At 35.7% G+C, this 131656-nt stretch overlaps 8 protein-coding genes, 1 long non-coding RNA gene and 2 pseudogenes across 12 annotated transcripts; 7 read left to right on the top strand and 4 right to left on the bottom strand.

The window, feature by feature from the left end:
- The first annotated feature begins 456 nt into the window (after positions 1-456).
- On the top strand, positions 457-1737 carry LOC143559565 (uncharacterized). The gene has a single exon (XM_077048098.1). The coding sequence runs from the start codon at positions 686-688 to the stop codon at positions 1562-1564; it is 879 nt and encodes a 292-aa protein (XP_076904213.1). The 5' UTR covers positions 457-685; the 3' UTR covers positions 1565-1737.
- A 5008-nt stretch (positions 1738-6745) lies between these two features.
- Positions 6746-13542, bottom strand: LOC143559566 (mitochondrial Rho GTPase 2-like). Its single transcript, XM_077048099.1, has 15 exons — positions 13283-13542; positions 12510-12642; positions 12274-12423; positions 11972-12148; positions 11633-11884; positions 11411-11479; positions 10649-10704; positions 10184-10265; positions 9714-9925; positions 9564-9633; positions 9336-9448; positions 9106-9256; positions 8837-9023; positions 7635-7761; positions 6746-7485 (listed from the first exon to the last, which is right to left on the bottom strand). The coding sequence occupies exons 1-14, from the start codon at positions 13498-13500 to the stop codon at positions 7685-7687; spliced, it is 1947 nt and encodes a 648-aa protein (XP_076904214.1). The 5' UTR covers positions 13501-13542; the 3' UTR covers positions 6746-7485; positions 7635-7684.
- Positions 13543-20029: 6487 nt separating this feature from the next.
- Positions 20030-37565, top strand: LOC143559567 (cadmium/zinc-transporting ATPase HMA2-like; annotated as a pseudogene). Its single transcript, XR_013139961.1, has 9 exons — positions 20030-20143; positions 20654-20911; positions 35403-35500; positions 35571-35826; positions 35920-36057; positions 36129-36447; positions 36527-36729; positions 36788-36981; positions 37059-37565. The product of XR_013139961.1 is annotated as a cadmium/zinc-transporting ATPase HMA2-like (transcript).
- A 17000-nt stretch (positions 37566-54565) lies between these two features.
- LOC143559568 (metal tolerance protein 1 pseudogene) lies at positions 54566-55943 on the top strand (annotated as a pseudogene).
- Positions 55944-68618: 12675 nt separating this feature from the next.
- LOC143559570 (uncharacterized) lies at positions 68619-75699 on the bottom strand. The gene is made up of 3 exons (XR_013139962.1): positions 75536-75699; positions 73183-73365; positions 68619-69177 (listed from the first exon to the last, which is right to left on the bottom strand). It is a non-coding gene; the product is annotated as an uncharacterized LOC143559570 (long non-coding RNA).
- LOC143559569 (aluminum-activated malate transporter 7-like) lies at positions 73292-74614 on the top strand. Its single transcript, XM_077048100.1, has 3 exons — positions 73292-73559; positions 73641-73781; positions 73889-74614. The coding sequence occupies exons 1-3, from the start codon at positions 73473-73475 to the stop codon at positions 74207-74209; spliced, it is 549 nt and encodes a 182-aa protein (XP_076904215.1). The 5' UTR covers positions 73292-73472; the 3' UTR covers positions 74210-74614.
- Positions 75700-77289: 1590 nt separating the features above from the next.
- On the bottom strand, positions 77290-78601 carry LOC143559571 (F-box protein At2g27310-like). Its single transcript, XM_077048101.1, has 2 exons — positions 78082-78601; positions 77290-78006 (listed from the first exon to the last, which is right to left on the bottom strand). Exons 1-2 carry the CDS (start codon positions 78599-78601, stop codon positions 77417-77419), a joined length of 1110 nt encoding a protein of 369 aa, XP_076904216.1. The 3' UTR covers positions 77290-77416.
- Positions 78602-87077: 8476 nt separating this feature from the next.
- Positions 87078-91165, top strand: LOC143559572 (putative aspartic proteinase GIP1). The gene is made up of 2 exons (XM_077048102.1): positions 87078-87620; positions 90260-91165. Exons 1-2 carry the CDS (start codon positions 87078-87080, stop codon positions 91013-91015), a joined length of 1299 nt encoding a protein of 432 aa, XP_076904217.1. The 3' UTR covers positions 91016-91165.
- Positions 91166-94355: 3190 nt separating this feature from the next.
- Positions 94356-96937, top strand: LOC143559574 (putative aspartic proteinase GIP1). The gene is made up of 2 exons (XM_077048103.1): positions 94356-94919; positions 95905-96937. The coding sequence occupies exons 1-2, from the start codon at positions 94643-94645 to the stop codon at positions 96894-96896; spliced, it is 1269 nt and encodes a 422-aa protein (XP_076904218.1). The 5' UTR covers positions 94356-94642; the 3' UTR covers positions 96897-96937.
- A 769-nt stretch (positions 96938-97706) lies between these two features.
- LOC143559575 (uncharacterized) lies at positions 97707-100370 on the bottom strand. Of its 3 annotated transcripts, XR_013139963.1 has the most exons (6): positions 100125-100370; positions 99790-100038; positions 98982-99718; positions 98429-98865; positions 98163-98342; positions 97707-98117 (listed from the first exon to the last, which is right to left on the bottom strand). XR_013139963.1 is itself a non-coding variant. In XM_077048105.1 (4 exons), exons 2-4 carry the CDS (start codon positions 98795-98797, stop codon positions 97758-97760), a joined length of 909 nt encoding a protein of 302 aa, XP_076904220.1. In that variant the 5' UTR covers positions 98798-98865; positions 98982-99573; the 3' UTR covers positions 97707-97757. The 3 variants fall into 3 exon arrangements, 2 of the variants coding, with proteins under 2 accessions (XP_076904220.1, XP_076904219.1); XM_077048105.1 differs by lacking the exons at positions 99790-100038; positions 100125-100370 and having other exon boundaries at positions 98982-99573; XM_077048104.1 differs by lacking the exons at positions 99790-100038; positions 100125-100370 and having other exon boundaries at positions 97707-98342; positions 98982-99576.
- An 18288-nt stretch (positions 100371-118658) lies between these two features.
- On the top strand, positions 118659-120265 carry LOC143559576 (adenylate isopentenyltransferase 3, chloroplastic-like). Its single transcript, XM_077048107.1, has 2 exons — positions 118659-119396; positions 119660-120265. The coding sequence occupies exons 1-2, from the start codon at positions 118954-118956 to the stop codon at positions 120186-120188; spliced, it is 972 nt and encodes a 323-aa protein (XP_076904222.1). The 5' UTR covers positions 118659-118953; the 3' UTR covers positions 120189-120265.
- Positions 120266-131656: the final 11391 nt, after the last annotated feature.

Here is a 131656-nt window from a genome sequence, read left to right on the forward strand (position 1 = left end):
CCGTTTGCAAAACTCTGTGTGGCTTCATTCGTGAACAACCACACTCTCTAACAAGCACGCAGAAGTGTGTGATGAATTAGCTTAGTTTTTTTAACAAGAGTTTCGAAAAAAATCACTAGCTAAAAGAACTACAACACAATCGAGCTCCTACACATCACATCAAAGGGTTGGATCTATGACCAACTCAAAGCCGGTATACTACATCTACAATTAATCCATCATAACAATTGTTTTTTGATATCTTCTATAGTCGTGTGTGCACTTCACCTTATTGAACGTCCTTGCATATTTAGCTTTCCAAATTAGTGATTATGTTATATAGATGAATTAAAAGACGTGTGTGTTAAAAAAAGGGTTCAGGTATAGTCACCCTTATAAACGTTACTCATTTTTTTTTCCTTAGATATAACAAACAATATGGTCATGCTATAATTATTAAAAAAAATAAGTAATACTAGTAATAATCTATTTATATCTAATCATAAAATATTCTCAAGAAAATGAATAAATTCTAGTGGCATCTCTTAGAAAAAAAGAGACCTCTCATGTTGTAACCTTCTATAAATACACCCACAACCCCTTCACTTCTCTTCTCATCAATCACACACTTTCCTACTTCTTTCCAACACTACTAAACATTCAATCTTCAAAAACAATCTAACTCAACTTTGTTAATTTTCCCATCATGAACTCAGTTGTGTGTCCGGGTTTGAAATCATGCCTCGAGCCTCGACCAACCGAACCAACTGTTCTCACTCCCAAAATGCCTTCAAAACCAACCCAATTCCAACAACAACCAAAACTCGAAGTCAACTCGAACAACATTGAGACTGTCAACAAGAATAATGGGTTTGGTTTCTTTAATGTTCTTGAAAACCAAACATCAACTCATGTCAAACAAGAAGAGGTTTATGTTCATCCAATGGTGAAGCGTTCGGCTTCGGCATTGAGCACCAAGAGCTTGGAAATGTGTACCGAAAGTCTAGGGACTGAAACTGGTAGTGACATAAGTGAAAGTAGTGATGAGGATAATAGGGAGGAAAAAGGAGAGAGGTTTAGTGGTTTACGCCGGTCAAAAACACATGTTTTTTACCGAAAAACAGTGAGCCACCGTAGAGCAGGTGGCAGCTTTCCACCACCTTTGACCTCTATTAGTGGCTCAGATGGTACAGTGAAAGTTAGGCCTCATAGGGAAGGTGGTAGGTTGGTTATTAAAGCTGTTAGTCTGTCAGATTGTGGCACTAAGTTTGAAACACAACGTGCAAATGGTAGGCTTAGTCTTTCTTTGTTGAGGGACTGTTCCACAAATGTTGAAACCCGAAGGGCTAAAGTGAAAAATGAAGGCGGTGAAAAGTTACACGAGTGGTGTGACGTTGATGTGAAAGAAGGCGGCGATGGGAAGAAAGTGAGTGGCAAAATTAAAATCCGATCACCGAAGCGAAAATCTCGATTACCGAACTCGTCGATGAAGTCAACCGAGTTCGCGTTGACCAAGTGCAAAGATGGTCCAAATGGGAGTAAAGGGATGGGAAACTGGAGTTTGTTTCGTGTGGTCATTTCTTGAAAATGCCCATTTTATTTTAAGGAGTTTATGGGTAAAAAAATAATTTCTGATTCATAATATTATTATTACTTTATATTCTTACGTTTATATTGTGATTATATCGGGCTGGGCCGGGCTAAGCCGGCCAATTTTCACGAGTAGTTAAAATAATATTATTTATGTATGAAGTATCATGTGGATTTGAGTTTTTACAGTTTTACTACTATTGTTGTCTTCCTGGATTATTATAATGGAAATGATGGTTATTGTGGTTAAATGCCTATTATGTATTTTTTTTTCAACTTTCTTTGTTTTGCACACTGTATTGTTGATGTTTGAAAATTCTAATGCAATAAACCTTAAAAGTAATTAGTTTGGTGAATAATTATATCTTATACTTCTTACACATTATCAAAAGTTAATGGACCATTTCAATCTATAAGGGGTTAATATTTATGGAGGATTTATTGCACTTACATTTCTACGAGAATATGATTAATGATAAAGTTTTTGAAAACACAGAATCAACAAGGTTTTGAATTTTCATAGGAGAGTGATACGTGTGTCGCGGATTTGCTTCGAATGCATAGTGTTTGCATACGCTTATCTTTTGTTTGGCCTTACTATTACATTTACCTTTAGCTTTGTTTCGATTGGACTTGACATAAACACTTTTTAGGAGAGCGTATACGCTCTTTCAAGGGGTTCACATTGCATGTTATTATATCTTTGTTTGATATTTTATTTGTTTCTAATGTAGTTCTCTCACCATGTTATGCTTACGTCGGTGTTTTATTATTACATATTATGACCCGACTTATCTTGTTTCTTTCTAATCCCTAAAGTGCACTCAACTTAACATGCTATGAAAAATGATGAATTTTCTAGTGTCACTTTTTAAGTGGGAGCAACCTCTCTATTAGGGCGCTTATTCGTTTTCGGTTCGGTTTATCTGGGTTATCCGAATTGAGTTATCTGAAATTGAAATATGAGTTTGAATTCAACTCGAATACGAATAAACTAAAATCCGATTTCATTATTCCAATTCGGTTCAAATCAAATTTCAGGTTATTCGAGCCCAGTTCAAATAATGAACTAGCCTCCTCATAGCCTACAATATCTTGTGTTATAGTGAGATTTTATCGAACATGTTATGCTTATTCTATATTATAAAAGAACAATATTTAATTGACACAATAATTTACATGTCATTTTCGGTGACACTTGAGAAAAGCCACATCAATTATTATTTAAAAAGTCTTAACACGTAATTACAATTTTGCATACATGAGATCCATTGAATGGATTTTGCACACATGTTTTCCTGATCGATTTAATTTTCAAATATCTACCTTTAAATGTAATAAAATAACCAAGCAAGTGTTTTTGCTTTTTTATTAGCCAAAGAAAATTTTAGAATGAATTGAAAATTTATATTAATAAATAATACTTAACATGTCAAATTGAATACGATAGAAATGGTAATGATAAAATAAGTAAATAATGAAAAAGGGAATCAACTAGTGACAATGATAATACGTTAATAAGTATCCTAATGATAATACGTTAATAAGTATCCTGATACTCAAACAATAACAATTACTAAAAAAAATTATAGAGAAATGAATTAGAATCAAGTAATAACAGTTGTAGGAGACAATAAACTTGGCTAACATGCCCCTTCAATTGGAAGTTTGAAACATTGTGTAGCTTGGAACAAATTGTGGTTAATTTAATTGAGCATATGAAAAACCCTAATTAGAGTATCAACAGGGACTCATCTTCTTCTTTTTAACTAATCTTCTTTCCATGTTTGAATTTTGTTTTGATTTTTAAAGTTCAAGGTCGGTGTGTGGTTCTTGCATGTCCGGTGGCGGAGACACATTATGTCCACCGGGTTTTGCTGAATCTGGCATTTTTTTCGATTTTATATATAACCTACAGGTATCAAATTAACAAGCGAACTCATTCTTTTTTTGCGAGCGAACCCACTGTCATTTAAGAAAATAGACTCATTGATTATAAATTTTTTTGTGAATTTTTTTAGTAATGAATATTTTTGTATTAAATTTAAAAATGTAAGAAAGAACTATTAAAATTACTAACGAACATTATATATGGACCAATAACAATAACGTTACTCATATATAGATTATAAAAAAAGGCACAAAATTATTCCTAGAATGAGTCAATAAGCCCAACCCAATTAACATTCTTGAACATAATACACATATAAAAATTAAATAAATAAAAAAAGGAACATCTTGGATGTCCATTGGACTAGCGTTTGTTAAAACTAGCCTTAGTTCTATCGGTTGCAACAAAGTGTTAAGAGATATTTTACTTTAATGAATCATATGAAGATGGATTCGTGTAACCGGATAGGTGATGATTATATGAATGTTGCTTGCAATTGTTATATTAAAAGGAATAATTTTTTAAAGTCGTGGTTGAAGAACTTATGAATTGTTTTCAAAACAAGAAAAGCTGTAGGGAACAATTATAATATGTAATATCTTTTTCCCAACAAAATACCCTTAATGTTAGCGAGATTTTTACAACCATCCCCCAGTCTTGTATCCCTCGTACCCTTACATCTTCTTCTTTACACCTCGACTACCCGTCTTGGTTCTCCCCTCTTCATATTCAAAGGAATTGTTATGGTTTAGTACTTGCAGTTTGCAAACACTCGCTTAGTTTCCAGCTACACGTGCAACCACCATAGAATCGTGATTTTTATTGTTTTTAAGGGGTTAGGGATTGTGAAGAACATCAACTGGATTAGAACTAAATTCACCGAGTTGAAAGCGCATGTGAAACCTTCTTAACGAATGAATATGTTGATAGAGAAAAAAAAGGTTTGCATACATTTGGCTCAACTTGTATCTTATGTTAAAAAATACAGTGTTCTCTGGTCTCGTAGTCTATCTTATGTCAGAAAAATATGGTTGTCCTTAGCTGATAGATTATCTTATGTCGAAAAAACGGGGTTTTCTTCACCTTGTAGCCTATTATTTGTTGTAAAAAACAAGGGATATTGGTTTTTAAAATATTCTAACTTTCACGCGCTGGCTGATATCACTATTAATTTTCGATTTATTATTCACCACTCTCAAATTTTACCATATTTGTTTTTGTCACTCTCTCACTAACGGACGACTAATGTCGTTAGTGGAACAATATTATAGCTAATGTACTATAATAATTATATTCAAATTTGACATGTTTGTAGTATCATATTAGTTAAGACCGAATAATATCATAGCTTATATAAGAAATTGTTAAAACAAATACTAATTTAAACCATATAAATAAATAAGTTAAAAGACTTGAACTACTATTATTATTATTATAATTATTATAATTATTATTATTATTATGAGCTTGATCTTAGTTGTCCATGAAAAGTAGGAATCAAAATGAAATAAAAGATAGTCATTAATTCCTTATCTCTTAAGGTACCGTACCATTGATTAGCTTGCATGGACCAATTCTTTTGTAGCTTGTAACTCAAGGTGACATCATGTTGAAGATAAGAAATATATAGACTAAGCCAGGTATAACACTTGAACCACACACAGACCTGAGTGGATGATGAGAATGGTACCCAACTACGCATAAAGTGAGCCATGGGTCCGAGACATTTTATTTGCAAGTGGCTGTGGGTAGCTTTAGCTTGGACTCGAACAACATCTTCGAACTCAAAGATATTATTATATCTACCTAATTCTTTATAACAATTATACTATTCATTTTTCTTGTATGTCAATTTTTTTTAATAAATCATAAAAAAAGAAACTTAGTGGATGTCACATGGCAAGCCGCACATATCCACCAAAGGCAACCAAGAACTATCCATGAACGTTTACAAATTAGATAGTATATATAATATTTAATTTTATAGTTTATAGAAATTAACCTACTTTGTTCTTTCTCTTATATTGACAAAACATGTAAAACAAAATAAGTCATTCATTTTTAATCTTGTAAAACTAAAGATATGCATTTGTATGTAATATGTACAAAATTTCAAAATTCTGAACCATTAAAAATTTAACTGTTTAAATTTGTTAGTTTTGTTATTGCTTTGTTTCAAGAATAACATCACTTGTCCTGGCTAAAGGTATAAATAATGTAGAAGATTTCCATCTTTTTGGTAATCATATCATCTAAAATCATTTGCATTTGTTAATGACCAAAAGACACGACCAAAAAGTTTTCTTTAAAACAATCAAAAGATTTCTTCTTTCTTCTAAAGGTATAATAGTGACCAAATTAGAATCAAAGAAAATATTCCATTTCCTTTAATTTGTACCAAGACCACTATCACTAGGTGCATCATTTCCATTAACATTTTAATCTAAGGGTGACAATTTAACAGCTCAAACTAAAAAAAAAATTTGAAATAAAAGACAAACATTAGATACCCATATTAATTAAAATATATTGACCAACATAAGTGCCGACTGACCTCCTTCTAGCCTATGTCTTCAACAAGTCATAACAAATATGTATACAAGAGAAACGATGTAAAAAATACCATTTTTTTGACAAAAGTATTGCGGAGACAGGATTTGATCCCGTGACCTCAAGGTTATGAGCCTTGCGAGCTACCAAACTGCTCTACCCCGCGCTAAAGAGAAGAACTGAAAACAAATATACAAGCAATGATTGAATGCGCCCCTCTACCATATCTGTACAAATAGTATTAAGTCGATTTATTAAGTGACACGTGGCTTCTTTTTTTAATTTATATAAAACTTCAGTTTCGCCCCTAAACTATCAATAATATATGTTTTTAACTCATTTAAATTTTAAATAATTTTATTTTTTTAATAACTTCCGTTCATTAACTAAAAAAATAAATACACGGTTTATTTTTTTTTCTTGACATTATGATATTCTAGGTTCATATTTTCTCGTTAATATTGTATTTAGAACACAAATCTAATGTGATGATTATTATTACTTATGGAACAAGACTGGTTCATTTTTTATAAGCATATACATTTGGCTTAATTCGAGCCGGGGGTCTCACCAGAAGCAGTCTCTCTATCCCTATGGGTTAGAGGTAAGGCTATCTACATCTTACCCTCCTCAGACCCTACCATAGCTTTGCTATTGGTGGGATATACTGAGTACGATGATGATGATGATACATTTGGCTTATTAAAACCACAAAATATGAGTTCATAATCACATACATTGAACTGAAACAACTCTTGATCCATAACAAAAGATTTATAATAACCCCAAACGAAATCGAACCAGAAACATCTTGTTCAAAGTTAAACTAATCCTCGCGCAGTACTTTCCACTTAATCCTGAAATAAAACCAAGACTGATTTTTTAAATTCAAACCATACCCCTTGTTTAACAAACATATAATTAAGCATATTACACCATAACTCAGGATCCCTTTTTAAATCTTGAAAAATATTTTTGACTGCCTGTTTTAATAATTGGTATTAAAGCAATGATAACAAAAAAAAGAGAAATGAGTTGTATAAATTTGGTGCCAACAGCAAATAAAATGCACCAAAGAGAGATAGACAGAGAGTTGTCCTTATTTCCTAAAATCTATGAGAATCTCTGTCAATTCACAAGTAGTCAGGGATAAAATACCTTCAAAACCTAAATTTTGATCTGTTTTGGTACATTTTCTACAGTTATACAAAAGTTCATAGCAGCAACAATCATCCACTAGGTGTTTATAGTTTTTTTTTCTATTTAAATATATTTAAATGATTTGAACTTTGCTGACCATACATGTTAAAAAATATGAAACTGAATATAAATGTGAGGGCAATAATGCAATTTAAAAACACAAAAGTAAGCATTATAATGATGTGCAGTCTTACCAATCTTAAGAAGATTGTGTTGTCCTGTCACATTACTTGTTCTTTATGACTTTCTTACCAATTACCAACAGGGAAAACACACTGTATATCAAGATCAATAATAAATCAAAACATATAAGGTAAATTATTTAACATTGTAAAGAAACATGGGGATTTTATTAAAACTATTTGATCAAGAATTAACTGTTTAAAAATGCAAGTAAATTATGGAGAGTAACAGTAACACAAACCACTTATTTTGAATCCAATGATGCAGCTAGCAGGGTACATAGCCTTATACCTAACGAGCGGGATTAGTCTTCCTACAAGCATAAGCTCGGTATGCCGCCAGTGCAACTATAGCGACCGCAGCTCCAACTGAAAATTTGTAGAAAAATATAAACGAGCAGTAGTTTTTCTTTATAAATGTTTATTATTTAAATTAAACAAGGAAAATGAACATATATGAATCCTGGTTATTAGTAAGTGATAACTTTTTTCCAATTAAAATGAAGTAGAAGGAAAATTATAAGTGAAAACTCAAGAATATTTTTCATGGGGTCGGAAATTTTTGACAGTCGACTATCCATTGCCAAGTAATAGTTTTTTTTGTTCTGGTTGGGTCGGGTCACGTAACAAAAAGATAAAACCAAAATTTTCAATCCAACTTTTATTTTGAGAAATTGTTCCATCGCATTCATATTTCCTAAACTTAAATTAACCAATAAGTTCGAACAGTTATGGGTTCGGTCTCCGCAGAACCTTCGGTTTCTTGTTAAAAATATAAGTTCATATTTCCGAACTGTTTTTATAAACTCAGAAACCGAATTTGGTTCATTTTGAGCCCAAAACCAACCAATGCACACCCCTACAACCGGCGGTAGTAGGCGTCTCAGTAGACTCGTCAATTGAGTTTATTGTTTTAAAAGTCGACTTCTGGGTGGAGGCTGCTAATAAAAAATGCAGACCTCTCTTTTTTTCTATTAGATTAATTTTTTAACTGTTATAAATGGGTGACTAAATGGTGTTTGGGCTTAACTGTCTGAAATGGTTATGGGTATTGGGATTTAGTGGTTAATGAGATTAGTTTAAAAAGGTTTTATTTGTTTAATTGTATAAAAATAATTTAGCTGTTTTATATTTGCTAACTACTTTATTATGTAACTATAATCATAAAGTCATAAATATTTTTTCTTGAGAGTTGGTGTCAATATTTTATTGGGCCGGTTTCAAAATTTCATGGGAGTGCTGCTAAAATTTGTTTGGGTCACCCGGCATTAAAATCACATATATATATAAAAAGGTCATGGACTCATGGGCTGCAGCTACACCCCTTACAGCCTTAGTACATAGGTACACTAATGAAAGTTGAGTGACTCTAGAGGAACAAGAAAACTGAGTAAACCGAGTGACTATAATGGAACACTTTTTATGTATTGTTTAATAAGCATACCTGAAGCAAGAAAGAGTGAACGGTTAAAAAGCTGTCTGTAACGTTTCTTATATCTCCCATGTTCAGTTTCAGGAACACTTAAGTGACACTGCTGAGCGGTAGTAACAATTTTCTGAAAGACGTTATTCATGTATTGTTCTTTCACGCTAATACGTATTGGTGCGGTTATTTTCAAACCCTGACAAACCTAGAAAACAGAGTTGCAGATGTTAATGCAACCAATGTTTAGTTAGTGTAATTTAAATGTTAACAAATTAAAAAAAAAATACCATCTCGGCATCTTTGATCGCCATTGGATATAAGTTTAAATCATTCTTAGCAGCAATGAGAAGACAAGGCACACCATAACCACTATCTTCTCCTTTTCTAGCTACTTCCTTCATCAATTTTGATGCTTTTTTTAAAGAATATTCATCGGAACTGTAATATAGAAATGATTAAATATAACTTTACAAGAGTAAATTTCAAAACTATTACCAAAATTTGGCATCATGCTTACCTGTCATAAATAAAAACTGCTACATCGCAAGCAGCTAATGAGTCCTTACTGGATAGAAATTCCTTGACATCACATTCTTGAATTTCATTCAATATAAGAGTCTTTTTAATTCCCTGAAATATAATGATCATCATGTGTTTAAAATCTCAAATTTGATGGGTAAAAATAAAAAAAAAATACTATAACTGTGTATGCAAAAAAAAAAAAATAATCAAATGCATTACTTACCTGAAGTTGGTCAACGGTATTGACTGTATAACATTGACTGTTTGTTAAATTATAGTTGTCCTGGAAAGGCCTGCAAACATATTGAGAGCAAGATCAATGAGGTATAATTGTTATGATGGTGATGAATTTATAGTTGTTAAAGAAACGCACCTTCCGATAAATGAATTCAAAAGTGCAGATTTTCCAGAGTTTTTGGGTCCAAAAACAAAACATCGAAAAACATGTCTGTCTGTATGTTGTTTCTTAAAATCTAAGGATCTTTTTCTGGTAACGCGGAAGGCTGTAGCAAGATCACCAGCAAATCCAAGATACATCAGATAAGCCAAACTTTGAGATGGATCAAGTAATGTCATTAGAGCCCACTGTAACCATAAGAAACTCACATAATCAATTATTGATATGTGTTGGTGGTATCTCAGAATAACAAGCCTTCAGGAAATGTTAATGTTATTCTCTACTGCCACTTATCGACTTCAAGTTACATAAGGAAAAAAAATTTTATTTCATCTAATGAAACAGTATAGTCAAATTACACAAGTCTAATGTTGTCTTAAAAAAAGTAAGTTTTTTTTTACTTATGTGATGCAAAGTAAAGATGTTACTAATTTACTATTACACACCTGAGAGAGAAATCCGGAAAGGTTTACATCTCCTTGTTCAGATCTCTCCAAGGAATCTTTGTAAGGATCGTCGTCCCAAGGGCTGAAAGTTGAACAGAAATTACACGTAAGTAACTATTAACGAAGAACACATTTGGGAAAATTTAAAGAATATAATACAATTATGGTAGAAAAAAAAAGTTGCTGAACATAATATCGAGGAAGGCAATCGGTTTGTTTTCATGGTTGTTTCACATGAAATTCTCAATCCAATCAGATTCAACTACTCATTCAACATGAGGCTTTATCCGTTTTAATCAGATTGAACATGTTCACTATTGATTGTTTTGCTATAATAACACTGATTGAACACAGAAACATCATTGCAATATACAATTAGTAAAATGATTAAGAATAAGAATATTCGAGAGAATGTTGAATTGTTTCAAAATATATATCCGAAAACATAAAGAGAAGCCAAGTCACCTTTCTGGTGCAGTCGAAAACAGGTCATCAAGCTCAAAATCTTGTAGAGTTCCATCCTAGCAAGTGAAAAGATTAATATTTTTACATGTCAGCTATAAACTTCAGTTGTAAGCTAAGCTTTAATGATAATCGGTCATGAGTGGAACTAACTTACAATAAGAGCACACTTACTACAATTGAAAATTTCCTTAAAAGTAAAGCATAAAAGATGACAGTCCATAACTTAATCAGTTGATGAGAACAATTAGCACATTAGCAGTATATATACTATCTGTGTTGTTAAAAGGTGATAAGTAAAAGGAGATTATGTTCGGCATGAAAATGTATAAGATAAAATAATAGAAGGTTTAAAAGACAAACAATAGATAATATCAAAATCCAACTCAATAACCAAAACTTGACTGTAAATTTTCACTAAATATAATGTGCATGTTATGCTATTACATGAAAAAGCTTATGGCTGCACACAGTGGCGAAGCTTGGACTGAGGCACCCGGGGGCGGCGGGGGGGGGGGGGGCTCAAATTTTCGGCCGAAAACAGGTAATTTTACACTGCTGCGCACAAAAACAGGGGGACCGAGCTCAAAATGTATACAAATTTTCACAAACGAGGGGGGGTCGGGCTCAAATTTTCGGCCGAAAACGGGTACTTTTACACTACAGCGCACAAAACACAGGGGGATCGGGGCCACCCCTGGCCTCAATTAAACTTCGCCAATGACAGCACACTATTAAGATGGAATATAATGTGAGAAAAGGTACCTTGTCAGAATCATACAAACTGAAAATCTCTTTCAGGAAGTCTACAGCTGCACTTGTCAATTCAACACTCTACAATAACACAAGCATTCAACGATTTTCGTCATTACTCAAATACATCTTCAACCAAATCACATTGTTAAACAATGGGATAATATCCTAAAATGTAAACATTATTGTATTAAATGGTACCAAAACTGAATATTTTACTTATAGAAGCATGACCTGATCAGGAGCCTTTTCAGATGGAACAGGAAGATTCTCTTTCGGGAGTTCCAGGTCATCGTTGTAACCAAACTCACGTAAGACGGTCCAAGTAGTTTCAAGGCGGCCTTTTGCAATAAATAAAGAATGAAGATATAGAAACCCATCCAGAGTAAGCCCAAGATGGCTGATCCCTTGAGGTAAGTTCTCTCGAACAACTCGTTTAACCTCATCAGTTTCTTTATCATGAAGAGGAGCATTGAAACACTTCACCTGTAAATGAACGGTAAATATTTCTTCATGTCAACATACATAAGCTATAAAACCAAAAAGTCAAGGATCTAATATGATAAAAATTACCTGAAACTGATTTAACTCACTATCGTTCAAGGCAGAATCTCTATCATGATCAGAAAGAATAAATATCCTTTTCAATGCTTTTATGCAGCGAGGCTTCAAAGTTTGAGAATCTTGATCAAACAAGGGTGCTGTCGGATGAAGCACTGCCTTTTGAGCATAATAAAACACCTCAGCCACCTACAAAGATCAGTCAATTTTTACTTATTCAAGAAATTCTGCATTTTAAGATGGTAAATCTTTATATTGAACAAATTATGATCTTCTTATTAAAATAGATATCGACGTTAAAGACAATTACATACCTCGACTAGGTTAGCTGCAGAACACTCTATACACGTCTCAATCTCCTTAAACTTTTGCATTATTGGACCCATCATCCTCTCTAGATTAATAGGGTAGTGTTCATCACGCAAATCTAACATGCATCCAACCACAATTACTGGTATGTTTACCTATATACGAACATGCCTAATTCAATTACCAATCTAATTTATACACATCACTTGTCCATATTACAAAATAATAAACGAACTGAAACCTTTAGCCGCCTAAATTCAGGAAGCCAATAAATCTGAAGATTAGCTAGCGTTTCAGGTTGATCACAAGCATAGGTTAGAACTATTGCATCTGCACGCTGCAACTCTTCCTCCACCTTAGCTTTACCATCCAAGCTACATTAACAAATAATCCAAAAGGTTCATGCTATAGTTACACCACCCCCATGTAATTCACACTATCAAAACGGCCGTCCACTAAAACACTCAGACGCCCGTTTTGACCAAAAAAGTCGAAATTTGAAAATTATTCGTTAAAACAGTCGTTCGAAGAATTTCCAGACGATCGTTCTGACCATTGAGGTTCAACTTTGAAAGTTAAAGGCCAGACGGTTTGTACAATATTCGGACCCCCGTGCTGACCATTAAAGGTCAAACTTTAAAAGTTGGTTAGAACGACGGTTTGTACAATATTCGGACCGTCATTCTGACCATTAAAGGTAAAACTTTGAAAGTTGGTTAGAACGACGATTTGTACAAATATTCGGACCGCCGTTCTGACCATTAAAGGTCAAACTTTGAAAGTTATTGGTTAGAACAACCATTTGAACAATATTCAGGCCACCGTTCTGGCCACCAGAGGTCAAACTTTGAAAGTTATTGGTTATAACAGTCTTTTAAACATAATCAGCCGGCCATTCTTACCATTAGACGCCAAACTTTAAAAGTTATTGGTCAGAACGACCGCTTGGCCAATATCCGGACATGAATCTAATCTAATAAATTAAAAGGACGAATGAATGTTAATATTAACAACCTAGATGAAGTATCAATAATTGTGACAGGAATCTCATCGGGATAATACTCGGCCGGAAGAACAGTGGGAGGAAGCACAGGGTCAACGTATTCGGGAAAAGTATCGGTGGCGGCTGCAGCGATGAGGCTTGACTTACCGGTGGCGGGATCACCGACGACCACGACGCGGACGGTACTCCGGTGATTGAATTCCGTCCTCGCCGATAAATCACCTGACATAATTGAACTGGAAGAAGAACGAAAACACTATAATCATATCACGTCAAAATGAACTGGATCTGATTAACGTCCAAATTGAATGAGCGTTTTGATCGTTGCATGCATGATGATGTTGAAGCTCGTTATTGATGTGTTAATGCAGTGCGAATATTTGAGGGGTGGTAAGTGGCAATAAGGGTTTTCTTTGAGGGTATAGTTTATACATATACTTTCAAGCGGTGGAACCAGGCTAGCGGATAGCGACTAACGATTAATTAAAATTAATTGGATTTAAACTTATATGAAAGTTTTCAGTTATATATATGCCAAATTATATAAATAAAAATTTCCAAATTTGACTGGTTTTGACAAAATAGCAGTTAAGTGGTGACAAAATAGCAGTTAGTGGGATAGAGACTCGCGATTAATCGGTGACTATAAAGAACCATACTTTAAATGCCAAATTAGACATGATTTTTACAATCATACTTTTAAAAACCATACTTTTAAGTGACAATAAAGATTTTCACTGTAAATGTAAAAAGACCGAAATGTCCATGACTTAATGTTAAAAAATAGGAGTTACTGATTTGAATGAAATTCGTAGCAATTGTGAAACCTAAAGGGTTCAATTAAAAATTATATTTTGGATGAAAGTCGCAAAAGTGATCAAACTTCATGGGCAATTTTGACAAGTATACTATTTTCAAATTATAAGATGGATTTTGTTCATGATCAAGAATCATTTTAATTTTAAATTTTATCATGTTGGTTAAACCGTAAACAGCCGGTTTGGTTACAAGCTAATGGAAAACGATGTAAATAAACCGGTCAAGGGGAAACATTGGCTTTGGTTAATGACATGCCTTCTCATGATGGTGTACATTAGAGGTGCACAAATCGGGTTTTTTAAATACCCGGGTTCGGGTATGACCTGGTACGGGTATGACCGGGTATTGGTAATAATCGGGTCGGGTTCGGGTCGGGTATTGTCTCTAAAAACCATACCCTATGCATCGGGTTCGCGTCGGGTATAGAACCGGACATTCTAAAACCGGGTATTTGAATACCCTATTATCGGGTATTGAAAAAACCCTATTTACGGGGTTTTTCGGGTTTTTTTTCCGGTATTTTTTTTGTATAGATTGGATTTTTTAAAAGTTTACACTTTTTAGGGGTATTATTCGGGTATTTTTAAGGTATTTTTCAGGTATACATCGGGTATTTGAAATACCCGGTTTCGGGTATTGGAAAACCCCGATTCCGGGTTCGGGTATTACCGGGTACAAATCGGGCTTTCGGGTATTACCGGGTACAAATAGGGTCCGGTTCGGGTTTTAGTGCCAAAATGCATAACCTATCCGTACCCTACGGGTAGGGTCGGGTACGGGTTCAGGTATTAAAAACCCGGGTATTAGAAAAATCGGTTCCGGTATTTATTTCGGGTGCTGTTCCGGGTTCGAGTTTTTTGTGCACATCTAGTGTACATAGCAATGTTAGTGGAATACTGAAACTAAAGTCTAATGATGAAGAAGGAAGATAGAAAGGTGATTATGAAAAGTGATTCTAAGTTTCTAACACAAATATGATACGTGGAGTATACAAAAATAATTGTTTCATTAGAAGGATTTTTAAAACATTAACATGAACAATAATCAGAGTCGTGAGAAGTCGTTTAATAAAATCGGGTCATCGTTAACTTCTGAAATTTATAAAAGTCTGGATCTTGTTAAGTGATTGTAATAAAGTCATTTCCAAACAATTGTAAAAGTTTTGAAACTTAATTTTATATTATAGGCTTTTATCACTTTGTTTCTTGGTCTAACTGGTACTAAATTTATTTCAAGTATATTAGTATATGTCTACTAGGTAAAATAAAAGGAGATGTGAACTGTTGGGGTCTGCTTAAATGGTATATATGCACACTCATAACCTATGTACTCAACTATAAGATCATGTTACGTCACCATAAATGCGTTTTACAATAAAGTGATGAGTGGATGGAGCCACTTCCAATCATTAACTCATTATTGATAAAGAAAAAACAAATAAAGCAATCACCAATCATTCTCCTCCCCATCCGGCACTTTGTGAGAAGCGCCCATCACTCAAAAGATAGCCATGGAGCCCCAGGGGTTGGTTGTGTGAAGGGCTTTATGGGGTGCTTTAGGGTGGGCATAGCGTCCACTACGAACGGTCTAAAAAAACCCATGTGAATAATAAACTATAAATTTGCAAACACGAAGTGTAAACCCAAAGAAACAATCAATCATCAATTATCTAATTAGCATAAAAGAGAAGTTTGGTGTCACAAAGTTGGCTTTTTGATAAAATTTTGTTTTTGGTATATAATAGAAAATTTCCAATTGTAACACAACATGAGTTCTGGTTCGGTGGTTGAGTAGGGATTTTGTTGTGTCCCATTTGGTTATCTTCTTGTGTTCGAGTCTTGGCATTGGCAATATGAGAGGTTACGTATTTTTGGTTTACATATCCTTTTTTTTGCTAAGTTCAATTTGGTGGGTCATGCCTGTTGTGTAAACCTTTTTTTGCATAGTAAAGCGAAAACGTTTTGATGGAGGAGACGATTAATGTCTGTTGTATGAATCGTCGCTACCTTTTAATCACTTCGATACATCACTTTTCATATATATATATTGGCTTCCATATATCAATTTTTTTAGTTGTAGATGGTCATCTTGGTATGTGGGAGAATTTTGGATCTTTAATATGTTCTCCGCTTAGCCTTGATGGTACGTACAGTTCCTAAATTTATCAAATTATATTTCTCCTGTCATTATTTTTCTTGGTAGCTGATCCCAAAGCTTGGTTCTCGGTTTCTCATTTTCACTTAATTTTTACGTTTTGCAAGTATGATATTGGACAAGGAAATGAATGAACAGACAGACAATAAGTACCTCGCTTTTAGACTAATGGATGCTAAGGTTAATTAGTGGATCTACATATCGTTGTTGATTTGAGATCACATTCAAGAACATAAGTGCAAACTTTTCTTTAACTGAATTAAGGCATAAGAGGGACATGACAATACTAAAAAAAGAGATGTTTTCTACAACTGAATTCGTAGGAATTGAAATTTGTTGGAAAATCCAGTTTCTAATAATTTTCCAACAAAAAGTTACGTTGGAAAAACACATGCTTGAAAATCGTTTTCAACAATTTTCCAACAACTTTTCTTACAAAATTGCTACAAAAACATGTGGTTGTAAACTTCCTACAACTTTCCTATAAAACCTATTTTGACTTAAACATAATGTTTATTAGATAATGTTGTAGCAAAGTTGGAGCTTATTTTTTTTGTTGGAACTACTTGTTGTAAGAAATTTGTAGGAAAGTTTGTGAGAAAATGACTTGATTTCTAGTAGTGTGATTAAAATATCTAAAATTAGTTAAATGAGTTGCCACTTGGTTTCGATTTGAGTGGATGTGTTTCTAACATTATTATGCCTTTTATGCAGTTTTTATTGTTGTTGTAAGGTTACATGGTTCACTAAGGCCGCCCTTGATTTTGTTTACGGGTTTGTCGCACCGCCGTAGTAAGGTGTTCAATATAAAATTGTATTTTGATCTGGTCTATAATTTTATGGATTAAAGTTTCTTCCCAGTAGGATTATAATGTGCACTTGAATACACATGTAGGTTCTATTTGGACATTGTTCTGTTGAATTGTAACGGTCAGTTTTGACATCTTCATAGGTGTTCAATTGTTGCTTCTTTATTTTAAGAAGATTGAAAATTGATTTGAACTTGCAAAAAATAACATAATTAAAATTCTTATTGTTTTGTTTTTATATAATGCCTTGAAAACATATTTATAGTTTGGAAATTTGTCAAATAGTTTTGACATTATTCTAACATGCAATAACTTGTGCTTTCTGCTTTAACAAATATTGAAGATTATAAAACAAGCATATCGAGACCCACCTTAGAAAACATGCTATGTGGTGGTCTCTTTTGGATTCAACGTGTGCTGGAACTGCATTGTTTATAAATAAATGTTTTTCGCCAAAAATGTTTCTTTTAATTCAGATGAGTTACCCATAATATTGTATCTTCACCTGGCAACCAAATAAACAAATTTATTACAATCAGATAATCAAAAGTTGCAGCCATCATATGATTGAAATTAGATAATTTTATGTTGGTGTTGAAGTGATAGTCATTACGATATTCAGTGCGTTTTGATATTCGGGTTCGTTGTCGAGTACCTCACGCAACGCGGTTGAGGATTTGTTAATTTTTTTTTAATATTTCTTGAACGTATGTTGATTGTTCAGTAATTTGGTTTTAGGATTTTCAAGTGCAGGTGTTAGGTTATGTTTAATAAGTTTGGTTTCTATTGTAGTTGCTGTTTGGTTTTGTTTGCATAATTAAAACCAATTTCAAATGCAATTCAGAAAAGGTGTTCTATTAGGTGCTAAGAAACAAATAATATATTAGCCCCCGTATACTATATGATACAAGGGCAAAGATTTTAAGCTCCCAGTCTCCCCTATTTTCGTCTGAAAATTTTAGCCCCCCGTATTTTCGTCCTAAATTTTCCACATATCCAAAATCTATCTAGTATCTCCTTTTATATGCTAATGATATTTTTTAAGGGGTGTTTGGGATTCCTTATTTTGCCTCCTTATAACTTTCTAATAAGTTAATAAGTTACAAAAGTGTAACTTATGAAACTTTTCCTCTCACAATATAAACAATCTCAAACACCTTTTTACTTCTCAAAAAGTTTATAAGTTATAAGTTGGTGAAAATAAGCAATCCCAAACACCCCCTTAGTTCCTCTACCAAGCCTATCCACCTATAACCAAAAAGCGCAGTGCAAGAAACCAAATGTTGTAACGTCATAAAAGATTTGGAATCAGCGAGTGAAACAAAGTGTTGCGTGAAGGACTACGTGACAGGGGGAGGATTTAGGGAAAGCGATTGAGAAGTGTTGCAGGAGCCGTGGCATGAAAAAGAGGCAGGTAAGTGGATGCTGCAAAAGCTTTGTTAGTTACAAATGTTGCGGGGCCTAGTATTTCGGAGGTGGAGTCAACAGTAAGGGACGATTATCAGAAATTGTGATCGAGTAAATAACTCCATGGTTGCATGATTGTTATCGGCGTTAGATATAAATGAATGACCTGGGAATATGTGGGTGTCATTGTTATTGGGAATTTGATTGCTAAACATGTCATTGTAATATAAGCATGCATCCTTTGTCCTTAATTATCATGCCTGTTTATCAAAAGAACATTGAATGTCAGGAAACAACATTTGATGAACCCAACTCCTATTTCAAGTGTTGAATCAGGACAATCATCCACACTAAAGTTACCACCGAACCGACTCCATTATTAACTGTCAAATTTGTGCTAAAACTAGTCACAAGACTTTTCAATGCATCTACAGGTATATATGCTCATGACTCTCGAAATCAGTTTGATCAATCACCTCAAAATTCATCGCATCACCGAAGAACCAAACACCCCACCACTATCATAGTGCTGTATTCCCCCCTCGCCAGGTCGCAAAAGCGGATGCAAATAAGTAATTCTAATCCGCAGTAAACATAAAAATAAAAAAAATCAAGGTTCAAATATGTGATGATATTATGATTTAATAATCAATTGACACAATGAATCACAATTATAAAAATCTTTGGATTCCACCACTACCTGCTATCTTCAACTTTGTATATTGATTTTAAATACGAATAATGAAAAGAAAATGAACTTAATTGTAATATGTATGAATGGCATGCAATCAGCCGTTCATGTTTTAAAATATATGATTATTCATTTTTAAATAAGAGATAAAACGAAATTAGGATATAAGACAATTTGGTGGTTAGCAGTAGCACTATATATATAGGATGGTCTTCTCTTCTTCTGCAATCATCGAGCCCCCGCAGGTTGTTCCGAATTCTGTATTCCGTGTTTGAGTGATTTGCTCGCCATGTTCGTATCTTAAAAAGCTCTATCTTTGTACTAATATTAGCCACTCTTTTTCCCACATAAGTGATTTGATTAGAGGGTTTTGGGAAAGATGGCGGGAGAAGCATCAAATGATCTGGAGAGAAGCTATTTCGACGTGCTGGGTTTATGTTGTTCATCCTGTTAAACTTGGAATCGTTTCACAAGTGATAATTACACCGCAGTTTAGAACACGAACTGCAGCAACTGTTTATTTTTGCTGATCAACCAGAACCGAAACAGAAACAAATTGCTTTGATCTTCAAGCTACTGATTGCAATTGACACAAACAGAATAAACCAACTAATGATTATGCTTTATTGATAAAAGACAAACTAAAATCTCAACAAAACACCAATACAAGGGTATACATATATACCCCACGGTTCACAATCCTATTCTATATCAAATACATAATTTGACTCAAAAACAAATAGGACTAAAAAGATACGACTAACTTATCAAATTAAATAATAAACTAATTATTATTTAAAAATAATCTCCTCCAAGCCACCCATAAGATTTTATGGAACCGCCCTTCATAAAGTAATATCGCATGTTTAATACATCCGAGGTTTTATTGATCGAGAGGATTCTTAAACCTCTTGAAGGCGTGCATCATGTCACCGTCATCGTTCCCACCACCGTTCTTCACGACGTCTCCGTCATCTCACAGCTTCAAATTGGTAAAGTCTCCCTCCCTCAGTTATGTTTATGTTTAGATTAAGAACCACTGCTTCATATCTGCATCTGAAATGAACAATAAACTAAAATAATAATAATAATATATAATTTTTTAGTAATATTATTTATGTTCGGAATACGTAGCAGTTCTTTTTTAAATATTGTTTCCCTGTCATGTTTCGCTGACCTGTTGCTGGTAGTACTACCTGAACCAGTACTCACCTCTTTTTATTTCAAAACTAAAAAATAAATAAATAAATTATTGGATTAAAGTCTGAATATTCTATCACAGAGAAAAGCTGTTAATGCTATTTGATGTATATCACGTCTAATAGTTTGTTCTTTTGTGTACTGCTTGATTAACTTAACTTATACTATTTCAAACCGACATTCGAATACTTTATTCTAAATTTAATGTAAGATAAAAAACGTTTTGGATTAAGGGAAAATTAGAAAAGATGTTAATGTTCTTTGACGTGAAGTAATTGTTTGTTTTTGTGTTGTTTGAATAGTTAAAGTGCTAAACCAAGCACGGTTAGAAGCGAACGCGAGAGTGAAAGGAGATCAAAGCTACCGAAACAAGTGGCCAAGCCCTTATGCAGTGGTGTGCGGGGTGCTGCTTTTGCTATCGTTTTTCAAGTATATTTATTCACCATTTAAATGGCTGGCTCTTGGAGCTGTAGCTGTGGGAATCATACCCCTGGTTTTGAAAGCTATTGCATCGCTGCGGAACCTTACATTCGACATCAACCTTCTCATGCTCATTGCAGGTACACTATATCTATCAATATCTCAGCTGCATATATAAGTAATAGCTGAAAATGTTATTATTCGGATGACTATTCAACGTTTTCATCATAATAAAAGAAAAGAGTTATAACATGTAACGATTTGTTGGTAATCAGCGAACAAATCACACAATTGACGATTCAATTAGAAAAAGATGATATACACAAACTGATTCTTGAATTAAAATACTGAAAGTATGCGATTGAATATACTGAATACATGATCGTTAATTTGTCTGACATCATTCCCTATTTATAGATCAAGTAATTACATATTAACCCTACTAAATACAATAATTACAATAAGACCCCTATACTTAATATAAATTAATAAGTTTAGTTTATATACTAATACTCCCCCTTAAACTAAACTTAGTTTAAGTGAGGTCTTCGTTTCTTCAAGATCCGGTTGCCATCACAGTAGCGTTGGTTCGTCATCTTCATCCCAGATCAAGTTTGCCTCCTCCCTTCTTTTCCAATTTGGACATTCAATCCTGAAATGCCCACGTTCATTACACTTGAAACATTTTATGTGATCCTTGTTCTGTTGGGCTTTATTTCCATGTTTATTCTTCCAAGTCTTCCCATGCTTGCCTCGACCACGTTCTTTGTTTTCTTGCTTTGAACTTTCATGACCGCAATGTTCACACTTTTGTTCATTTACTTTCTCTTTTCCTTCTTCTTTAGTGAATAGAAGTCTGTCATGCATGTCTACCTCCTTGTTTTTCTTCTCGGTGCGTTCCTCGAAAGCCTTTAACCTTCCAACGGCTTCTTGGAATGGCATTACACCAAGATCCACAAACTGCTCGGTCGCAGCAACAATCTGTATGAATTTTTCTGGTACAGAACTGAGTAGCTTTCGGACCAGTTTCTTGTCATTAATATATGCCCAAGATTGCTCGCTTGTGATGCAATCTCACTTATTTTCCCGGCATACACATCAAGCGACTCGTCAACACCCATTTTTAGAGTCTCAAAATCTGACTCGAGTGTTTCTAAACGCGCTTCTTTAACTCTGTCAACTCCAACATGTCGAACCTTTAATGCATCCCAAATTTCTTTGGCCGAAGTAAATTTGCAATACCATGTTTTCTGATGCGTGCTGTGCGTGCGCGTGGTAAAATATAAAGGGATGGGATGATTTGCTTTTGCACAAGATCGTGTTTTAAATTTATAAAAGTGATTTCTACAAAGACTAAACACACACAAAATAGGCAAGTGTACCTATCGTATATGTAGAATAGTATTGGTAAGAACCAAGTATCGATCCGTGGACACGGATGTTTCTAATGATAAATCGTTGTTTTACTTTAATCAGAGGTTTTAATCATTTTGGGGTTAATTTTTGAACTTTTTATAAAATATAAATACTTATATATAATATATAGGTGACCAAGACAAGAAATTCTAAACGAGTTGTTCAATAATACGAAGGATACCATCTAAGATCAAGAATCCACTCCATTTTAGCATTGATAATTAATATTCAAACATGTGATAAACTTGCCGTAGCAATATATGATAGACAGCTCCTTAAGCCTTAAGTGTAGGGGTGAGCAAGTTAAGGGTCGGACCCTTGAAACCCGGTTACCCGACTCTTAAAACCCTTAATTAGACCCGAATAAATAATATGGGTAGGGTAAAGGGTATTTAAATTTCACCTTAAAGGGTGAAAGGGTTTCAAGGGTCCGACCCTTTTTCAAACCCTTGACCCTTTTACCAGATAGATATACATCAGATTCACGATTAATATAAAATTTATGAGAGGTTTGTATTTCATATGATTCATCAGAAATTTCCAACTACTAAGAAAAATAAAAATAAAGGGTCATGCTACTAAATGGAAACATATATATGAAAATCACTGAATTGTGGTCTACAAGTAATTTGTGAATGTGAATATTGTTTGTATCAATTCAAATGATTGATAAACTTTCGAAGTTAAATTTTACTACGTTATTAAATGAAAGTATAATTGTTCTATGATTCATATATTAAAGTCATTTATGAGATATACAACTTGTAAATGCAGAAAAAGGAGATGTGATTACTGTCTTAAAGAGTAAATGGTTGGACCCTTGAAACCCTTATTTATACCCGACCCTTTTATTAGTTAGAGGGTAGGGTCTCGGGTCCAAGTTTCTTCCTAAAAGGGTAAAGGGTCCGGGTAGGGTATTAGGTAAAAGGGTCGGGTCTTACCCTTTAAACAGTCCTACTTAAGTGAGAATCTTTGGCACTAAGGAGGTAACATGCGTATTTTAAAGTCCATCATTTCCTAATGTCATGCTACCTCAATGATGTCAATTTAAGTTGGCAAGTAGTTTTGTAAAGTAGAAAGATTAGGATTGACTTCGATTTCTCAAATACCAATTCTAACAAATTCGGGTGGTTGTAGTTAACTCACACAAACTCCCCTTGGTTGATTTATGTAGGTTATATTTACACATTCAATTAACATATGATTTCTTTAACTAAAATGATATCCTAAGCAAAGTCATTTTCGGATTACCAAGACTTAGAGAAATACATCATAACTTATATCTCATCATTTCTAAGTACAATATAAGGATCCATGTTTCGATAATGTATCAAAGTATTTCTATCTTTCAAGAACATGAATCGATCATGAACGATTGCCAATAGAATTGACAACCACCAACTTTGAATTAGTGATTTAAGATGGTGAAACAATTCTCATCAAAAGATAATTGTAATATAACCATGTACTTTACTAGACTACACCACATGTTTTGTATAATTATCAAGTAAAACAAAGCTTCTTCATAGATTTTAGATGGTAAAAGGAGTTTAGCTCATAATGAGCATGATGATAAACATTAAGATGAATGATGATAACAAATACATTATTAAACTTAGAACAATCTAACCAAATGTAGATGAATCTTCCTTCTTAATGATGGTGATGATAGATGATGATGATGGTTAATGGTGCTGACCTCCAAGCCTTCAAACTCTTCACTAAATCTTCTATATGAGTGTTAGTGTGTGTTTTTATAAGAGAAAACCGGATAGAATTCTTTTCAAGGCACACCAAATGAGTGCAACATGAGCCACTATTTATAGGCAATCTGGAGTGAGAAGCACGGCCCCGTGCTTTCGTAGCCCTCGTGCTTTTTAGTGACATGTGCTAATTATTTTTGTCGTTTCTGGAAGGTAGGCACGGCCCCGTGCTTCCTGAGGCACGCCCCCGTGCTTTTTAGTGACATGTGCTAATTCTTTATGTCTTTTCTTGTAGATTTTTTTGTCTTTTCTGAAAAGTGACCAGAAGCACGGCCCCGTGCTTCCAAAAGCACAGCCCCGTGTTTCCAAAAGCACAGCCCCATGTTTCCTGAATCACAGCCCCATGTTTTGCTGTTTTCTTTGATTTTTCTTTGGCTTTTTATTCGTTTCTTCGTTTGAGGCTTGGATTCACCTGAAAATACATTTTAACATGATAAGTAGTTATTGTAACTATATTATACGATAGAAGATGCAGTTTTTAGAGATTATTTGATGCTAAAAAGATGTATATTTTTATATACATCAAACATCCCCACACTTGAACCTTACTTGTCCTCAAGCAAGCTACTTATAAATATTCTCTAAAAATAGCAAGTTAAGACCATAGCTTAAACATCCCCTAAAAGAGTTCCAAGAAAATGGGAACAAAATAACCAACCTTAAATCATAAGAATATATGAAGTGATATATAAAAAGGCGATTTGTTTTTATGAGCTTCTGTTTATGTAAAACGTCACGTTCTCACAATGTTCACTCACTCTTGGTTTTATATCTGATCATATCTGTGATGTATGTATGTGAACACTCTTAGCCAAGATGTAACCTGTGAAAAATAAGCTTGCAACAAGTTCAAATCTCCACCTTTGTGAAGGGTTGCATAGATCAGAAGGTAATTTGGGTTGGTTTTGTGTGAGTGTAGGGATTTGGTATTTTGTGGTGGTTCAGAGGTTTAGGTTAATGAGGATGAGGATGGTAAATACAACTTTTGCTGATTGTCGGGAGTCTTAAGATGTCTTCAACTGTTAGCTCCTTTCTCCCGATTGCGAGTTATTATTATTTTTTTAATTTTTTTTACAAGTGACTCTTTTAAGGTCAGATCGTCAAGACCAGTTTTGTCGAGGATGTGGATCAGTTCTTCCTCAATCCTGCTATGAACATAACTCCCAACTCTAATGGATCGTTCGGCTTTGAGCCTAATAGCCCCCACCCTCATTAGTTCGGTATATTTATGTGAGATTGAGTTTGACTTTTTCTACATCTTCCTTCGTGGGATCAGTTTCCGTATCCTAAGCATTGTTCATATATTTTTGCTATTCTTTTCATTGCGCTTTTCGAAACTCCACAAAATGGTGGCCTTTGTTCGTCTTGGCGCCACTTTTTCTTCACCTCATTTCTAAAGAGAAAGATTCTCTCCCTAAGTTCTGGAGGCAGCCTAGGCTTTTCGAAATGTATGCAACAAAGGAAATTGAAATCGAAAGAATGCATTTCCAGTTCTTTAGGGTCTGCCGGTAAAAGACCAGTGTTGTATTTTACCGGTGAGAGGGATAAAGTGGTATGGTAAGGTTTTGTAAGGTTTTTGGTTTTGTGATTTGAAGAATGGTTCGATGGGATTGTGACAATATTACCTTCTTCCTTATACAACGCTTCGTACGGTCTTGAAATGAATAATTGCGACAAGTTCTAAATCACACGAAACATATGACTCACTCAAAGCTTCCGAAAAAATATTTATATGGCATGAGGTTTATCTCACAGTAACGGAGGGATTGGGTATAAACGCCATATTTTGCATAAATTTCTTCTCAATATTACAAAACTTCTTTTTACTTTTTCACTTTTAGTTTATAGTAGAATTTTTTAGTTGGTTATTTGCAAAAAAATTTCTTGGATTTTTCTTTAGGTTTTGTTATAAAGCCAGTCTTTGTTTGCTACAAAAATTTTGTTATTAGAGAATCTTATAATTAGTTGAGCAAGTAATTGGTCAAGTAATTCCCCTCCCCACATTTGAATCTCACATTGTCCTCAATGTGAAAAGATTCATAAAATGATTAATAATAAGATTCATATGAAGTATGGAGGGTAAAATGGAAAGGAACTTCCCTACGGTCTAACGAAATTTTGACAGAACGTCCCCTATTTTTCGTCCGTTTTCCTGTAGTGTACCTAAGTAATATAACTGCAAACAACTAACAAACATTCAAATCACAATTATTATATATTTATTATTATTATTATTATTTTATTTATTTACAATGCCTAGTTTAATCAGGGTCTTGGCTAGACCCTACTCCCAATATGTTCATCGGTTTTTGTGGAGGATTAGTACCTCTGAGACGGTCTCGAATGGTCCATCTATGTATGGTTTTAATCGATGTCCATTAACTTTGAGCTTGTGGCCGTCAGAATTTGAAATCTCAACTGTCCCGTAGTCAAAAACTGATTCAACTATGTGTGGAACTGTCCAACGAGATTTCAACTTTCCTGGGAAAAGACGTAAACGTGTTTTGTATAACAATACACGATCGCCAACTTGAAATTTTTTGTTTCCTTTTAAATGGGCGTCGTGTAAACGTTTAGTCTTTTCTTTGTAAGACCAGGAATTTTCATATGCCAGTGCTTTTAGTTCTTCTAGTTCGTGAATTTGATCTTTCCGGTTTTTACCGGCGGACATTAGATCAAAGTTCACTTCTCTGAGAGCCCAGTAAGCTTTGTGCTTTAGTTCTACGGGTATATGACATGCTTTCCCATAAACAAGTTTGAAGGGTGTTGTTCCTATGGGGGTTTTGTAGGCTATCCTAAGGGCCCACAAAGCGTCATCTAATTTTTCTGCCCAATTTTTGCGATTCATTCCTATGGTTCTTTCTAGGATCCTTTTAATTCCCCAATTCGAGACTGCTACTTGCCCACTGGTCTGAGGGTGATATGGTGTTGCCAAACGGTGGTGAACTCCATATCGTGCTAAGACTTTGTCCATTAAGGTATTACAGAAGTGGGTACCTCTGTCGCTGATTAGCGCTTTTGGAGTACCGAATTGTGAAAACAACTTTTTCAGAAATCGTACAACTACTCGAGCATCGTTAGTGGGAAGAGCTTGTGCTTCTACCCATTTAGACACGTACGACTGCTACAAGGATTACTTATTTCTGAATGAGTTAGAAAATGGGCCCATGAAATCTATTCCCCATACATCAAAGACCTCAGAAAATTGAATGCCTTTTTGAGCCATCTCATTTTTTGCTGCAATGTTTTCGGCTCTTTGACAAGCATCGCATGCTTGGATCAAAGCATGTGTGTCTTTATATATGGTGGGCCAGAAAAATCCTGCATCAAACACTTTTCTGACCGTAGTGGCGGTACCGTGGTGCCCACCAGTAGGTCCTTCATGACAGTGTTTGAGAATATCTAAGGCCTCCTTTCCCGCTACACACCTACGAACAACCTAATCGGCCCCTATCCTAAACAAGTATGGATCTTCCCAGATAGAACTTAAGGTCGGAGAAGAATTTCTTCCGTTGTTGATGAGTTAGCCATTTTCTTAGGATTCTACAAACCAGATAGTTCGCGAAATCGGCAAACCAAGGACTTTCAACTTCCTCCTGCATGACTGCTTGGATTGCATGAGAACATCATGTGGAAAATTATCATTGATAATTTCCTCGTGGTGTCCTTTTGAAGCTGGGCATTCTAAGCGCAAAAGATGGTATGCGGCTACATTTTCTGCTCCTTTTTTGTCCTTAACTTCAATGTCGAATTCTTGGAGTAGTAGAATCCATCGGATGAGTCTGGGTTTTGCATCTTGTTTGTTGAAGAGGTATCTTATGGCGGCATGGTCGGTGTATACTATGGTTTTGGAAAGAACTAGGTAGGATCTAAATTTTTCAAAAGCAAAGACTACTGCTAGTAACTCTTTTTCCGTTGTGGTGTAATTTTCTTGTGCATCGTTAAGAGTTTTACTGGCATAGTAAATTGGGTGAAAGTGTTTTTCTTTGCGTTGTCCGAGTACGGCTCCAACTGCAAAGTCACTTGCATCGCACATGATTTCGAATGGAAAGGTCCAATCGGGTGTAATCATGATTGGTGTGTTGACAAGTTTGTCTTTTAATATGTTGAATGATTCAACACATTCTTCAGAGAAGGCGAATGGTGCGTCTTTCTCCAGAAGTTTGGTCATAGGTCTAGCAATTTTGGAGAAGTCTTTTATGAAGCGGCGGTAGAAGCCTGCGTGTCCTAGAAAACTTCTAATGGCTCTGACTGAAGTTGGTGGTGGAAGTTTGGATATGGTTTCTATTTTGGCTCTATCAACTTCTAGTCCTGCTTAGGATATCTTGTGACCTAGAACGATGCCTTCTTTGACCATAAAATGGCATTTTTCCCAGTTGAGTACTAAGTTTACTTCTTCACACCTAGCCAACATTTTGTCTAAATTTTTTCGGACAATGATCAAAGGAGTCTCCAAAGACTGAGAAGTCTTCCATGAATACTTCCATAGAGTGTTCGATCATTTCGTGAAAGATGGCCACCATGCATCGCTGGAAGATGGCTGGAGCATTACATAGTCCAAATGGCATTCTTCGGTAGGTGAAGGTTCCATACGGACATGTAAATGTGGTTTTATCCTGATCTTCAGGAGCAATGGGAAATTGGAAATATCCGAAAAATCCGTCAAGAAAACAATAGAACATTTTTCCAGATAGACGTTCAAGCATTTGATCGATAAAAGGAAGTGGAAAATGATCTTTTCTTGTGGCATCATTAAGCTTCCGGTAGTCAATGCAAACTCGCCAGCCTGTGATGGTACTCATTGGTATTAACTCGTCCTTCTCGTTCATTACGACCGTCATTCCTCCCTTCTTGGGTACTACTTGAACGAGACTTACCCAAGATGAATATGAGATTGGGTAGATTAATCCGGTATCAAGCAGTTTGATTACTTCCTTCTTCACCACATCTTGCATGTTGGGATTGAGACGTCTTTGATGTTGGACCACCGGTTTATATTCTTCCTCCATGAGAATTTTGTGAGTACAAAAGGAGGGGCTGATGCCCTTGATATCCATGATTTTCCATGCGATAGCCTTCTTATGATTTTTGAGAACCTAAAGAAGTTCGTCTTTCTCTTCTTTAGAAAGGTGAGATGAAATAATTACTGGGAGTTGAGAGTCTTTTTCAAGAAAGGTGTATTCGAGATGGTTTGGTAGTTCTTTTAATTCTAAGGCTGGTGGTTCTTCGATTGATGGTTTTGATTTTTCATTGCTTTCAGTGATCTCATATACTATTTCCGATGCTTCCTGATAGTTATTGACAGTATTGAGATTATTGTTTTCTAAAATGGGTTTGGTAATAGTGTCAGTTAAGATTTGTGTTTCTAATGAGGTATTAATGGAGGATTTCCACACATAGAAACTCACGATAGAATCGATGATGTCGACACAGTATAATGTGTCATCGTGATGTTGTGGATATTGCATAGATTTTCCTATGTCAAAAGTGATTGCCTCGTCATTGACCCTGAGAGTGAGTTTGCCGATGCAAACATCAATAATAGCCTTTGCGGTGGCTAAAAAGGGTCTTCCTAAAATTAGAGGTACGCTTTTGTCTTCCTCCATGTCTAAAATTACAAAATCTACTGGGAAAACAAACTTGTCAATTTTGACAAGAAGGTTCTCAACAATGCCCCGAGGATATTTAACAGATTGGTCAGCTAACTGAATGCTCATGCAGGTGGCTTTTGGTTCTCCTCTCCCTAGTTTTGCAAAAACCGCATAAGGCATTAAATTAATACTAGCTCCTAGGTCAGCCAGGGCATTGCTAACAGATAAATTTCCTATGAGACAAGGGATAGTAAAGCTCCCTGGATAGGTCATTTTTGTCGGTAGCTTGCTTTAGAGGACGGCTGAACATTCTTCACTTAGGGTGACATGCGAGAGCTTCTCCAGCTTCCTTTTGTTTGTCAGCACTTCTTTGAGAAACTTGGTATATTTTGGCATCTGAGCAATAGCCTCGACGAAGGGGATGTTGATATGGAGTTGCTTAAAGAGTTCTAGAAACTTCCCATACTGAGCTTCCAATCGCTCCTGCTTCAGTCTTCCGGGGTATGGAATAGGCGGAACATAAGTTCGGACTGGCTCCTTAGGCTGTACTGTGTTTGTTGGGGTCAGCCTCTCCTATGTTTCATTAGGAGACTTCTTCTCCTAACTGGTTCTGAAGCAGGTGAGACAACAGTAGTTGTACCGCTCCTGAGTGTAACGGCGTTAGCTGTTGCATTCGGGTTGGTGATTGTGTTGCTTGGAAGAGTGCCAGGTGGTCTTTCGGATAATTGTCGAGCAATTTTTCCGATTTGGGTTTCTAGGTTCTGAAGTGATGCTTGTTTAATTTTGAGATCGGCTTCATGTTTTAATAATACTCCGCTGATATCAACAGCTCTTGAGTCAGCCTTCTTCTCTGCTTCATTTGTTTTGGTCATGAGTTGGATTAGCATTTCTTCGATCTTTGAGTAGCTTGGGTTTTGATGGCTACTAGAACTTTGATCTTGAAATTGAGGTTTAGGCTGGAAAGATTTATTCATCGGTCTCTTTTCAAATCCGGGTAAAGGTTGAGTGTTACCTCCGTCTTTCCAACTGAAATTTGGGTGGTTTCTCCATCCTGGATTGTAGTTATTGCTGAAAGCGTTGTTCTGTCTAGTGATGAAATCGACTTCTTCCATGGCCATGATGGTTTGTTTACAGTCACTCGTCTTATGATTTCCTCCACAATTGTCACAGGCGAGTCTGGTTTTTGATAGCTCGGCTTGAAGTTGTTCGAAATTTTTAGAAAGGGCTTCAAGTTGTGCTGTGACAAGAGTGTTAGAATCAACGTGGTGAATTCCTTTATGGGTAGGTGTAGATCTTGGTGGGTTGTAAGCAAAACTTTTCTTTGCGGCCTTCTCCAGGACTTCAAATGCTTAGTTAAGTGATTTGGATCCCAGGTCTCCACCAGCGATCTGGTCGATGGCCTGTTTATTTTGACTGGATTGTGCGTCAAAGAAAGTTTGAACTTGTAACCATACGCTCAGTCCATGACGTGGACATCTTCTTAGAAGACTTTTGTATCTTTCCCATGCTTCGTGTAACGATTCATCATCATCGGTCCGGAATCCGGTAATGCTGGCTCGGTATTTGGCAGTTTTATTGGGCGGAAAATATTTGAGGAGAAACTGTTCAACCATCTGGTCCCAAGTGGTGATGGAACCAGAGGAAATAGATTCTATCCATTCTAGGGCTTGGCCCCTTAGACAGAAAGGAAAGAGTTTAAGCTTGATTTGATCGTCTGAACAGTTTTGGATTTTAAAGGTTCTGCAGATTCGTAGGAATCGAGATATGTGAGAAAGAGGGTCTTCGTCGAGGAGACCATGAAATTGAACTGAATTTTCTACCATATAAATGGTGCTTGATTTGATTTCGAAATTTTCGATGATTTCGGGTGGAGCCACTCCATTGCTGTAGCCTTCGAGAGTTGGCTTGGCATATTGGCTCATGTTCGGCTCATTGTTCTGGGCCGCCATCATTTCTTCGGTTTGATTTTCTCCTGATGTGGTGGTGTCTATTGATTCGTCTTTGATTGCTTGGGCGGTTTCTACAGTCCCGTTTACGTGCTCGTCGACGAAAGAATCGTTTCGGTTCAGAAATTGGAGAAACAAGCTCAGGCTCAAAAGTAGAGGACATACATGGGACTAAATCAAAATTAAACACTAAAGTAAAAGTTAGCTAAGATTGGTCTAAGTTAAACAACAAATTAGGCTAAGCTATTTTAAACTAAACTAAGTTCTAAATTAATTAATTTAAAGTAAAATAAAGATAAAAAGTAGGCTAGCCGTAAAATTATATATTTTAGTATTTAGTAAAAAATAATAAAGATAAATTAAATAGAAGTTAAAAATTTGTATAATTATAAACAATGATTAATTTAAAACTTGGATTGTTCTTAGAAACGTACCGTGTCCCCGGCAACGGCGCCAAAAACTTGATGCGTGCAGTGCGTGCGCGTGGTAAAATATAAAGGGATGGGATGGTTTGCTTTTGCACAAGATCGTGTTTTAAATTTATAAAAGTGATTTCTACAAAGACTAAACATACACAAAATAGGCAAGTGTACGATCGTATATGTAGAATAGTATTGGTAAGAATCAAGTATCGATCCGTGGACACAAATGTTTCTAATGATAAATCGTTGTTTACTTTAATCAGAGGTTTTAATCATTTTGGGGTTAATTTTTGAACTTTTTATAAAATATAAATACTTATATATAATATATAGGTGACCAAGACAAGAAATTCTAAACGAGTTGTTCAATTATACGAAGGTTACCATCTAAGATCAAGAATCCACTCCATTTTAGCATTGATAATTAATATTCAAACATGTGGTAAACTTGCCGTAGCAATATATGATAGACAGCTCCTTAAGCCTTAAGTGAGCATCTTTGCCACTAAGGAGGTAACATGCGCATTTTAAAGTCCATCCTTTCCTAATGTCATGCTACCTCAATGATGTCAATTTAAGTTGGCAAGTAGTTTCGTAAAGTAGAAAGATTAGGATTGACTTCGATTTCTCAAATACCAATTCTAACAACTTCGGGTGGTTGTAGTTAACTCACACAACCTCCCATTGGTTGATTTATGTAGGTTATAATACACATTCAATTAACATATGATTTCTTTAACTAAAATGATATCCTAAGCAAAGCCATTTTTGGATTACCAAGACTTAGAGAAATACATCATAACTTATATCTCATCATTTTTAAGTACAATATAAGGATCCATGTTTCGATAATGTATCAAAGTATTTCTATCTTTCAAGAACATGAATCGATCATGAACGATTGCCAATAAAATTGACAACCACCAACTTTGAATTAGTGATTTAAGATGGTGAAACAATTCTCATCAAAAGATAATTGTAATATAACCATGTACTTTACTAGACTACACCACATGTTTTGTATAATTATCAAGTAAAACAAAGCTTCTTCGTAGATTTTAGATGGTAAAAGGAGTTTAGCTCATAATGAGCATGATGATAAACATTAAGATGAATGATGATAACAAATACATGATTAAACTTAGAATAATCTAACCAAATGTAGATGAATCTTCCTTCTTAATGATGGTGATGATAGATGATGATGATGGTTGATGGTGATGACCTCCAAGCCTTCAAACTCTTCACTAAATCTTCTATATGAGTGTTAGTGTGTGTTTTTATAAGAGAAAATCGGATAGAATTCTTTTCAAGGCACACCAAATGAGTGCAATATGAGCCACTATTTATAGGCAATCTGGAGTGAGAAGCACGGCCCCGTGCTTTCGTAGCCCCCGTGCTTTTTAGTGACGTGTGCTAATTATTTTTGTCGTTTTCTGGAAGGTAGGCACGGCCCCATGCTTCCTAAGGCACGCCCCCGTGCTTTTTAGTGACATGTGCTAATTCTTTTTGTCGTTTCCGAGAGGTAAGCACGACCCCGTGTTTCCAAAAGCACGGCCTCGTGTCCAGCTGCTCACTATTTTGTCTTTTCTTGTAGATTTTTTTGTCTTTTCTGAAAAGTGACCAGAAGCACGGCTCCGTGCTTCCAAAAGCACAGCCCCGTGTTTCCAAAAGCGCAACCCCATGTTTCCTGATGCACAGCCCCATGTTTTCTGAAGCACAGCCCCATGTTTTGCTGTTTTCTTTGGTTTTTCTTTGGCTTTTCATTCGTTTCTTCGTTTGAGGCTTGGATTCACCTGAAAATACATTTTAACATGATACGTAGTTATTGTAACTATATTATATGATAGAAGTTGCAGTTTTTAGAGATTATTTGATGCTAAAAAGATGTATATTTTTATATACATCTTTTTCTGGAATCGCTTGGAATAGTAATGCAATTGCAGTATTATCCTTTTTCTCATCAACTTCGCTGACCTCTTTTGGTTTGATGGCTTCCCAAATTCCATGGACGTTAAAAATCGATCTGATCTTTATAGCCCAAATGGTGTAATATGTGGAGTTTAACACAGGGCATTGAATACTCATTGATGTCCCTCCTTCCTTTGAAGTCACAACTTCTTTATCCTTGGACTCGACCATTTTACGAGTTTTCTTTTTCGCAATCTTGATAAATTTACTATTAAAATTTAGAAAATTTTGTTGTCAACTTTAATCTAAACAGTTTCGGGTTATAAACAAACCAACTGTTAATCCCAGAAATAGTACACGGGTTTAACAAGGCAAGTCTAAACCAACTGTTTGTCTCAACCAACAACAGTGCATGGGTTTATCCGTTGCCTAAGCCAACTATTCAAAACACAAACGGTATACTGGTTTATCCAACCGCTTCGACCAAGAATAGTATCCGGGTTTGGGTTTTCGGTTGCAAGGAAAATCAAAACCAATTGTTCGTCTCCACCGACAACAATACTTGGGTTTTTCGGTTGCAAAACAAATCAAACCGATTATCTTTAACTTTTCTGATTTTTCTAAACAAAATCAGCCCTTCTATTAACTAGAGAAAAAATGAATTAGAAACTTAATCGTACAATATTTGATGTTTCTGATTTCTGGTTCTTTTTTTTCTCTTAAATTCTGATTGTAACACACAACAAAGCAAGCACAATCTCTGATCACAACCCTGATTAGTTTCTTGATTAAAAATATTCGTTCAGCCCTTTTTCTTGGTTGATGACTATACAATTTTCCTCAAAATTATTTTCTTGATAACAAGAACTGCCAATTGATCAGTTACTAAAATAAAACAAAAAAGGCAACAATGGCCTCTTTTTCATCGAGATCCAAGACAACAAAAAACACAAATAGTTTATGGCAATCAGATGATTTCTAATTGAATTGATTTCCTGATCAATTTGTTGACTGAGACAGAATCTCCTTTAATTGATCAATTCAATTATATGGGTTTTCTTGATTTCAACTTATTACAACTCTTAACCAGAATCAATTGTTCACGGCCCTTAATCGATTCAATTAATCACACAGATTAATTCCAATTATTTGATTATAACCAGTGACGTTCACAAAATGAATTCCCAAATCAATTGATGCTTCAGATCGATCTGATTATCACAGGCTTCTCAAACCTTGGCCCTGATGCCACTGTTGGTAATCAGCGAACAAATCACACAATTGACGATTCAATTAGAACAAGATGATATACACAAACTGATTCTTGAATTAAAATACTGAAAATATGCGATGGAATATACTTAATACACGATCGTTAATTTGTCTGACATCATTCCTTATTTATAGACCAAGTAATTACATATTAACCCTACTAAATACAATAATTACAATAAAACCCCTATACTTGATATAAATATTAATAAGTTTAGTTTATATACTAATACGATCCACAGTGGAGTTTAAGTAGAATGAATTGAACCTTCTTAACATAACACTAACAGACCCCTGCTAACATTTGCAGTTGGAGGATCTATTTCCCTAAAGGATTACTGGGAAGCCTGGACGATTGCGTTTTTGTTGACTTTATCAGAATGGCTCGAGGCAAGGGCCAGTCACAAGGTTTGCTTGCGACACCATCTCTCACACACACGCGCGCTTGCTACTAATTTCATGGGAATTATACATGCAGGCCACTGCTGTGATGTCAGCATTGATGAGCATAGCTCCTGAAACCGTTGTGTTAGCTGAGACTGGTGAAGAAGTCAACACTAAGGCAGTGCTGGTCAATACCAGGCTTGCTGTTAAGGCAGGGACCATGATTCCCATTGATGGAGTAGTTGTGGACGGGAATTCTGAAGTTGATGAGAAGGCTTTGACTGGTGAATCATTTCCTGTTTCCAAACAAGTAGATTCCAATGTTTGGGCAGGCACACTCAATCTAAATGGTTTGTTATGTTCTAAACCAACTAAGTAAAGAAGATCTGGCTTCTTCACATATTCATTATAGAAAACTATATATTACCTTTGAGTTTTATCAGGCTATATCACTGTTAAAACTACCGCACTAGCTGAGGCTTGTGTAGTAGCAAAGATGGAAAAGCTTGTTGAGGAAGCTCAGAATAATAAGTCAAAAACTCAAAGATATGTAGACAAAATCTCCAAGTATTAAACCCCAGGTACAGTTCTTTTGTACAATTATAAACAACAACTAATAATAACAAGGTTTTAACATATGTGGGTCGTGCAGCTGTGTATGTAGTAGCCGCATGCTTAGCTGGAATACCTGCCGCCTTACGGGTTCATGATGTAGAAAAATGGTATCACTTAGCCTTGGTGGTTCTGGTAAGAACATGCCCATGTGCGCTTATCTTGTCTACACCCGTTGCAGCATTTTGTGCATTGTCAAAGGCAGCCACATCTGGACTTCTGGTTAAAGGGGCGGACTACCTCGAGATCCTTTCTACGGTCAAGTCTATTTGTTTTGACAAAACCGGCACCATCACTAAGGGAGATTTCTCTGTGTCCAACTTCCATCCCCTCATTAACGATCACAGATTGTTATATTGGTACGTTTACACTCTTTGTCTAAATTGTTTGAAATAAACTGTCCTATTTATCTTCTTTTTGTTTTCTTTCTTTGGTTAGGGTTTCGAGCCTAGAGAGCAAGTCTAGCCATCCAATGGCTGCAGCGCTTGTAGACTATGTACGCGCTCAGTCAGTCGAACCACAGCCGGACAACGTGGAGGAATTTAATGATTTTCCGGGCGAAGGCATTTTTGGAAAGATTGATGGACAGGATGTTTATGTTGGAGACCAAAAGATTGGCATCAGAGCAGGGTGCTCACAAGGTAAACATCGCCTTATGTTTTCTCTAAATATAATATTTTCTAACTTGTTTTCTGTCAGTTCCAAGGAGCGGGAGTGAAGGGAACTCGATTGGATACATATTTTTGGGATCAACCGCTGCAGGAATCTTCAGTCTCTCTGATTCATGTAGAATCGGAGTAAAGGGGGCGCTCGAAGAACTTAAATCAATGGGGATCAGAACCGCGATGCTAACGGGAGATTGTCAAGCTGCAGCTGACCACGCACAAAAACAGGTGAACATCAAACTTTAGTGTCTCTGTTCTCAACTTTTCTTGGTTTCTCTGTGCCTAAAATGCTCTTGCTTTTTCAGTTAGGAGGTGCATTGTACGCGGTTCATGCACCGCTTTTACCTCAAGATAATGCCAAAATTATCAAGGAAATCCAAAAGGAATCCAAAACAGCCATGGTTGGGGATGGGTTAAATGACGCGCCTGCTTTGGCCACAGCAGACATCGGTATCTCGATGGGCGTGTCCAGATCTGCTTTAGCAAACGAGATCAGACATATCATCCTAATGTCAAACGATATCAGAAAAGTCCCAGCAGCCGTGAGGCTCGCCAGAAAAACCCGCACAAAATATTTGAAAATATATCCATTGCCATAGTCACCAAGGCTGCTGTAATTGCATTAGCTATCGCGGGCCACCCCTTAGTTTGGGCTGCCGTTCTTGCTGATGTCGGGACCTGTTTGCTAGTCATTTGCAACAGCATGCTTCTGCTACGAGGTACATCCGCGGGAAGCACCAAAACAACGCAGCAGTGTGTGTCTGCTACTAACGCTTAGAAGAAGGATAGTTGTTGTGGTCCTGAAAATATTGTACAAGGGCCCCTGGTACAAGAAAATGACACTTGCTGTGCCCGTGCTGATACATCCAAAATGGAATATAATGAGTTAGTCCATCCGCTCATTGACAAGAAGGAATATTTATCAGAAATTGTGATTGAATAAATATTGTTGGCGTGAAAAAAACATTGCTGGGAATTTGATTGACGTGTTAATGCGTCGGTGTAATATAAACATTGTTGCCCGTTTGGGAATTTGATTGCCATGCTAATGCATGGGTACTTTGTTGCCAGTTTGGAAATTTGATTTACATGTTAATATGTGGTTGTGATATACTGATATTGTTAGACGGTTTGTGGGCCTATGAGACTAATACACTTGTGGAAAAGTTAGTTACTGTATAAAACTATGAAAATGCTTATACAGGTGAACCCCACTCATCTCTCCGAAGATGTTATGCGATTTATTATTCTCTTGATATTTATTCGCCTAAACTAGTAACAGTCATAACTACCATATAGTTAGTTTACATTTCTTTGGATGGATTCAACAACTTTACTCGGATCAATCCGTGTTGTTAGCTAGGGAAAATTATTAACAACACTCGGATCTCGGATCTTAGTTTGTAAGAAAGAAAAGATAGAAAGGTAAAAAATGGGGGTTTGGTAGAGAGAGAATTCTCTTTATTTACAAGTGGGTTTTTAAATTATGAAGAGTTGGTTGGAGAAATGGGTAAAGTAGCTTTTTATATGGTCCCAATTTCTCCAATTTTTACATTTCACCTTATAAAATAGGGATATGGGTTTTTAATACTCTTAACTTTCACTCGTTGGTAGATAATACTCCCAACTAATGATTTGTCTCCCACCACTTCCAACTTATAACTTCTTTTCTTTTGTCACTCCTGAACTTAACGGACCCTAACCCCGTTAGTTTTTTTTTGCTAACGTGGCATTTTTTGCTTATGTGGCATGCAATGTGAAAAATACCTAATTAGAAAAATAATAAAAACCTAACAAAAAATTATATATATATATATAAACAAATAATATATATATATATATACACACACATACACAAACATACAGACAAAAGCACCACCATCACCATTTCATAACCACAGTCTACACCACTACATACCTCCACCACTTTAGCCTTTATTGCCACCTTCACCCCTTCCACTAGCCTCCTTTCTTTCACCACCACCAATAGCCTCCACCGCCTCCATCATTACGGGTCATGTTAGACTGACTCATATCAAAAGCCAACGACGTGATCAAGACTAAAGTGAAATAAACGAAGATGAGTTGAAGAATTGCATTATGGTTGTGATGGTGTAATGGGATTTCGGTTTTTCTAGTAACACCAGGGATTTCGGTTAGGCTAGTTTAGGCTTATTTGGGCTTGGCCTTTGAGCCTTTTATGGTAACCCTATATATAGTTAATGTTTAATCATTTTAGGGTTAGAAGTTGTTGAGGACTTTGAGAGCCACCATAATCCTAGAGAGCAAATACTGATTTGGGTAATCTCATGTACTATACGATTTAATAATGTAATCATGTGCATTTGGAGTATTATCGTGTTTATTGTAACACCCCGACCAAAGGCGGATTATACATCGGGGCGCCACATATTGCTTCATTACTCACGACACTATTGGTGTCAATATTTATTAATACACATTTTATCGCGCACGCGCAGCGGGGAAAATAAAGAACATAAATCAAACATAAATCAATATATTATAAATTATAACATTCAAACAACATTAACTTGTCTTGATACATTTTAATTCTAGGTCCAAAAGTAAAAACGTCCTACGTGTCCACAAGCTCCAAAACAGCTACTGCAAACCTGAACATGTGTTAAAATAAACGTCAAACACTTGCGTGTTGGTGAGAAATCAAGTTTAATACAATACATAGATAATAATAAATCTGCGCGCAACACGTGTATGTCTGATGTTTAACAAGGGTGCAATCAGATTGTGATCAAGCCTAGATAGATCATAGCTCATAGTTCATAGTTCAATCCGTGCTCCCAATTGAGCACAAAAACGAGAAAACATCTGTGCAAGTGTAAACAAAGAAAACCGTAAACGATAGGTCTCCCGTGTTCATCTAATGGATCCATGAAAACTGCGGAATAGGCCGAACAAAGCGGTTAATGATACACACATACAAATAAACAGCCAAGTAAACGTCCTCAACACATGGGATACTGCGCGACTAAAGTTCATAAACAAGTTTAAGACTCTAAGTTTGTATGAACACATGATCATCCCAAAACATTAAAAGCAAAAAGGGATTAGGTACGAGATTACTCACTTGATAAACGATGCGGTGTAAGATAAAGCAAGAACCAACTTTAAACAAGCACAAGTTAACCTATAAATAAGATTATTGTTTTAATGATTGGTTTTAAGTCTTGATTATAAGTTAGCATAATTAATAAGTAAATTATTATATATAATATATATTACCGAAAAAGCAGGGCAGAACAGGGAGGAAGACGGAGGCAGAGAGGAAGACGGCAGAGAGAGCAAGGGGCAAGAGAACAGGAGAGATTAAGTGTTTTGTGTGTGTAGTGTTAGGAAAAATAATACTATTATTTATAGAGAAACCTTAGGAGACATAATCCCTAGAAAGGGGAAAGGATCTTTAACAGGATCAAGCAAAAGATATCAAAAAGCAAGTAAAAGATATCAAAAGATATGGCAGCTGCAGGGGGCAAGATAAAGCTGACAGGGAATAGTAAAAAGCATGGGCGGGTCAGATAAAGGTACTGGTCAAGCATGGCAAAAGCAGATCTCAAAAGATAATGTCAGTCACTTTTTCTGCCAACCAATGGGGTTGGTGCGCATGCTGCGCCGAAAGTAACTTTTCAGACAAAGCAGATTAGGTCAACAGCACAAAAGATAAGATAACACAAAAGCAAACGGCTAGATTTAAACAGAAGAAAACAAGGGTTTAGCGCGAGAAGGCTAAGGCGCGAAGGCAGACACAGAAGGTCAAGAGAGCGCGAGCGCGAAGGCAGACAGAACTAACCTTAACGCGTCGCGGAAAGAACAATATTTCTAAGCGCGCCGCGGGAAGAATCATATTTCTTAGCGCGCCGCGGGAGGAACTAAAATTCCTAGCGCGCCGCGGGAAGAACTATAATTCTTCGCGCGTCGAGGGATGAACTACGATTCGTAGCGTGCTGCGAGAAGAACTACAAATCCTTAGCGCGTCGCGGGAAGAACTACCGTTCTTAGCGTGCTGCGAGAAGAATTACAATTCTTAGCGCGCTGCGAGAAGAGTTCGTCTCGCGTATCGCTGAAACAGGTGGTCTTCACGCAGGATTCCTTGTAAGGGGTCTGGCGCGTGAAGCTGCGCAGACAACCTTAGGCGGGAAGGAACAAAGGACAAGCAAAGAGAAGAAAAAGAGGGAAACAAGGCGGAAAGAGAGAAGGAGAGGGAAAGAGGCGGGAAGGAAATATATATTATTATTATTAAAAATAAAATATAAGTATAAATAAATATTAAATCATAAAAGAAAGAGATCGGGTCAGAGAAACGGGTACCTGGGTCGGGTCGGATCGGGCAGATGTCACAGTCTCCCCTACTTTAAGAAATTTCGTCCCGAAATTTATCTCGAAGTAGGTTGCGCAGAGAACAGGTGCGGGTACTTGATCTTCATTTGATCTTCCCTTTCCCATGTAAACTCGGCTCCGCGCTTGGACTCCCAGCGAACTTTCACGATAGGGATACGACTGCGCTTGGTTTGCTTAACCTCGCGATCCATAATCTCAACAGGCTTCTCAACGAAATGCATAGATTCATCAATTTGAACTTCATCAAGTGGAATGTGAAGGTTCTCGTCAGCTAAACACTTCTTGAGGTTGGATACATGGAACGTTGGATGCACATTACTGAGCGCGGGCGGCAGGTCAAGTCTGTAGGCAACTTTTCCCACACGCGCGAGAATCTTAAATGGACCAACATAACGAGGAGCAAGCTTACCTTTCTTCCCAAAGCGGACAACACCTTTCCAAGGCGACACTTTGAGGAGAACAAGATCACCAACTTGAAATTCGAGAGGCTTCCGCCTACGATCTGCGTAACTCTTCTGTCGGCTTCTGGCAGTCAGCAGATGATCACGGATCTTGGCGATTTTATCGGTTGTCTCTTGAACAAGTTCGGGTCCTGTGATTTGAGTTTCACCCACCTCGCTCCAACAGATCGGGGAGCGGCACTTACGACCGTAAAGTGCTTCAAATGGGGCCATACCAATACTGGAATGATAGCTGTTATTATAAGAGAACTCGATCAAAGGCAGGTGCGAATCCCAATTACCTCCAAAATCAAGAACACAAGATCGGAGCATATCCTCAAGAGTTTGAATAGTTCGCTCAGACTGACCGTCAGTCTGAGGATGATATGCCGTACTCATGTCCAAGCGAGTTCCTAGCGCAAATTGGAGAGATTTCCAAAAGCGAGATATAAAACGGCCATCGCGATCGGATATGATGCTCAAAGGAGTACCATGGCGGCAGACAATTTCCTTGACATAAAGCTGCGCGAGTTGCTCAACACGGTAGTTTTCACGAATGGGCAGGAAGTGAGCAGACTTAGTCAATCGATCCACTATTACCCAAATGCTATCATGTTTGCTTGCTGTCAAAGGTAACTTGGTAATAAAGTCCATCGCTACACATTCCCATTTCCACGTAGGAATTTATGGTTGTTCGAGCAAACCAGATGGGCGTTGGTGTTCAGCTTTCACTTTAGAACAAGTCAGGCATTTAGCTACGAACACAGCAATATCCTTTTTCATACCGGGCCACCAATAAGTAATGCGCAAATCCTTGTACATTTTATCGGCGCCAGGATGAATAGAATACCGAGATTTGTGCGCTTCACTCAGGATATCAGCGCGAAGATTCTCATCACAGGGAATCCAGATGCGATTAAGATAGCAGAGAATTCCACTCAGATTAGGGACAAAGAGTGCTTCCGCGCCACACGCTAACTCGGCGCGAAGGTTACCATTACAGATGGATGCGCGCTGCGCGTCACGAATACGCGATTCAAGGTTGCTTTGAATCGGCGCGAAGTGAAGCTGCGTGCGCGGCAAGATACAGTTAAGCTGGCAGGGTTTTCGGCTGAGCGCATCGGCTACCACATTAGCCTTACCAGGATGATACCGGATCTCACATTCGTAATCGCTGATGAGTTCGTTCCATCGGCGTTGCCTCATGTTAAGTTCCTTTTGATCGAAGATATGCTGAAGGCTTTTATGGTCAGTGTAAAGGATACACTTAGTACCATAAAGGTAGTGTCTCCAGATCTTCAAGGCAAAAACAACTGCACCAAGCTCGAGGTCGTGAGTTGTATAATTCTTTTCATGAACCTTGAGTTGCCTTGATGCGTAAGCGATAACCTTGCCTCGTTGCATAAGAACACAACCGAGACCTTGGTTGGATGCATCGCAATACACGACAAAATCATCATTACCCTCAGGTAGCGCAAGAACAGGAGCTTCACACAACAAACGCTTGAGCGTTAGAAAGGCTTCTTCTTGCTTCGAGCCCCAAATATACGGTTTACCTTTGTGCGTTAGAGCTGTTAAAGGCAAAGCGATCTTCGAGAAGTTCGAAATGAATCGCCGGTAGTAACCAGCTAAGCCCAGAAAGGAACGGATCTCAGAAGGAGAGGATGGCGTAATCCAGTTCTTGATTGCTTCAATCTTGGATGGGTCGACATGAATACCCATCTTGTTAACAACATGACCAAGAAACTGTACTTCATCAGACCAGAATTCACACTTGGAAAGCTTAGCATAGAGCTGCTCGGTTCGGAGCTTTTGCAATACCAATCGGAGATGTTGCTCATGCTCGGCCTTGGTCTTAGAATACACCAGAACATCATCGATAAACACGATCACGAATTTATCCAAGAAAGGCCTACACACCCGATTCATTAGATCCATGAAAACGGCGGGTGCGTTGGTTAAACCGAAGGACATGACCAAGAATTCAAAATGGCCATAACGAGTTCGAAAAGCAGTCTTCGGAACATCTTCATCGCGGATGCGCAACTGGTGATAACCAGAGCGGAGATCAATCTTCGAGAAACAAGAGGCACCTTGGAGTTGATCAAAGAGGTCGTCAATACGCGGTAAGGGATACCGGTTTTTAATGGTGAGTTTGTTCAACTCGCGGTAATCAATACACATGCGAAACGATCCATCTTTCTTTTTAACGAACAACACCGGAGCACCCCAGGGCGAAGAGCTAGGGCGAATGAATCCTTTAGCAGTCAACTCTTGAAGTTGGCTTGCCAATTCTTGCATCTCAGCGGGCGCAAGACGGTAAGGAGATTTAGCTACGGGGGAAGCACCAGGGACAAGATCAATACGGAACTCGACTTCACGAGCGGGAGGGATACCAGGAAGATCATCAGGAAAAACTTCAGGGAAATCACGCACAACAGGGATATCGCGAAGCTTCTTTTCTTCAGCAGGTTTAACCACATGGGCTAAGAATGCAATACACCTTTTCCGCATGAGTCTTTGGGCTTCGGCGCAAGACATAAGTTTAAGACCACTGGAGGGTTTTTCGCCGTAAATATGAAGATCACCATTTTCTCGAGGAATGCGAATCATCTTCTTGGCGCAAATAACTTCGGCGCGATTCTTCGAGAGCCAGTCCATACCAATGATAACATCAAAGCTTCCAAGAGGCATGGGGATGAGGTCAATCAGAAAATCGTTTTCGTTAAGGTTAAGCGTGCAATCTTTAATCACAGAGTTAATTAAAACAGTTTCACCGTTAGCCAATTCAACTGAAAAATCTTCTTTTAAATCGTTGCGCGGTCGCGCAAGCTTCTGCTCGAAGGCGCGAGAGATAAAACTTCGATCGGCGCCAGTATCAAAAAGTATAGAAGCATAAAATCCGTTAAGCAAAAATGTACCATTAACTACGTCATTATTCGCTTGCGCTTGGTGCGCGGTTAGGTTAAAAGCTCGTCCACGCGTCACTTGGTTCGAAATCTGGTTCACCGGATTCGCTTGTGTGATTTGCACTTGTAGTCTCGGGCACGCGTTCCGGAAATGACTGGGATCACCGCAGTTATAGCACGACCTGGGTCGTGGGTTTTGGTAGATTGATTGTGGGTTCTGCGGGTAGACTGGTGGTGTTGGCGCAATTGGGTTGGCGGGAGGGACTCTACAGTATTCGGTTGAGTGACCAATGCGGCCACATCGGTTACATTGTCGACACGGGGTCTGAGTTGGGTGGTGAAGTCTACAGGTTGGGCAAAGGGGTTGGTTTCCTGTGTAAGGTTTCTTAGTTGGTGGGGCAGGGAGTGCTGGATTGGTTAAGGCATAGTTGTGAACTACAGGGGGAGTTGGGTAGGCTGACAGTGGGTTAGGCGTGTAAACTGGAGGTTGATAAATGGGTTGTTGGGTAATGGGCGGGTTGGTAAGCGCATAGGCTTTGCGCCTGCGCTTGAGGTTGTTACGGTTTGAGGGTTCAGGTTTGGTTTCTGTTGGTTCAGGGGCAGTCTTGGTGAGTTTGGTCTTCTCAGTTCCCCGCAGGAACAGGGTTCCTGCTCTGACATGGTTGTCGCTGAGCACAGCGGCCAACTCAATGGCGTCAGAGAGGGTAACTGGGTTTCTGGCCCATACAGAATCTTGAATTTCCATGGGAAGACCCCCAAGGAATTTCTCTATGGCTCGGCGGGAAGGGGTAACAAGGTGAGGGACAAGCAAACTTAGTTCATGGAAGCGCGTCGCGTACTCGCGCGCTTCACCGCTGTATTGCTTAAGATTCCAAAATTCCTCCTCCAGGCGCTTAACTTCGTTGGGAGGGCAGAATTCTCGCGTAAGAATTTCCTTAAATTCCTCCCAGAGCATGCTGGAAGCAGCTTCTGCGCCACGCGCATGAGCTACTCCATTCCACCACGTAAGCGCTCTGGATTCCAGGACACTGGAAGCGTACAGGGTTCGTCTGTCTGAGGGGCATTGAGTATGGAGGAAAGTGTTTTCAATCTTTTCGAGCCATTGGAGCATCACGGTGGCTCCTTCAAGACCTGTGAACTTTGGAGGGTTACCCGCGTTAAAGGACTTAATGTTATAACTCGAGGTATTGTTTTGGCTCAAGGCTTGGGCTATCACGGCGGCCATTTCCTGGGAACGTTGCTGTCTAAGCATGCGCGAGGCTTCTCTTCTCTGAAATCGGCGAGATAGCGGAGGCATTCTATAAAAATTTTAATTTTAGTTAATATCTTGGTTTTAGCACAAAGTATAACCTCGAAAAGCTTGGTTTCACGGAGTTAGATACTATCAAAAGTTAAAAGTAAAATAAATGACCCTAAATGCAGACTTAATAAGGGTAACAAATTCGAATCAAGAATCGACGATTCATGTATCACCATGACTTTCCGAATTCCCAATTTAAAATATACGGGCAAACGAGTATTGGAGATTGGCGATTCATGTATCACCATGACTTTTCAATCTTCAATATGAAATACACAAGAAAATGAGTATTGGAGGTTGACAATTCATGTATCACCATGACTTTTCAAGTCTCCAACCTCAGAACATAATCGTAAATGGAAATTGAAAATCAACTATTCATGTATCACCATGACTTTTCGGATCTTCAAATCCCAACAAACGAATATGTAAGTAAAATCAATAAAAATCGAAATTCAACAAAAATCGAAATATCGCGAAATAGAACATAAAATCATATACTGCGCAAGTGCGAGCATATTCATAAATAACGAGTAATTAACAATAAGCGCGCAAACATGAGATTTCTCTCATGCGCGAGAAGGGACTCTTAGGTATTCTAGGCCGTTACGTCTAACCACCTATCCTAAAGTCAACGAGCTCTGATACCAATCTGTAACACCCCGACCAAAGGCGGATTATACATCGGGGCGCCACATATTGCTTCATTACTCGCGACACTATTGGTGTCAATATTTATTAATACACATTTTATCGCGCACGCGCAGCGGGGAAAATAAAGAACATAAATCAAACATAAATCAATATATTATAAATTATAACATTCAAACAACATTAACTTGTCTTGATACATTTTAATTCTAGGTCCAAAAGTAAAAACGTCCTACGTGTCCACAAGCTCCAAAACAGCTACTGCAAACCTGAACATGTGTTAAAATAAACGTCAAACACTTGCGTGTTGGTGAGAAATCAAGTTTAATACAATACATAGATAATAATAAATCTGCGCGCAACACGTGTATGTCTGATGTTTAACAAGGGTGCAATCAGATTGTGATCAAGCCTAGATAGATCATAGCTCATAGTTCATAGTTCAATCCGTGCTCCCAATTGAGCACAAAAACGAGAAAACATCTGTGCAAGTGTAAACAAAGAAAACCGTAAACGATAGGTCTCCCGTGTTCATCTAATGGATCCATGAAAACTGCGGAATAGGCCGAACAAAGCGGTTAATGATACACACATACAAATAAACAGCCAAGTAAACGTCCTCAACACATGGGATACTGCGCGACTAAAGTTCATAAACAAGTTTAAGACTCTAAGTTTGTATGAACACATGATCATCCCAAAACATTAAAAGCAAAAAGGGATTAGGTACGAGATTACTCACTTGATAAACGATGCGGTGTAAGATAAAGCAAGAACCAACTTTAAACAAGCACAAGTTAACCTATAAATAAGATTATTGTTTTAATGATTGGTTTTAAGTCTTGATTATAAGTTAGCATAATTAATAAGTAAATTATTATATATAATATATATTACCGAAAAAGCAGGGCAGAACAGGGAGGAAGACGGAGGCAGAGAGGAAGACGGCAGAGAGAGCAAGGGGCAAGAGAACAGGAGAGATTAAGTGTTTTGTGTGTGTAGTGTTAGGAAAAATAATACTATTATTTATAGAGAAACCTTAGGAGACATAATCCCTAGAAAGGGGAAAGGATCTTTAACAGGATCAAGCAAAAGATATCAAAAAGCAAGTAAAAGATATCAAAAGATATGGCAGCTGCAGGGGGCAAGATAAAGCTGACAGGGAATAGTAAAAAGCATGGGCGGGTCAGATAAAGGTACTGGTCAAGCATGGCAAAAGCAGATCTCAAAAGATAATGTCAGTCACTTTTTCTGCCAACCAATGGGGTTGGTGCGCATGCTGCGCCGAAAGTAACTTTTCAGACAAAGCAGATTAGGTCAACAGCACAAAAGATAAGATAACACAAAAGCAAACGGCTAGATTTAAACAGAAGAAAACAAGGGTTTAGCGCGAGAAGGCTAAGGCGCGAAGGCAGACACAGAAGGTCAAGAGAGCGCGAGCGCGAAGGCAGACAGAACTAACCTTAACGCGTCGCGGAAAGAACAATATTTCTAAGCGCGCCGCGGGAAGAATCATATTTCTTAGCGCGCCGCGGGAGGAACTAAAATTCCTAGCGCGCCGCGGGAAGAACTATAATTCTTCGCGCGTCGAGGGATGAACTACGATTCGTAGCGTGCTGCGAGAAGAACTACAAATCCTTAGCGCGTCGCGGGAAGAACTACCGTTCTTAGCGTGCTGCGAGAAGAATTACAATTCTTAGCGCGCTGCGAGAAGAGTTCGTCTCGCGTATCGCTGAAACAGGTGGTCTTCACGCAGGATTCCTTGTAAGGGGTCTGGCGCGTGAAGCTGCGCAGACAACCTTAGGCGGGAAGGAACAAAGGACAAGCAAAGAGAAGAAAAAGAGGGAAACAAGGCGGAAAGAGAGAAGGAGAGGGAAAGAGGCGGGAAGGAAATATATATTATTATTATTAAAAATAAAATATAAGTATAAATAAATATTAAATCATAAAAGAAAGAGATCGGGTCAGAGAAACGGGTACCTGGGTCGGGTCGGATCGGGCAGATGTCACATTTATTATATTCATATTGTTCTTCTATCTCGTTCTTATATCACCATTGTGTTAGATTCCGCACTAACATTGTGTTTGAGTTGATATCATATTGTAGTGATCCAGATTCGGGACTTACAAGTGGTATCAGCGCCTTTAGACCTATTCTAGGCTCGGTTTTGATATCAAAGGATTCAAGATTTTTGTCTATTTTGTGTGTTGGTGGTTTGGGTGATTTTTCCGGCAAGGTCATCGGAGAAGAAGAGTGAAACTGGTTTGGTCAAAGATTATCTTATCTTTGGAAATAATTTGAATCCCACTGATTTAGGAATTCAGTTGTTACTAAAATTAACCGGTCAAACATGTTATATGGTGTTCTCGGCCTAATTTGATAGAAAACAAGTGTTCTTGGATGTTCTCTGCTTAGTTTGAGAGATCTCGGTCAACAACAATTATTCTCGGGTTAATTTGAAGGTTTTCGGCCATTTTCAAGAGTTTTCGGTCATCAATTGTTCTCAGTCAGAGTTTTCGGTCAAACAGTATTCTCGGTTGATTTGATCTGTTCTCGGTCAAAGCTTGTTCTCGGTCAAACTGTAAGGCCCCGTTACCGGTAACCCTACTTTGATGTTGGATTTACTCATAAAACAGTTCTACAAATTAGAGTTAATTAAAACTTTACGCGGAATATAAAACTTCAACCATAATATCATAGATAACCTTCAAATCTTGTCTTATAAAACATTCATAGTCATTTAAAACAAAACATAGTCTTTTAAAACATCACAACATTTCTTCGAGATGCCAGTATCTTCGATTCCATGCCATGTGTCTTCAATCACGCGAGCTGCCTCAACCTATTTGCCTGCGTGCATACTAAAAGTCAGCTACGCTGAGTGATATCTAGTTAATCACATAACTTACTTTACATACACATGTACGTGCCTGAAGGTACGCATTACATACTTAACCCGTCCATCATTCATCATACACAATCATAACTAGCCTTACGTTATAAAGAGCATTCGCCCTACATACCTCGGCTATTATTAGGGTCCGGTCACCCTTCATCCTTGGATATTATAAGGGTCTGGTACCCTCCATCCTCGGATATTATTAGGGTCTAGTCACCCTTCATCCTCGGATATTATTAGGGTCCGGTCACCCTTCATCCTCGGATATTATTAGGGTCCGGTCACCCTTCATCCTCGGATATTATTAGGGTCCGGTCACCCTTCATCCTCATATATTACTAGGGTCCGGTCACCCTTCATCCTCGGATATTATTAGGGTCCGGTCACCCTTCATCCTTGGATATTATTAGGGTCCGGTCACCCTTCATTTCGTACTACTATAACATACCTGTCCTTTACGTACTTTCCCTGACAAAACGTGCAATCTTCGAAGAGCGTTCACGTACCAGCAACATATCATACTTACATCATACTTAATCATTCCTACATCATTCATACATCATATATATTCATACATACAACATTCATACATCATGTATATCAATCATATCGTTATCTACTACCTGAAGGTCCATGCAATATCCGAAGATCGTTCATGCACCGTCAAGAAATCATCATACATAATACACATAGGGCATACACTTACCACTTAAGGTAAGTGTATTAACTATCACATTGAGTATGCACACAGCCCAGAAAACATAACAAGGAAGTGGGGCTAGAAACTCACCTGAAGTCGGTTACGTTCACCGTTAATAGTTATTCCTTTCTTCAGTGGGGGCATGGCTAACTGTATAACAATTACACGTATCAATTAACTATTACTACTTGTATCGTATTTATATCTTTGTATAGCCCACAACGAACGGGGGTCCGGGGGCTGCGCCCCTGGCAGCGGGGTTCTAGGGGCGGCAGCCCCTAGCAGGGTCCAAGGGGCAGAGCCCCTAGCTGGGGTCGAGCTGAACTTAACTATCTTAACACATTTTCCATTAACATTTTAAATTATTTCCTAATTCGTTAACTCATTCCTCATAACGATTTAAGTCTGATTCGTAATCCGATTCGTAACGAACTTAACTTAAGCGAACTTAGGGTTCAGCGAACTTAAGGCTCGGAGAACTTAGAGTCCAGCGAACATAGGGTTCAGCGAACTTAGAGTCCAGCGAACATAGGGTTCAGCGAACTTAAGGTTCAGCGAACTTATGGCTCGGCGAACTTAGAGTCCAACGAACATACACACGGTGCGAACTTATCTACGACGAACTTGTCTAGCGAAGTTATCCACAGCATGACGGGATTTCATTTTCGACCCGCAATCATTTCTGTTTCAATCATGCGAACCTTGATGGGTCGTTAATCAATCCCGTAAACACTCCTAAGGTCATTTTCGGATAAGACTCGGCTCGAAAACATATAAAGTTTGGACATTTATGATTAAAAACGTTTAATACTAGGTCTAAGATTTATCTTTAAACGAGCCGCACCTATTGCAGGTCCTGTAAGTTCGTTTTAGCCTCAAGTTTACAACTTTACGTTTCATTTACACCTTATCCATTCTCTTTCTAAGTTTCAAGGTTAAACGTTAATAAAAACGTAATCTTAAGGTAAAAGACGTACCTTTAGTGCTCGTTTGGATTTCGTTAAACTTGGTTAACAACTCTAGATCTTGTATGTAGCTTGTGTGATAAAGATCTACTTGAACTAGCGTCCACTCGATCTCTAACTTCGCTCAAATCTCTCGGCCGTGTATAGTGGTGTAGGATGTATGTGTGTTTTGAGTGTGTAGAGATTTATGAAAGATGGAAATGATGGTTAGGGTTTTAGGATGGTTTAAGGGGATATTTATATCCCTTAAAGCCCATGAACCTAAGGCCCATTCCCTTTAATCCATCATTATTAGTCCAAGTCCATGATCTTTTATTAAACACTAGCTAATATTATTTAACGCTCGACAACTTAACGAAATCTTTCTTTATTTAATATTATAATATTTAGGACGTTACACAAACCTAGTTCTCGCTCAAACCTTGTTCTTGGTCAACTTTCACTGATTCTCGGTAAAAAAAAATCAAATTTGGCGGGAAAATGTTTCTTGAACGAAATTTTTCTTGAATACTCATTATAAGTGAGATTTTATTCTTGAAAATTTTGGCAAAAATAATTTTTCAAGGTGATTTTCGGTGATATTTTTGGCGGGAAAATCAGAAAAATTTTTCTTGAACGAAATTTTTCCTAGACACTTCTTTTGAGTGGGACATCTTTCTTGAAAATTTTGGCGATCATATTTTTCGAAAATATTTGGCGGGAAAATCAGAGTTCGCCTCCACAAACCTTCTCAATGTTTAAAAGTACTCTTAATTAGTGTGCTCCCTCCTCAGTAGTATTTCAGAGTTCGCCTATAGACACTACAAGAAATTCAAGTTTTAGCGGCGACAAAGCGTCGCCGCTAATAACCCAGTTTGTCGCCGCTAAAGTTTTTAGCGGCGACACGTCACCACTATAGGGTCGCCGCTAATTCCTTGCCGCTGATGACCATCTTGTCGCCACTAATTCTGACATCGTCAACACTAATTCCCTACACCTAAGTTTCGCCAGAAAATTTTTCAGATTCGCTAGTTTCATAAGAACAGAATCATTAAACTGTCACGTGATAGAATCATTAAGAAATGACAAATCATTAAAAAGGAAAGAAAGCACCATAATTCTCATTATATTGGTCCAATATTATACAAAATGTTTACAAACAAATTGGTCTTAAAACTATACAAAATTTGTACAATATATATAGACACACACACGATATATAAACTATCATTGCCGGTGAAGTTGCAGATTTGCCGGAGATGAAGTTGTTGCAGAGTAGCATGTCTGCCGGAGACGAAGTTTCCGGCGAGTTGCAGGTGCGTGCTGAAGTGGTTTCCGACATGTTGGCTGGTTGCAGGTGGTGCCAACGTGTTGACGTGTTGGTAGTTGCAGGTGGTTGACGGTGAGTCGCGTCGGTGGCTGGTTGCCGATGGAAGAAGCTGGAACAATGAGATGAAGGGTGGGTCTGTGTGTTTCTTTTATGTGAAGGATTTTTTAATTTGTTGGAAATGTGGGTGTGTTTGTTTAGAATGATTTTGGCCTTTAGATCATGAGTTTATCAACGGCCAGAAATGTTTGTAGATGGAGCACATGGATCAAGACCTTTAGCGACGACGCCATTAGCGGCAGCACTGGGCATTAGCGACGACAAACAAGAATGTCGCCGCTAATTCCACGCGTCGTCGCTATTTGTGTCTCCGCTAAAACTTGAATTTCTTTTAGTGAGAGGTAGATTCAAATGCATTAGTAGATCCAATATGGTAAGTTCTCAATCATGTTCTCAAGCTTGCATTGATAAGATAAATTTGTATAAGCTTCACAATGATAACTTAATTAGAGAGATGGAAGTAGTAAAATCTGAAAACTTTAAACTTAAGAAAAATGAAAGGCATTTTTAGATAAAATAGAAACACATAAAAAGGAATTCTCTAAGCTTAAATCATATTTCAGTGTAAAATGTTGTCACCACCTAGATGTTAAACAGGAAATCGCCGAATTAACTGTTAAACCGGAAGCCTCCAAGTTAGAGATTTCAAATCTAACTAATAAATTTGAAAGGGCTGAACTAGACTTTAAAATATTCGATGGTTCCAGTAAAGTAGCCAATTCAATGATTGAAAATCAACTATGGCAAAAAGATAACGAAGGTGAGGGCATAGAATACAGTCAGCTACCCCCACCATACAATGACAACTATACTAGTCTTCCTCTTACCAAAGAGCAAAAGAGCAGGAAGAAAAGGTAAAAGGCATGAAATATGGTAAAAAAGTTCAATCCGAAATTGTTGGATCAGGAGAGGTAATTAATCCTGCTTTTAAATGTGTGAACAATTTCGATGCTTCTAATTCATGTGCAGATACAGTAAATGTTGTTACTTCTGATAGTGAAGGGGTTCAGGCTAGTGAAAAGGAATCTTATTCTAACGAGTCTTGGCAATAAAGGGAAGGCACATAAGAAATCAGCACAACAAGGACAGTCTCGTCCTCATAGATCCTCTGGATCTCCATGTGTTGATAAATCATTGGGTGCTATTTATATTAAGAGGCAAACATGTTACCACTGGCTAGGACATACAGCCAGAAATTGTGTTCATCGTCTATATGTTCCCTATTTGATAGGATTTTGTTTTACATATTTAGACCAATATGTCATTTTCGTCCTCGTAGTTTGACAAATAATGCGAATTTAGTTCAAAAAGTTTATTTTTTGCATATGAACCCTCCACGTTTCCAGTTCTTGCCAATTACATTCAAATTACTAATCCCGTTAAATTTCATCGTTAAATCAGGGGTAGACATGTCTTTTCACTCTTTTGTTTATATAATACTTTAATACTTATTTCAGTGAACTGCGGTTTTCGTCCTTCTGGTTTTTCCAAATCTGCAGTTTTAGTCCAATAGTTTCGAATTTGCAATTCTCTTCCCTATGGTTTCATTTTACTTGCAATTAAACCCGAATTCCCTAATCTCATTAAGTCTGGTCGTTAAATTCATCGAGACAGTTTTATTCCTTATTTTTTTTCCTTTTTCCCCACATACACCCCAGCCCCTCACGTGAGTTACCACCGAAACGACTCCATTATTACCTGTCAAATTTGTGCTAAAACTAACCACAAGACTTTCCAATGCATCTACATGTATATATGCTCATGACTCTTGAAATCAGTTTGATCAATCACCTCAAAATTCATCGCATCACCGAAGAACCAAACACCCCACCACTATCATAGTGTTGTATTCCCCCCTCGCCAGGTCGCAAAAGCGGAAGCGAATAAGTAATTCTAATCCGCAGTAAACATAAAAATAAAAATAATCAAGGTTCAAATATGTGATGATATTATGATTTAATAATCAATTGACACAATGAATCACAATTATAAAAATCTTTGGATTCCACCACTACCTGCTATCTTCAACTTTGTATATTGATTTTAAATACGAATAATGAAAAGAAAATGAACTTAATTGTAATATGTATGAATGGCATGCAATCAGCCGTTCATGTTTTAAAATATATAATTATTGATTTTTAAATACGAGATAAAACGAAATTAGGATATAAGACAATTTGGTGGTTAGCACTATATATATAAGACGGTCTTCTCTTCTTCTGAGATCATCGAGAGCCCCTGGAGGTTGTCCCGAATTCAATCCTTATATCGCAAGTAACCCTTCCGTTCCTGCATCCTTTCTTCTGTATTCTGTGTTTGAGTGATTTGCTCGCCATGTTCGTATCTTAAAAAGCTCTATCTTTGTACTGAATTTCCATTATCAGATCTTTATTGGAGCATCTGAATTGAAAAATAAGAATATTTCTTTATAACGTGTTTTGTGGCAAATTGCAGATGGATGCTGAGAGGCCTGATGCAGAAACTAGTTTACGGGAAGAGAACAGATATGCTGGAGCCAAAGGTTGTGGGAGTGTACCGTGTGGCTTTTCAGATCCGGAAACTAGTTCACAGGAAGTAAAAGAACGGTCAGCCTCCATGTGGAAGCTTTGGGGTGGGGTTATATGCTGTTTCATTTTCATGGGTGTAGAAGTATTTGGTGGAGTTAAAGCCCATAGTCTTGCAATTTTAGCTGATGCGGCTCATTTGTTATCTGATGATGCTGCTTTTGCAATCTCGTTGTTTTCTGTCTGGGCTTCAGGATGGGAAGCTACACCTCGCCAATCTTATGGGTTTTTCAGGATTGAAATACTTGGAACACTGGTATCCATTCAAATAATATGGCTACTTACCGGTATCCTAGTGTATGAAGCCATAGATAGACTCCTCCATGGTACAGTTGAAGTTGAAGGCAGTCTTATGTTTGGAATTGCTGCTTTTGGCTTGGTTGTTAACATACTCATGATGTTCATACTAGGTCATGACCATGGTCATATTGAAGAGGGAGTAAACATCAACGAGGTTAGTGTGACAACACATCGACGCCATCAGCATAATCATGGTGATGATCATCATCATGATCATGATGAACCTAGCCAGCCTCTCTTGAACATAAATTCTGCAGAGCAAACCAAAGAGAAGAAGAGGAGCAATATCAATGTTCAAGGTGCTTATCTTCATGTGTTGGGCGATTCCGTTCAGAGTGTCGGTGTATTGATTGGTGCTGCAGCCATATGGTACAACCCTAACTTGAAAATCATTGATCCCATTTGCACATTACTGTTCTCCGTTATTGTCTTGTATACAACAATCAGCATGTTGCGAGACATTCTCGATGTTTTGATGGAGAACACACCAAGTGAGATAGATTCAACAAGTCTAGAAAGGGGTCTTTTTGAGATAGATGAGGTGGTTGCTATTCATGAATTGCATATATGGGCTATAACTGTGGGGAAGTTGCTGTTAGCTTGCCATGTAAGAATAAGGCCTGAAGCAGATGCGGATCTGGTGCTGAATAAGGTGGTGGACTATATTAAAAGAAAATATAACATCAGTCATGTTACAGTTCAGATAGAGCGTGAATAAATCAATATGTTTCTATATTTAGTTGTTGAATACCGCGAGGTATGTGATTCATGAACTACTTTGTGGGCATTGGATAGGTATTTGTTCATAATGCTGAACTTATAGTCCCAAGTTATTTACTCTGTAGGTTGTAAAAGGTTGAACTTATATGTTGTGTATTTCTAAAAGCTTTTGATCCATTCGAATTAAAGAAAAAATAATTGTTTTTCGTGTTTGATGGGATGGAAGATTGGAAGGGACCATTCTTGAACCTGATTATGTGTCAGGTTTTAACCACCTTAAAATAATCACTACTAAACAGCACTATTATTCTTTTTATCAGTAACATATCAGCATGTTTTCAGCAAAACTACTTAATACACCTTCCCTTGATTCCAAACAATGTATGACCTCTGATCAATTACTAGATCTGAGTTTCATAATCAAAATTTGATAGGATTTTGTTTTACATATCTAGACCAATATTATCATATTTTCTAAGAGAGATTTATTTGGTACCATTTTGCTCCTTATTTATTCAATCGATTCACTCAAGTTTTGAACTTTTGGTAGACATTAGATCACTTCTGACCAACCATATGTATTTTATTATTATTATTATTATTATTATTATTATTATTATTATTATTATTATTATTATTATTTTGGGCAGGGTGTATTATTTGAATTACATTGATATTTATTATTCGTTTTTAGTAACAAGTTTATAAGTTAAATTTTAAATGTCTGAATCATTAATCTAACGTTGAATTCATTTTGTAGACTTTAAATAAATTTTGCCTTAATAAATTTTTTCAGACTTTCTAAATACGATATATGCCTTAATGCATTTGGATTTAACTATGTCCATCTGGTCAATCAGTTTCTAAATAAGATATATATGTAACTGATTACCTTGTCTATACGAACTTGAGTCCACATATGCTCTTTCACATGTTCTGTAACATCACCATGAAGCTATGAGTTATTGGTGTTCCTCTACTTCCTGGAAATTCCATTCATAGCTTTCATTAGTTGATGTGCCATATTCGGCAGCAACGACATCAAGAGAAACAGTTGCTTGATTTAAAGGCTCTTGAGTTATGGCTAGTCGTGTAGAGCTTTGAGCATAGGCAGGAGCAGTGTTTATTCTTGGGAGCTAAAGCTCTTACAAAGTGTCCAAGATCATGTAAACTAACTATATGGTAGTTATGACTATTACTAGTTTAGGCGAATAATCAAGAGAATAATAATTCGCATAACATCTTTGAAGAGATGAGTGGGCTTCACCTGTATAAGCCTTGGTGGCGATGGCAACGGATATATTTTCAAATATTTTTGTGCAGGTTTTCCTGGTGAGCGTCACAGCTGCCGGGACTTTTCTGATATCATTTGACATTAGGATCATATGTCCGGTCTCGTTTGCTAAAGCAGATAAGTCAACACCCATCAAGATCCCAATGTCTGCTGTAGCCAATGCACACGCGTCAATCAACCCTTCCCCTACCATGGCTGTTTTTTATTCTTTTAGGATTTCCTTGATAATTTTGGCTTTATCTTGAGGTAAAAGCTGTGCATGAACCGCGTCCAATGCCCCTCCTAACTGCAAAAGCAAGAGCATTTTAGGCACAGAGAAACCAAGAAAAGTTGAGAACAAGACATTGAAGTTTGGTGTTCAACTGATTTTGTGTGTGATCAACTGCGGCTTGACAATCTCCTGTTAGCATGGTGGTTCTGTTAGTTTGGTTCAGCCTAAAGCTTGAGATAATCAAAGAAAATTAGGAACGAAGTAGTCGAATGTAATCTTTATTAATCGAATGATTCAAAGGGAATGATTACAGACTTATCGACTAACTGGAATTGAAAAGTGATAAAATAAACTAACAACTCAAGCATTTATATAACAAATTAAATCAACTAGAACTCCTGGAAACTAGGTCTTCCATTATTTTAGGCCAGCACCGTTCACAAATGTTCAGCTCCTGTAACGTTTATCTCCTGTGAAATCAGTTAACACTAAACCAACACTCTCCCCCGTGGTGTTGACATCTTCATGCAGATCTTTTACACCAACAAGACTCCTCATTTCAGCAAACTTGATACGGGCTAACGGTTTAGTTAGAATATTAGCTTTCTGCAGATTCCCACTGACATGCTCCACATACACTTGTTCTCGTTCCACACATTCGCATATGAAATGATGCTTGGTTGATATACTTGCTTCTCCCGTGAAACACAAGATTCCTCATTAGTGCAATGGCAGATTCATTATCAACTAGGAGTTTCACCACCTGTGCCTTTTCTCCCATTAAGTCACTTTCAAATTCCTTGTCCACAAGGCTTGACAAGCTGCTGAAGTTGCTGCCATGAACTCAGCTTCACACGAACTTAAGGCCACCGTATTTTGTTTCTGAGAAGACCATGTGTAGGTCCCGTGTGTGACTTAATGCTGACTGGGACAGTTAAAGGAGTTAAAGTACTGGGTATGTCAAAAGATTGGGTAAAAGGAAGGTCAAGAAATAAATGTGAAGATGCTTCACTTTCTTAACGTTAATTGTTTTGACCAAAAAAACTCGAAATTTGAAAATTATTGGTCAAAACAGTCGTTCGAAGAATTTCCATACGATCGTCCTGGCCATTGAGGTTCAACTTTGAAAGTTAAAGGTCAGACGGTTTGTACAATATTCGGACCGCCGTTCTGACCATTGAAGGTCAAACTTTTTGAAAGTTATTGGTTATAACGACGATATGAATAATATTCAGACCGCCTAACCATTGATGGTCAAACTTTGAAAGTTATTGGTCAGAATGATAGTTTGAACAATATTTGGGCCACATGTCTAACCACTGGATGTCAAACTTTGAAAGTTATTGGTTAGAACAACCATTTGAACAATATTCAGGCCACCGTTCTGGCCACCAGAGGTCAAACTTTGAAAGTTATTGGTTATAACAGTCTTTTAAACATAATCAGCCGGCCATTCTTACCATTAGACGCCAAACTTTAAAAGTTATTGGTCAGAACGACCGCTTGGCCAATATCCGGACCTGAATCTAATCTAATAAATTAAAAGGACGAATGAATGTTAATTTTAACAACCTAGATGAAGTATCAATAATTGTGACAGGAATCTCATCGGGATAATACTCGGCCGGAAGAACAGTGGGAGGAAGCACAGGGTCAACGTATTCGGGAAAAGTATCGGTGGCGGCTGCAGCGATGAGGCTTGACTTACCGGTGGCGGGATCACCGACGACCACGACGCGGACGGTACTCCGGTGATTGAATACCGTCCTCGCCGATAAATCACCTGACATAATTGAACTGGAAGAAGAACGAAAACACTATAATCATATCACGTCAAAATGAACTGGATCTGATTAACGTCCAAATTGATCGTTGCATGGTGACTTTGAAGCTCTTTTTGATGTGTTAATGCAGTGGGAATATTTGAGGGGTGGTATGTGACATAAGGGTTTTCTTTGAGGGTATAGTTTATACTTTATAGTTTATTGAAGAGGTAGGTCCCAGCAGAGCCCAGTTGGACCTGCAAGACTCACCTTAAACAGGAACGTCTGCGCAGAAACCAACTGGATCCGCAGGACCAACCATGCTCAGAGACGTGACGTCCTTACGCGCAGTACGCAAGCTGGTCCCGCAGGAAATGCCTCCCAATGGTGAAGGACTCCGCCTGTCCCCGCAGCCTCGGATACAAGCCATTAGGGAAGGCCAACCGCGCAGCAAGGCTACACGCACAAGGCACTTAGCTCTCAATCATTCAGTGTCACCTGAAGGAATGAGCGAAGCCGAGAACAATCCCGCACAAGGGCGGGAGGGGGAATACTCCCGCCCAAATAAGCCAGTCCGTACGATACGGGAAGATCTTCTGTACTGTACCTGACGAGGTATGGGAAAAAGAACTGACTAAAGAGACGACAGCTTATGGACAACAGTATGGCGAGCAGCATGCTCCTACACTGTATGTCACTATTAGCCGCTGCCTACTCACCAACTCCTGTCATACCACGTGCGTAGCCGGCAGTTGGTGGAAAAGGAATAGTATACAGCAGGCCTGGTCGCTATCAGCCGCTACCTACCCACCAACTACCAGCAGGGCACGTGCGTAGGCTACTGTTGGTGGAACAGGAACACTGTTGCAGCCGGCCATACCTCCTTGGAAACCTACCTTCGGCTATAAATACCACAAATTGTATGACCATCTCATCTTATCATATCTTATCACATTATCATAACATCTTATCTTATATCATCATATTATACTTGATATCTGCTCTAACAATCTCTTAATATACTTTTATATTTAAAGAGCAATCTAGTCTGATTCTCACGCCGGAGGGTGGTCACAAGGAGGAACCCCCCCCCCCCCTTCTCAGTGACGAGCTCACGGTCTGTTTTGCAGGTTATCAGAAGAACCATCTTCTCAGGGTCCAACCCCTCATGGGAAACAGCTATCCAACCCCCAGGTTACCAGTAATCTGCCCGGGGTCCGGTTAGTGTTTCTTCATTTATACATATACTTTCAAGCGGTGGAACTAGTTAGGCGCTAGTCCGGCTAGGGGATAACGGCGAGTGATTAATTGGGATTAATCGGATTTGAACTTACATGAAAGTTTTTAATTATATATATGCCAAATTATATAAATAAATTTTCATTTTTCATTGATTTTGACAAAATAACGATTAATTGGTGACTAGTCACTGGGGTGTAGCGATTATTCGGCGACTAGACCTGCTTTTTACAACCATACTCCTAAGCAGTGTTGTAAAAACGTTAGTCCGTAGTCGGGCGGTAAGGTGGGGCCTAGCTATTAATCGAGATTAATCGGGAATAATCGGATTAGATTATAATGTATATTTTTCAGTTTTATATAGGGAAAATACCATAAGAAACCAACATACTTTCTGTTTTTGTTCGCTAAAGTCCCTTAACAATTTTTTGCATATTAAAGTCCCTCAACATGTTAAATTTGAACAAAAATGTGACATAACTTATAAAAACATTTGAGTATATAAATAATATTCTTTTTCCTGGTTGATAATTTTGACACATCTCAAGAACCTATTACGAATCCTCAATTTTGCAATGGAATTGTTTACTAAAGATCACATGGTGTGAGTTTTTTCTTTTGATGGTGGATCACATATATTATTACAATTACATCACAAGTATCATTGTATCAAAATGGAGCACTATGAATCTTAATTATTTACGGTGCGTTGCTGCAAGCTAGAACATGTTAAAGTATTGGTTATAGTATTAGGAATTTAGAATGATTTACCAATCATCTTAATTCAAGTTTCATAAAAAAAGTAAAATAAAAAATAGAAAGAAAACATAATGGAGTTAACAGTATAATTTTTTTTTGATTAATTAGGGATGGATTGGTTTGGATATGGGCTATGAAGTTTGTGTGGGATGTTGAACTCAATTGCTATGCTCGATGTCACTGTTCAGAGTTCTTGTCAATTCCAGTGTTCACATTGTATTAAATGGAACCCTAAAAGAATTTGATAATTTTAACTTTTTTAGTCATATTTAATCAAAACAACGTGGCTTTGATGGGTTCCGCATATGAGTTAGATGTTTAAAAGCCACATATACACTTTCCCATATATATTACATAAGAAAAAATAACACATAAGCAAAAAAATAAGTTTCATATTGTTTTTGTGAGTCATGTCACGTCTTTGTTCAAATTTAACATGTTGAGAGACTTTAACGTACAAAAAATTGTTGAGGGACTTTAACGAGCAAAAGCAGAAAGTATGTTGGTTTTTTATGGTATTTTCCCTTTTATATATACGGACACATTTTTATATGTAATTTTCAGTTTTATACATACACAAACATATTTTGGCCTGAAATTGGCTGGAATCTCATTGGAAATTGCTGGTTTTTGCTGAAATATCACCGGAAACCGCTGATTTTGGTCGGAATCTCGTCAGAAACCACTTATTTTGGTCGGAATCTCGCTAGAAACCCCCAATTTTGGTCGGATTTGACCGTTGACCGATTAGTTAGCCGACTAGCCCAAAATTAATCAGTAAAGTGGGGACTAGCAATTAATCGGGGATTAATCTGTGCCTAGTCGGGACTTTTGGAACACTGCTTTGTAAGACCCCGTTACCGGTGCCCTATATTTGGTGTTGGATTTACTCATAAACGCAGTTCTAAAATCAGAGTTAATTAAAAACTTTCGCGGAATAATAAAATAGTCAACCATTCGTTACAATCATCCATAATTTGTCTTTTAAAAACATAACATAGTCTTTAACATCATAACATTTCCTTGAGACGCCAGTGTCTTCAATTCGATGCCATGTGTCCTCGTCAATCGAACTGCCTCATTCTACTCACCTGCGTGCATACTAGAAGTCAGCTACGCTGAGTGAGTTCTAGTTAATCACACATAATACAATACATACACTTACCTGCAATTATGCATCCGAAGATACATAATGATTACTTTACTAACTTACTTTCATTACGTACGTTCATACATACATTCATACTTTATTACTTTCATACTATATAATTACCGTCCATTCTATCTCAGATATTGTTAGGGTCTGGTCCCTCTTTCCTTTGTCTATCTCAGATATTATTAGGGTCTGGTCCCTTTCTTGTCTATCTCATATATTATTAGGGTCTGGTCCCTAATTACTTCTCTATCTCAGATATTATTAGGGTTTGGTCCCTTCTATCTCAGATATTATTAGGGTCTGGTCCCTCTTTCTTCATCTTCATACATACCGTCATTTCATACCCATAGCATTCATACTTACTCATATATTGTACATATATCTATCATACACATTCATCTATCATAAACATACCTCCCTTGTTAGCAGGTGCAATATCCGAAGATCGTTCACATACCGACAAGCTTTCATTCACATTCAAGATATACATACATAACATATAAACCATATAAGGCATACACTTACCAGTTAAGGTAAGTGTATTAACTATCACATCGAGTATGCACACAGCCCCGAAAACATAACAAGTAAATGGGGCTAGAAACTCACCTGAAGTCGGTTACGTTCACCGTTAATCGTAATCCCTTTTGTGCACGGCTAACTGTATAATAATTACACGTATCAATCATCTATCGCTATCTATATTGTGTTTCTAGGTCGATTATAACCCACAACGAACGGGGGTCCGGGGGCAGCGCCCCTGGAAGCGGGGTTCTAGGGGCGGCAGCCCTAGCAGGGTCCAAGGAGCAGAGCCCCTGGCTGGGGTCGAGCTGCCAGGTCAGCTTGGAAAAATTTTATTTAACTGTCTTAACACATTTTCCATTAGCATTTTAAATTATTTTCTAAATTGGGCTTATTTGTTAAGCCTAAGATAATGGGCTTAGCCTCCTGTGGACTTAGTTAAATCTGGCCCATCTGTCCATTAAGTAACTGGGCCTAACTGGCCAGGCCCAAAGTCCACCTTAAGTCACTAACTGGCCGAGAACTCAAGGACAGAGAACTCAGCCGACAACTCGTGACCGAGAACACTTGAGACCGAGATCATTGACCGAAATCATCAACTTTGACCGAGAACCATTGTTCCTGGCCGAGAACCCCTTTGGCCGAGAACTCTCGTTGACCGAGATCCCCTATTGACCAGGTTCTCATGTTGACCGAAAACTCATGTCTGATGTTTTTAGCTCGGATTTCCCTAACCATACACCCAGTCCAGGCTCGAGAAATGATTAATCAATCTAAAATTCACATTTTTAACTTCCTATTTCCAGTTTCCTTAACCATTTTACATCTGTTAACATCCCATTATCAAGATCTAGTCCATTTCTAGCATAAAGCTTGGATCTTTACACATTCAACATGTTTTAAGCTAGATCTAGGGTTTCCTTCATGAACCATATCTAGCCATGAGTATATTATGTCCATTTTAATCATCAAGTTGTTAACTTTATGTTTTATCTAGATCCGGTCTAGTTTATGCTCAAGTTTCATGGCTATCCATTCATAAAAACATAAGCTTTAAAATCAAGAACATACCTTTATACAGCTAATGGACTACGGCTTGACTTGTTTGTCAACCTTTATCTTGTATCTAGCTTGTATAATCAATATCTATTGGTATTCGGCTTGGATTTGGTCTTGGATCTCTCTCTCTCTCTCTCTTTCGGCCGTAAATAGGAAGGGTTTGTGTGTGTTATGGAGGTGTAGAGAGAATAATGTGGATAAGATGGATGGAAATGAAAAGATTTAGGGTTTAAGGGGTATTTATACTCCCTTAAGCCCATGGACCTAAGGCTCATCTTTCTTTTTTAGTCCATGATTAATTCTCTAATTAGTCTACTTCTCTTTCCCTCTTTTATTATTTTATTTATTAATCAAAGTAAACTTTTCCAAAAAGAATAATATAAAATATTATTATTTGAAAATTCAGGATGTTACATGTTTTTAAGTTGCAATAAGGATTTTCATTGTATATATAAAATCTGAAATGTTAATGACTTAACATAAAAAAAATAGACGGGGTTATCGATTTGAATGAAATTCACGGCAATTGTGAAACCTAAATGGTCGAATTAAAAAATATATATTTTTGACGAATAACAAAAGTGAACAAACTTCAGGGATGATTTTGACAATAGTACTATGCTCTTTTCAAATTATAGGATGGATTTTGTCCATGACCAACAATCATTTTAATTTTTACCATGATGGTTAGCCGGTTTGGTTACAAGCTAATGGAAAACGTGGTAAATGAACTGGTCAAGGGGGAACATTGACTTTGGTTAATAGCATGCCTTATAAGGCACTTCTCATGATGGTGTCCGTAGTAATGTTAGTGGAATACTGAAACTAAAGTCTAATGATGAAGAAGGAAGATAGAAAGGTGATTATGAAAAATGAATCTAAGTTTCTAACACAAATATGGTATGTGGAATATACAAAAATAGTTATACAATTAGAAAGATTTTTAAAACATTAACATGGACAATAATCAGAGTCGTGAGAAGTCGTGTTATAAAATTGGGTCATCCTTAAACTTCTGAAATTTATAAAAGTCTGGATTTTGTTAAGTGATTGTAATAAAGTCATTTCCAAACAATTGTAAACGTTTAGAAACTTAATGTTATATTATAGTCTTTTATCACTTTGTTTCTTATCTAACTTGTACTAAATTTATTTCAAATATATCAGTATATGTCTGCTAGGTAAAATAAAAGGAGATGTGAAATGTTGGGTCTGTTTAGATGGTATATATGCACACCCATAACCAATGTACTCAACTATAAGATCATGTATAGTGGATGGAGCCTATATGAAAAAGTTTTACGTCATGTGATGCCATGTCACCATAAGTGTGTTTTATAATAAAGTGGTGAGTGAATGTAGTCACTTCCGATCATTACCTAATTATTATTTTATTATTAACGAAAAAACAAATAAAACAATCACCAACCATTCTCCTCCCATCCGGCGCTTTGTGAGAAGCGCTCATCACCCAAAATATAGCCATGGAGCCCCAGGGGTTGGTTGTGTGAAGGGCTTTATGGGGCGCGGCGCTCTAGGGTGGGCATAGCATCCGCTACGAATGGCCTAAGAAAAATCCATGTGAATAATTTGCAAACACGAAAGTGAAAATGCAAAGAAACAATCAATGATCAATTATAATAAACGATTATAGTGCTTAGTTTATGTATGCTTTAAACTCAGATAAGATATATAATACATGATATGATATATACTACATAGCATAGAGCACTATTGTACAAACACTCAAATGTTATTTCTACAAATAATATTAGTCTGAAAATTTTAAGCCCCCCACGCATTCGTCCTATATATGCTAATGATATTGTTTTAGTTCCTCTACCAAGCCTATCCGCCTATAGTGTAATTTGTTGGCTTTGGTTTTTAGACATGACTGATCTTGGTACATTGCCATATTGCCAGATTTATGGGTGTTAATAGGCACAACATTCCTCTTCAAAAGTTTTCTCGTCTCAAAAGGCTTTAGCCTTGTATATTGTTGTTATTCTCATAAGTTGCGACCAGATTTTGGAAACCAAAATAAAAATAAAAATTTAGGCAATTTTGAATTTTATTGTTAAAAGCACTTCTCTATCCTGACCTGACTTGATACCAGTAATAAAAATTTAAAAGTATAAACTCTAACCTAGGATTCGACTAGTAATATATTGGTTTTTATTCGTACGAACTCTTAACACTGTGAATAATAAAAAAAAAAGTAGTCATAAGCTAAGGTACATGGCTACTCTAAAGGTGCTCGGCGTGCAATCAGAGTCAAAATGTGTTCATGATGAAGGGGACCGGTTTAGCTGGTCAGCGATAAAACCTATGGCAGCGGTTTGACCTGAAATTGTTGCAAAAGTGTTTAAAAACATATCTGGATAGAGGAAGAAAGCTTATCTTAACCACATAGATCCATACATTCGAAAAACGACAACAAATTAGCACATTCACCTTCATCATTGAGTGGGGACATCGACAAGCAATGTTTTCCGACCTGGACCAGATGTCAAACCGGTAGTGTTACCGGGTCGAATGTCAAACCGATGACGCCATATTTAACTATAAAATAATTCAAGTATTACATAAACTTTAAAACCATCAACTTAAAACTTTATTGTTATTTAATATATTTATAATTAAACTTGAACCTATAAAAAAAGTGATAATTATCTAAAATTCTGCACCTCTAAATTTAACTTGCAAAATATATACTTTAATAGTTTAGTTTTTCTCGTTTATTTATTTTATTACTAAATTTATTTACCAAATGTTTCATGCCGGAATCTTGCGTTTTAACTTTGCACAACGTTTAATGAAAACTATTAAATTAGGGTTAGCTCCGCTTCTGCCAGCTTCCATTTGGTCTCTTGTCGTCATCCACACTCAACAATGAAGATGATTGTGCGGATTCGTTGTCGTTCCTTGAATGTGCAAATCTATGTGGTTAAGACAATTTCTCAAAACACTTTTGCAGCAAATTTCTGTCAAGCCATGGCCACCGGACAATCGATCAGATCCACTGGCTGGCAAACCGGCCGACTAATACCAGAACGGGCCGAATATGCCTAATCAGACCAGCAACATCATTGATTCTCGATCCGAACAGTCTAAACGGTCGTTCTGGTTCTAAAAACACGGCCGACAAGAAACCGAATGGAAGCCAGCAAAAGCGAAGCTAACCTAACGAAACAGTTTTGATTAAATAATGTGCAAAATTAAAATACTCGATTCTGAAATGAAACATTTAGTAAACAAAATTTAATAATAAAATAACTAAAAAAGAAAGTGTTAAAAGTAAATATTTTGTAACTTAAATTTAGAGGTGCAAATATGTAGATAATTATCACTTTTTTTTGTATTTCAAGTTTACTTTTGCAAGTTAGTTTTCTAGCTTGTTATTTTTAAAGTTTAATTATAGGTTATATAACAATAAAGTTTTATTAAAATTTTAAGTGATGGTATTCAAAGTTTACGTAATATTTGAATCATTTTATAATTAATTATGATGTAAACCGGTTCTAAATCTGATCCGACCTATGACCCGGTAAGATGGCCGGTCTGATGTTTGGTTCAGATCTGAAACATTTTCCCTACCTCAATATAGAAAAATTACCAAAATAAAAACCATGCCAATGGCGGTGGTTGTGGCAGTGGTGGTCAGTTGGTGGCAACAATGATTGCTGTGGTGGTGGTGGTGAGAAATCGGGATGAAAGACAAACGAAATGGGGTGGGGGGGTGCGAAGTAAGGGTTTTGACGGAATATGATTCATGTGTAATAACTGTATCTATCACATTCACCAACCAAACATCTTTTTTTTTCGTTCCCTTACAAACTATCATTCTTGCATACCAAACGTTATCTTAATCATCACATTACACATAGCTAATACTGAATTACCTAGAATACCCCTAACAAGACAAAACCCAATTTCACAAACTTGATGGGTGTCTTAATTTCATACCTATATGAATATTATCCCTAACATTATTATTACATTATTTAGAGGGAAAAAGTAATAATTAATGGAAGCACACACGTACGGACCATAAAAAGAAAGTGATTGGAAATGTGACGAAAACCTAAGTGATGATGGTAGGATCCCATTTTCCCATCTTACAGCAACAATAAAAAATGGCAATTTATAGTGGACTCTCCAATATTAACTTTGTGACATGATGAAATGAAAACCAATTGCATAGACCAGCCTATGTTAGAAGTTTTAATTGGTCCCATAGGCTAAGAAACCGATCAAACTTGGGATATTTTTAATATAAATCCACCAAACATGTATGATAAACTTTATCATTCTATATATGCTTTTTACAAACTATTTTTTATTTATATTTAGATTCAAAGGAATCTAAGTGCACAAAGGCAAGCAGTTTAAGCCTACACCAGACAAATACCAAACTTTGATTATAATAAAAATCTTTTTTCTTTTGTTAAATATCAAATACTTGAATCATTACTCATGCATGGTTTTCTAGTATAAGAGACTAGTTATGCACTTATGCCAAAACAGGGTCGGTCTAGGATCGTTTTTTGTTAATTTGGCTGTAACAACATATTGAAACGACCCCCCAACTACGCTTAAAACTATAAAAAAAGTGCTTGGTTGGGTCAGATAATTTTGTTGTGCATTTTCCTTTGGATATCGTTAAACGTTTGAAGTATCAAATCCGTTACAAAAGTAACGCGATTGAAATAGTAATCTAAAGCTTTGGAATAAAAACAAGGTACAAAAGGTTGTAGGCTTTTTGTACTTTTCACACAATACAATGTCAATGTAATGAGTTTAGTATGTTTGATGCTGTAACAGTACAGCTTACTACTTTACTGATTGAATCTAATTTGTTTGAAAAAGTTGGTTATTATGAAATCCAAAAGAAAATGAAACATTAGCAGGTCAACCTGATCCAGGCCATCTGACCTGTTTTTTTTTCAAAAATGGCTTGTTTTACCGGATACCCAACCCGCCCAGATGCCACCTCTATTTTCTAGCATTATCTCGTGAACCTTGTTCTGAAATGGCCAAACATCATTATCTGTGGACCTGACTTGGATTATTTTCAGTTGATGCATAGTCATGAATTGAAATGACGGAATATAGCTTTTACCTGTCATTGCACTTTAGAGAACACTTGAGTATTAGGTTTCCTTTTGAGGGGTCATGATATCATCTACATTAGGTACACAGTCAGACTCCATGTCCTCCAACTTCTTGCTGCACCAAATGTACAGATACAGTCATTTTACCAATCAAAACATTTCTAATACACTATAATCAAGTATACTACGCCTTTCAATGAAAATAATTTATTGACTGGGCATTCTTAAATGGCAGCCATGAACCATGAGCCGTGGGCCGTGGGCCACGGGTGACAATGATTGTGACAGGTTAGGTAAAGAACGAACCATAAATTTGGTTTTGGTTTATTCACAAAGTAATGGACGCTTACAATTAAATTCAATACATAATTCATCACTTTAAACCTTTTGAATGTGGTAGGGCATAGATGATTTAGTGCAAAAAGTCACCATAATAGTACAGATGTGATACAGCTAATCATCATAAGAGAATGATGCTATATAAGATGCTATAAAAAACAGCCAGTGTTAAGATCATGGTTTTGTAAACTTTGAACAAGTCAATTGCAGATGGTAAATTGTCAGCCATTCATACAGAAAACGGTAGTGAACATTAGGCATTGTTGTCAAAATAGAGTGTCTATTTTCCTCTGATGATTTATGCCTTCAAAAGGTAGAGGATTTGAATATCTTACCACGCAAAAACTTTCAAGAAAACATGTAAAAACTGTATGGTTGTATGCAGAAGAGCAACACAGATATCTCAAACATGGCGAAACATCAATCTCAGAATAAATTTTCCTCATGAAGACAAAGTGGTACTTAATTAACACTAATTTGCATATCTCCAAATGACAGCATGACAACAATCCTTGAAAGTAGCACTTCATTAAAGTATCCTTATATTACACATCAATGAAGCAACAAAAGCTTTTGCATTTCACTAAAAGTGAAGTAAAAAAGAAAAGGATTAAAAATAGATATCGGAAAAATTATTCATGAATGGAATTCTTTTCCAATTCTTGCATAAAGTGTCAAGTGTGTGAATAAGGTAGAAAATAACATGGAGATGCTGACAGACGAGGTACACTTGTTTACCTAGTGCAAGAAACCATCATGATAGGTACGGTTTTTTTAGTACAATTCATAAAATATGATAAATTGAATTTCCTATTACCTATAACTTTTGAGCACCAAATTTCCTTATGTCAGCAACACTAGAGGAGTCGTGTGCCATTTATTATTTAACTTGATTGGGTCTAAATTAGTTAACGCTATTAATTCGCCTTATTAATCAATCTCTGCCCAATTCCCACGCAGGTCACATTTTTGGAGATTTGAAAAAAGAAAACCATTAATATAGCCATGTTCATGTACGTATTGTATTATACATCTATAGTCATGTTAGAAAGAAAAAAACCTCTCATATAGCTATGAGACAGATTTCTCATCTTTTTAGTCTAATAACAGTACTCGAAAAGACAATTTTAGAGGATACACGAGTATGAGAAGTAAACACTACATTCTGAATCGAATATCATGATCTCAGGAGCAGACAAGAAGTCATTTTTAAAAATGTGCGAGTATAAAAAGTAGATGCTCATATCTGATTTGTGTTGTCTCTATTTGTTTTTCTGCATTATTTTTGGACGAAAACTGTTGGTGTTACGATACATACACAAGCAAGTACTAGCGCATCTCATGGTTATAGTCTTATGGATGTAAATATATTTTGACATGACTATAGAGGTATAACAAACCTAGAAAAAATGGCTATTTTCATGATTTTCCATTTAAAAAACGGGGTCGTTGTCTTTAACTTTTTTCTTAGACGGATCAACACGGGTCTGATATTTTAAGTACAACAATAGTGCTTGTTTTTAAATATAAATAGTTGGTCACACAGATGCATGTCTAATCAATCAAGAGAATGAGAGGATGGAGGAGGCTGCGTTTGTTGTGATAGGACCATAAATGTATTAAATCAAATGAGGAATTAAAAGGAGATCTTATATAATTATATCCAACATTTAAGGTGGTTCAGTTTTATCTTATCTTAACATTGTATAATACTCTAGACAAGTGGTTTTTTCTTCCTCTTGTCAATCATTTTTGAGTATTAAATATTTTTATTCCATGCACTTTGTAAGATTTTAGACTTTTAACTCCTTTTAAGTATACCATGTAACTAGACATAGATAGCATCTATAAGCTACTTTAACAATAACAGATTTTGTAGAACGGAAGTATAAATCCTGAAAAAGATGTTAAGTTCATTTTCAGACAAAAATGAACGTCAAGACACTTAATAAAGAATATACAATATACTATTGTTGTGGGAATGTCAGTAACATCTTTGACTACTGGTGTAATGACCTCCTAAAGGATTCCTAGTAACTTAAAGTATTGTTTGTTCACAGATACCATGAATCATGGTGAACAAAAAACATAAACATGGACACTTTCACAGTACACTAACCCCCCAGTGGCAGATGTATAAAAATTAATATTAGTGTTTAATTAAAAAAAGGTTTTTTCAGAGTATGCACTTAATATTGGTTATGTAACAAGCCACCAATGGCAACTAAATTATGGGTATTAATCATATTTTGCTGAAGAATTTCCATCTGTGGGTACTTAAAAGAAGACAAAATTATTTTGGTATTGGTATTAGTGATGGATGTGCAAGGTGAAGATAATGCAATCATCTTATCAATATTAGGTATACTTGACTAACATTGTAGCTAATAGGACTAAAATGAATTGCACTACCATGTTGGGAAAAGACAGTTCTCCATAAATTTAAAGGGTAAAAAAGAAAGCAGGCATGTTTCACTTAGTTCATTGACAAATCAAGTAACTCATAAGTAAATATATAATTTAGTTACCTTTGTTATATTTCGGGTTAGGAGACAAAGGGCCAATTGGCACGTGCGCTTTTCCAAACCTCATTGTTACCTTTTATGGAAGTCTATGTCCACCAATTCCTATATAAAGAAGTGTGACTAGACCCAAAGAGAAGTGTGAAAACAACATGAGCACCATAATAGACATTTCTAAAGAAAATGAAGTTTCTCATAACCATGAGAAGCAACACACGCTGTTTTTTGTGTCTAATGTTTGGTATTCTATAGCCAAGTATATTGAACAGCATGAAAAAAAATATATCTATAGTATCAAGGTTGGAACAGCTTTGATTTTAGTTTCACTTATCTATCTCCTTGATCCACTTTATAAACGTGTTGGAGAAAGTTCCATATGGGCTATCATGACCGTTGTGGTTATCTATGACTTCTATGCAGGTTGGTCATCAGTTCGTTCTAGCACATTTAAATTTGACTATTTTGTAACTTTAATAGCATGCAAAGTTGTCAACTTTTAAACTCTTACAACAACTATATGATGATAAACTGAAAAGGGGAATCATTTCTATAGAACATCTTTTGTTTAAACATTTAATAATATGTGGTAATGCCACAAGACTTCTTCGTCAAATTACGACTTCGAATAGTGAATATTTGGCTTCGATGACCAATCTAAACCGAATATTTATTGAGGGGAAGGTATGATTATGATATAAATGAACCAAACAGGAATTTTATGAAAAAGATCTATGAGATCTCTTTCCCCCTGTTTTTCAATTCTCTACTCTAATATCAATGTTGTATAATGGCAGGTGCTACATTCAGCAAAGGGATACTTCGTGTTATTGGAACTATACTAGGAGGTGGATTGGGGTATATTGTAGCAATTTTAGCAGAAGATTTTGGTAAGGTTGGATGCACAACAGTTATTGGAACCTCGGTTTTTGTTTTTGGTAAGAATAAACTAAACACGTTGTACAATACATTGAAGGGTTCATAAGTCATAACTTTAAATCATTTTAACCCATCATACTTTTGTAGTTTTATCACTATTCACTAAAATTATTTGTGTTATTCAAACATACAGATATTCTGGGGACTTATGTATAGAGGCTCTGCTCCTATGAAAATTAGTTTAGGGAGTTAAAAAGATAACTTTAATTAAGCATGTTACTAAAGAATACCATATAATCTGTAGGTGCTGGAGCAACATACTGTCGAATGGTTCCAAACATAAAAAAGAAATGTGATTATGGGATCACGATATTTATACTCACCTTCAATCTAGTAGCAGTAGCTGGTTTGCGTACTGAGAAAATATTGGAATTAGCCCGCCTACGTCTTGCTGCAATTGCTATGGGTGTTGCTGTCTGCATAATCACCAACTTACTCATTTATCCCATATGGGCTGGTGATGACCTTCATAACTCAACATCTTCAAAGTTCAACAATCTTGCCTGCTGCATTGAAGGTAGTTGCACAAAAAAAGAGTTGTCAACTGAACTTGTAATAAATTTAGCAAATTATTCTAAGAAAAAAAATATTTAAATGATGAATTGCAGAATGCATGGAAGCATTTTTCAGTGTCGGGGAAAAGAAAGGCCTCCTAAGCATCAAATCAGTATTGAATTCAAAGTCTAATGATGAGTCGCTGGTAACATATAAGCTTTCTATAATTTGTTGTGACATGTTCAATTTTATTGAAGAAATATTGAACTATTTGTTTTACTTTTAGGTAAATTTTGCAAAATGGGAACCCTGGCATGGAAAATTTGGACTTTCTTACCCCTGGGAAAAATATCTAAAGATAGGAGAGCTACTCAGGGAGCTTGCTTCTATTATTTCGGCACTACATGCATGCATTTTGTCATTACAGGTGCACTACTACTCTTTACCAAATTTTACATTAGAACACAAAACATATGATTTTAATATATAAAAATAAATTAAGTGACACGTATAACGTTCAATTTGTGCTATCAGGCCTCAACAACGGTACAACAGCAGATTAAAGAAGCATGCAAAAATGTAGGGTTATCACTTGGCCTTACAATGCAAGAGCTGGGAGAAAGTATTCTAAAAATGAGAAGGGGTCAAGAAAAAGTCATGAAAATTCAAGAGTTACAGTCAATAAAACTAGAGTTGACCATACTCTCGACTTCAGAGTTAAAAGCAATTGAAACTGTTGAAGCTCTCGCAACAGCAAATATCTTGTTTTTACTGATGAAAATAGTGGATAAAGTAGAAGTGTTGGCCAAAGAAGTAGAGGAGCTTGGAGAGGATGCTGGTTTTGAATCTAGATAGCTTAGAAGCGGGATATGTATATACTAATATGGGTGATTGAACATCATAATCAGTAGAATTTATCATGAAAATACAATAACCTACAAATTAGCACGTACAAGTGTGCAGCAACTCAACTGATGTGTTAAATATACATATCAGTAGAATTTATCATGAAAATACAATAACCTACAAATTAACACGTACAAGTGTGCAGCAACTCAACTGATGTGTTAAATATACATATCAGTAGAATTTATCGTGAAGATCCAATACTTTTCAGTTGTACCATAACAAGTTTAGGTGTGTATGATCATATATGAATATGGATATATGATACTCCCATGTTCTTTATCACTTTATCAGTAACATTAGTTTTCCTTTTACCTGTTAAGTGTATAATGAGTTAGTTGCATTTGGTTAGTTGTCTGTTAGTTGATTAATAGTTGTGTTTAAATACTATAAACAAGTGGTGTTTTGTATTAAAAAAAATTAAGAAAATATAAATCATTTTCAATAAGCATGTCTAGGGGTGCAAACGAGCCGAGCCGCTCGCGAGCTACTTAAGATCGGATCGATAAAAAGCTCGAAACGAGCCAAGTTTTTTTGAGCTCTAGCCAAGCCCAACCCTCAACAAAAGATCATTTAGTTATCATGCCCGAGTTCAAGCCTTGTATGGGAAGCTCGTTTAGTCTCGTCCTGTGTATTTTTAACTTGTACCTCTTTGGACTTTTATTTATTAAATTCACATTGCACAGCCAACCTCGAGCCGAGCTTTGGCTCGTTTAAGCCTTAAGGTACTACACGAGCTCGAGCCGACTTTAGACTCGTTTAAATTTTTTCTCATACTATCTAAAAATAACTTATAAATGTATATAAATTAATTAATACTTAATAAAAGAGCCGAACCGGAGCTTGAAAAAACGAGTCACAATTGCCGAGCTCAAACTTTAGAAAAAGAGCTCGACGCAAGCTGAGCTTGAGCCTTTCATAAGTAAAAACGAGCCGAGCACAATTACACCGCTAATTGCCTATACAGTAAGCAATAAGCATGAAGTTTAACATTTCATAATGTACACAGAACATGTGATACATTTTCATTTCTAATTAGGTTTTTTCACCCTGTATTAAGCCCTCAGTAGGTTATTCGTAATTGTGTACTATAACCGCCATTAACTTCATAATAATCTAACAATTTAATATTCGTATCTCAGTTAAACAAGCTCACATATGTAATAACTAATAAGTATTCAGTAACTAATTAACGTTAACGGTTATCATAATAATGATATGGAAGAGTATATTAACTCGAAAACTGAAAGAAGATCCGAGATCGTATTTACTTACATTCGGAATTAGGAATCAAATTCATATCCGCGATTTGTTATACGAGTATTTATGCTATTGGATCACCGGAAATGCGAACTAAAATTAGACGATACGGCCGTCGAAATAAGTCGAATCATAGCAATTGAAGTTGAATGAAGATAGAAATTAGGGGTGCCAACGAGACTTGCTCGAGCTCGGCTCCTTTAATTTACATCGAGCTCGCATTTGAGTTTGGCCATTGGCCGGTAAGTAGTCTTTCAGGTTTGATTTTGGATCGGGCTCGGGCTTGTGTAAGCGAGAGTCGATCAAAATTTCTCATGAGTCGATCTTGAGTAACTCGCGAGCAGCTCGGCTTGTTTGCATCGCTAGATTTAATCCTTAACTAGAACTAAAGCGAAAAATATAATAAAAATATTGGCGTTGACCAATGGGGTGGCAACCTAGCAGGATCACTAAACCAAGGCGTCGTTCAAACCCCCGAGAATTATCGGTTCCGGGCATTGAGGTGGTCAAAGTACGCGAATTTGATCGGTTAAAACAAAAAAAAACAAATAACAAAAAAAAATATTTATCTTCAGTTGATATACAAGAAAAAAAATTATTATTATCTTTCTCAACCCAAGAATCAAACCATGACAAATGGGCAGAACAACATCAAACCAAAACACCCTTGCCACCCAGGCAGGACTAACTTTTGTGTTCGCATTTCATAAATATCTAATATATCTTAAAATTAAATCATGACATTTAAATCATTTTTGTGACACCAAAAGTCTATTTTATTGTATAAGTGTATATAAATAATTTGGGGTTTTGTGTTTTAAAAGGGTTACTCATGTGGCTATCATCTACGTAGGTCAAGGGTGTTGAGTTAATTTGGGCTTGATATAAACATCATTATCTTGTTGTATTTCTAGTAAGGGTTTGTTTCCACGACTTGTTTTCATGTTTATTCAGAGGTGAGGTTGTCGCAACTTTTAATTTATTTAAAGTAAAATAGTGTTTTATTGTGTATTTCACCTGTATTTTTGCGTTTCCACTAAGTATGACGGCCTCTTTGGAGGGGAGAAGTAGATGTAGACCCAAACTGACAATGGATGAGCGGGGTGTAGACAAGATTTGTTAGATACACCTCTTTGAGAACAAGATCAGAAATAACAGTTTTTGGAGACGTCAGATTAAAGGTTATATACTTTTAAAGAGTGTATAGATTTATCTTAGATTTGTTTTGGGTATTGTTAGCTTTACGTATATTTATATTCTGTTTGCCTTTAGTGTGTGGACTTTTTTAGGGGAGGATATAAGTAATTTTAAGAGGGTTAAGTGATACATTTTCTTGTTTATTTGATATTGTATAACTTGCTACTAAAGTTTACCCACCACTTCGTGTTGGAGGTGGTTTAATTTTATCATTAATACTTTTTATATGGTTGTTTTGTTTTGATTCTTTTAGCCACACTTTATATGATAAGAAATACTACATTACGCGTATAAAACAACTTGTTTTTTAAGCCGCGGGTCTTAGTTAAAGCAGTATCATTGTCACTTAAGACGGATGAAAGGTTACCCTCATCGCACCTCCCAAGATCTTACAATAGCTTTGCAATGAGTGAAATTCTACTATGTATGTTTGTCTATTTCACGCCTATACGACCGATGATACGAGACCCATACTAGCCACTAGGCCAACAGCCCAGCACAAGTAAAGGCCTAGAAAGATTAGACCCACTGAAGTTGATCCTGCCCACATCCTCATTTAAGTCATAAAAACTATGTAATGATTGTGGGTGTCTTCAATTTCTTTCGGGGATATTTAGGCAAAAGCTTATTTGAACAGTTTTATCAGTTTATAATGTTAGATTGTTATCAAAACTCATATGTAATATACCCTGAGAAGTTCTACAGAAAATAGCAACATAACAATGCAAAAGCCGCGATACCAACTAAAATATGCAATCCTTCCACCCTATTGTCATGCCGTATCTTCTCTTCTTTAATCTCACTCTGCACTCTAGAGTACAACCGACACGACTCAAGAACCAACCCGTGATCCTTACTCCTATCACAGGTCAAAGCTTCTTTAAGTACAAACAAACTGTTTCTCCCCTTAACATGCCCACCGTCCATATCTCCTAGTTTCATACAAAGTTCGGTCAAGTTAAGTGTCGTGTGGGTCCCACTACCCTCTATATGGGTCGCCCGAAACTTCATAGTGATGATGCATTTGACTACCTGACTAGGAACAATGTCTTTGGCAGGAACAATGGATCCAAAATGAAGCACGAAATCTTGACTTGTCGGCCAGTGTCTTTGACCGTCGACTGCACACCAACTTGACACATTTGCAGCTTGTTTGACTTTTGAGTTGACTATTATCCAGCTCAGCCTGATCCCGTCACGAAGCTCTTGCCAGAGCTTACCGTCTTTTCTTTCTTGTTCGATCGAAGTGACAGGTGGCAGACCATCAGAAACCGAAAGAGTAACTTCACCTGCACAACAATTAGTCAGCATTAATCAAAAGTCAAACCAGTATGTTTGACCAAAATATAAGTAAAAAGTCAAACCTGCATCATCATTATCTCTAGAAGCATAACTGAAAAGATCAATTCTAAAAGGACAATCAGAAAACCAACCATTGTGCACACTTGCATTCGGTATACCCCAAAGAACCTTTGAACATATGGTTTTCTCTTTATACTTTATATCCACAATCGACACAAAATCAGACGGTGAAACGCTTTCCAATTCATCATAATCGCCATAATATTCAGCTTCGGTCCATTCTCCTGGATACTCGGGGTAACTGAATTCTGGAACATTTTTATTTACGATAAACGGGAAACAATCTGCATAAAACTTTTTAAACCCTCCGGTTGATGATATTAGAAATTTTACATCGTCTCGCTTTGTTGAAGGCCACATTGAAGAACAAACATCTTCCCATAAACTTTCTTCTTTTGAGATGGCTTTAAATGCTGCACAAACGCATGCTGCACTCGCTAGTGTTGTGCCATCTAGCCGTCTCAATATATCATAAAAGATGTCGTTTAAATTACTCATTTTTGTGATTGGTTCAGCTAGCATCTGAAAATGCAAAAGTTTTAAGTAAAACTGAATATAAATAGACGGGCTAATTGCCAGCGAAAGGCGCATTTGCCATTTATGAGAAAATTGTGGCCCAAATGCTTACAACCATGTGATCTTGCTATAAATGTTTAACTATACTATTTTAAAAATTTTTGAATTAGTAAATTGCTAGGACTATTTGTCATATGTAATCTAGAAAGAGAGCATAAATAACAATATACATCAATGATCATGGCAGACCAAAGTATGCATTATTAGTCACATCTAGCTAATGAGGAGTGGATACAATAGTTGACAAAGTCTTATAATTTGGACAAGGACACAAAAGGCTGAAACTACAAATGTCAAGGCTTAGTCAATGGTTGGAGTTACGAAGCCCATAACCAGCGGATGGAAGTGTCTCGACTAGCCAGATCATGACCTGGCCATCAGACCTGTATGCCTTGACCCCGAATCAAGATTTTCCCAAATTTCGTTAATCTTTAGTACTTTTCGTTTTCGGTGTAAATCATGTAAATTGCTTATTAGTGTAATTTACGCTTTTAATTAATTTCAAGTTTAATTTGTAATTTCGAAAATATGGTACATGCCAAATTTATAGAGATTTTATCTTGTTGCTTCCGCTCTGCGTTATCTTTTGTGGGAATGTACAAACTTAACTCACTTTAGAAAAAAATATAATGTACTAATGTAGACAAGTGAAATTTACATATCGACAAAAAAGAAAGTTGCAACCTCACATGTGGAGACAGGATTTTTCACTCTCTTCTGGTCATGTCCTCCATTTTATTAGTAAAATTTGTACCAACTATAATAAGTATGTTTACATAATAATAATTATTATATATAAAATAGGATAAAAAAACACTAATTAATACATTAAATTATACGTAAAAAAACTAATTATAAATATATTTAAAATTTTAATAGTGAAAATAAATGAGCTAATGCTTTAAAACTAGAGCTTGAAACGAGTCGAGCTCAATCTTTCAAACTAACTTGGGTGCTCGACTCATTTACACACCTTCCACACCGGTCCAACGAGACGTCCTGGTGCACCGGTTCTTATGCCAATTTTGTCCCTGGCCTCATTGATTTCAAAAGAAAAACCATAAACCAGGTACCACGTTTCATTTCCTATTTTGTTTTAGGACCACGTTACCCGTTTCACCATTAATTGAATCAAGGTTCATTATATATAAACATAAACAACTGTAATCACCTACTTCATGGTTTTTTATAACAGTGCACTAATTATCTTTACTAAAGTTAAAAATGTTAATTCATTGTATTATAAACATAAACACACATTCAAATCATGGCAAATTAACTAACTAATACACAATTGGTTGAGATAACACACCTCTGTTGAACAGAACATCGATGTTGCTTGACCGGAAATTAAATCGGTGGATCATAAATAGGAGTCTTGAATTGAGTGTGGGTGGGTGATTATTATTATTACTTCAATAATCACTTGAATTGTAGATTATATAAAGGATAAGAACAGAGAAAATGTATGTATATTATTATTATGTATACAGAGTGTATGGGATACCTGCTTCACTATTTGTAGACGAAGCTATCAAGGTAGACATACACATGACCCTCACGTGATCTCTTCATAAATGGGTCTCTATTATTATTATTTCATCAATATCATATAGTCAAAATATTCAAAATTTAATTCCAAAAGAATTTGAATGGAGGAATATGTTCTCTCTCTCTTTTTTTTTTCACATGACCATCTTGATCTTTCATTCATTTCCTTATTAGTTGCCTAATATTTCTAGAAAATCTCGGTTCTTATTCAATCAACAGCGTTTTTGAAACTGAGGTAGTCATTTATACAAAATAAAGATTATGTACTAAAATTGCGTAGTTACCAAAACACATGCACTAAAATGACACTTAACTCTAAAAAATATATAAAGTTAAGTTACAATAACCTAGTCAAAATTTTGTTCATCTAACAATCATACAACTATATAAGACTCATTGATTTCGCACAAAATAGTATATCTAAATATGCAATATATAAAGTTCAATTATTTAAACTTGATATAAGTTTTAGATGACATGGACAAATTAACTACTAATTTTTTCTATGATTAGATGGTCCGAATTTAGGGTTAAATATAAAGAAAAAGTGGTATGTTCACTGGATATGAAATATACATTTTTTTATCAAACGTGTCTCATTCCCTTAGAGCATACTAGATGTTATGGTGAGTGTGAGTTCTACGTCAGAAGGTCTTGCACTCACGGTGATAAATATATAGGTTGATTTAACATTTTTATTTTTATTTCACTATTAACCATCAATTATTTGTTACATCATGTCAGTCTGACAATCGATAATTGAGATGCAGAAAATCATGTGGAAGTCATGCATACTCGTGGAAAGTGGTCTGAATCCACCATATCTTTCCGGGACATAGTAACGTAGACTAAAGATATTATTCAACCCTTCATCACTTCAATATTATTTACAAAAGATCTCAGGTGTGCCACATCTTTACTTTTCTTTTTCATTTTTATATAAATAAAATTGATTAATTTTTAAGTTTTTTTTTTTATAGAATTCGTGTTTGACTTTATATGTATTAACCATTGATTTTTTAACTGGAAAATTTCATAGAAGAATAATAATCAACCAAGATTCAAAAGTGTTTCAAAAAATTTCATAGAAGAATAATAACCAACCAAGATTCAAAAGTGTTTCAATTAGAATACTTCAAGTTTAAAAAATGTTTCAATAATGTCACTTAACTTTCATATTTTATTAAATTAAAGATTTTAACATTTTGTTTAGCATTTTTCTTTGTTTGTTTCACATATGAAATCTTTTTACTATTTGTTTGATGTTAACATTGAGTGTTGACGTAAATTTTATTTGTTATTTTTAAATTTTAATATAATTAATGTTTTTTTTATTTTTTAAATTTAAATACATATATTGCAATTCCGACCCCCGCATTTTATCCTCCATTTTTTTTCTTGACGCACAAAAAAATAGGTGGGACTCGATTTAAAGATTTAGTGACTCGATTTAGGGAAAATTTGTACGAGTGACCTAATTGAAACACTTTTAAAACTTAAAACTATTCTATAACATTTTTCCTAAACCACAAATTCAATACAATACAAAGTCTCCTAATTATACAAGACGTATTTGAACGTAAATTAGGAGACTTTGTATTGAATTTGTAGTTTAACACGTTTGTTGATAAAAAAATGCATATGTAACTAGTGTATAATGCGTGAAGGTGGTGTGATCATGTTTTGCATGAACAATTTATAAGATATTTGGTGTGAAATGTTTACACACAAATCAAACCATAAAAGGTTCAATTTTGTGTTTTTCTAAAAAATAAATACATATGCACTATTTACACGAGTTTTTTTTACCAAAATAGGCGGTGGAGAAAAATTATTTATCATAATAGGTGATTTTGAAAGTATTTATCAAAATAGGTTTTTTATTCATACCTTTTTCTAATAATCTATTTTAGAATTTATTTAACTTTTATTTAGTCCATTAATCTATTATATCATCTTTTTTAATTTGTTTTCTTCAATCAACTAATTATATTTCTTTTTTCCATAACCAATTTCTTTTGTAAACATGGTATCCATCGTCTTTGTATATAAATTTGGATCCAGTTACAAATTATACATCGATTAAAAATGTAGTCATATTGGTATGGCACAAAATTGTTTTTACTGTATCATTATCCTTTATTTCTCAACAGTGTTTAACAAGTTAAGAATCAATATCAAAATACAAACAAAAATAATTCCACCCACTAAAGATGGTAGTAAGAAAACCATATTCTAAAAGCAATGAAATACAAGAATAAAAAATAACGATAATGAAATCAATATTTTTAGAGAAATTTAACACCAAATAGAAAGCCAAAATTGGACATACAAATCAACCTGCAGATTGAAAACTATGAAAATTGATTTAGTAGCTGAATCAAATCGTGTATAAAAATAGAACATGAAAATCGATTATAAAAACCGAAAGTATTAAATCGAACCTGGGAATTACGATTGAAGTCCAGTGGATTGGAGCTGCTATAGAAGATCTGATTATTGATGAAGGGAGAGAGGATAAACTCATAACCGATTAGTAGTTTTTTTCTCCTTTTAAACCTTAAAAATAAAAGTAAATAAGTGATAAATAGGAAAACCCCATTTTGGTAAATACTTTCAAAATCACCTATTATGGTAAATAATTTTTCCCCTCCACCCATTTTAGTAAAAAACTCCTATTTACACCAGTATCTAATATTTCATGCAAGTTTATGTGCAACAGTAAATGTCTATGTTTTTAAACAACTTCAGGGCATTTATATAGTACATTTGAATTTGCCCTGTGGAAGAGTTGCTAAATGTGTGTGATTTGTACACCGACAATTATTTGATACGTTAGGATTTATCGTATATGTAAGCTCTAAGCATTCAATCAAGTATTGAAGAAAAAAAATTACTTTAGGAGAATGTACATCTATGTATCTGAAGTAAAATTTCGAACCTTACTTCACCGCCTAACTATGAAGTTGAGAAAAACTTCTAAATTATTCAACATGACACTTCTAAATTATCATTTGATATTTAATTCAATATAACACTTAAGGTATGTTTGGTATGGGGTAATGAAATAAACGATGGGATGGAATGGAATGAGCGAGGGAATGGAATGGCAAGGTAATGGAATAGATCATTACGATTCCATTGACATGTTTGGTTACCATGTGGGAATGAATGGATTATTAGTTTTTTTTTTTGGTAAGATAGAAAAAACATAATAAAATAAATATGGTAATGAGTGGTGGTGGCGGTGGTGGGCGGCAGTGGAAATGGGCGGGAGCCGGAAGCGATTGTTGGTGGTGGTAGGTGGTGGTAGGTGGTGGTGGTGATGGCCGAGAGCTATGGTTGGTGGTGGTGGGAAACACAGGTAGGTGGTGGTGGTGGGTGGTGGTTGTGGCGGGAGGCGGATGGTGGGGGTGGCGGGCAGCGGAGGCGAATGGTGGCGGGTGGCGAAGGCGGTGGTGGGTGGTAATGGTGGTGGTGAGAGGGCAATGGCTAGTGGTGGTGGGAGAGGTGTGGAGGTGATATAATGTGCAAGAGGGGTGGAATGAAAAAAAATCAAGGGGTGGATGAAATGAATTTAGGTAGCGTTTGGTATGAATGAATGAGAGGCGGAATGGAATGGTCTATTATGATGGAATGAAAAAAAATGTATTTGGTTGGTCAATGGAATTGAATCAACTATTACCATGTCCATTTCATTCCCTCCAAAACACCCCAAATTCATTCCATCCACCCACCTTGTTTTTTTTTCATTCCATCCCTCTTTCACATTATATCACCTCCAACACCCTCCCACCACTACTACCTATTACCTTCACACCACCACAACCACCACCGTCCACCACCACCACCACCCACCGTCTGTCGCCACCACCACCCAACACCACTGTCAACCACTCTCCACTACCACCGTTAACCACCACCCACCACCACCACCGTTCATCACCACCACCACCCCCGTCGGCTACAACCACTGTCCACTACCACCACCATCCACCACCACCACCCACCGTCCGTCGCCACCACCACCCGCCACCACCATCCACCACCCACCACCACCGTTCATCACCACCACCACCCATTGTCGGCCACCATCACGGTCCACCACCCACCACCACAACTGTCCATCACCACCACCCACCGTTCACCGCCAACCACAATTGTCTACCACCACCTGCTTCCATAGTTCGTACACCACTACCAATTATTTTAGCAGTTTACAAACGTTAAATGACTTTTATCTACTGCAATATATATGATATCTAACTACTTTTCAGCTTATGCAGACGATATCCAGTTGATAAAACAAACAATATTATATTTTCAGATTGCAGACCTTCAGACCACATCTTCAGTTGCAGACATTAAATCAGATGAAATCAGACTGCAGACATTTTTTGTCTTCAAAAACAAACAACACCTAAATCACTAACCCATATCTGGTTCATATGGACGTTTAACGTTTCATACTTTTTAAACAACAATCTAATACACTCTTAATAATATTACAACAATGCGCACCATGAGACTCGAACCTTGACCTCCAAGGAAGGGAGCACCATATTAGACGTCAAAATACCATTAGGCCGAATGTCTTTTGATGTCTAATGCTCCATAATTGATTAGTGCCTTTCGGTGTCTAATGTTCCATAATTTGATTAGTAACCATCCAATAACGGATATGGAAAACTGGTTGTTAACTATAAGTCTATAGCAGTATAACCACTAAACCTTTGGGACCGTCGGATCTCTTAATCATGGGCTCTGGCCCAAAGTCTCTACTTCTAACTAAAACCTGTAAATATCGTGGTTTTTTATATAACATGTCATTAATAAAAGGACAAGAGATCATGTTATGTGACTGACCAGTACTCCAGTAATGTACTAGTGTGATCAGATTTCTCTGGTTCTACGGCTTTGACGTTCCATCATATTTACGGCCCGCGAGAGTTGTTGATTAGCCTAATCTTAGCCCGATTTGCAAGTCCATTATTTTTAGCAAAAAATAAAGCCCAAAATTTAACGAAATTTAAAGATTTATAATAACAAAGTGGTAGTAATGAAATATTGATAATAATAGAACCACGGATATTCTTTCACTCATGTTACCTGGTTAATAAATCGGTACACATGTATACACCTTAGAGCATTTATATGGAGCCTACGTCTTTATAGTTTAAGACTTAAGTATTTAACTAAAGAAATACATGTTTCTTTAAATGTTGTTAATTTTCAAAAACCTCTCACGTTCCGACTCTTCTTTATATACTTCCTGTCACCTTATACACAACCGACAATATTGGTCCTTACATGTTTAAATGGGACTAGTACACCTTGATTAAGAACTTCTTAGATGAGTGTTAAATTGTTGACAAGCAAAATATATTAAGTCTTACTATTATTTTTCTTTGCGCTTGTTTAAGCGTATCTCATATCTGTCATACTCTTTCCTCTAAAAAATCATACATCATGGATGATCGTTAAGTCTTCTAGCTGGTTGTTAAGTTTTCTAACTAAGTGTATCGTGAAATGACTAAAACACTCTTGCTCCTAAATAGATATTAAAAGAAAACTTGTGGGATCTACCCATCACCACTTCATCTCCACCTCAAGCCTTGGATCGATAATTAAACACGAACTAAACGACTAACTCTCGTTTATATTAATCAGAAATTTTCACTCAAAAAACTGATTACAATATCTCAAACCCTAGCTCTGTTTAACTCTTCATGAACCCTAACTCGGTTACAACATGTTCATCGTCTATAATGTCTAATTATAACTCGGCTTATTTAATATATTATTTTCCAAACAATACTTGTTTATTATTTATTAACGTAATAAACAAAAATATATAGTCAAACAAAGATATTACGTAAAGATGAATATACTTGGAAAAAAATCTAATAACCTCCCCTAACTCATTTTCCATTATCATCTCTATATTCATTTGTCTTATTATTATTTTTAATATAAAATGATTTCTAATATAAGTTTATACAAGGGAAGATGCAAATGGAGTATTGTGGAACATTCTAAATTTGAAGGTTTTTTTATATCATTTCACTAAAATTTAGAGATGGAATTTGGAGATAGAGAATTGATTGAAGTGATTATTTGAATGTTTTTTCAAAATTTTAGAAATGAACATGGATATGGAGTACCCATTGTGAATGCTCTAAACTACTTAAAATACAGAAAATGGGATGGGATGATTTTCAAATGGTTTGATCTTGATTCTTTTATGGTTTAATGGTTTGGTACGTTTTAGAATTTACAACTGGTCGTGTAAATTGAACTACCAACTATTTAACTTTGACTATTCATTTTTCCAATATATAATTATGAATATGTGTTAATATCATGAACCACAATTTTTTTAATCCTTGATAACATAAACCAAAAATTTCAAATCAATTAAAGTCGAACTGTTAAACTATAAAAAACCGTAAAACAACAATCCCGACCAACCCTTCTACCCTTCCTGGTTTGCCTTAATATGTGGTTCTTCGAAATCAAAACAATTCAACACAATATTTTCATCAAAACCGACCGAATCAAATTCGTATCAGTAACACCCCTCATCATAAGAGCCAAATTTTGTAAATAAGAAATATGATTTAAACATATTATTGCTTTATTGTAACTTATCACATTAAATTATAGATAAAGCATCCAAAAGTTGTCAACTATAATAATAACTGAACAGACAGAATCATATTCTGATACATATTAATAATACTTTTTCTATATCTACCGATTTCATTTCAACGAATAACATCATTCTACATTTCCACCCCCATCACATTTTTTTAGTACTTGACAATCAAACACTTTTGACTTTTTATTATATCCAATCCAAACGAATCCAATGTCTATTCTCCAAATCACTCTCTTCATCATCTTCAACTTCACCACCATTAACTCATCCACACCTTTCGTAGCACCAATCACCCGAGACGACTCAACTTCACTTTACACCATCACCATCCTCTTCAAAACACCTCTTCAACCCACCACCTCACTCCTCGACCTAGCCGGCAAGTTCACCTGGCTCGACTGTACGTCCTACACCTCCACATCTCACCGTTACATCCCCTGTAACTCAAACCTCTGCACCTCACTCGGGTCACTCGCGTGTTCTAATTGTTTTAGACCGTCCGGTCCGGGCTGTCATAACAATTCGTGTGCTTTGTTTCCCGAGAACCCGGTTATTGGGAACAGTGTGTTGGCTCAGGCGTTGGTTGACTCGCTTGGGTTGAGTGTTGTTGGTGATGGTAGGAACGTTGGGGATGTTGGTTTGGTTCCGGATTTTGTGGTGGCGTGTTCGGATGAGTCGTTGTTAAGAGGTTTGCCGGATGGGGTGGCTGGGTTGGTTGGGTTGGGTCGGGGGAATTATTCGCTACCCGCACAGGTTAGTTTTATGTTCGGGATCATTTACAAATTAAATTAACGTGCTAACTGTGAGAATTAAATAGTGTAATTGTATGTACAACATAATGCAATTATAATGTATGGTATGTTTAGCAAAACTAGTGTTAGCTTTATCTGGAAGCCGGTAGTGGGTAATTGTTGCTTTTTATATATATATTTAGATGTTTGGTTGAGTAGTCGGAGCTTCTAATAAAATATATAAAATTACTAAAATGGGCATAACTAAAAACAATAATAGTAAATGTATTTATTTTGAAAGGTTTTTTTAAGTAAATTAAAATACTAAAAGCCTGTAACTCTTTCTAAACGTCACTAGTAGAAGCTTTAATCTTTTTCTCATAACATAAAAGCTTCAAGTTCCTTGAACAAAACAATGTTTTTAACTGAATATGAGTTTTTTTTTAAAGTTTGAAGCTATAAGCTCTTAAAAGCTTACTGACAAACATACAATCAATCAATCAATCATGCCCAGTAAAATCCCACTGACAGCAAAGCTATAAGTAGGGTCTGGGGAGGGTGGGATGTAGGCACACCGTACCTCTATCCAAAGGAATAAAGAGGTGGCTTCCAGAGAGACCCTCGGCTCTAAGTACATGTGTATGAAGCAAAATAAAGGAAATCAAAGTTTAACAGTTATATAAAAACTACTACTAATAATAATAATATTAATAATAAGATCACAGTTTAACAGCTATATAAAAGCTAATAATAATTATAATAATAATAATATATGTAAGGGAAATACCATTATGGTATGTGACCTAAATAAGTTAAGTCTAAGCCCTAAGGTATTCAATTCTCTCTAAAAATCCTTAACTTTAATTCTACTTCTCCACGAATTCCTATCCTCAACCATGTCCTCGGAGAGGTTTAGGTCTATCAAATCATGCCTAATCCTCTCATCCCAAGTCAATTTCGGTCGTCCTCTACCCCTCCTCCCCTCTATAGTAATGTTTTCTACGGATCTAACAGGATTCGTCGTCTGTCTTCTCTTTACATGTCCAAACCATCTCAATCTCCACTGACAAACATACCCACAACATAATTCAACACATTGTAGTTACACTATGTATTACGTACAGTTAACATGTTAATTTAATTTGTAGATAGTTTTATACTCTATTGCTTATTGTGTTTGCTTTGAGTTTGAATTTAAAGATAAGAGGAAAGTTGGCAACTTTTGTCCTCATGCTTTTATCGTTTGCACTGTTCTTATGGCTCTTTTGACTCCACCGCTTTCGAAAAGTAAAGGTCTGATCAAAATCGGTAATTCTAAATTTTAAGTGTTTTTTTAATCACTGTTATTAAGATTGATGTATTGAAGAATATCAAACAAACTAAATGGCATTTTGGGTCAAAGATTTAAAGTTAAACCTACCGACGGTGTCGGTTGGTTTTATGACTAGTCGTCCAATAAATCAAGGTGAGTTTGGTTGATATTAATAGATGTTAGAAAAATATCAAATGATGTTCTTAAACATTAAACTGTTTGGAGTTTGGTGAACTTGTGTCATGGGAAAATCTAAAAGCTTGATTTGACTCGGTGATTTCTCCAAAATACCCGCTTACACCCAATTTTTTTTTTCGAAAATGTCCATCGAAATACAAGCGTCTTGTCAATATTTAGGCTATGTGGTATGAATATTATTTCACCGATTGGTGTCCGATGTGACATAATAATGAATTGGGGAATACCACCCCCACTATTTTTCGTTTTAAAATGTATTTTTCTTTCTAAAATGATTATGTGTATTAATAATCTTTGGTAAATAATTTGTATTTGTTAAAGTTAAAAAAAAAACTAAATACGTAGGTCTATATAAAAAATTTTCTGAACATTCCAGTATAAATTAACAAAAACGAATTTTTTTCGAAAAAAACAAAAATATTTTGGTCTTGTTAAAGACTTTTGACACGTATTTAAATCGGTAAATTTGGTTAAATATATTTACGTTTTTTCGAAATACCCGACGACGATGAAGACTCGAACTTATATACTTTTTGAGTTTTATGTTTGTATATATTAGTTATATATCAATGTTTCCAATTTAACTAGTTGATAATGTTTCATGTTATATTAACTTTAGTTCTATTAAATTTTAATTTTATTTTAGATATATTAACAGTATTATTTTATTTAAAAACGAAAGTGATTGGTGAATTAGGGAGTATTTCCTCGATATTAAGGAAGATAGTAGAATGGAGTGGAGTGTGATGTGACGTTGACGTGACATTGTGGAAAAACTTGGGAATTATGGTTCATACCACATATATTGAGCCGACGGTTTGTAAGCCAAACACATATGGCCAAATGTACCAGTACTAGTTAAACGTTAGCTTTTTTCCCATTAGAAGGGGGAACCGCCAATCTAAATATATAACATTGGCAGACGCCGTTATTATATTGGCGGACATCAGTGTTACACTGGCAGACATAGTATTATACCGTCAGATCTATCCTCAAATATGAGCGGATCACCAATTTCTCTATGGACATTTTTGAAAATAATAGTTAATTGGGCATTTTGCTGATATCATTCATCAAAATATAACATTTTAAAGACTCTATTTTTTTTTCTAATCTTCAACAAATATAACATTTGAATCTTTCCTGCACAGGTTAGTACAGTCTATGCATCACCCAACCTGTTTGCAATATGCCTTCCCGGTCTAGCAAGTTCATCATCCGGTGCGGCCTTCTTCAACACCGGCGGTCCGTACTACTTCTTCCCGGGCATAGACCTCTCAAGCCACCTTGTCTACACTCCACTCATTTTAAACCCCATTGGATTCACCGTTATAACATACTCCGGCCATCCCTCGGACGAGTACTTCATTGAACTCACCTCAATCAACATCAACGGCAAATCCCTCGAATTTAACCATTCGCTATTAACAATCGACGAAAATGGCTTTGGTGGAACCAGACTGAGCACTGTCACGCCTTACACGACGTTAGAGACTTCAATCTATAACGCCTTTATTCAAGCGTTTGTGAACGAGTCTGCTATGCTTAACCTCACGGTAACGGATCCAGTGAGCCCGTTTGAGGTGTGTTATGTTGCGGGTGATGTTTATAGCACGCCGATAGGGCCTGCATTCCCGACGGTTGATCTTGTCATGCATAGTGAAGATGTGTTTTGGAGGATATTGGGAGCTAATTCTATGGTGAGTGTTGCAAGGGAAGAGGGTGACTTGTGGTGTCTCGGGTTTGTTGATGGTGGTGAGACGCCGAGGAGTTCGGTGGTGATTGGTGGGCATCAGATGGAGGATAACTTGTTGCAGTTTGATCTTGTGTCGATGAGGTTAGGGTTTAGTTCATCTGTTTTGGTGCATGGTACGAATTGTGCGAGCTTTAACTTTACTAGCTCATGATGATCTGGTCTTTCCTAGGATATTTGATGTATTGCTTTTTTGATGTTTGTTAGTAGATTGGATTTATTTGATGTTTCTTTGATCAAAATGATCAAACTTGGACACCAAGGCTTTGTGACACTTGCAATTCAAATGCAATGTCTTAATGGAACAATTACTATGTGTTACGATTTGATAATGCCATGTGATAAAGCTTTTTTTGGGACATTTTGTCAAACATCTCTTAATTACCATTTACCACCACGGAAGTCAGGATTAGCAAACATTAAATTCAAACTTTAGGGTGGACGGGGCACCCTACTCTAGCAAGGATCCGAGTTGGGCTAGTGGATGATTCTACATTGGGGAAGTGAGTTAAGTTTTCTACTACTCGGCGAAGAACGTGACTTGTTTGCTTTTTCTTATATTGTAAAATCATACTGCCTTGCCGCGTAGAGGTGTACAAAACTGGTTTTAAACCCAAACTGAACCGGTTTGGTCAATGGCTGGTCAAAACTGGTTCGACTCAAACCAGTTTGGTTTATAAATCGGTTTAGAAGTAAGATAGCCAGGCATGGTCACGTTGGTTCAGCCCGGTTTATAGACGGTTTTTCTCAAACCGGTTCGGGTATAAAACCGGTTTTAAACTCAAACCGGTTCGGTTTGCCTAACCGGTTTTTTTACACCTCTACAACCATGTTTGTTCAAATGTCCGATATACTATGTTGGGAATACCGAATACGGATTGAGTCTCTTGAGTCTGACTTCGGTTTAGAGGTGCACATTTCAGTTAACCGGTTAACCGAAAACCGGGTTTTTTCGTAACCGGTGTTTTTTTTTAATACCCTAACCGGTTAGACCGGTTAATCAGTTAGGTTAGTAACCGGTTTTAACCATCTGCAGAAGTGGTTTTGGCCGGTTAGACCGGACCGGTTAACCGGTTAATAACCGGTTTTTTATTAAATAATAGTTAAAAATATCGGTTAACCGGTTTTGAAATCAAATATATAAACCGGTTAGTAACCGGCGGTTAGGATCGGTTAGTAACCGGTTAGAGTTGGACCGATTACTAACCGGTTAGAGAATCGGTTACAAACTGGTTAGAAACCGGTTAACCGGTTAGGATGTGCACCTCTACTTCGGTTCGCTATTTCCCTATTCGGTATTACTAAACGGACTGATCCAAAGCCAAGACCCAATTTATTATTGGCCCAATAGCTAAAATCTCCAATTTATTATTCCCTGGCCTACTGTTAACGCATTGGGCCAGACAACTAATGATTGGAGAGTTTTTGGGCCCATCTATATTTCTTATTATGCATTTAGCCGACAACTTTTAAACTTATATATATTTTGATGACTGTATATGTTATTTATGTTAGCTCGTTACATTTTATTTTATATAACTTGGGTAATACATGAGGTTGTTAAGACTTAAGAGACATATCATTTGTAATTTCCGGTCCTTGTCAAGAACGGGCCATAAACGGGTGACTGAGGCATGTATGAGCTCCAGACGTGGCCGGAATAAATTAAAATGTAACAAGCTAACATATATACTCTTGTCAAAATATAACTTTAAAAAAAATAATAAATTCGACGTGAAAGCTATAAATTTTGTAAGTTAATTTTTAAAACCTTTTTTTCAACTAGTTACAACAACTTTTAGGTAATTGATAAATGTTAATTTATTTAAAGTATACTTATCGATTAGAAAAATATATCTCTTTTAGACATTAGTTAATAGTTACTTACGTAGACTTTAAGTAAATAAAAAATTATTTAGAAAATGTAAAATTAAGATATCTATGAAGAGCTTAATTTAAAAAGATAAAAACTATAAATTGGATATGACTCAATGGTAGAACACTCACTTTACTAGTGAGAGGTAGGGGGTTTAAACCTTACTATCACCAATTTATATGGGAGATATGAGAGATGACTCTGGCTTGCCAGGGTTCGAGTCCTGATCTCACCTGGTTTTACAGACCCCTCGCTGTCATGCCGTTTGGTGGGCGTGGGGTCGGGTTTTATCCGGAGAATCCTTCAATAAGTGGACCGCTAGGGGCTCCGTCCGTCCGGACTAGTGGCCGGCTCGGGCTACCTTTAGCCAATGGGGGTCGCGTACAGAGTACTCGGCGTTACTTAGTTGGTCCTTCCAAAAAAAAGATAAAAACTAAAACTATATTCATAATTAATTTCATATTAAATATTATTAATTTCATATTAAATTTATTTGGTTAATTAATGACACAACAACTTTTCAAGTACCACTTAAACCAAAAAAATAAATAAAAATATCGGGGGCTCAAGTTGGGTATGTTTGGCAAAACTAGATGGTAGCTGTTAGCGGTAGCTTTTTAGAAATATTTAGGTGTCTGGTAGAGTAGCCGGAGCTTTTAATAAAACTAGCTGGGTGTTTGCGCAGTGCACCGTTCTAATCCGAAATCTATTCAGACTTGCCCCTTTTGTCTCAAAATCGTACCAACATGAACCGAACTAAATTAGTCCTTTTTGCATCGACTCGTTCCGACCCTAATTTGGTCTTAAACATGACACGGATTTGCCTGACTCGACTTGTTGTCGATCATAACCAATATTAACATAATAAGTTAATTTTTTAAAGTTAAATAAGTATAACAATATGATACTCAAATTAAAAAGAATAAAATGCTCGTTTTTATGATGTAACTTGTTTAAAAAAATATTAACGTGCGAAAAAGTTATGGTGTCTTAAAAAGTCATGTGGGTGGTTGGTTTTGAATATGAGTTAAATATGTAATTATTATATGAATTAACAAAAGATTATGAAAGTTCAAGTACCAAAATAGTAAAATTTGAAATACTAAAAGCTTGTAAATTGGAGCTTTTAGCTTCAAGATTTTTCTCCTAACCTAAAAGTTTCAAGCTAATCTAACCAAACAATACTTTTCAATAAATATGAGTTTTCTTTTAAAGTTTGTAGCTTAAAGATCTTAAAGCTCCTAAAAGCTCTTTATCAAACATACCCTAGGTGTTTTCACATCTATTAGTGAGTTTTCTCCTAAGAGTGAGGATGTGACGAAGATGATCTGATGTGTCAGTGATCTAAATTGGTTATTCAAAAAAATCAAATAAATTTTATTTTTAAAATATTTTATGATGATTTGGTATTAATAGTGTATGATATAGTGTGTGTTTTAAAATTTATTTTGATTATTTCTTAAATACTTTATTGTAACTAATTTCATGGATCTCAAGCTAGTAATCTATGCTTCAAGCTGGTAACCTGTACTTGAGTAATCAATCACACGACAATACTAGCGGGTATGAACAAGATTTTATAACCGACTTTCTATAGAGTTAGCATTAGCTGTAATGCATCGTATTCGTAATTCGTTCACACATCACAATATAATATTACCAACAGTTAAAAATAGTATGTGTTCTTGATCATTCAATTCCAATAACTAATATCACATGTTACCAACACCTTAAAATAGAATGTGTTCTCCATAATTAGTCACAATCAATATTGAAACTCACCTACACTTAACTTAACTCATCGGAACACACCACCCAAAGCCGCAATATACCGTCACCAATATGGCTATATAATACCATCGTTCACATCCTCAAGTTGCATCAACATTAATCAAACACACATCAATGTCGATTTCGGTCTTCTTCTTCTTACTGTTTTTGTTTGTATCTCCTTCGTTTTCGGCCTTTGTTGCACCCATCACCAAACACTATGTCCATAACACTCCGTTTTATACACTAAAAGTTCAACTTAAAACCCCTTTGGAGCCAACTTTTTTGCTACTTCATGTAGGTGCCACCTTCACCGCAATTAACTGTCGACGGAACTACACCTCCGCCACCTCCCGCCCCGTCCCATGCAACTCCTCTCTCTGTCATTCCCTCCAATCCAATCGATTTATAGGTAAAGTTAAAACGCATAAGTGTGTGTTACTAGTGGTGTAAATGTGTTTTTCTTTTGCATCGAAATTCTGTCGTACGAGAGACTTGAATCAATGATCTCCCAACCCCTTGGTTTTTCTTAACCACAAGGGTATGTTCATGTTCGTTCATTTAACTTTAAACGAATATGAACACGGTCACTTGATCGAACACATATCTTTTGTTTGTGTTAGTTTATTTAAAAAATGAACGTGTTTGTTTGTTTAAAATCTAAACGAACAAGCATAACTAAATAAAGATACATAAACATAATTGAACATATATAAACAACCGTAAATGAGCACAAAGAAACATAACGAATATATATGAACACACACTTAAATGAACATAACTAAACAAATATAAAACCATTAAGTAGATAACTCTTCCAGATAATGTTTAATTATTTGTTATTAATATGCAAATGAACATAAACGAAACATAAATAAACGGACATAAGAACATAAATAAACGAACATAAACGAGCGTTCATGAACATAAATGAACGAACGAAACATGTGTTCATGTTCGTTCGTTTAATTAAGCGAACACAAATTTGTTGTTCATGTTCGTTCGTTTATTTATTAAATAAACGAACTTCCCGTCGAACAATTCATCGAACGTTCGTTTCTTTTACAGACTACAAACCCATTAGTGTGTAAATTTGTTTTATATTAATAATTGTTTTTAGCGGTTGTACACTTAAGATAAAACATGCTAAACTCATATTTGCATAATATTGTGTGAGATGTGGTACAAACTAAATTAAACTACTAAGCCTACAATTAATCGAGCAATTATAATTAGCCTACAGTTTTAAACTAGAATAATTAAGCTACAAAAATGAAGTTGAATAATATCAAATATTCTAGTTAGTTATATGTACGTTTCTTATGTTAAAAGTTGTTTGTATTTGATCCTAACGCCACATAATACTATCTCTGACATTTGTCTAAATTTATTAACAGGTAACAAGTGTGATACCGCCAGCGGGAAGGCAGCGGTTCCCGGTGGTTGTGTGATCACACCTAATCGCTCGTTCGCCCTGGTTGACTCACTCGCGTTACCAGCCACCGACGGACGCAACCCAGGCCAAATCCATACGTTTTCCAAGTTTGTTTTCACTTGTTCGGACGAATCATCACGGTTAGTAAAAGGCCACGCTAAGAACGTGGTCAACGGTTTAGCCGGTTTAGGGTTTTCGAATTATTCACTCCCGGCGCAGGTTAGCACCAACTCGTCGGTTTTCGCACTTTGCGTGTCTGGCTCGCCTTCAGCGCCCGGCGTAGCGTTCTTCGGCTTATCCAAGCCGTATTATTTCCTTCCAGGAATCGACGTCACTGATTATCTTTCGTACACTCCGTTCTTCTCATATCATAACGGAATAACTAACAAGAAAACAAGCAAACGGTTGGAAGACAGTTATTTCATCAAAGTCAAATCCGTCAACGTCAACGGAAAACCGATAATAGTACACCAAAAGCTCCTAACAACCATGATCAGCACAACGAACCCGTACACCGTGCTAGAGAGATCACTCTTCAGAGCCGTGTTCAATTCGTTCAAGAAAGAATCACGGATCATGAAGCTGAAACTTATTAAGCCAGTCAAGCCGTTCCGCTTATGCTACGAAGCTGATGGGCTTTTAGAAACCCATTTGGGCCCGACTGTGCCGTCGTTTGAGCTTGTAATGCAAAACGACATAGTTTGGAGGGTTTTTGGGAAGAATTCGATGGTGAGGATTGTGGACGAGGGTTTGGATGTATGGTGTTTGGCCATGGTTGATGGCGGTACTGGATCGGTTCCGGCATTGTTGTTAGGAGGGCATCAGTTGGAGGATAATCTGCTTCAGTTTAATTTAGGGACAAAGACTTTAGGGTTTAGTTCTTCACTTTTGCAATATAAGACTATGTGTGCTAATTTTAATTTTAGCACTAATAATAATATCAAGCTCTTTTAGTTAAGTTAAGATTTATGTAATGATATTATCTTTCCAAATGCTAAGTGAAATTAAGATTTTATACAAAGTATAATATGTTATAAACTTGAGATGTTCAATATTAAAAGTTCATGTTTGCACTACAAGTTTCTAGTTCACGTTTAAACATATCATTGAATAGAAAAGAGTTAAAAAGTTTTTAAAATATTTTGAAATTATTTTTCTCCATAGTGACATCCGAGTAGGGGTCGCAAATGTGACACATGGGTTAAATGATTTGTATTAAAATGTATATAATAGGTCAGAATATGTCAAACTAAAAAAAGAAAATGATTGAAACGGGTCAAAATGGATTGACATTTCTTAAAGTTTTTTTTTTTGAACGAGAAAACGTAGGAAACTTTTTAGTACTTTTACTTTTTTAGTTTTTGATTTATATTTCGAGTTATGATTTTTTAATTAATTTTTTTTAATTTTGTAGTGAGTGGTTTTTTAAATGGATCAAAATGAGTTGAGATTTCAAAAACCCGTTATTAAATAAAGTAAAATAAATAATTAAAAAATTATAATATGAAATATAAATCAAAAACTAAAAAAGTAAAAATACTAAAAAGTTTTCTCCGTTTTAATTTGACCTATTATATACATTTAATACAACCCATTCAACTTAATGGGTCACATTTGACACCTCTACATCCAAGTGGTGTACCGTGTACATCTAGCAACACTCATTTTAAACATTTATGTACCCAAACATGATTACAAAATAGGTACAGCTACAAATCATATAGCAAAACATCAGGAAAATTAATATAAAGGAATAATATTCTTACTGTTTATAACAAAAAGAAGAGCGACTTATGATGTTGTCCTAAGTTCTCTTCATTTACCAGATATTCCACGACCATATGTTGAAGAGACAAGCTTAAAAAGCAACGGTAGCTGGAACAACACATACAAAGAAACTGGAAGACATGTTGTTGCAACAATCAGGATCATGATCCACGAGCTCCCTAGCACAAACATAATATACAATAATGAAATCAACATGGTTGCCACAGACACCGATAACGTCCCAAGTCCATGTATTAATGTCTTAGGTATGTTGTGAAGAAAATCCTCATATGCGTAGCGTGTTGTGTCAAAGGATCGAAACAGCAACAAGGCGGTGGCAGATGTGATCAATGACGTCACATCCAAGACAGCAAATAAAGTGAAGCTCGACTTGGTTTCGTATACTGCCTTATCAGTCTCTCCATTGTTTCTACCGTGTACGGTAAAGACTACCACTAAAACTACTGCAAAAATAAATGCAGCAGTTATAGTGTACGAACGAGCTGCCTTTTTCACCCATACTTCAGCTTCTTGTCTCAAATCGTTGTGTTCATTTTTAAACAACATTAACGGTGTTTCTTGTGCTAAGTTCTTAACGGTTATTTCCTCCGGGCCCACAAAAGTGCTCACTTCCTGTAAGTCGATACAAGTTAAAAGTTAAAACTTATAAGTTCAACCAAATATAACTTTCTGAAAATAAAGAAGTAAATTATTTTCACCTCAAACCATTGTAAATCCTTCTGCACTTGTAATGCTGCATCGGCGCCTGTTACCACATCTAGACTACCTCCAAATAGCTTTCCAGCTACGTGCAAAAGGTTATTTCCATCGCTGTCTGGAGACGCAATATGAAAATACTTGTCTGGAGGCAATTGATGCTTCAAAAGGTTGTATGAATTTTTACAACGGAACATTATTGAGTGCCGAATAAGTGAAAACCCCAAACTGTGTGTGGCCCAAACTACCTGTGGACAAATTTGGGTAATCTGCTCTATCACCTCTGGTGTATCGTTTAACATACCCACAATAGATGCAAGATAAAGTTGTTCAACATGATTAGACCTTGATTTAACGATTTCTTCGCACATAATCTTGAGTATCGCAAGAGCTAATGTGTGTTCCACTTTGTCCTGATGAAGTTGCTTGATATGCGGCACTAGAAAAATATGAAAAAAAAAACAAAACTTAATCTAGGATTTATAAACATAGTAGTCTTAGTAGCAAACAACACACAAACACCCTTCACAATCCTACTAATAATATCTTACTTACCAAGTAGCACTGCAAACTCCCAAAATTTGGCATGAATCCTCTCGATGACTGCACAAGAAACCAGATTTAGTTATAAATACAAGAAAATATAATTACACAAAACAAGCTAAATTACTTCTTCATAAGCTAAGTATAATTAAAAAACCAAATATATTGCCAAAAAAAAAGAAGAAGCAAGCATTACGTTATTTAGGCTGTCTTAGATAGCTAAAATATAACTAAATTACTTCTTCATGAGGTCCAACTGTTTTGTGACAGGAACCAACTAATCGTAACAAATAAGATAATAAAAACCACCAATACCTTGCTAACAATTGAAATTGGATCACATAAAATGTAATTTGCACTAGGTAGGTGGCTTTAACGAGCTCAAAGACAACAGCATTATGACTACATCTAAGTTGACATAAATAAATGATGAGTTAACTAAACTCAGATCATGATTAACAGGAATATTCAGTTTACTAAAACATAAAAGCCATTTATGTTGAAGGCTATATGTACATTACTAACCTCTAAGCTGAATAAGACAATAAAAGATAAAAGAACTTATTGTTAAAGTATATCAAATTCATGGTTGATTTAATCAAACTTCTTGAATCACACCATTCACAAACCATAATAGACAAAGCTCTTTGTGGAATGATGATATGGCTGAAATGTCTCTGGGTTACGTTGGTTTCTGAAGCGTTGATACTTAATTGCATCCTCTAAGCCGTAGATCTCTGTAGGCATATCTTCAAAATTTGAAAAGAAATGTTAGCCATTTGTAAATAGTTGTGAATATAAATCAAAGCAATATACATACGAGTATAAACAAATCTTTGGTAAGAGTTGCATCGTTTAGCACTCAGATATGCAATCTTTCGGTGCGCAAGCGACAGTAAAACAAGGGAGGCGTCTTTAAACGCTGTTGCATCCAATCCAGGGTAGCACTTGTGCAAGTCAAGTGTCATCCCAAATATCAAAATACCCAACAATGGGTTCGAGTTATCATCCGGGGATGTTATTGTCAAAGCTAGTTGAGGGTACTCCCTAAGCAAGTCATACGCAACAGCTGAAAGTAGTGAAATGTTTATCTACTGTATATATATACCAACACATATATAAAAGTGAACTGTTTTGTAATATAAGCTCACGCACCCAAAGAGTTCGTCGTCATTGCTAACGAGAGAAACTTGACACCCGTTTCTCCGAAAAAAGGATTTTGATGCTCAGAGTGTTTCTTGGACTCACGAAGCAGATAACCAAAAGTGATCCTGTAAGAATTAACATCACGGCATTGATGCGTCAAGCTAAAATGAGGCGAGTTAAAATAAGTTGCTTCCATAATAACAAGCGAAGGTTTTGATGGACCAACTTCTTTGCAAGCTAGCTATACAAAGCCAATTTAAATAGAGAATATGAATCAACAATTTAAATAAGTTGCTTCTTTTTTCCTCGAATTACAACAGAGTCTTGAATCAAATAACCGATTGATTGAAGATAATTAAGAAGAGACTAACAATTACAAATCTGATCTTTGTATGAAACCAGAGAGATGAACAATTACAAATCTGATCTCTCGCACTGTGTTGACTTCTGAGCGTACGAGAAAAAGGAAAGTGATGAAATTTCTATTCTATTCTTTAATTTTTTCTCTCTTTCAATCATTAAATTTTTTCCATTTAAAAAAAAAACTTATCCCCGACTTGTGGTCTAGTGGTTGAAGGGCCTGGTTTCTCTAGGGAGACTCAAGTTCGAATCACATTTGTGTCATTTTTAAATGATATTGAAAATGAATGATTTAAGATAGACCTTGTGCAAAGGTTGTGGCAGTTGGCGGTATGGTCTCCCAGTGGAACGTCCAAGCCAAACTCTAAAGCCAGTGTAGGCCCGGTTAAGACAACATAGTATGGTCAGAATGGGCATTGAGGCTTTCCAAAAAATCTTCACTTTTCTTTTTTTCTTTCTAGCTTCTTTCTAGGGAAGCGTTTTCGATAATGATTCGGAACGGGTCCAAGTTTTGAGTTTTCAGTACCAGTATGGTTCAGCATTATCCAAATTTGCACGAAATTCCGGTATCAAATTTTTTTAAATTTCGGAATCGAGATTTTCAGGATCGGTACCAGTAACATCCCGAGCTCATCTCGTTCTCTTTCTTTGCTTTGATAAAACTTGGTAACATGGCCTCATAAAATCAATTCATTCCTTTCCTATCCTCCCTTTAATTAGACTCAAGAACACATTCGCATTCCTTTCACCGTCTCTAAACCTAAAAGCACATTAAATACCATATATATTTTTTACTTTTTGTAATAAAATAATATTTTTTATACCCTTATCATTACTTTTTTTATTTATTCTTCACTCATAATCACTTTAAAATCAATAAAAAAATTAATAGATAATACAAAAAATTCTCAAATATATAAAAGCACATTAAATACCATATATATTTTTTACTTTTTATAATAAAATAATATTTTTTATACCCTTATCATTACTTTTTTTATCTATTCTTCACTCATAATCACTTTAAAATCAATAAAAAAAATTAATAGATAATACAAAAAATTCTCAAATATATATCTTCTACTCTACTTAAAATATCGTACACCACTCTTTAGTCTTTACATTATTTGATGGATAAATGGCTCTTAATCCTCTTTCAAAATTTTTAATACCCCGTTGGTTAACAAGACAAATGGGCCACAACTGCTTCGGTATCCAAGCCAAGCTCCAGAAATACCCACAGCAAAGACCACACACAGGAGTTGTACTCCAGCCCACATATTAAACAAAATAAGCATAAAACATATTATATATATACTAAATGGTAAACTAGCTCATACTCACAAAAGTCTACTATTCATGAAAGTTACAAATAATCAAACTTAATGTACAAGCTCTTACAACATAACAAGACTTTACATGTGTGGAATAGTAGTTTGTTATTAAAATAGTTAATGGTCATCAACATTAGTTTTATTATTTAATACTATATATTAAAACTAAATTTTGGCCATGTCATTTTTTTCTCTTATTTTGTTTCGGTTAAGGTACGGCAACAAACGTAACTAAAGCTGATCGAATTCGTGTCAACTAACCAATGCAACACCTTAGACCGATAGCGTTTGGGTTTTACCGAATCAACGCTGCAATGCCCAGTTTTAATCGACTTTTTTGTTTTAGTTTCAGTACAATAACAAACGTACTGAAACCAGACAATTTCACGTCAACTCACTGTTTCAATGCCCAAGACTGACAAGGCTTGGGTTTTACCAATACCCGTATTTTACCGACTCACCGTGCAACGCCAGGGACCAACAACTCTCATGTTTTAACAATAACCAAAGTTTTCCGCCCGAATAAACACTCTTTTAAAAATGTTAATTTTTCTATAATACTTTAAGCGAGTGCCGCTAATTTTTTGGGTGTTTTAATTTAAATATGTTAATTTAACGAATCTATTCTTTAGGCTTAGTTCCGGTATCATAACAAACGTAGTAAATACTAATTGAATTCACGTTTGTTTGTCATTACAACGCTCATATTTTACCAACTAAATTCTTCATGCAACGTGTGAGGAAGAATCAATGTTGGCCTTTTAATATGTTAGTTTTTTAATTATAAGTTTAAGTGTTGACATCTTAATGAACTTAATCCATACCAACCAAACCCACATTAGTGCACCAACGCAACTCAATCGATACATAAACAAATCCAATTTGCCCCGACGCAACGCGTCGAGTAAAGCACTAGTTAGAAACTAAATACATAACGCATAAAGCAGTTAAGTTATTCTATACGGTCTTCTAAAATAATAAATGGGTACAAAGACACAATACAATGTAAAATATAACATAATGCCAAACAAAGTGTTACACAATGCTAGTAATATAACATAATATCAAATACAAAAGACACATTAAAAAAATAAACATAAAATAAACAATATAATGATAAAAAAACATAATGGTTTAAAATATCCCTCCAACAACTTGATCTCAGCCATATAAAGACTACAAATCACTGAATCAGCCTCACATTTCTTACTTTTATAACCATTTGCTGGATAACTCAACTCCTTTATTTAAGTCAATATTTACAAGTACTGACAAACTATTTATATGGAATGAACTAATGAAGGATATCACATTTGAGTATTGTAAAATTCCTTTCACTTAGCCGCTCATCAAATGCCTAACTGAATCGCGAGACCAATTTCTGCATGTCGTTTTATTATGCTCCATTGTATGGGATTGCTTATTTTCATGAACTTGTAACTTTATTAATATTTTGAAAAGTTAATAAGTTGTTTAGGATTGTTTATGTTGTGAGAGGATAAATTAATAAGTCTTGATGTTGTCCCTTATTAACTTTTTGGAAAAGTTAGTAATTAAAATTAGGAATCCTAAACACCCTCTAACTTATAATTTTAATACCTTCCATCGTATATATTGACACAATTTTTTTTGAACGACCAACGAATCCTCCAATGGGTACTGGCTAAATTCATCACATCGGGATGCACTCATCTTTCGATCCAGGATAAACTCTCACATAAGACCAACACGCGTAAACATTTGCCCGAAATAACAACAGTACAGTGAGATAAAATTTGTTTTTTTTATTTACGTGTTGTAATAAGTGTTGAATCAAACTAGATTCATTTATATCCAAACGAGTAAAATGAATAAAACACCTTGATCGATCAAGAAATTGTAAAAAGAAAAACATATATATCAAAAACAAATGTTATATATTTTTTTATTAGTCTAATGGATAAGTTGACTAGCGTAACAGTTTTAATTTTTAAAATCATGTAGTAAGAGTTATGACTTAAGTGCAACTATTTTATTTTTATTAGAATGTAATATAAAACCAGTAAATATTAGAAAATAATAAACAAGTGGTGTTTTTATGCGTTCAATGGTATGATGATTTTATATGTGATGTAGCGCACAATATAAGGTTTTCTCAATTGGGAATCCTTTAGAAACATTGCATGCTGTCTTTATTTCTCATTACATTTTGATTTTATATAATAACCACTAGGCTTGGCCCAAGCGATGATATGAAGATTTATGACCTATTAACAACTTTTTTACGTGTGATGCATCGATAGACCTGTATATTACTTTACCTATAAACATATATAAATAGAAAAGAAGTTCAAAAAATACTATGTGTACTAAACATATATGTAAAATAAAATAAATAAATCAATAATCAAATAAATGCAATTTTCACCGTCACAAGGTAGTTGGAGCATGTATTCATATTCATTCCATTGAAGCTACCAATCCAAACAACCATACTACTAAATCCAACAAATAAGGCTGAGGGGTGTGGGGGGCGCGAGTGGGGGCGTCATCCAATAATATTGTGACGTGTGGCAGAGAGAGAAACTTGATAAGATGGGTGTTGGTAGTGGTGATAGCGCCCCGGGGCATGGTGTGGAGGGGCGCGAGAGGGGGCGCGAGCGGTTTATTTTTTTATTTTTTTATAAATGTATTAAAAAAACGTATTATTAAAAAAACAAGAAATTATTTAAAAAAAACACACATTAATTAAAAAAACACATTAATATATAAAAAAAAATTAAAGTACTAAAGAAAAACATTATTCTTATTCTTCGGCTTCGTCTTCTTCGATCAACCTCTTCCGGATTAATTACTAATTACTACTTGGTAATAAACTAATAATTAATTACTATTCCTGTCAATAATAATATATCAAATATTAAACGACAAGGCGTGTAAACAGATAGCATTGAGCCACCAGGTCACCTTCCCCTGTACTTCTTCTTCTTCTTCTTCTTCATACTTTATTACCAAATCACAGTCAAAATTATAACCCTGCCACCCAAAATCAGACCCACCATTATTATTATATATACATCTTAATTATATTCATAACCCAACGGCTCTATTTACCCTTCCCAAGGCCGCTCACGAGCGCTACCTCCCTTGCGCCTGCCTCGTTTTCCGCTCTCGCGCCCCTCTCGCGCCCCTCTCGCGCCCCGGTGGTGTGGCTCTCGCGCCCCGGGGCGCGAGCGAACGTCCTCTCGCGCCCTGACTAGCGCTCCGCACCCCTCAGCCTAACAAAGCAATTCGTTGTGTTTAGGGGAGGTTGAAAAGTAAGTAAAACTTATGTTTATCCATCTAAATGAAGAGATTGCTTTCAGAGATATCTCGCTTTTAAAACAAACATAAGACAAACAAATAGAAAATATATATATAGACATCCAATAACCCAAATGTGTGGTGAAAGAGTAGCATTCCCAGAATACTATAATTAAAATTTTGTATTTTAAAAATAATTTTGTTTGATAATAAAATAACTAAATACGATGTTTCGTTCTTAAATATTATATTCACTAAATACTTACCGCTCGCTCGTTTCACATAATGGAATGGACTTGGAATGAATTGAAATTCAATTTCATTCTTAATGTGTGCGTTTGACAAATGAATTGTAATCTATCAACACAAATATCATTGCATCTTCAACCACGGGGTTCGGTGTTTTTTTTTAACGGGGATAATAGTGGAAACATTTTATTTTTCTTGGATTTTTTGTTTTTTATTTATATTTTGCGTTATGAGTTTTTATTTTTATTTTTGAATTTTTTAGGGGTTTTCTATTAAGATTAAAACCCCATAAAAATATTTTCAAAAATAATAATAATAAATTCATAAATCAAAATATAAATAAAAAACAAAAAAGTAAAAAAAAGAAAAACTAAATTGTTTTATTCGTTGTTCTCGTTAAAAAAAACCTGAAACTCGTTCTGAACCTAAACTGAACGCGAACTGACATGGAGTGTTGAACCGAAGTGAACTGACCCGGGGCGTCAAACCGAAGTGACCTGAAGCATCATACGGAATTCGAACTGACCCGGAGAGTCGAGCCGATCTGACCTGGATTGTTGAACCCAACGCACTTTTACATTGAACGTTAAACTAATCGCGAACCGACCCAGGGCGTCGAACCGGATGCGAACGACCCGCGTCATCGTACCCGAAGCGAACCGACCTAGAGCGTCGAACCGAACGCGAACCGACCTGGAGCGTCGAAAGCGTGACGACTTAGAGGATCGACCTGAACACGAACACACACGAAACGTCGACCTATCAAAGATTCCAATGAATTACCTGAATTTCTTCACGGAATTTGAAGGAACTGAATTCCAATTCCAATTCTTTGACAACCGAACACACCAAAATGGAATTAAGATTTCAATTCCAACGAGACGAACATGCCATGTCATGGGATTTTAATTCCACTTTCTTTGAATTCCCATGAATTATGTGAAACGAACGCGCTGTTAATTCAATTTTATGTGGGATTTAATTAGATTGTAAAAAATCAAAATAAGAAAACAAGCTCGTCAACATCAGGGCCGACTCAACAATTTTGGGTGCCTAAATTGAAAAGAGATTTGGTGGCCCTTTCACGACAATTGTCAAATAAAATAATAATAGTAAACGCATATTATAGGACTCAAACTTGTGACTCGTGACCTACAGCTTAGCAACAACCAAGTTTACTACCAAACCAATACATAACTTTGAGTTTACTTTGCTCATTATTCTCTCTCTCTCTCTCTGTATATATATATATATATATATATATATATATATATATATAATATAGAAAAGGGTTCAAATAAAAAACAATTGTTTTGTGAGGAGACTTTAAAATAAAGTACAACACCTAAATATGACACTATACTATGTAAATAAGAAACTATACAATTTTTAGAAACTACAAATCTCAACCACTAGATCCTATATCCAAGGGTCTACATGTATTTTTATGCTTCTCACAAAACTATTGTTTTTTACGTTAACCCTACCCTATATATATATATATATATATATAATATAATATAATTTAAATGTCTTAATTAATTGTAGGTCTAAAGCCCTTCTCTTGTTTTGCTGGCCCACAAATCTCCCCCGGTAGACACTTGCCGATTACAGACCCAGGCACCTTCTTTACTTGACATAAGCCTTAACCATCCAACCAAACACCTTTTTTTAAGCTTCCACTTTGTGTGTGCGCAAACACACATACGACACACATATACGGACAATATAAATGTGTATGGGCGATATGATGGAAAAATAAAGATACGAGTAACATGTACCATGTTATTTTTTATTAAAAAAATTCTTTAAAAGGCGAATTGGATTTTAATAATCTCAATTTAATGGAGTTGACCGATAATAATCTCAACTTTGAAAATAGTTGTCACTTGTCTCAACTTTCACCCTATTTGTTTTCACCATATTTGTTTCACGACTAAAGGATGCTTCAATTCCGGTGTTTAAAGTTTTAATTAACAAAAATCAAACTGATTGAAGCGTCACTTCAAGTTAAGTTTTACATCAATCGATTCACATTAGGGGTGTTCTTCGGGTTTCGGGTTTTTCGGGTCGGGTTATTCGGGTTTCAAAGTTTTAAATCTTGACCCGAAACCTGACCCAAATCTCTCACGGGTTTTTAGGGTTCGGGTAATTCGGGTTCGGGTTTTTTCGGGTTGGGTTAATCGGGTTTCGTGTATCCTAGAAAAAAACACAAAACCAAAAAATTTTGAAAAATTATAATGTTAAAATTAAAACAAAATATTCTTCTTTGCTTATAACACATATAATCAAATAATAAATTAACTTAACTTGATAAAACAATTCAAAAGAAGAGTAAAACTAACTCGAACCACAATCGTATTCAATCGGGCGTATTTGGTTGTTCGATTATGGTTGCTATTAGTAATAAACGGAATTCATAAATTAATAATAAGCAATCGATCCATAATAGTTAGAATGACAAAAGTCGATTAGAGCCAGATTCTGATAACTTTAGTGACTAAGACTTAGCCTATTATACACAATAATATATTTAATTTCAAAACTAAAAGTTTATTTAGGTTTTTCGGATTGACCCAAATCGTATAAATCAAACCCGAGAACCAACCCGAATTACTTCGGTTCGGGTTCGGGTTAGTCTTTTATCAGGTTCGGGTTCTTTGAGTTTGGTTAGTTCGGGTTCGGGTACGTGTTTTTTCGGGTTGAGTTTCGGGTTTCGGGTAAAAGTGACAGCCCTAATTCACATTCTCATTCCGATCAAAAGCCTTAAAAAATCAATTTCAAATTTAGAAAAAACTTAACGTTGTTAAATTTTTTTTTAACGGAGGTCCAATAAAAACAAATAGTGTAAAAGTTGGGACTAGTGACAGCTATTTTCAAAATTCGGATTATCATCGGTCAGCTGCATTAAGTTGGGATTATTAAAATCCAATTTTCTTTAAAAAATAATATCTTTGTATTCGTGTTTAAAAAGTTATGATTGTTAAAATCGTGTGTGGGTGGGGTGTGTGTGTGTGGGGGGGGGGGGGGGAGGGGGTTAGGATTGAAATTAAAAGAAATATATGTGTAAAAATTAGAGAATAAAAGTTAACTAATCCTTAAACAATACGGGAACAAATTGTAAGTGTTTTATAAATAACCACAAAAGTTAGCGTTCTTCTATTTGCTGTGTAACATAACTTTACATAAATATTAAATAATATACTCCATAAAGATAGGAGTATACGGCTAGTTAACGTTACCAAAGTTCTTGTAACTTTTAATGATGAATAATAAGTACATTTGAAATTGAAAGTCATTGCATTTATATTATGTCAAAAGTATAGAAGAGAAACATGATTTAAATGTGTGTTAAGTTCAAGGCCATGCTAAAAATCAAAAGGCTGGAATTAATTAGTCGGTTGTTACTCATAACTCATAAGCATTTCTTTCTTTTTGGCAAATTGCGATTCTCCTATGTCTACATTACATGTCATGATGCACTAGTTAAGTTGAAAAGAAAAGGTCAATATATAATAATTAGGAGATGACTTCTTAACGTTTATCTATTATTTTTCATCACAATCGGTCACGATCCAATCTTAATATACACATCCCAAAATCATTATATTTAAAAGTTAACTCTTATCTTAATCATATTTGATGCATTATTTATTTAGAGAACTTTAAAAATTAATGGGAAAAGAAAAGTATTTAGGTATTAAAATCTATTAGTTGTGAAATTCATTTTCTCTCACAAAAGTGAGTTATTAATCAATAGTAATTATTTTTTTTAGACGCGTTGGTGTTATGTATGTTATATGTTTGATTTTTTGAAAGGTCTTTATAGAATTGAATTGCCATATGAACCGATTCACCAAAAAGATATTCTTCAAAATTAGTGTTATTCAATTTTTATTAATTAGTTTTAATTTTAATTAAAGTTTATTACCTTCTATCTCTATTGAGTTTCCACTAAGGTCCAACAAGAACATCAAATACTAAGTCCGTACGATAACACACATGTAAAAACCTAGTTTATTTAAAGAAAATCATCCATAAACTTATGTACAAGAGTATCTTATTTTTCTAAAAAAAAATCATCATGCTTATCTTCTAACAATTAGATCAAGACAACGGATGGCATGCGAGGTAATATAATTATATCGGTAAATTCCTATGTGAGAAAGGGATTGCCCTATACTCGATATTGATAAAACAGGTGGGATGAGGGATTCAACTCGGTTTTGGAATGAATCACCTCGGACTATTTAGATTACAACAAATGGCGTGATTGAAGCGATTATTTGAATTACATGGTGGTTGATTTGGCACATGACGCCAAAGAAACAATCTCATCTTCGTAAGTGATGCTAAAGGGAAACGTATGTTATTTGACAATATGGTGAGCTACTTGTATAGTTTAATTCAAGGACGACCCATAGGGAGGGCGACTAACCCAGACCCCTCTCCCGAGAACCCATAACGATTGCTCATGTATTTGTTGCCTCATGTAGTTGCATTTTGTTATGAGGTTTGTTTGTTTGGTTGCTATGTTTGTCACGAAGTTTTAATCCTTTTCATAGGCTTAAATTATTAATAAGTGTATGATGATTCTCATAGTGATATTATTTACTGTTTGTAATTAGATTGGTCTTAGCTAGGGGTGTGAACCAGCCGAGCCCGAGCTCGGTTCGTTTCGAGCTCTATTTACAAAGATCGAGCTCCACTTGTGAGTAAATTTTCAAGCTCGAACTCGGCTCGTTTACTATTTATCAATTATTTTTATATATTTTTTCTATTATAAATTTAATGCATAAAAATAATACATATTATTTAGTTATTTTTATTTATTTTTTCATAACATTATATATATTAATTAATAATTATTAAATATAAACTTTAAAAAATTATATAAACGACAGGCTCGTTTAGCTCGCGATCCAGCTCGAGTTCGATAAGTGAAGCTCGAGCTCGTTTATTAAACAAGCTTAATTTTAGGCTCGGGCTCGATTAAGCTCGGCTCGATCGAGCTTTTTAACGAGCTGGTCTCAAGTAGCTTGCGAACAGCTCAACTCATTTGCACCCCTAGTCTTAGCTTTTAGGGTTAATTGGTCTGATGTGTTTGGTACATTATTGTTGCTGGTAAAATTAAGAAAGTCCACTTCTTTAGAAAGCTAACATATTCGGTAGTCATAGACAAGAGTAAGTCATAACTCATAAGTTCCAATTTACGGCACATCTGTTGATATTACTCTGAAGACATGTGGTATGCATTACTTAAACATTTTTGTTACTTGTTTATTTATTTAGTTGTTGTAAGAACAAATTGTTTGCAAGCTAGCAAAGTAAGATTAAAGGAATTAAGGATCAAAACTAAGAAATTCCACTTCTTTAAAAAGCCATTCTACTTTTGTGCATATTAAAGGTAAACTTTAATTTTTATTTTATTTTTTTCTTTCTTATCATGCTCATGACTCATGAGATATGAAAAAGACATCAAACACAAAATATTACCTCATTAAAAGATCTCAACATCATCTGAATCTTGATCGCTTTTATTCACTAATCATACTTTTAGTGTTTTACATGTTGTAATATCTTAATAGTCTTTTAATTAAAAATACAACATTCGGAGAGGTTTCTTGAAACCTTCGATGTTTTAATTAGTTGATTAATTACGTTTTGAATTTTAAGGCAACAGAAAATTTTATCTAGCAATGATTATTTAGGTACATCTAGAATTAAAGATTGGTCACCTTTGGGGTGTCACTTCTATTTCTTCATCATTCTATTATTTAATATGGAAGATTTGATTGATCACATGTTGACATGAAATCACTAAAATTTCTATATAATTACGGGATAAAAGGAAAAAAGAGAAGCACATGCCAACCCTAGCAAGAAAAAACAAATGATCATCAAATCACCCTTTTATCATTCTTCCAAATTTACATCAACATACCAAGCACACAATCGCATGCTATATTTAGAAATATATATATAGTTACATTTTTATTTGTGTTTTTATCGTTTTCCATTTTTCTGAAAATACACGTGTTATTTTTAATTCATTTTCAATACTTATAATAATTTTAAAAAAATAAAACAATTTATATTATTCATTTACTCTACCGGCTGTAAATTATATCTATTTAGTTTTTAATTTTTTTTCTTACAAATGGGTTAAACGGGTCGTGTTTGGGTTGAATTGAATTTATGTTTGTGCGGGCCATAGTTGAAATATTTTACACGAATAATAATACATGTTGGGTTCGGGTTGCACATTTCAACCCACAACCCGTCAACCCAACACGATTAACGCCACTAAGTGTGACAAGAAAAAGAAGATGATGGGTGAAATACTAAGAGCAGCATATTGGTGTATATTCGAAAAGCTCGAAAAAAATAGAATTTTCAACAACATAGAACACAATCGTACATACCATAATTGGAGATAAAAAGTATGGGCTTTCTTTGATTGAAAAGTAGAGCTAGTTAGCTAATGACCCCTGTTAACCGGAACAATTGATGCATTGTTCACTTTTCTTGATTTATTTTTACGTTGTAAACTTGTTTTGGGGTTTTGGCTATGTCTAAATTGTTTGTAATACAAAAGTTGCTATTAAAAAAAGTAGATAAGAAATCATTACATCTATATGATAACTGATAAGAAAGCCACAAGTCAAGCTTACAAAAGACAAATACATGACTTTTGCTAAATTAGTTGATGAAATAGATGAGCAATTTCTTTTACTATTTTTCTCCATTAATCGGCCACACCACAATGTAATGAAAATGACAATTAAAGAGCCTCCAGGATCCTATTTTCTTTGTTTTTACATTACCACTACATGACTATTGATGCGAAGCACACATCATGAACTCGCATCTCCCTTTTAACGACTTTTCCGGCTTTATTTACGAGACATTAGTACCACAAACATTAATAGACTAATAAACGATAGACTATTATCCACTAAAATAGTATTAGGAATCTGTGTTTTCATTGTAAAGTGATGATGAAAAACTATTCTCGTTTGGTATTTTGAACTCATGAAACAAGACCGATTTCCTATTAAATAGTCTCCAAAATCCCATTTTCTTTGTTTTTACATTACCACTACATGACTACTGATGCGAAGCACACATCATGAACTCAGATCTCATTTTTTACGACTTTTCTGGCTTTATTTGCGAAACATTTGTACCATAAACATTAATAGACTAAAAAACCTTAGACTATTATCCACTAAAATAATATTATGAACTTGTGTTTTCATTGTAAAATGATGATGAAAAATCCAAAAATTTCAAACGCTTGCCTATAACCGTAATTTTTGACTAAGTATTCTCGTTTGGTATTTTGAACTCATTAAACAAGATCGATTTCCTATTAAAGAATCTACAAAATCCCATTTTATTTGTTTAATTAAATATGTTTAATTAAACTAAGAAAACTTCAGAAAAACAATTAAGGTCGACAAGAACAAAATCAATGAAAATGGCGACTAGATATATTCCAAAAAATCATTTAGGTGTAGAAGTGACCAAAGCGTTATTGCAACACTGTTATACTATTCTCTACGATTAATGGACCACCTAATTAAAAATATTTATTGGAATTGCATCAAGATTTCATCTATCACAAATGGTGTGTGTCAATCACGATCTAAAAGGGGAAATCAATGTATTTCTATTAATTGATTCATTTATATAGTTCATGTCACGTAACACCTATATAACCGTACAGAAATTTCAAATAATTATTAATGGTTACTTTTGTTTTTGGAAAATATAAATGTTACTTATTTGTTAATTACACTCACAAACACACTAACTTATAACCGAAAATTTGGGTTCATCATTCAACTCGGAGTAATTGATCCTCACGACCACGTGACACCTATTTTTTTTTTAAAGACCATATATATTAAAAATAAAAAAGGAAACTTCTTGCTAGAAGCAAGAAGCCCAACATACAAGAAAAAAGACGAGATACAAATCGAAAATGTAAAAAAAGAAAACAAAAATAAAAAAATTACAAAGGAAAGTTTTCAAAGTTAAAACGGCACCACTTGTTCCACTCTAAATTAGCCCGTTTGCGTCGATTTTTTACCCAACGAAAGGACACCATCTTAATGACGTGACACCTATATTTAGCTAAAGAACTTATGATGATAAAAAATGTTAGGAAAAAAAAAAGAAAAGAAGAAAAACTCTTAATAAACTTTTGAAATGTAGCTATATAAATATTTAATATAAGAAAACTAATATAGTATATATGATTTATATCAAATGTGCGTCTGAAGTTTTGAACATGTTAGCTTCAAGTGAATGTTTTTATTTGATCATCAAGTTATCAACGATCAAAATAAATTATATCAATTAAGTCATCCTTTTATTACTTTAGCTTAAAATGTGATAACTATGTTGACTACTTGACAAAAATAAAGGTATATTTGTATATTATAAAAAAAAGATATTTTAAAAGTAATATAAGCTAGAAAAGTTAAGAGATAAATCTCTTATTATAACTTCAAGCATGATTCTAAAGAAAAGTTCTTAAAGGCTAAGATTGGTGGATCTCATATTTTATTAACGGATTCTTGATAATTTCTATTAGTGTTACTTTCTCTAAAATATGTGTTTAATAAGTATCAAATACAAACATACACATAAATAAATATCTATACTATATATAATATAGCAATGAAGGACAAATTAAGATGCTGATTTAAGTATTTTATAAATTTTCATATGCTATAAGTTTAAGAAAAGATAAAATAGTCTTTCTAGCATAAAAACTCACATGCATTTCATATTTTTTCAAAATATTTACAACATTTACCCTTAAACTTTAATTAACTTTTGTAAAATTAAAGAATAGTTACAACTTTGAACCTTCATCTTTTATGCATATATTATTTATATTTTCACTTTTAACCCAAATTCCCCCTCGATTTTTAGACGGTCATAACTTTTTCGTACGTTAATATTTTTTTTTTTTAAAATTGCACCATAAAAACGAGCATTTAATTCTCTTTAGTTTGATTATGATATTATCATAGTTTTTTTTCTAGTAAAAAATAGCATTTTACGTATATGTGTTTGTGGTTCGGTTTTGATGGTTTTAAATTAAATCGTGAGCCAGGCAGTTAGTAATGCTTTTGTCGCCGAAAATTATAATCGGACCATTGAAATTTTAACTCAACAAAACCAACCATTAGCAATGGTTAGGTTCCGGTCTCGTTTGTACTTCGATACAAAATTGAGTTTAAAATAAGAATTATTAATCTATTTATACCAATAAACGGTTTTACGATTTCAAACGGTACAGTGAACACTCATAAATCTATTACGTGATTATCAAGGTTCGTATTTCCCGCTGCATCGCGCGGGCATTCTTCTAGTCGTCCAAATTTTACCACTAGTGAGCCTTCGGGTGGGTGGGTTTTCCCTGGAACTAGAGATAATTTGGAGGCGCTTAAGTACTCCGTGCGGCTAGGTTGGGCTAGCTGACGGTGGCCTTTTGCCATTGGATCACCCCTTACAGGGTACCTAGACAATTCTGTTTGTTGGCCGTTCAAAAAAAAATATATACATTCTTTTCAAAAATGTATTTTGGGGGACATGGTAAATACAAAGAAAATTATTTTTTGTATATTATATATGTGTCAAAATAAGCATAATTCACGTAAAAAATGTACCATACCAATTGGCACTGCCTAGCCCGACTTTTGGCTGACTCGGAGAGTATACTAGCTGACTCGGAACAACCTAGCCCGAATTTTGACTGACTCAACGTCTCCTAGCACGACTTTTTATCGACTTTGACCGTCTCCGACTAATCTGACCTACTTAAAGAAAGTCGTCTCAAAAGGAGTCTGAGGACCGACTACTCACGGCCTACACCGACTTTACAACAGTGATAATAATAATGTGAAATAAAGCATTGTTCCTGGAGAATATATCGTAGATATGTCAACCTTAAGTATTCCCGAACCCATTAAGGAATTATATAACATATTCTTTTACCGTTACGTCTAATCAACAATTTAATAGATAATCAATCATAAAGTGTTCACATAAAAACCCCATCTTAATTTATCAAACTATTTTTCAACCTCCTTTAACTAAATATATAATATATAATATTATGGTGTATATAAGGACAAAAAAACTAACTTGTATGTAAATTTAAAATTTTAAGTGTCAATTTTAGATATTTATATACCTGAGGTTGAGAGAGTGAGGATGAGTTTGATTCTCATATACAACAAATATTAAACAAATTCATCATTCCAAAATAAGTGTAAGTTATATCTTTCACTTTCAATAAAGAAATATGTAAGTTATATCTTTCACTTTCAATAAAGAAATATGAAAGTTTAACCATTGACGGCTAGCTAGAAAGGCTAAAAGGTAAAAGAAAAGTCCTTATAACGGGTTAGGTTAATATAAAAGTATGATTTTGGTAAGAAGGATGATAAAGATTTCAAAGATTAACCAACAATGGTCAAAACAACAGTCCAATTATTGTTTAAACTGCCCCTCCGACCAATAGTTTTCAAAGTTTGACTTTTATGGTTAGAACGGTTGTTTAAGTGTTTTGTGAGTAACCTTTTAATAGCGTGAAATCATATCAGGGTGGTGTTGCTATAGCCTAATTCTAGTAAAACCGTCAAAACTCGAAGGCATCTTCTAGACAAAAAGAACTCAAGCTTTAAGTGGTTCTTGTTCTATTCTCATGGGATCATTCTTCCACTTCTTAGTTGACTACAAAAAGACTATTAAGCACCCATTTTCACGGATAGATGATTTATGGAGGCTAGCCTATACCATATAGTGTTGGTTTGATCTATAAAGTTTTTTTGAGCAAGTAAAGAGATCGTTTAAAGTACACAACATATAAGAACATTAGTTAAATTTGTATATGATATTTGAGTGATACCATATATATGTTAGGAGCTCGATCAATATAACTTCATATATAGGTGTTGATGAAAACATACATGCACATAACTTCACTTTCCCTCTTTTTACTTAAAACGTACATGCATCCTTCATTTTCTATCTCTTGTGCATCTTATGTTCTTAACCAACAAGTGGGTGGAATGAAAACCTACACTGATGGGTACTAATATATTCCTCTGGATATTTTCACACCGGTCTAATATTGTTTTTTTAGTTTACTATAGTTTCGTATCAATCGGCTTCATCTCATTCAAATAACTCTTAGCATGAAACCGACTTATGTATTCAAATAACATTCGTCTAGCAAACAAGACGACATAAAACTTTTAGGTGGTGTTTAGTTTGTAGTTAGAAATCATCATGAGTATTATTTTGTTAACGCGTAGGAATGAGAATGATTATTGAAATCTAAACTAAGAACGTATGATACCAAATGCGTGATAAACCGAATCAGTTTAGTTCATGGTATCCTATGCGTGTAGGATTGTATCGAGTTAACCCATGATGTTAGATTTATGGAACACATAATGGTAATTACTCCATGACTATAGAGGTAGGGTACCAAAAAGACCCAAATACCCTTAAGTACCACCCGCGGGTCACAGAAGAACCTATAATAGGCCACCCGCGGGACATATGGATCACCCACATATCACGGTAGAGGAGGAACGTCCTCATATCAAGCGCGAAAGTATCCTGGCACCCTCAAAAGTCATCCGCAGGACAGGACATCTGTCCGCCTAAGCAACCGGAAGACAGTGCCAGCAGGACAGCTGTCACCAATAAACTACTCTCTAGAAGAAGGTTCACGATTCTTACTTGGGGAATACGTGACATATTAACCAATGAACAAAGGACAACTGGCCAGGTTGTTATAACCGTGCACATGGCCAGGGTGCGATCCATCCTAGCATTAGGTGACACGTGTCTAGGTTGTTATACCCATGCACATGGAACGTATAGCTCAACCTATCATAAGAGGACACGCGTCCAGGCAGCTATGAAAGATCTTCTGGAAGAGGACTGTTGGCCCAATCACCTTCCTACATCCTTCGGCTATAAATACCTTGTCAAAAGGTATTTACTCCATCCTGACTACACTTAGTCTATTTACTCACTCACTCGCATCCTGACTACACTTAGTCTATTTACTCCAGTACTTTTTTCTCTACGAACGTTACTGATTCTCACGTCGGAGGGTGGTTACAGGAAGACCCCCCCTCTTGTCCTTCCTGTAACGAGACTCACGGTGTCTGTTTGCATGTTCCGGTCACTGGACTTTGGGAAGTTGGACTCATATCACGTTAGTAGTTATCGTATTTTACCCTGTGGACTCATTGGATCCAGGACCCATACCCGGGGATCGGATCCGTGTTTCTTCATTCAATTCTATGATTCTAGCTTAATTCGCTCTAACGAATGTTTATTCCCATGCTGGAAGTTGGTCACAACAAGAAGTCTCTTCTTATTGTGACGAGACCAATGGCGATATGTTTCACAGTAACCCGACCTGCTAGAAGCGTCTAAAACCTATATACGCGTGAAATATCTACCTGAAACATTCACACATCAATTATCATCAACCCAAGATACATCCAAGATGTTTGGTTTATAGTTATATGAAGGTATAGGTTTAATGATATAAAATAATGAGGATGTGAATAGATTTCTAAACTCACCTCTTAACCGTTTTGATTCTCAATTTTAAAACGTAACGCCATAAATCAAGCGAATATATGCGCATTCTATTTTAAGAATTAAGATTCATGATATTTTTATAGAAAAGGACAAACCGACGGTATTTAACATAAATTAGTTAAACTAAAATAAAATCAAATTTTCATATATCTATTAACATAATCCACCATAGAGGAAGGTTTAACATTAATAACTAAATTATATTACATAACTTATTACATAGGTAGATACGAAATGAAGATTAACCAAACAAATGGCGTGTGTATGTATTTGTGTGTGTGGTGGTGGGTGGGGGGTGTGGTGTGGTGTGGTGTGGTGGTGGGGGGTGGGGGGGGGGGGGGAGGAATCATGCAAAGGCTTGTTTATGTAATTACTTTCACCAAATTGCAATATTCATAGAATATTTTTGTGTTTGTTTCAACATAAATTTTACTCAAGACATTTTTGTTTCTCTAGCACATTTTAGTATTAAACTAAATTATTTTTCAAAATCAAAATTCACATATAGTATTATTGATATGTTAAACTAGATACGTTACATACATATATCATTTTATATTTAACGAATCAAACGGATACCAACCAAATTACGACTACGTTCATGCCGTAACACACGGGTTAATTAAAACACCAAGTTTAATCTTAAATAAATAGCTATACGTTTTGTCATACCATCAATACGCAAGCCCGCATGCAATCATCAAAGTATTGCGTTCTACTTTATAAGTGCTTTCATACTTTGATTGATGATTTGATGGTGCCCCTACATAACACTTGTATATACATGCGTTTAGGTTTGAATTAGATCAAAGTCTCAATCACTCTTAACGCTATAAATAGCCCAAAGCTTATGTTCCACCATGCATATTCAACTCTTTAAATTAACGTAACATAACATAACCAGCCACCCCCTAGCCTCTTTCACATAAGTTTTACACTTATTTTTCACTATAACAAAAATGATGACATGCAAACAAATTCATGCAATTATGCAAATACCCACCGGAGGAACAGGAACGGATTTATCGGTTACCCGACGCCGTCTACACAAGGACAAAGTCGTGTTCGTGATGGGCGCCACGGGTGCTGGGAAATCAAAACTGTCCATTGATATCGGCACCAGGTTTTCGGGTGAGGTGATAAATTCAGACAAGATTCAAATGTACGAAGGGTTAGATATAACTACTAATAAAATCACTGAAGAAGAATGTCGCGGCGTGTCACACCATCTTATAGGAATCGTTGACCCGGATGCTGACTTTAACGCGGATAACTTCGTTAGCAAGGCTTCACTCGCTATGAAATCAATCGTCGGGAGAGGGAAGTTGCCTATAATCGCTGGTGGATCGAATTCTTTCATTGAAGCATTAGTTGACGACGAGAACTACAAGTTCCGATCAAGGTAATGTCATGGTCACATATAAACACCATCTCATATCTAATCCCACACTGTTTCAAACAGCTTCCGATAGAGAACAGACAGTTGTTTTGACCAAAATAAATTAAAGTTTAACCTCTTATGGTCAGAACAGTTGTCCAAATTTATTCAAACTACTGACAAATAATTTTCAAAGTTTGACTTTTTATCCATAACGACCGTTTAACTGTTTTGTGGACCCTTTTCTATTAAGTCATCCACTTATATTATATTGCTTGCATCAATAGGTACGATGTTTGCTTCTTGTGGGTTGACGTGGCAATGCAAGTGCTCGAACAATTCGTATCTAACCGCGTAGACCGCATGGTGGCCGCCGGGATGGTAGAAGAAGTCGGAAACATGTATAACCCTAACGCCGACTACTCGAAAGGTATTCGAAGAGCCATCGGGGTGCCCGAATTCGACTCATACTTTCATGCTAAATATTCATCTTCTAGTGATCAAAAAACTCGAGCCATGTTACTACAACAAGCCATTCATGGAACAAAGATTAATACATGCAAACTAGCACTTCGGCAAGTCGATAAAATTAACCGGCTAGTAGATGTTAAAGGGTGGCCAATTCACCGGATAGATGCCACCAAAGTTTTGGAGAAAAAAGGTAGAGAAGCTGATGAGGCGTGGGATGAGCTCGTGGCTGGACCGGCTTCATTGATCGTAGGCGATTTTATGCGTGATCATTATAGCGGGTTTTCCGGCAAGGCGGAGAGTGATGGTAGAGGAGTTAGAGAGGGTGAAATGGTGGCCGTGAATTAGGAAGAACCGGCGTTAATAAGTTGTATAACTTTATAAAAAGTTTTGAATAGAGAAGCATATATTGTAAGTTGTTTTAACAATTTTGCACCTTAAAGTTTTATGTAAAATACATGACGTACTACATGTGTTTAAACGGATTTAAGGCTAAAAGAATAATGTTTAATACTCTCCCCGTCCTATTAGAAGTGTTCATATTTTTTTTTTATTTGTCCAATTACAAATGTTCATTTTTAAAATTTATTAGTCAATTTTCAAATTTACCCTTAAACACATATAACTAACATAAATAAACAGTATTGATGAACTCACTTTTCAATGACATTATTGTCATTTAGTAAGAAAAAAAGTAATCATTCAATCCATCTTAAACTTTTTATTTTTTAAATCATGACACTTCTAATGAGACAGGGGAGTATTAAACATTATTCTTTTAGCCTTAAATCCATTTAAACACATGTAGTACGTCATGTATGTTACATAAAACTTTTAAGGTGCAAAATTGTTAAAACCACTTACAATTAATATATGCTTCTCTATTCAAAACTTTGTTATAACTTATTAACGCAGGTTCTTCCTAATTCACGGCCACCATTTCACTCTCTCTTCAAGATAAAATATAGCATGCTCTTTTATGGTTAAGTTATTCTACGTGTTCTTCTAAATCTAAGAAGGTAATGAGATACGACGAATTGTAAAATATAACATAATGTTAAGGAAAAAAGACACAATGTCGAAAATAAACAAAAATTTAAAATATATAAGCTAGAAATCGAAAATTGAAAAATGAAAACCTAAAATCTAATATCATAGAATTCGACAGATGGTTCTAATGCCACTAGTTTAAGTTCAATTGAAGTCCGTTTGATACACTTCGTGCGACTTTTTATTTTTAGAAGACTATGTATTTTAACTTAACCCTCTCTTTTACACGTATATTAAGTCAGAACGTAGGAACTTGTGTATTACATATTTGTTAAAGATATTTAAAAAAAAATTAAGACTTTGTAACCATACTATTTACCAAATTAAAGAAAATCATTAAAATTCAACAAGAAAGAGAGACGGGAAATCAAAATCTAGACTTCGTTAGAACTTGACACGTGACATCTAATATTTAATATGATAAAAGGGGATAGAAATCAAAATCTAGACTTCACTAGAAAGCAAAACCTTTACATGTTAGGCTAATGGGTATACACCCTTAACACCATTCTCCTCACTCGACACGTCTGCGTCACATCAGCTTTCCTCCCATCATTCAACATCACCCTTCAACACCCTTCAACCTAGGGGTATACACCATTCTTCATCATTCTCCATTTGCTATTTTTCTTTTTATTTAATACAATTTTTATAATTAATATTAAGAATTATATTAACACTAATAATTAAATTTAATGCTAAAAATATTAAAAAATAATAACTTTCATGCTATTAATAATATTAATTAATAGTCTTTCAATAAAAATTTTACAAAAACAGTTGGTTTTATTGAAAACAATCAAAGTTAACAATCTAAGGGCAAATTAAGACACTCATTTTTAAGTAATTTACAACACTTAAAACATAAGGTACATGTGTTAGTATGGGTAAACATGTCTTTTAAACACAATTCAATCAACTTACAAGTTTGGCCCCTCATCTTTAACCATATTATGTTTTTAATTTAACTTGTAAAATAACTTCCCACCCATGATTTTAAACGACTATAGCCTTTTCATACGTTAATATTTTTATAAACAAATTGCACCATAAAAACGAGCATTTTATTCTCTTTAATTTGGATATAATATTGCTGTAATTTTTTTTTCATTTTAAATAAATTAATATGTTACGTAGGGGTGTTCAGTGTCGGTTTTGATGGTTTTTAAGTTAAACTTGTGAGTCCAACCGTTAATACTGATTTATTGTCGTCCAAAACCAAACTCAGCCATTGAAAGTTGAAACCGAATTGTTACAACGGCCTGGCTTCAGTTTAGTTTCACAGTTTAAACTTTAATAACAAATTAATTTAAAATAATTAATAATTTAAATGTACCGTCAATTTTAACTAAAAATCAACATAATATGATACTTGAGATGATTATAAATAAAAAATGATAATTTTAGCCACATCAATGGTAAATGTTAATGGAAGATCTAGGACGTGAAATAATAACAACAAAGATTACAAAAGGAATCATATTGCAATTAGGTTAATTTACAGTCTTTTCTGGTTTCATATGGCCGGTTAACGAAATAAACCGCGAACCAACCGTTCACCACGTTTTGAAAATTTTGAAACAGACCAACAAATCGAAAGTAAAAAAAGAAAAAGAAAAAAGAAGTCAAACCAATGATCGATTTAACGATTTTAAGGTTTTAACCGAACCATAAACACTTATATTTGTACGTGATTAACAGGTTCAAACACCCGCTGCATCGCGCGGGCACCCGTCTAGTTTTATTAATAAAAGAAAAAAAACTATATCCAACCTAACACATACGTGAACGTCATCTTCTCCAAGTCCAAAATCCCCAAAACACATCTTCAAAACTCTAAGTTTTCAACCCACCTTTCTTACTTCAAATCCTCCAAATAATCAACCCATATCCAACCTAAAACCCAATATTCAACCTTAAAAACTTAAAAAAGAAAAAAGAAAAAGAAAAGGATCAACGGTTGCGTGGTCAGTGGCGTCCGGTCACGCGTGACCAATTAATTAGGGGAGGGGGGGTGTTCAAGTGAGACCATTAGAGTGAGGAGTGTCATGTGGCTGCCATCTAGGACTAATGAGGGTTGCCCACTGGTGTTAAGAGCACTCCTTACTGCATCTCTATTTTTATCTCTATAAATATTATATTTTTTTTCTCCTTTTCAATTGAATAATGCATTATCATTATCATTTCTCTTTTTTTCACTTATAGCCACTCTCAAAAAGCATTAAAATATTATAAAGGGTGAACAGTGTTTCTCTATATCATCCACTCACAATCATTTACAATTACTCTATATAATACAAAAAACTTATTCACAATAGTATAGAGGACCCGTTGGGAATGCTCTTAACGTGCCATACGTTTGAAAAACAGTAATATTAGATAATCATCTTAAAACAAAGAAAAATCTCTCTTACTAATAAATGAGTGGATTTCAAATCAACAAACTTTTTCTATTTAACCATAATGCTTTAAAATGCCACATGGCAAATTGTAATTATTTGTTAATTTAATTTAAGTTAATTCATTATAAATAAATCCTCCATTCAAAACACACGTAGGTTTAACAACCAAATCAAAAATTTCTTCATTCTTAATTAGATTTAATTCAAAAAATTCAACTTCCAGATCTTCCCTTCACCTTAGCTTCACGTGGGTTTAACAACCCATTAATTCATCTTCAAGATTGCAGGTAACTTTTAGAAACTAATTCACATCCAGATCATTTATATAATTATAATTACATATAATATGAGTTATATAATTGATGAATTGAACATGTGAATATACTTAAAAAGATTGATAGATTGAATATCATTAAACTGTCATGTGAAGTTTAATTGATTGTAAAAGTGATTATAATTATAATTCAATATGCACTCCAACTGTTTAATAAAATGCCTAAATGAACTTGATTTCATTTGTCATCTACTTAAAAGGTTTTCTAGTCATTTTATATGGTTTAATCTATAATCATATTTTGTTAGTTTATCGCTTAGGCCATTCTATTAAGTTTTGTTTTGTTGGTGAATTGTATTTGATAATCTGACCTTTATATTGCTTTAGGGTAAGGGTAAGTTTTAAACAAATTAATGCTTTTTCTTATCGTGTTAAAAAAAATTGTACCCTTAAAAATCACATTTGATGTTGATTTTAATATTAAATGTATACATTAGAATTAAAAAGTTGGATTTTAGTTCCATAGTGTTTTTGTGGTGAACTGTTGTTACACCTTCTGATTGTTTGATTTTGATTTTACTATTAAATTAAATGCATATAAGTAATTGTTGTATAATTTGGTTCTTGATTATGCTCCTTCAATTGCTTAAGAGGTATACTATCAGTGTTTGGATAAATAAAAGTAATTCTTGATAACTGCTTAATTTAGATTGAACCAAGCTGTTTACAATAAGCAGTTTTAATTGTTGATTATTCTTGGTCGATTCAAAGTGTTATCTCAATTATTTGCCAGATCATGTATCATTAATTTTTTTATTATGTTGTTCGATTCTATTTTTCATGCACCACTACTTTTAACTCTTTACTTATTGTTTATTTCATTATGTATGTACAATTCAATGAGATACTACGCATCTACTACGAATTCAGATCATAACACCCTCGATATGTACAACAACCAAACAAGTGAATCAGGTTTTAATTTATTTTATTCTTACTTGATTTATCAGTATCATTTATGAACTTTTACCGTTTTTAAGGGTACGATATCCTTCAATGGTAACAATATGATGTCTCTACATAATACTAAGGTGACCCGGGGCACCGCGTGATGGGTGCTCCATCACGTGTGATGCCATTTTGCACACCGCCGCCGCTCGTCTATCAAGCGTGATGGAGGTCATCTGCGTGATGGCCATCACGCGTGGTGATGGGTGAATACCAAGAAATATATCCGTTGGGGGTGGGGGGTGGGAGATGACCGTTGAGGGTTGAGAAAATAACAAAAAAAAAACATATTTTACCTATATAAATAACTACAATATATCTTCAAAACATACACAAATCCAACTCAAATCAAACTCAAAATCTTCTACCACACACACCATTTTTAACATATCAAATGGAGGGTTCTAAGAAACGTGGGTCGGGTTCAAAGAAAACCCAAACCCGACCAAAGGTTCGACAAAATCTTGAAGAACCGACGAGATTTCGCTTACAAGACGAACCCGATACAAACCAACATTCCCAACAACAACCTTATTATCCACAACCTTATCAACTGTCCCAAGACCAATCGTATTAAAACCAACCTTATATTCCACCTTTTTCTACCCAAAATTATCCACATAATGCTTTTCAAGCGTTTGGATCTCAACCGTCTCAAATGTCCGTCGATCCTCTAGACGATAACGAGGTTATACATCAATTTGCAAGTGCTTTTCGTCACGAAGTGCAAACTTTGGATAAAGATGAATCCGCGGATGAGGAGCCGTATCAAAGAGGTAATCGGCGTTGGTTGGCCGATGAGGAGGTCGCCTTAACCAAGGCTTATTTACATTGCTCCGAATCAAAAAAACACTCAAACCAACAAAGAAAAGAAGCGTTATGGAAACGTATTAAAGACCATTTCTTGCAACTTCCCGGCGCAACCGAACGAAACAAGGATCAAATGATTGGCAAGTGGGGAGATTTAAACCGAAAAATGTCAAAATTTAACGCTTGTTTCATCCAAGAGGTAACTATTTTAGTTTATTTATTTTATAATCTAGTACTTTATTTTTACGATTTGATATATATATTTTTTTCTAAATGTTTTGTAGTCCCGAACTCCACAAAGTGGAACGAACGAGACGAATATCATAAAGAACGCCTTGCGCGAATATGTCCGAGTTTACAAATGTAAGGATTTTCCCACTTGAACGCGTGGGAGATTGCGAGACGTCACGCGAAGTGGGTACCGATTCCGTTGGTCGATTTGAACGGACCAACGGCCCCAAGGAAGAAAGGATCTTGTTCAAAAAGATAAAAAACTTCCGAGTCCGGGGACTACACGACGTCTACCGGCGGCTTGTCATGCAACATGCCGAACATGAACTTGAACGAGGAACCCGAAGACAATCCCGACGAAGACACACCCACACCCACACGGCCTAATCGCAAGAAAAGTAGGGAAACGTCAAGACTTGGAAAGGAAGCGGTGACCGAAAACTTCGCCGAATACAAGTCGGCTAAGATGGCGGAAATGGTTGAGACGAATGAGCGAAAGAAACAGGCTCATATTTTAAAAATGAAACGTGAGGAGACGTACATCACCCATTTGAATGAAAACCAAAAAAACGCCGATCTAACTTTCATCCTACAACCGCACGATCATCTTGCGGAACCCCTTAAATCGATCCTAATTCAACACAAACACGAGATATGCGACAAGTGGGGTTGGGAAAGGCCGTAGGTTTTTTTAAAGGTTTTTTTAATTTAGTTGTTTTTATTTAATGTATTCTTGTTTTATTTTTTATTTAATGTAATATTGTTTTAGTTTTATTTATTTTATTATTTATTAAAAAAAAAAGATTCATCACACACCACCACACCACACCACCACCAGTGATGTCATCACATCACCCCCACCCCATAATACTTTTTATTTATTTAGGCATCACCAATGAAAATTTAGCCTCTACACATTAAATATCACAACAAAGATTGACCAAAAAATGTAAGTCCAGTTTTTGTATATTTATTTTTAAAATATTAATCATTTTAGAATCACTATTATATTATTATTTTTTGAGTAAAGTGCTAAAATCATCCCTGAGGTTTTGTTGTTTTTGTGACTTTAGTCCAAATAGTTTTTTTTGTGCATTTGGACCCTTGAGGTTTACCAATTGTTGACAATGTCGTCTAAATAGTTAACTCCGTTTAATCTCATTGTTAAATCAAGGGTAAACGTGTCTTTTCAATTATTTAATATTATGGAACATTTTGATGTTTTACAAAGTTTAGGGGGTTAAGATTAAATGTTTTATAAAGCTAAGGGGGTAAGATGGAATGTTTTGTGTCTTTCTTGTTGCCCCAACCTCGTATTTCCGATATCAACTCCGGCCACCATCCCGCAACTCCGGCAAGCCTTAAATACTCATATCAACACACGATATCGATCAACTAACTGACTCAAAACTAGAAACTGAACGAGATGAAACTGATTTGAACCTTCAAACGTATTATTATTGTTACAATTAATCGAGCCGAAGTTAAGAAAAATCGGGAAAGCATGTTGGAGCCTATAAATATCGAATATGGACACCCGTCGCTCGTACCATGTTATCGGCCTTTGTCCGCCGCTGCAACTTTTCCGGCCAAGCTCGTCGGCCATCGAGTCCAACACCGTTTGGAGGTAAGTTTAATACCGATATGCTCGTTTCCATTTACTGATTTAAAGCCCTATGATTCTGACCATCCTCTGTTACTTTTGTATTCGAATTTTAAAATTGAAATTATGAAGGTTGAATCTAGGGTTTAACTGAACGGAAAAGACGAACCCTTTCAATCACTTTTATTTTAAATCTTGGTGCATCCCAAGTTGGCCGTAGAAGGTGGTGGAGATGGTGGTGATGCCCGGAGAAGGTGGCAGCGGTGAAGATGATCGGAGAACATGGTGGTCGTTTGATTATAAATTTTTTTATTTCAATAACAATATAACAAGTTAACAAATAGTAATAATTTTTCTTTAGTTTTTTTTATTTTGTTTAAATAACATATATAAAAAGACAACATTGTCCCTAACTTAACGATGAAATTAAACGGAGTTAACTATTTGAACGACATTGGCAACGATTGGTAAACCTCAAGGGTCCAGATACACAAAAAAAACTATTTGGACTAAAGTCGCAAAAACAATCAAACCTCAAGGACGATTTTAACACTTTACTCTTATTTTTTTGATTTATGAAAAAGTTATAGACGTTTCAACCTGAGATCATTTTTTTCAATGTAGAATGTCATTATTTTAGTGACAAAAGTAAATAATGAATTTGCCATTCAGTTGTACCTTTGTTTGTGTACTTTTTAAACCACTTCCAAAACTATAAAACACACTCCAAACCACAATTAACCTTAAACCGACAACAAATGGCAACTAATGATGACGTTGTTATGGTGATCGAAACAACAGTATGCCCCGATGTTTGGGTTCATTATGATTTGTGTCTCATGACCGACTCACATGAGTTGGCACGTTGCAAATATTGCTCGAAGTTTCTTAAAGCAGGGTCCAACTCGACATTACGAAAACATACGAATAAGTATTGTCGAAAGAAAAGAAATTTGGAAGCTAAAAAAACGGAAGTGGGAGAGTCGTCCGGCTCTACAACCCAAAAATAAGTATTCCCGGATTAAAACGACGGACTTTGTTTTTTATGTTTTAGTTGTTATGTTTAGTATCGTTTATGTTTTAATAATGTTTGTAATAGTTATTTTTTAAATAAATATAATGTTCGTCGTTATTAAAAAAGTAACAAAAATTAATCATGAGTAACAAAAGTAATTATAATAAAACAAATCAAAACTAAATATTAGTTGAACAAGTTACAAATAATTTTTCCAAAACAAATAATTACAACTCTTCTTCGTCTTCATTCTCGTCTTCACCCTCGTCTTCGTTATCGGAAGAAACCCCGTCCTCCGCCTCCTCATCATGAATATGACGCTCTATTGGTATTTCGTCTTCAAAGTTCGCCTTGTGTTGTACACGATCCACCGCATCCAAATGGTCCTTTAGGCAAATGCAAACCTCAAGAGACTCGGGAGTTAGTTTTGTTCTTCGCATAGATAACACCCTCCCACTAAGAGAAAAAACCGATTCAGAAGCAACTGTTGAGGCTTGTACGGCAAGCAAATCACGAGCCATGGTGGATAGAATGGGAAATTCGTTTTGTTTACCTTTCCACCAAGCCAACAAATCAATATTGCGAATTTCGTCGACCGTTGCGCCCTCAACATAGTTTGCTCCACTATATCGACCAAGTTCGCTACTTGGTGTGTTTCCTCTTTGCCTCTTAGATGCCGATTCACGAATCCCATTCATCAAGTTTATAAGTGGGTCATTGCACGGCCTACTAGTTGTTGTTTTTTTCACAAAAGACGATCTCGTACTTGGACCATACATTTGAAAATAATGGTCATAAAGGTCTTGAAGGTTTTTGTTGAACTTGTCCTTCGCTTCCGTCGACAACTTCGGGTCAATCTCGTGCATACCTAAGTTGTCGTATATTTCCTCAATCGTTGTTTCAACCCCATTAACATTCCAATAGGGGTTTAATGCGGCGGCACAAGTAAAGACCGGCGGTATGTTTTCAAAATATTTTATGAACTTTTCTTTCATCACCGCAACAATATTTTCGAAGAGTTTGTTCTTCTCCGCAAAGCTTTTAAAAACACAAGACATATAGTACAATTCTTGCAAAACCCAACAACTAGTAGGGTAATAGACTCCCGATAATTTTGTTGTTGACTTTTTGAACACGTCAAGATACTCCAACAAATAACCGACTTGGACCCAAACACTTTCCGGAAACATATCGGCCTCGCGTTCTTCAACAAGATTGTTATGAAAAGTTTGTAAAGTTTGGCGTTGGGCAAAAGCACACTTTAACATATGACAAGTTGAGTTCCAACGGGTTGGAACGTCCCAATTCGGCCCCAAATACTTTCTTTCAACCGACTTGCAATAGTTCTTATATTCAAGATGTCTTCTTTTACCACTTTTGAAGACATTTTGTAACATAAGTCTAAAGTATTTTAAATCATCACAATTGTTTTCATTGTCAAGACCTATTTGAACAACCAAGTTGATGATATGTGCAACACATCGGACATGAAAAAAATCCCCGAAACAAGGTGGTGAATATTTAATGATAAATTTTTCAGCCGCCTTAGTATTGTTTGAAGCGTTGTCAAACGAAATCGAAAATATTTTATTTCTCAAGTTGTAAGTCGTTATAACTTCATCAAGTAATTCAAACAATTTTTCGGCGGTATGTGGGAACGGGAAGTTTTTAAAAGCGATGGTGCGTTTCATCAATTGCCATGTCACCGGATCAACCCAATGAGCGGTGACACATATGTATGATTCGGGCAACCCGTGTGGTGCCGACCAAACATCGGTAGTTAAACTAACCATGGCTTCTAAAGAATGAAAAGACTCGATTAACTCTTTTTTAGCACACTCCCACAACCTGATACAATGACGTCTTAAGGTAGTACGACTTACATGTGTGTATCTCGGTTGTAGAGTTTCGCGAATTAACGATGTCAACTCCGGGTCATCAAAGTGGTTAAACGGCAAACCTCGTTGAATAACGAACTTTGCCATTCTATCTTGAACTTGAGTCGTGTTGTAACGAAATAGTGTACCATCTTTACCCAAGTCAATTTGATCGGTCGCGCCAATCCCTTTCAACGCCTTGCAATATGGCTTCTCGATGTGCTTTCTCAAAGTAGAGTTGGAATCGTGCTTTAATATTGAACCACATAGTTTGCAACGAGCCTTTTGATAACCTTCGTCATCCACAATCAAATCCCAATTCTTCCATATGTCTTGGTTGCGGTTATGGTTGACTACCGTAACAACCCTTGGGTCCTCCGTAACAGGAATGGGGGCAACAAAAACACTCTTCTTAGCCTTCTTGTTAGTTTTTTTGATGGGTGCTATAATAATATTTAGTTGGATGGTCGGGTAACGGAACGGGTTTGCTAAAGGAGTAGTATTTTAGTTTGTTTTTGAGTTTGGTGGTGAAATTAGTGGTGGAAAACAAGTTATATATAGGTTTGGGCATCAAAAACCGGTTCCAACGGCTATATTACCGTTGGAACCGGTTCCAACGGATCTATTGTCTCTCGAAAACCGGTTCCAACGGCTATATTACCGTTGGAACCGGTTCCAACGGCTAATTGGTGGCTAAAAAACCGGTTCCAACGGCTATATTACCGTTGGAACCGGTTCCAACGGCTACTTTGACTTTTGTTTGACTCTTCAAAAAAAACCCGCCGGAACCGGTTTTTCCGGGTACGAACCGAACCGGTTACAATTAAGAACCGGGTAGGAACCGGGTTGGAACTGATACTAACATACAAATATGAGAACCGGGTACGATTTTCGGGTACAAAAATACCCAAACCGGGTATTGTACCAACCGGGTTGGAACTGGAACCGGTTCCGGTTCGGTTCCACCAGTTAGGTTCCTGAACCGGTTTTTTTGTGCACGTCTACAAAAGATACACCAATGACCAACCAACTCCTTTCAAAGAAGAAAATAAAAAAAAAACCTTGAACAAAGTCAAGCTCAAGCATCCAATTTGAAAAAAAGACCCACAAGTTGTTCACATAACATAGAAAACAATCGTATCAATCCCCGAAAGTGGAATATTGGTCCACCGAAAAAGGTCGGTATGCGACTTTATTACCATACCATTGTCAAGATTCACACTTGGCTATGCGATATAGATGCTTAAATTCATTTGACAAAGGTTGCAGGATGATTGTTTTGAGTTTTGACCTATCAATTTTAACACGGGACCGATGATTACTTTTGATCCATGAATCTGACATCCACCTTACAAGACACTCAACTTCGAATAAGGCCTATTCCTAAAGTATTTTAAATCATCACAATTGTTTTCATTGTCAAGACCTATTTGAACAACCAAGTTGATGATATGTGCAACACATCGGACATGAAAAAAATCCCCGAAACAAGGTGGTGAATATTTAATGATAAATTTTTCAGCCGCCTTAGTATTGTTTGAAGCGG

This window comes from Bidens hawaiensis, unplaced genomic scaffold (genome assembly GCF_021521415.1).
Source record: "Bidens hawaiensis isolate Kalapana, Puna unplaced genomic scaffold, B.hawaiensis_p1.1 tig00019940_1, whole genome shotgun sequence".
Taxonomy (NCBI): Eukaryota; Viridiplantae; Streptophyta; class Magnoliopsida; order Asterales; family Asteraceae; genus Bidens; species Bidens hawaiensis.

What these genes read in the sequence shown, in the direction of transcription:
- LOC143559565 (XM_077048098.1), top strand. Translation starts at nt 686, where the DNA reads ATGAACTCAGTTGTGTGTCCGGGTTTGAAATCATGCCTCGAGCCTCGA.
- LOC143559566 (XM_077048099.1), bottom strand. Translation starts at nt 13,500, where the DNA reads ATGTCAGGTGATTTATCGGCGAGGACGGAATTCAATCACCGGAGTACC. An exon ending in ATTATTGATACTTCATCTAG is followed by an intron (nt 12,643 to 13,282) that starts GTTGTTAATATT and finishes TTGTTAATGTAG; the next exon opens with CTTGGATGGTAAAGCTAAGG. An exon ending in GTGAGTTAAATCAGTTTCAG is followed by an intron (nt 11,885 to 11,971) that starts GTAATTTTTATC and finishes GTTCATTTACAG; the next exon opens with GTGAAGTGTTTCAATGCTCC.
- LOC143559569 (XM_077048100.1), top strand. Translation starts at nt 73,473, where the DNA reads ATGGAAGCATTTTTCAGTGTCGGGGAAAAGAAAGGCCTCCTAAGCATC. An exon ending in AGTCTAATGATGAGTCGCTG is followed by an intron (nt 73,560 to 73,640) that starts GTAACATATAAG and finishes TTTTACTTTTAG; the next exon opens with GTAAATTTTGCAAAATGGGA. An exon ending in CATGCATTTTGTCATTACAG is followed by an intron (nt 73,782 to 73,888) that starts GTGCACTACTAC and finishes TTGTGCTATCAG; the next exon opens with GCCTCAACAACGGTACAACA.
- LOC143559571 (XM_077048101.1), bottom strand. Translation starts at nt 78,601, where the DNA reads ATGCTAGCTGAACCAATCACAAAAATGAGTAATTTAAACGACATCTTT. An exon ending in TAGAGATAATGATGATGCAG is followed by an intron (nt 78,007 to 78,081) that starts GTTTGACTTTTT and finishes ATTGTTGTGCAG; the next exon opens with GTGAAGTTACTCTTTCGGTT.
- LOC143559572 (XM_077048102.1), top strand. Translation starts at nt 87,078, where the DNA reads ATGTCTATTCTCCAAATCACTCTCTTCATCATCTTCAACTTCACCACC. An exon ending in ATTATTCGCTACCCGCACAG is followed by an intron (nt 87,621 to 90,259) that starts GTTAGTTTTATG and finishes TTTCCTGCACAG; the next exon opens with GTTAGTACAGTCTATGCATC.
- LOC143559574 (XM_077048103.1), top strand. Translation starts at nt 94,643, where the DNA reads ATGTCGATTTCGGTCTTCTTCTTCTTACTGTTTTTGTTTGTATCTCCT. An exon ending in CCAATCCAATCGATTTATAG is followed by an intron (nt 94,920 to 95,904) that starts GTAAAGTTAAAA and finishes ATTTATTAACAG; the next exon opens with GTAACAAGTGTGATACCGCC.
- LOC143559575 (XM_077048104.1), bottom strand. Translation starts at nt 98,797, where the DNA reads ATGTGCGAAGAAATCGTTAAATCAAGGTCTAATCATGTTGAACAACTT. An exon ending in AGGATTTACAATGGTTTGAG is followed by an intron (nt 98,343 to 98,428) that starts GTGAAAATAATT and finishes ATCGACTTACAG; the next exon opens with GAAGTGAGCACTTTTGTGGG.
- LOC143559576 (XM_077048107.1), top strand. Translation starts at nt 118,954, where the DNA reads ATGATGACATGCAAACAAATTCATGCAATTATGCAAATACCCACCGGA. An exon ending in AACTACAAGTTCCGATCAAG is followed by an intron (nt 119,397 to 119,659) that starts GTAATGTCATGG and finishes TTGCATCAATAG; the next exon opens with GTACGATGTTTGCTTCTTGT.